The sequence below is a fragment of the Cryptomeria japonica genome, chromosome 9, assembly GCF_030272615.1.
Source record: "Cryptomeria japonica chromosome 9, Sugi_1.0, whole genome shotgun sequence".
NCBI lineage: Eukaryota > Viridiplantae > Streptophyta > Pinopsida > Cupressales > Cupressaceae > Cryptomeria > Cryptomeria japonica.
Window position 1 is genome coordinate 468,912,646 of NC_081413.1, and position 144,179 is coordinate 469,056,824.

Sequence of the window (144,179 nt, forward strand, 5' to 3'; positions counted from 1 at the left end):
AGGAAGTGCCTATACTCATCAAACACCTACTTTCCTAAACTTGTTGAACAATGATATTTCATCTTTGGACCACAAACTTGCAAATTTTCCCTTTGTTTGAAGACCTGCAAAATCATATATAATTGGATTAAATATGTTGATTTTTATAATTATATATAGTGAATAGATTATTTAAAAAGCATGCATGATATCTTCTTCATAAAATTAAATATTGTTAAAGTGCAGTCGAATGTTATAACATACCACAAAAATGTGTTAGCCCTGGGGCATCATGAATTGTCCATACAAGCATTGTATGGAATTGAAATTGTCTTTGGCCTATTGGTCTAGAGACATCATACATAGTGATGCCATTTCATAACTTTAGTAACTCGTCGATAAGAGGCTTGATATAGACATTCATATCTTTAACTTGGTACTTACCTAGTTGAATGAACATAAGCATTACATAATTATTATAACCATTTTACTGCAATACATATAAGATAATGTACTTGACTATTAAATGAAAAAAATATGTCATTATGCAACAAAGAAGACAAATGAGATGCTACTATGTTAAAGAAAATTGATGTAAACAAATACTTGGAACAATCATTTCCAACATTATGTGCTCCCTCTTTATTGACATCCATGGAGGAATGTTATTGTTGATAACAAAAACATGCCACACCGAGTAAATAGATCTCAGCTCTCCAAATGGATTGACACCATCCACTGCCAATGAAAGCCTAAGATTATGAGGTTCTTCTTTAAAGTGTGGCCATTTTTCCTCCATGTCCCTAAATGCATAACCATTCACAGGCATTTGAAGAGTGTCATCTCCACTTCTATTCCGTGCATGGTAATCCATAAATTTCACTAAGCTTTCACACCTAAATAATCATTGCATACGTGGAATAATGAGAATATAACAAAGAACCTTGTGAGGCACCTTTTTTGTTAGTTGATCTGTTCAATATCTACTGATATGACCTTCTGGGCATTATGTTGCAAATTCATGTTGTTTATGATATATAATATGATCATTGGGACATGCATCTATTGCTTGATACTTCATTCTGATATCTTTCATAATGGCAAATAAATATCGATATGAGCGAGGTAAAATATTTGATGGTGGTAACAAAAATTCACCTATCAATCTACAACAAAAAATAAATTTGTTAATATAAAGATTATTAATGGTACATATTTCATCCTTTATTTACTAGTGATGAACTAACAACAAAAATAGATCAAAAAAGATGACATATATCACATACCTTAACATCCATGAGATTGCTATGTTGGATAAACCATTCATAACCTTCAAGTTCACCAACAACAATACAATAGAGAGAAGAGTTGTTTGGGAGCCTTCATAAAGGGGCTCGTATGCCTTCTCAAGTACAGGTAAATCATGAACATCATCAAAGTCATCTCGATCATCATGATCAGTTGTGCCACTAGATGTGTCATGGATCAATGTATTTGTACCATCATCTTCAACTATGTTTTCTGCAGCATGATCATCTTCTTCCATAGGATCATTAACTTCATCTTCGATATTCATAGCTCCATGTTCCTCTGCTTGCAAAACGACATTCTTCGGGCCATGATAATCCATATCACGTGCCCTAGGGAGCCCCACCTTTATAATAATGATCGACACAAATAAACCATGATCATGATCAAGTGATATATATATATATATATATATATATATATATATATATATATATATATATATATATATATATATATATATATATATATATATATATATATATATATATATATATATATATATATATATATATATATATATATATATATATATATATATATATATATATATATATAATATTAAAACAATATAAACACTTATAAATTCAATCAATATAAAGACATATAATAAACAACTTACCAATGATAATCATGCCCCCCTTCAACATGACCATGCTGCCTACAATGTTTCTCAGCTGTTGTTATTCAAATTCTTCTCGTCTTTAAGCCCTTGCAATTATTGCAAGGACAATAACATTTTCCATCACCCTTTCTTTTCAATCTAGCCCACAATCTAGCAATTGTCTCTTCATTTTGTTTTGAAATAATATTATCTGACATGATTTTTCTTTACCAAGCTTGAATATTTAGATCTTCAAAAAATATCAAACTCACACTCCAATAATTTTTAATCATAGACAGGTAAGAAAATCTAATAATTTTGATATTTTGCACCAAAAAAATTCGCCCTGTAACAAATTGTCATAAGTATAGCAAAATTTAACATTTTCATCAAGATGCCATAAACAATGCTTAAAGCTAGAGCAACACCAACTTGAAGTTTGCAATTAAAGAACTTAGCATTCAACCAATAAAGTTCAGAATTACAATTATTAAACTCCCAAGTATATGCAAAATTGATTACAATGGATCAAGTTGAAGAGCCAACCAAAAAAGTGCATACATTTAATTTGACAGAAGGTAAAATACCCTCAAAGGTCATGAATCGTAGGCCTGAGAACTAACTCTACTATTGACAATTAATTGTAGCAAAAATAGGGGCATAAACCATGATGAAAACACGTCCAGTGTTGCGATAAGTCTTCCCAGTAAACTAATTCGACCTGCAACCATGTTAGAACTCCTTGTTCAATCGGATCATATCTGAAATCATATATGTTGCAATTAAAAACCATTCGTCGAAACCCTAATGAACGCTAACCATATGCCCGTCAGCCCACAGATTAAGGTGGCACTAACTATATACCCGTCAACCCACAAATTTAAGTGTATGTCAAAATAGCAATAAAAATCAAGGAGCGTCACAATTTCGATGAACGTCGGGTAGAAATTTAAAAAAAAAAAAAGAAGAAAATTTGACATTAAATACATAGGTACCTGACGATACAATGAATTATTGGAATTTCGTCGGATTTTGCAGTCAAATGAGTTAGTGAAGGATGAGATGATGAGACTGCATTAGCTATTGTTTGTCATGGTTGTTGTTTGTATGTTGTTGTCATCATTTTCTTAACTAGTATGAAGAGGTTGGTGAGAGGAACAAATTGATATTGGTTGCAAATGATTTGTGGATGTCAGCCTCCTTGGTGTCTGATGTCCGCATTGAGTTGACTATATTGAGATTTTTGGTAATACTCATGGCAATAATGGTATGTTGATGTTCAAATATTATGTTAAGAATTAGATGCATGTCAATATAATGAATATGATGTACTAAATGTGAAGGTATTGTTTTTGTGACAATTCGACCCTTGGAAGCCTGATGGAGCAAGTTGGTATAAGAAGTATGTATTGATGTGTGCTTGGAATAGTGCTCCACATTCTTCCACATATGCAAATGCGGTCTTGCAAACTTGGGTATTAAGCTTATGCTCTATGGAAATTGCACTCCTATCTTTTCAAGTCCTTGATGTTACAACTAGTTTGGTTAGTAATTGTTGTTGGCTGATAGTCTAGTTCTTTGTCAAAAGTGGTCTAGGAAATGCTCCACATTTATTTGCATTTATATTTCCAGGGTTGTAGCTTGGAGGACATGTTTACAATGTATTTGTTGTGTCTCAGTTCAATTATCAAGCAGTGTTGTGGTTTGCATGTAATGGTATTATATTTCGTGTTTGACTGGCTCTCTGAAATGAAGTGCTTATTATCATTTATGTTGTGCCAATTGATCTTGATATGAAGAAGTGAAGGAAGGACTTGACAATGTTGTTGGATGTTCACGAAAGATTTTGGTGTGCTCTACATAATTCTATAAGGTTTGTTTGATGATACATGATGATTGGAATCTATGTTTTAGGGTAACTGCTTTAGTTCGGCCAACTGGTGTGGTTCCTTGGCATGAGATAAATCCTTGGATGTCTCTGCTTGCTTATAAGTTTGTGTTGCATTGATTTTGGGTCCTACCTTGGCATGTGGGAATCCACATTGGACCTGTTCATCTAGAAGATATGTTTTGGGCTGACTTGTGGCATGTTGTTTGGTGTATCTAAATATTATCTTATTGTCGACCTTTGGAGGATAATTGATAGCGTGTGAATTGTTCCTATCTACTCAAAAAGAAGTGCTAAGATTATTTAGGTCTTCTCTATCTCTTGGATTAGACCACTTCATGCCAATTATGTTTTTGTGGCTAATTGCATAGGACCTATGCTTGTCGTCTATTTTGGTCGACTAAAGTGATGTTTGCAATGAAAAAGATGATATATAGCAGATCAAGTTGATGTTGAGTTTGTGAGAGTGTGAGTGGATGTGTGTGTGTGTAGAAAAGTGGTGTGTGTGTGTATAAAAGGGGTGTGTTGTGGCTACACGATTATATCATTTGTAGAAGTTAGTTGTGACAAAGTTAGTGTGTGGTGATTGTTGTGGAGTTAGTTGTTTGAGACAAATATTCAACGTGACAAATTCATTTTTGGAGATTATTGGAGGCAGTGTTGCTTAAGGCCTAATTGTAGTTGATTCATATATTCATTGTATCTTGCCTTGAAGAAGTGATCTTCATATTGCAAGCTTTGTATCTTGTCCTAGGGTTGTGCACTCTAGCCTACAAGTCCTTTGGGGAGCAATGTGCTTCCTTGGCAATGACCTAAAACTATATTGTAATCATTTCATTATGAGTTCTCTCACCATGGTTTTTTTTCCTTCCTACATTTTCCATGTAAATCTGGTGTTCTCTTGTGCACGGTGTTTCACTATTATATATTTTATTATTGTTGAAAATAATAAAGTTAAATAGTTTTTGGATTAAGTAATAATGTTTAAGTATTAGGTCCAAACTGATTCAACCCTCGCTCTTATTCCTAAGGTGTGTTCAAGAATGCATTTCTTAAATTTAGCTAGTAGAAGTGAAGACTAATTAGTGTCATCATTTGAAAGTTCAATATTGAAGTTTGAAACATATCGATTTTTTTTTCTAGTAAATTAAAGCCCAACCAAAAAGTATTCTAACTTGTTAGTATCGTAGAGGACAAACCAGTATCATCTTGTGTATTTCTACAACTTTCTTAGGTTTAGGTTTTGTTTTTGTATATGCATCAATCTTCTTCACTTCTTGTAGTAAAACTAGTATATTTGTCAGAAAACAAGCCAGCTTGTCACAAAAAAAATAAAAATTATAACTCGAATTAATAAATGGCTGAGATAAAACATAGTTTTCCCTTGCTTGAATCCATTTCACTAGTCTTGGTTGGCCAGTTGTTATGTCATAGTTTGTTTAGGTAGGATATACAATCTGAAATATTTTGTAAAGGCTAGGATATACAATTTCCACCTATTTTTATGCAATATTTCACAGTGCCAAACACCAAATAAAACACTTATAAGTCTACATTTATAATTTCATGTTAAAGTGAACAACATATTTCTTTCCACATTGAATTCACTAAAAATAATTAGCCCATAAGAAAAATTTCCCAAAGCTTTTTCCAAATAGTCAAGAGCAAGCATTGCCATGGTTAAGAAATCAAATGGTCAATTCACCTATAAGATTCCTCCCTATGTATATAACTAAGAACATTCTATAAAATTTTCATTGCCATTATCTCTCTTAGAAACAATTGTGGTTGCAGAAAAGCATTTCTCTTAGTAGTTGCCCCTATCTTGGTTTCTAGCTTGATCAATGCTATGAACAAGGTTTTAAAAAAAAATAAAAAAATCTAAGTAGTTTATTTGCAATCTCATTTTTCTTGACCTCCTGCAAAAATTCCAATGATTGTTAGTGTTTAAGGACTCATGTGACAACACATGAAAGCAATAAAATGATTTTCTTATAATGTTTGTAAAGTCGAGGTTCTACCTCTCCCCAACCTCCCTAAAATTGAAATTTAAATGCTTTCTTGTTTTACATGTCAAGAATTTCTTAACCATTTAGATGTGATGATTTAGAGTTTAATGTAAGATAAAGTAATTGGCATGAGCTTTCTACAATTCATGAAGTATTCAAGAGATTGCTTCTATAATCAATTATGTATGTTTTTGAATTGACATTTCCAATCACATTTAGTCATCCATCATCAGAAAAGAGAAGAATGATCTAAAACATCAACTATATCATCATCATCCCCACTAAAACACTTCTTACCATTTTCTCTAAATTCCTTTCATTTCTTTTTATAGTTTCGAAATTCAAAACATGCTAGTTAAAAAAGGTGAAAAATATAGGGTTCAAACCATGCATGGACAAGGGCTGACAAAATTTAGATTTTCATATTCATGGGTATTCTCCACTATATTACTGTATCTATAGCCATATACTCGCATTATTTATTAGGGATTGTGGTTTGCCTTTCCTGAATACTTTTGTTTTATTTAGTCACTTAATTGCCTCCACTCTCTTATATCGCTATGATATTTGAATATATTTTCAAAGTCCCATTGACCCACTTTGGATATAAATGATCATTAATATAATTTCTTTATTTCCATGATCATATTTTATAGTAGGCAAAATGTTGAAATAAAAGCAATATCTTTGGACATTTAACTATGGAGCTAAAAGAAAGTAAGGATGAAAACACACAAACAAAGATATGGCTAGAATCTACACCTAAACAAATTGGGAAACAAAAAGAATACTCCATTTCGCTAAATTTGATAATAAACAACCTCATTTTTAAATTTATCATTAGCTATATAAGGGCATATTTTCAAAAAGACTTCACCAAGTTATTTATATTTTGTATTTAATTAGCATGACTAGAAACCAAAAAGTTGTATTTAATTAGCATGATAGACAAGCAAAATATACAAGGGAGTATAATTGGTGACAATAGTGAAATTGGAATTCAACGACTCATATGAGAAAAAAGTTTCATTTTATATAGCTCAAAGGTCATGTTTTAAAAGTGGTAAGCTTCCACTAATGCTAGTATTTTCCTACCATACTCAATTAACATGACCCAAAGTAAAGTTGTACAACCTTCCACTAAAGACCCAAGTTTCCTTCTACTCAAAGGGCAAGAAATTTTCATGTCCCTAAAGATAGGAAACATCCATAAGATTTGGGTTTCTTCTACTTTACACATTTAACACGATCCAATAGCAAATATAGCCCACAAAAGCAACGTAGAAATGAAAAAAACCCAATTTTCCCAAATTTATAAATTTGACTAATCCATCTTGCTTGCGCCATATCCAACAAACATTTTGCACCATTTAGGTATAGTGGATAACTATATATGATGAAGTCTTGATTTTTTTATAAAAAACAAAGTTCTTGAAGCTTTTAAGAAACTGAACTATAAATCTCTAAACAAGAGGAATTAGAAGTTGGGTGTCACTTGGCAATGAAGAAAGCATTATATTTTCTTAGGAATAAAATGATATTTTTTTAATCACATATTAAAATCATGAAGTCTCTTCCCAATGGCGTTTTTTAAGAGTTAGAGAATAGAAAAACTAAACAATATTCTTGAAACTGCACTAACAAACACCCATTTTAGGTGACCCAACCATGGGTCAAATTTGTTGTGTACTTGTCCATGTCAAACCACTATTAGTGGGGAAATATATTTATTAGGAAAAATACCTAAATGTCCTAAATAGGCTAATTGTAGTGCAACCAACCACTTGAAATGTGAATTAACTTGCATGAAAGCGGCATACCTTTAAGCTTTTATTTATTTATAATGAAACTAATGTACAAAAATATGACAACTCTAAAATCTCTTCCTAAGTAGATGATTGCAAAAATAGAGATTAATAATTATAAAATATAAGTAGCCTACTACGTCAGGAGGATAAACTTTTACCTTGTACTACATATGCTTGTCCAATAGATCTACTGCGATAGGCTAAATATCATACAAGTGCTGCAATTTTTTAAAAATTTAAAGGCCAATCAATTGATATTCTTTATGCTTTAGAAGAAATAGATAAGTATAAAAGCCAAACTAAAACCAAACCAACTTGTAATTTCGAGCAACCCATATAAGATGGGCAAAGGGAGAAGGAAAAATTGTAGAAAGACAACAACGAATAGCAGAGACCAGGAGTAGGGTAAAGAAATGAATCCCGCCCCCAAAAAATCATTGGAACCATGGTAAGGGAATTACCTAAAGATTTTGCTTTCAATGATGTCAATGAGAAGATATGGGTAGAGTTTGCATCATATATTGGTTTTTTAATAGCTACAAACTCATTGAGAATATTGCTACCATTCTTATTTGAGTGATACTCTAAATTACAAAATACAAGTTATGTTGAAAACGAGAAAAAGAAAGATACTTGTTATGGTCCTTGTTTCTAAGTTAATCCTTCATGAAAATATCCAATACATATTGTTTTATATGTGATGAGTTGTGTTGAGTCAATATTGTGTTATTGAAGCAAGGTAGTTATCATCGCACTTAAATTGGAATTACTCTTTCAATTGTGCTTGTTTTCTTGATGTCTTGATGAACCTTTTTGTAACATTTGTTTGTATTGTACATGAGATATTACAATTGTATATGAGTATATATATAAAAAAAGGTATCCAATGTTTTGAAATAAATATAATGGTATTGCAAGTATACATTGAATAAGAAAAAATAAAATAAAAAATATTACGTTGGAGACTTGTTGTATACATAAATGGTGTCTTTGCAAATATTTATTTATATCAATAAATTATTATACATTGAAATTTACTTCTTGTTAATATACTTATCAGAATCTCTTAAATTATTACACCCATGAGATTGTTATAATTTAGTATAAACACCTAAAGGTGTTAATGTATGGATGGCATGCACATACATAAATAGTATTTTTGGTTAATTAATACATGGAATAAAATTGAATCTTATTCATTGTCCAGTAGACTAAGCAATCTATGAGACCTTAGCATTAAAAGAACTTTACCTCACACACAAACACATTCAATAGGCATTGCTATAATTATATCTAATTGGTAGCCATTTCCTTTGTAATCTTAGGTCTTCTACTATGAACTTGGTGAAAAGTATATTGTTTGAAGAAGTCTATCCTCTTCAAATAAAGTAGTAAAGAAGTTAGGTTTCAAGATATTAGTGTGATTGATTTGGGTATCCTTGTAAACTAGGCATTCCATAATGTAATGCACTTTTTTCTTTGCTAATCTCAAAGTGTAAAAATGGCATGGTCTATCAACCCAATATTCTTTTGGCATTGTCCAACTTTTAGTCTTGCACTTAAAATGATTTAAGTTGGTCCCTACCATAATTAACACTATTTTCATTTTTCATTTTACTTCCGCTCCTATATATATTTTGTAGTCACATGTGGGATTGAATTCTCTAACACAACGTTGTCTCTTTTGCCCAAGTTGCCTTGACATTTCCCCACATATGTTTTGATTCCCTCACTAGTGTTTGACCACTCTTACATGCTTATGTTTCATTTACCCATCCAGTTGGTATTTTATTTCATCCACATGCTCTTTCTTTTACTTAAATTTTCTCCCACTATTATTTTGGGACAACAACGAGATTCCATACTCCCTATTCTCTCTAAATAGCTTAACAATTGGATCAAAGTTGATGCCTCGAATGGGAAAGATCCCGACTCAATTATTAAGACCTTTTATGAATTGAATCTTTAATTTTGAAACTACTTTTGATTAAATACTTTTGTAAGCTCTCTATTTGTCTTATTTAATTTAAGATGTTTTATTCCCCAAGCTTCACACCCATAAAGTACCATTGGTATCATAATCAAATCAAATAGGGTTCCCTTAGATTTTCAATCCTACAAATTAACATTCCTGCATCTATTTGGTAGCAACTATAAAGCTTTCCAACCCCCTTGTATTCTTTTTGTCCTATAGAATCCCAATTGAGTTTCTTGTTAGAACCTAGACCAAGGTACTTATAGTCATCCACTTCTTGTAAAAGGCTTTCTTCAAATGTAGTCAAATTGTCTTTTTTGCAAGGCAAGGTGAAAGCCATGATCTTGGTTTCACTAGTGTTCACTTACATCCCAACCTCTTGACATAATAATTCCAAACTTCTCAAGGGTTCTTTCAAACTATGCATTATTTTTTCTATTAAGATAAGGTCATTTGCACATAGGAGCAACTGTATTACATAGATGGCTAAGAAAATGCTTCCCCTTCTATATTTGTTTAACCACTCCTATGATTTGTCTATTTATACCTCAAAAAAAGTGAATGAACAAATATCTTTTCTTGACACCAATTTTACTCATGAAGCATTTCAATAACCCTTTCCTTGTTTTGATTTTGGCTAGGACTTGAAAATAGAGCCTATGGATCACTACCCTATAACTCTCTAAATTTCCTTTCTTTTATTCTACTCTAGAGTTTGCTTCTATACATAATATCAAACACCGTCTTAAAATCAACAAAGCAAAATAAAACTTATTCCCCTTGTTTATCTCATACCTTCTCAATAAGTGTCCAAGAGTGACACAATCAACAATTATGGAGTGTTATGATTTGAAGTCAACTTGTCCTTTCATCATCTTTCCTTCTTTTTTCTATACAATTACTAATTTTGTGCTCTACCATACTCTTAAAGGGTTTTCCAAATAGTGGGTTGATCATAATAGTACAATAATTTGATAGGTAATTTACATTTTCACTTTTGAGGAGATGAATAATAACATCGATCATCCAATTTGTTAGAAAGCCATTCCTAATGACTACATTAAATGCGTTTTTGATGTACACCATGAAAGCCTCCAAGGGCCATTTTAGATAATTTAATTGTAAACCTCCACTAGTAACTTTTTTTCAACCCTTCCCTAATATCCCTTTTAGAGAAGAGTTTAGCCATTGTATTAACTATTGGGAACTATCTTTATCTTCTTCCCACTCATATAATAATTTTACATATTCTAGTTGACATGGAATTATGATGTTGTTTTCTAAAGGTTTATTATTTTATTACAATTCCCTCCAAAATCCTCTAAGATTATGTTTGTTGAGGGAGATTAACTCTTTTCTCCTTCACATGCACTCTTTCCTTTGAGATATCATTTACTTTTTATCAATCTTTTACTTTCCTTCTCCCTTTCCAAGTTCTTCATTTTTCTCTTCGATGCCTTGCAATCTTAGTCATACTACAAGTTCCGCAATTTTTTTTTTTTTTTTTTTTTGCCACCTTTCTTAAGTCGATATCTCTTATGAAGAAATAGGACTTTTTGAAGTATAATAATAAAATATTGCTACTTTTTTTTTTTTTTATGAAGAATGCTTAACTGACATGACTATTTACAAGCTCAAATAAGTGGCATAATTGACTAAAAGCTTTGATTTCTTCCCATATAAGTGTCTCTCTATAAATATAATAGAATACCGCAACCAAATATATATATATATATATATATATATATATATATATATATATATATACACCAACCATAAACAGACATTACTAGGATCCCATGAACAACAAATTCTATGGATTACAGTTTGCGTGTGTCCACTTAGGACTCTACCAAGCCAACTAGAAGGTTGAGTATCCTTTATTTTAGGCGCCGCTTTTATGTTTTAAACAGGCCCCTAAACGTTAAGGTTTTTGGATGTCTGATTACGATTTTTATTTTTCCCAATCTCAAATTCGTGCGTGGGCATGATTAGAATTTGAGATTACATCATTTAGGTTGTGCTCCAGGGAATTATAAGATGGGAAGCGGATCTCAGATCAAGTATTCAACTAGTTACTACGACTGTGATACTGAGATCATTGAATCATCCATCGGGGGTAAGAAACACCCTGATTTTTCATAATTTTTCACCAATTCCTTTTCCAACTCCTTTATTGATTGCATAATTAAGAACAGGTCTGGCGAAAATCAAATTAGGTCTAGACAAGCTTCGAGATATCTCAGCTTTCAATTTTTTTTCTTTTTTTTTTCCCGCCTTTAAGTTGAATTTGACCTTCATGCATGACGATGACAAAGTGTAATACCCATTAAACCAAAATGGTTTAGACCCCATTGAGAATGGCTATAAACTAATGCTCTCGGAGTTGGCTCTTGAATTTATGAGGTAATAGAGAACTGCCTATGCTCCATTGAGTTGGACTAATCATCTAGCTAAATATGCAGAGGTGAACTATTGGGCTTTTGTGGGTAACATTGACAGGTGATTCCTCTTGCGATAAGGTGTTAACCTCATGCCAGTGGCTTAGCCTGGCCTCTGGTGACTGGTGCATGCCTCTTATTGTGAGGATTTCTCCAGTGCAGAGCTTTGAGCTTGGGCTTGGGCTTCTAAAAAAAGCATGGATTAATGTTTGAATTCCGAGCCTTCAGCTCAAAATTAAAATAAAAAGTTGTTGAGGCTCTTTTTGTATACCTTCTGAATGGTGAACTTTTTGTTATACTGTTTTCTTTATTCACTGAATGTTGAGACCTATATCCTATTTGTAATTTCGTATACATAAGAAGTGTTTATTCGTGAATAGTCCCTGCTCTGAACTAGCGCAAAATCTAGAATCCAAATATCCATCTTCATCAGACAGTTCGGAGAATTTGCTGCACAGTTTGAATTTTGCTCTGTTCATCTCTTGGTTATTCATATTCATCATAAAGATCCCTTGTAAGCCTCTACAAATGGGGATCTGATACAACAAATTGGTATCTCACTGGATAAAAAGCCATCTTTCCCTTTTAACTTTAAAATGCAGTCTCTTTCTTTGGTAGCGGGCAGGCAAATATCTTCTTCCCCTAGCTATACAAGGTTAGCATACATACCCCATGCACGATAACATTTTTAAATCTGCCTCAGCAGCATGGAACTGGATATACACATCTGACAATCAAACAAAATGAAAAAAAGAGCTCTGTTTTGAAGCCAGCCAGTCCCCCTGTACTTGCCCGCATGATTTTCATTATGTCTAGAATTGGTTAATGAAAGTCGAAAGCTTTACATGATGCAGTTTCTCAGACCAGATATCAAACCAGTAACTGTTTTTGGCAATAAACTTGTACCCATCACCTAGCCTTCTTTACACTAATTTAAGAAGCATACAATAAAAATAAACTCCGTAAGGGACTGTTAAAGACAGAGAATTTTCACAGTCCATAATATAATTTTTGCAATATTTTTGGTTTCGGTTTTGACATTGTAAGCTATTTTTTCATCAATGTTTTGGATCTTGGATCAAACTCTATGATCCTTCTTCTCTCTTCTCTAGCTAATTTAGCCTAACAATGGATCATGGAGTTTGAGCTGAAATATTAATGAGAAAAAAAGCTTACATAAACAAATCCAGAAACACTGCCAAGGGGATCGTTTTCCAGCTCTTTGTCTTTCTTGTATATGCCTTAGATACAGTCCAGATATGTATTTGTCTTTGGATATGGACAGAGTACAGTCAGCCTCAGGTGATATACAGATATGACCAGTTCAAAATTTGAATTATATGTAACAAAAGTATAGAAGAAATGAAAATAAGCATAAAAAGAGTGTAAATGTTCATCAACCGCAAAGAAAGCCAAAATACTTTTCCTCTCACACGTATCAGCTATCTTTGAGGTCATAGTTGAAGGCTTTCTGGATGATGATTTTTAGGCTTTTATGCTCTACAAGGACATTTGTCTTTGCATTTTATATATGGTATTGCTATTTTGAGTCACATCCCATCTGCAAAAGTTTTGGTTTAAGAAATGATGTATTCATGTTCATGCAGCTTAGATTATTAGTAATAAAGTAAGCTTTTTCAACAATAGAGTCTTGATTGAAGAAATGACATATTTACCCGCTTTTGATACACCTTTGACAGCAATAAGGAATACTAGTTTTTTCTACTGTTTGCTTGAGTATATTGCCACCTCCTGCAACGTTGTTTACATTCGTTCTCCTCAAGCATATCTTCCAAGTCCTTTGCTGTTTCCATCTCATCTTATAAAAATTCCCACAAAAAATTCTTTATATAATTTGTTTTTTCTTTATATAGATGAATAACATGAATGCATGTATCCAGGTTGTATTGCATCTAGAGTTTACAAAAAAATGCTGTATCCATGTCCAGGCAACTTAGATAAGAGATTTTGCTGTTGGACACATTCTACAAGGAATTGCATCAAACCCAGATTTCGGCATAACAGTACCAACATTCAATTGCATCATTGGAATAATCATTTAAAGTGACCGTTTAACTTTAAAATTAGATGCCAATTTAAGTAAAAAATCTTTCATCTCACTTTCTCTCATTCGATAGTCTAAATGAGAAACCACAATCAGGCATTTGTCTCATTATTGATTGTGTTGACTTTATATTGGGGTTTTACTTTCAAATCATGACTGTATTACATTGTTTAGGGTTTAATGTTTAGCTATTTTTCAAAACTTTTGCTTTCTCTACCTTAGGGCTTTTGTAATGAACTGTACTTTAAAGTCCCATTAACCTACTTTGGTTATTTGTTAATGTTAATATGATTCTTTTTCTTTCCATTATGTTTTTATGGTTTTGAAACCGTTTCATTGTTTTGTATGTGGCCGAAATGATTTGAAGTTTCTTTGATTGTTTTGGAAGTGATTCTGCTTGATGCAAGTGGTTTTGGAAAATTGCCATGTTAATTTCTTTTACTCCTAGTAATGTGAGGAATTCTTGTCTTCAAGATTAGGCTCTGTTTTATTCTTTGCATTTCTTTTAGTTTATTTCTAGGGTCAAACTAGAAGATTTGTTTTCAATATTATTGAGAGTGGTGGCCATTGTGTAGAGGATTAATTATTATTTTTTAATTATGCAGGAGAAAATATGGAGGAAAATGATGACGAGGACACACAACCGTTTGAAGATACAGTGCCACTTGAAAGCACTGTAGCACTTGAAGACACAGCTGTGCTTGAAAATGTAGCTCTGCTTGAAACACAACTGGTAGATGATGATAAAAATCAAGAAGAAAGACTTCTGCCACCGAGAGAGAGGGGCAGAGATGCTGGTGCTGACAATGCAGTTAATGTGGTCAATATACAAGGTGATACAGAGGCAAAGACTCAATTATTGGAAGACTTCCAACTAGATAATGGCATCTCTAGTTTAAGAAACCAGACACATATGTATACAGTAGTTGATAGTGATGATGAAAATGGTGGGGAAACTGTACTCTTGAGTGAAGACGATGATGCATCCGATGGTAGGTCTAGTCCACAGAGAGTGGATGAACTGAAACTCAATCAGTTTCCAGTTGAAGCTGCTCCATTGCCGACTACTCGGCATGTTAAAGAAACTTCTCTGACTCATTCCCGTGACATGGGGAAGGGGTTTTCATTCAACACTGTAATTTCACACCATGAACTTGAGCAGAAACCTTTAGTTGATTCAGATGCTTTGACCGAAGATGAATGTGATTTAGGTGAGCTCTAACAACATAGAGTTTTCTGTCCCAATGGCTTTGAACAAGCCATTGATAACTATCAAAACTCCTCAGAAAGAAGATGATTTTATCTGGTTCCATATATGTTGGAAGAGTGATTCTATTATTTCCAGGCAAATGCAATGTTTTTTTTTCCAAATCGTATATTTTGGGGGATGAAATCCTTTTCAAATGCATTTATTTTTCAAATATGCAATTGTTTAATTCTTAGACTTATGATATATCAGGCAACTTCCAATTATGTAATTGAAATGGTGTTCCAGGTATTCTTCCTCAAAAATCAAGCCAAAATAACAAGAAGCTGGATGGCAGCAGGGCATTGCTTCAGGAGTGTGAACCAGACAGCAAAAATGATAGTCATATATCAACTTCGCATTTGCTGTCTGATGATTTGAATAATCTTGATGCAATTCAGAGTGTTTGTACTGGCAGGCAGGTGAAAACGGATTCCGCTCCTGCTCATATTACTAGAGGAAATTCTCATGATTTATCATCAGCTTCTACACCTAGATGTAGAAACATTGCTTCTACACCTAGATGTAGAAACATTGCTTCTATTCGGGCTGCATCCTTGAGAGCATCTGGACTGCGTGCTTCAGAGATGCTATCTAAAACAAAGGAAATAACTGGAGCGCAGGGTGCTAAAAATGAGTGTGATGGAAAGTATGATTCCCATTCCCTTTCAATTCTTGGAATGTCCAAACCTGTTCAAGTTATGAAGAGCGACCCAGCTTTCCCATCAAGTCCTAAGTTTAGAACTGAAAGCTTGAGAGCAAGAAGACTTTTCCCTGACACTGAATCTATAGAAGTCAATGAAATGAAAGCCAGGGATGAATTTGAGTTACGTGATAACACGAAGGCCAGAAATAACAATAAAGAAGATAATGCACCAAGAGCGATACACTCTAACAATGATGAACAAATGACCATGTTTGGAAACAAGGAAGATGATAAACCAAGAGCTGAAATTGTTGTTAAGGAAGATGATGGGTCAAGTGGAAGTTTTGAAAATGAGAAAGATGATATTCTTAGGAAAGGAGCCTCTAATGCTGTAGATTCACAGCAGCTTAAGTCAAGAGGACTGCAAGAGCTTGGCCATGGTAAGAAAACACCATCTTATTCTATTTCTGCTGGTTTAAGCTATGCCGATTCACAGGAACCAGGGGAGCAATCTCAAGCTGATGCATTGAATATGGTTGACAAATTGGTGTGGCTTAATACAACTGGTTTTTCACAAGACCCAGCACCCCCAAAATTGCTTGCAATGACTTACTCTGGGCCTTCAAGTGCAAATGGACCTCAAAATCTTGCCCAGTTGGTTGAATCTAAAGGTCCAACTGAAAACATTGGAGTTTTTGACTGGGTTGATAGCCAAAATTATGAAGCTGGCAGACAGTGTTTTGGTAAGAATAGCCAAGGTGTTTTGGCATCCACAAATAAGGCGGATAAATTGAAGACAGAATCAAAGCAGCGTGGATGCAGGTATCATAAGAGCAAACATGAGTCTTCAGTTCCTGATGCAAAGGCCGAGAATATTGGAAAGAACAAAAGCAAAATTCTTTTGCAGGCTCTCCAAAAGGTTGCTAGCTCAGGTGCTTCAGAAGCTAACCTATCAACGGCTTCCAATTCAGCATGTAGGATACAAAATAAATTTGATGTGGCGAAAGATCGAGAGGCAAATGTTACTGTATTCAATGGAAATAAATTACAATTTGCTTCTGATACTTTAAGATTTTCTAAGAGGTTACGATCAGTTAAGGAACAGAACCATGACAAAAATAAGACTGATGCTCCTGATGAGAAAGAACTCGTAGTAGAGAAACTTCCTCTGAATTCAGGAGAAGCTTGTGACCAACAGGTGAAAAAAAGTCTCACTTGCAGGGACTCATTGGATCTATCCAATATTGGCAATGATACCCAATTGGCTGCTGAAGCAATGCAGATAATGTGCTTGGAGATTCCTCACAATCAGGCTACCGAGGATACTTTTATGGTGGCCAAAAGAGGTTGTACTGAATGGGGAGATTCCAGAAAGAGAAATGGTAGAGGATTACACAAGGCATCTGAACGTCATAATTCTAGAAAGAGGACGTTGTCAGATACTGACCATGGAACCTGTGAAAATTATGCAAATCAAAAGAGAACTTCAAGGAATTCTGTGGCTACACTGGAAGAAAGTAGCCGAGTCCAATGGGCAGAAGATGAAGAAAAATTGCAAAATAAGGATGAGGGCAGGAAATCTGAAAGACTAAGAAAGTCCAAACAAGCTGGAAAAGAGAAATTGGAATCCAATAATAATCCTGCATATTCTGAAGCTTGGAAAGAAAACAACGATACAGTGGAGGACTCTTTAAAAGTTCCAAAAAGAAAGAGGTCAAACATGGAGGAAGCAATAAAACCAGCTGAAGAAATTCAGTTAGTTGGAGCAGGTGCACGAGTAGGATGCTTTACAAGACAAAAATTAAAGCTGAACCAAGGAGATCTATGTGAAACAGAAACTAATTCCAAGAGTTCTGGAGCTGATCAAAAGGGGAATATCTTAGAGGATTCTGCAAAAGTTATTAAGAGAAAAAGGAAATTGGCAACTGATCTAACAGAACCTGCAAGAGTTCAGTCAGTTAGGAAAGCTAAGGGTGGAATGCAACTCATTGCCGGTTCAGCAGCAATATGTTCCACCAGACAAATAAATAAAAAGATTGTGGAGAAGCAGAAACCTGAAACACAGATACATAGGACAATAGAGGAGGACAAAGACATGTTAAATAATGTTGCAAAGGTTGTCATTAGCAAAAGGAAACATGCTGATGTAGAAGAGATATCATACAAGCAAATATTTTCTCCGGGTACACAGTTATTAAAATCACAACCAAGCAAAGATGAGATGTCAACTAGTGCAAACACAGAAGAGACATGCCTTCGGGCAGGGGATGTAGCAGTAACATCTTCCTCACAAGCAAAGAGTTTGCTGCAAGAGGAAAATCTTAAGCTTGATAAACAAAGCGTTTCCAAGAGTTCTGACACTCATGGTGAGAATAGAGATACATCAATGGACTTATCAAAATCTGTGAGGAGAAAGAGAAGTAAGACAAACAAAGAGGAAAGAAAACTGAACAAATCTATATCCACTGGAGAGGGTTTGCATGTTGATACTGCTGACAGAGACTTACGGCAGAAGGTAGGAGAAAGTACAGCTGTGTGTACTACCAGGCAATCTGTGCGCAATTTAGGACTGGCGATTGGTTTACCAATTTCTCCATTTACTGCCATTGATGGAGATAAATCTGACCACAATAACATGGTTGCAGAATCAAGTGCACAGGGCCAAAAATCTAGGGGAAGAAAGACAGTACTTACTGCTCCAAGTGATTCAAAGCTTGCAAATCATGGAACTTCAGCATATCCAAATAAAGATGAAGTGCAATTAAATGATGCTTCTGTAGACGTGAGATCTCCCTTTCCATGCCAGACTGAAAATATTAATTTTAAATCACCTGCTATCACTGGATTTGGCCAGAAGGCAACACGGTCATCTTGTAAAGTACTGCTGACAAAAGGGACTCCTAAATCAACACTTAAAAGAGAACTCGGTCAGTTAGTTTCACCAGAGAGTGGCCAATCACTAATTTTGAAGGATTCTGTTCGGAAGAGAAGAGAGCCAAGCAGCATCCGTGTTTTGTTTAGCCATAGCTTGGATGACGATATTGAAAAGCAGCAGAAAAAGGTGAGTTTAGTAATTTGCTTGGTAGTTTTTATGATTTTTGAAGTTTTGTCACTCTTGTTCTTACAAGGATAGGTGGCAGATTTTGGCAAAACTTGGAGGTCAGCTTGCATCTTCAGCAGCAGATTGTACTCACTTTGTCACAGATAAGTTTGTTAGGACAAGGAACATGCTAGAAGCAATAGCTGCTGGTAAATCAGTTATAACACACTTATGGTTGGAGAACTGTGGTCAAGCAAGCTATTTCATAGATGAAAAGAAATACATTCTGAGGGATGAAAAGAAGGAGAAAGAGATTGGGTTCAGCATGACTGCTTCCTTGGCAGTTGCACAACAAAATCCTCTTTTACAGGTTGGTAGTTACTAGATTATGGAGATTCTCTCATTCATTTAAAAAAATGTAATAAGAACATCTAATGGGTCTGCTCAACTCCTTTAAATGCTAAATAGTTGTTAGCATTGGCAAAATTATATTTTCCTGTGGTGCACCTTTATAGTTAGAATATTTTGTCATTGTGTTTTTTAACTTTCCTCTTGTTTCTTTTAGATGTTGGAGCTCATTTTGACCCTCTCTTGCTATTGTATCTGGGCATTCTTTTGGATTGTTCCAGAACTCATATGTATTTACTCTTGCTATTGTAACTGGCTACCTTTAGATTCCTATTGACCTAGTTTTGGTCGGTCACAGACAGTAATGCAATTTCTTTCTTTCTATTTTACTGAAGTCTACCTCTTGCTGCAGGGAAAACGAGTATTCGTCACCCCCAGTACAAAGCCTGAGCAAGAATCAATTATATCTATGGTTAAGGCAGCAAATGGGCAGGTTAGGCTTTATATCTCATCTCCTATTTCCTTTCCTTGACAAAAATAGAAGAAGTGTCTAATTTGTGTGTAGACTGACACAAATGGAGGATGGTAAGTGGCTTTGATAAGTAACTGCAACAGTGGATGCAAATATGAACTGAAACGACGATAAGTTAATAACAAGATTAAATCATGTAACTCTTTTAAGATGGAGCTATAATTTTAGAAATGAATGTAGGATGGACAGTTCTTAAGTCATTCTTCAAAATTGAAGATAATTCTGTTAATGTAAAAGTTTCCATTCAAAATTTGGACATATTTAACTCAAGCACAAAGCAAGTCAAGAAAGAAGAAAGAATGAGAACTAAATATATATCACACATGACGCAAGTAGGTCAATGGGACTCAAATGCTGCAAGTTACTATGGTAAATTGGGAGTGCAAAATTAGCTACAGTCTACAATATCCAAAAACAAAATATGAAACCTACAACTTAAATCCCCACAGGTAAACATTGCAAACTTTAAATACATACAAAGCTATGTAATAAAAATAGTTCATGAGTTAGTGCCTTCAACCAAATAATAACAATTTCAAGAAGCTGATTAAAATTCAGATAAGTTAATATGTACAAAGTTTTATTTTCAATTACACATGGACTGCGAAATTCTGTGAAATGACGTTTCCTATACAATACTGAAAATAAATAATTTCCTCTAGTTATTTATTAACATCCCATGAACACTTAATAAAACTCTTAAAAATATGTTGACCCCATCCTAGTGTAACTTGGGCGTGGGAATAAACTTACTATTTGAATATTATTTAGCTAGATTATGCTTAGTAGATTAATTTTTTATTTTATTTTTGATTAATTATCTGGGGGATTCTCTTGGTGTGCCAGCTTGAAAAGAAAAGCTTAAACATTGCATAAAGATAGATATAACAAAATGACCATAATGGACTTGCAAAGTAATGACAACCCCATATCAGCAACCTTCACAGGAAAAAAGTTCTGAGCAACCACATTCTTGATTGAGCATTTGACACTGCCTCTGCTAGCTGAGAAATGAAATTGTTAGGGATTGAGGTCTGCCACCAAAACCTATTCCCTTCTTTGCTAAAACTGTTTCAATAAACCCTAACATGGTTATGTGCACAAGAGAATATAGCTTCCAACTGCTTATTTGATACTTATGCTTTCACCATGGGTCTTGAATAGTTGATCTTGTATGCCACACCATGACAAACGGTCACCTCAAAACCAGCAGCCAAAGACCTTTAGACACAATAGGGTGCCAAAAGTCCACGAAGTGCGGCAAAGATTAATCATTATGTTATATGCATTGGATATATGAATAACATTGGATCAAATGAAATGTATGCATATATTGGATTGCATGGAGATTTTGTAAAGGCAATCATAAATAAGAACAATGTTGGAAGAAGAATTTTTTTTGCAGGTGTAGGTGGAAGAAAGGAGAAGGAATTGTTCTTATGTGATGCAAGCTAGGGAAAAGAGATTGAGTTTTCAGTCAATGTTAGAGTGGTTTACTCAGCATTTTAATAGGTTTTATAATTTGTTAAAATCTATAATTTTGCATATTCTCCTCCAATAAGCACACCTTGTCTTCCAATGAAGAAAACAATATATCCCACTTGTTCCAATCTCTAAATTTGTCTCATCTTTGCTAGTGTCATACTCCCGCCTGAGATTAGGGCTTTATATACACAAATCACAGCATTAAAGAATGAAGCATGAGCGATTGAATAAATAGAGGGAGGGCTGACTCAGAATAACCCTAAATAAAATTTGCTGTGACTGTTAAAGGGGTCCGACTAAGGCTAATTAAATCTAGTGCAGGGGCTGACCTGAAGTAAAGAGATTATTAATTCCCAAGCAGTGATCCATTAATAAGTTTGATTTAAATTAACTAAAGGAAACTGTTATCTGGCCGACCAGGGATAAGGAAGATTAAATAATAATAAAGAGCAATTGTTATTTGAATAAAGGGCCAACCAGATTAAGGATATCAACGACCACCTTAACATAAATGGCCTTATATAAATGAGCCAATAAAGAGCAGAGACTGGTCTTATATAAATGGCCTAAAATTATTAAGTTTATGTGTAGAGATCGATCAGATCACAGAGTTTTAGATATAAATTGCATTCATAGATAAAGCAGTCATTTATATCTAGCAGAATAATTGGTATGCAATATGATTAAGTCTAGTATTTAATCTCTTATATGAATCATTGATTATTCATTTGATTAACTTGACAATCAACCAAGGAGTTAGAACTAACAATCATTCATCAGATTTAATAGAGCAATCTTATTAGAAATGGGCAAGGAAACACCATAGAGATGCAGGAGTACGGATCCTACCCATTAAGTGGATGCCTATTGAGTTGTTTACTTGTCAGCACCCATTGAGTTGGTTGCTTGTTTGATGCTCTTGGGCTTAATTGTGGAGGATAGTCTCTCGGCATCCTATGGTGTTTCCCCCTCATGTTTCTAATATGGTTGAAGCTATATTGTGCATTTATACAATAGGAAAGTACATCATCATTGATTTAATGTTAATTATTTTCCTGGATTCAACTACTATTATGTAATTACTAATTTAATGAAAGAATACTCTTGTGTATAAATTGTATTATTGTTATTATTATTTTTGGGCAAATTTCAGGTGCATCCCAAAAGGGGACATTACAGCTAGGGTTTTTCCCTAGTGCATATTAGTTCTTGCCTCAACTTCTAGTTTTACAGCCTTGTGTTGAGGCTTGATGGTAAATAATTTCACCTTTTGACCCAACTTTGACCAAATGGTTTAAGACCAAGTTTGGCCTTAAATATGCAAATTCAAAGAACTAACTGCCAATAGTTTTTAGAGACTTAGGTACTAGTACCCCACAAACCCAAGAAGAGAGTTTTCTAAAAAATAGGTGATAGTATTGATTGACTTGGGAAGCATTCACAATTTCATTAACATTAAGGTGGCAACATGATTAAATTGTTCTGTTTATTCGTTTCTAGGTTTTTAGGTCACAGTTGTGAATGGGGGTACAACGAATTGTCTAGGGAAATGCCATAGTATTAAACTCACCATAGGAGAGTGCCTACTAGTTTACCCTATGCCTACTATTCCCATGGGTGGAGCATATATTGTTTTGGGAGTTGAATGTCTTACTACATTGGGAATGATGAACTCCTAGAAGTTGTTCATGTGTTTTCATTCAATGGGTAGGACATTTGAATTGAGAGGGTTGCGTACAAAGCCACTACAAATGGTAAGCTCTCATCAAATACATGATGCATAAAAAGGGTGCAAATGGGTTTATGGCACAATCATTTTCATTATAAGCTCACTAGTGAAGGTTTCCTACATTGCTATATTTGTAGGCCATTATAGATGGGCACTCAATAATTCTTGGGGATATGCCAAAAGGATGGCCTTCCAAAAGAGATCATGATCATGCCATTCAACTACACCAAAGAGCCAACCACCCAACATTAGACTCTTTTTTTTTTTGGAAGGTGAATGCTTTTTTTTACTGGAGCTATGAACTAGTGAGGCCACAAACGGGGTACCTCATCCCCAACATTAACACAACAACAACAGCCAAGACCTGCGAGTGCCCAACAAGGGCATAGAGCCCGCGAGTGCCCATCAAGGGACTTGAAATAGGCCTTAACACTTGTCAATCGGCATTAATGCTGCTATGGTTCATAATCAGCCCAAACAAGATTTGAACCTTGATGGCACCATTAATAATGCCACAACTTAACCATCACATTGCGGGATCAACCCCACCCAACATTAGACCTTATTGGTACTTGTATGTGCCAAAAAGTGAGACTGAGAAGATGGTACAAGAGATGTTGGAAACAAGTATTATTTTTCATAGTCAAAGTGCATATTCCTCACTAGTGGTGATGGTACATAAGAAGGATGACACTTGGCCCAAGCGTTTAAAATACAAAGAACTCACCAAGTTCACTATAAAAGATAAATTCTTGATTTTGGTAATTGATGATTTGCCAAATGAATTAGAGATGCTGTTTATTTTACCAAACTTGATCTTCATTTTGAGTATCATCAAATTTGAATTAGAGATAAGGATATTCATAAGACAACATTTATAACCCTTAAGGATATTCATAAGACAACATTTATAACCCATGAGGGTCACTATTAATTTTTGCTGATGCCTTTTTGCCTCACAAATGCACCTTCTTCATTTCAAAGTTTGATGAAATTGGTCTTTAGGCCATTTCTATGGAAGTTTGTCTTAGTTTTCTTTGATGATATCTTAATTATGACAGGCAAATGACAGGTAAATGCATGAAATATGCCATGTTTTAGTGTGGAGGTGTTATTTTATTACTCCAAATAAAATATAGAACCCTCGCCATTTGTCTCTAGATTCATAGTTTTTTGCATGCAAGACTTTAATGGATTTGTATTCTTGGTGTTTAGTATTTTAGAAGAACATTTATTTTACAGATGATTCCCTTCTATTATAAGATATCTCTCGGCATATTTTACATATGTTTTTTAAATATAGGTATACTAGTTATGTCGAGAGGCATCTACAATCACATCAAAATGTCCGTAAACAAAAATTCAATTTTGAAACAATTTGACATGCAAATGACGGGTAAATGCATGAAATAGTGGAAGAGTGCCATAATATTTAAAAGGGAACAATCAATAAAATCAAGTGGCATTGTGAGTTCTATTATAAGATATCTCTCGGCATAATTTACCTATATTTTTTAAATATAGATATACTAGTATATAGCAAATTGTTGGAGGAACATTTACATCACGAGCATCAAATTTTGGAAACTCTTGAACAAACATCAACTTTATGACAAGTCTTCATAGTTCATAGTGTGCTTTTAGAGCCAAGAAGGTGGAGTACTTCAGTCATATTGTATTAGAGGAAGGCATCAAGGTGGAACCTCACAAGGTCAAGGCCATGATATAATGGAAAATGATTCACACACTAAATAATATATGTTACTTCTTAGGGCTTATAGGTTATTATCACCAATTTGTTAAAAAGAACGTTAGCATAGCAACACCACCCGCAACTTTATTGAAAGACTCCTTCCATTGGAATGAGGCAACCATCATGGCATTTGAGAAGTTGAAAGAGGCCACGTGTGCCATGCCTCTTCTTGCTACGCGAAATTTTTTCAAAACCTTCATTATTGAATTTGATGCTTTGAGGTATTGTGTGGGTGTTGTACTCATGCCAACTCAAAGGTAAGAATTTGTTGAAGTGCATTTATGGTAACAAAATGTGGCTATCCTTCATTCAGTCAAACAATGGGGATCATATCTATTGGGAAGACACTTCAAGGTAAAGATAGATCATGATAGTCTAAAATATTACTTAGAACAACAATTGTCATTAGAGGAAACAAATGTGTCACGAAGATGTTGGGATATGATCTCAAGATCATCTACAATAAAGGGAAGGAGAATGTCATGGCTGATTCACTATGTAGGAGGGATGAGTCCATAGAGGCATTAGTGTGTGCCATGCCATATTGTAGGTCAATTGGGTGGATGAGGCACAATTAAAATGGAAGAATGACATGGATACACATAGTCTCGTTCAAAAGCTCCAACAAGATTTGAGCATATAAAAAAAAATCACGTGGAAAAGGGACTATGGTACAAGCATAGGTTGTACCTTTGCAAGAATTCAACCCTTGATCATAAGGTTCTTGTGGAACTCCATCCTCCTGCAATAGGTGGGCATTAGGCTTTTTGAAGAGATCATGGAATCAATAAGATTTTTTTTTTGGGAAAGGCTCAAAGGGGAAGTATGTGAATTTGTGGCAGAAATGCATGATATGTTTGTTGATGTTGTAGCGACAGGGGATATCTTTCTCCTGACTATTGTGGCAACCCTTATTAACAGTCTGTTTATTTTCCTACGTGTGAATATATTGTATCAACTACGATCACTATAAGAGTAGATATCTATATGCGGGTTGTAGGCGTCCGATGTGTTTATTAAGAATTCCACGTAACACAACAGAATCATGGGATACCTTAAGTCACACGATCTTTGCTAACTCGTTAGTTGTTATGAAGCTGGAGGGAGACGTGTCTCCTCCGTGATGAAGAGGTGCGATCTCTCTAGTCGGATATATGACTAGAGATGCCGTCGATCAAAAGGTTAGGTAGAAAGATTAAGGTGAATATAATCGGTGAGTAAATGCTATACAATACCTACAAAAGACATGCTGTGTATGTTGCCCGTAATATATATATATATATATATATGCTTAGCACACAAGTGAAACAACATGGTATCGGAGCATAATCGTTCTTTGTGCGTGTTCCTTCTGGCTAGTGCTGGAAATTTCACGGACGCGCTCCGCAGCTGTGGATGAATGGTGATTACGGACCTGTTGTGCATTGCACACGCCCCCTGTCGCCGACAGGGTCCCCCTTTCCAGTTTTGAGTTTTTTGATCGTCATCCCGAGAATTGAATCAGAGTTTCTCGTATCTCCTCGAGCGAGTTCGTGATCAGTCCGTAAGCTGATCAACGTTGGAGTAGTGAACCAATGAGCCCTTTTGACTGATCTGGCTTTCGGGCGTAAATACCGAGAGTTTGTTCCAAAATTTCAAAACTTAACATAATACATCTCCTTTTCGGACCCCAGGTCCGAACTTGGCGAAAGTCAAGTTAAGGTAAAAAAACGTTATGCGCTCCTCTTTTTGGATTTAAATATCCGAAAGTGAAAATTCAAAATTTAAAAGCGTAAGGTGGAATTCCATTTTCGGACCCCAGGTCCGAAATGTCCAAAGTCAAGTTAAAACATTGTGCAAACATCCATTTCGGACCTCAGGTCCGAACTCCAACAAAGTGAAGTTTTAAAACACTGTTCAAAAAACCGCGTTTTCGAACCCCCGCGTCCGAACGAAAAAGGCGAAGTGTAAGTTTTAAAAACACACGAAATGCATACTTCGGACCCTAAGCTCCGAAAAGGGCGAAGTTAAAGTTTTAAAAACACACGAAATGCATACTTCGGACCCTAAGCTCCGAAAAGGGCGAAGTTAAAGTTTTAAAAACACACGAAATGCATACTTCGGACCCTAAGCTCCGAAAAGGGGGAAGTTAAAGTTTTTAAAAGCAACATCAAAAACAACGTTTCGGACCCCCGCATCCGAATGACAAAGGGCGAAGTTAAAGTTTTAAAAAAACACACGAAATACATTCTTCGGACCCTAAGCTCCGAAAGGGAAAGTGTGGTGTTTCAAAAACAACATCGAGACGCACTTCGGACCCCCGCGTCCGAATGACCAAGGGCGAAGTAAGTTTTAGAGGCATTTCTCCAGCATCGAAATACATTCTTCGGACCCTAAGCTCCGAATGAAAAGGGCGAACTGAGGTTTTAAAAATGCAGCGCATGGCACACTTCGGACCCCCGCGTCCGAACGAAAAAGGCGAAAGGTAAGTTTTTTTTAAAAAAAAAAAAAACAAAAAAAAAACGCATATCAAACATTCTTCGGACCCTAAGCTCCGAAAGGGAAAGTGTGGTGTTTCTAAAACAACATGCATGCTTCGGACCCCCGCGTCCGAATGAAAAGGGAGTGTTAAGGCTTTAAAAGCAACCATATCAAACACGCATACTTCGGGCCCCTGCGTTCGAGCTTCAACAAGGTCGGGCAAGCAGCGTTTTCGGACCCTAAGCGTCCGAAATTCCAAGATGAAAGTTTAAAAACGAAGTCCAAAAAGCAAGCAAAACATTAAACGCAGAAGGCACAGTGTGTAACGCGGAGGTCAGGACGAGCACACCCGCGAAGGTTAGATTCGAGAACCTCCAATTCAAAATTCGAAAGGAACTCTTAAATCCGAAAACAAGGAGGATCATCCGCTCGCCCCGCGCAACAAGGTCGGGCAATCACCCATCATTCGCTCCGATCAGGTAAGTACGCCTTATCGCGTACGGTCATTTAAAATGTGTGAATCAAATACGCAAATACGCAAAATTTGAAATGCTTAGAGTCTGCATCTCCATCATTCGAGCATCCAAAATTTAGGACTTATTCCCGGAGTTTGGCCGAAAACTGCATCTCTTTTCAAAATTCTCATGTTCTGCCTTTGTTAAAATTAATCCAAAAAATTCGAGAGTAAGAATGCTTAGTCATAAATCTTCAGGAATATGATGCTGTAGAAGTTAATCAGATTGTTAGCCCAGAGTGACATTTAAGCTAATCTCGGTCTGTTGAAACACTTCTGTTATTTTCTAACCCGCATCGTCATTCTCGTGTCACCTTGTAATCCGTGTCTGGCTGTGCAGGATAAATGCCTAAATCAGCGGCAGAATCATCAAAAACACCCGCTGCAGCAGAAACCTCACGAGCATCCAAATCAGACATCCCACGGAAAGTTGAAAGAATGAAGTATCAGTATCAGAGGGGAGGGTTAAGAGAGTCAAAGGTCCAGAGTATCTGGGACAACATTGGTGACACCGACCTTGGCCACATTGATATTCAGGATTTCAGGGATCGGGTCTTCTCACCCAATGCATATGGCAGGCCTAGGCAAATGCTGGAAAGTGGCATCGCCCAAGCAGCAGGTTTTCCTCCAGCAATCCAGAACTATGAGTTAGTAGTGGAAGCTGCTCGGCATTACGAGCCAAAGTCCAGATTAGTGCTTCTGGAAGATATCACTATTGCCGACTTCTCCCCTGAGGCTATCGGCGATGCATTTGATATCCCCTTTCCAAATAATCCCATAGCTACAACAATGGACGAGGCACAGGGGGCGTATGATATGAACCCAGCTCGATGTAGGGCACTAATTAACGAAGAATGGTTCAAAGAAAAAAGGCCTTCAAGCACCAGGATTGTGAAAAAGACCCCCAGAAGTGACTTTCATAATGAACATGGTGATATGGTCACCTTACTTAGCCGAGTCATGGGACTCCCTAAGTCCAACTACTTTGAAGAATGGATGTTCTATTTTACAGAACAGGTCTTTGCCGGAAAGTCTAAGTTTGACTGGGCTCAGATCATAAGTGATAACATCCACGCTCAGCTGATTGATCTTGAGACAAAGAAGTATTTCACCATGACCTCCTATTTGGTCTATATGTTCGCAAAGAACCAGCCACTGCCAGGATTAATAGTGAAAGGTGAGATCGGGAATGGGCCTGGTCAGGTAAAGGTTTATGATTGCTACCCGCAGCTGCACTACCAGGATATAGCTCAAAGGGAAAAGAGCAGCCCGGCTTACGCAGTTGGACAGTACGAACGTGTCAACGACGCCTTCACAATGCGCCTAGTCAGGCTAATGCAGGGAGGGTTACACATAAGGCTCTCGGAGCAAGCTACCATTTTAGTGCAGAGGTATGGGGCCTGGTTTATTCAGTTCCCAAGATTCTCCTACATCCGAATTGCTGGCTTCGAAGGTGCCCCCCTTCGACTTCCGCGGTACCCAACCGATAAAGTAGTCCTCATGGAAGTGGCAAGGCAATCACGCCCTGCCGGCATATTATTACGAGAAAGCAAGCAGGCTGGATTCGCATTTCCAATGATCATAGGCAACCATGATGTCCAATTGAGAACTCCCACCCTAGCAGAAGAGTCCCTTGCAGAGCTAGCCTCTTATGGCCTACAGGAACATTTCCCAAGAAAATGTTTTGATCATGACAATTTGGCAAAGAGAGCTTACGGTAGGCGCTACAGAGCAAAGGAGTCAATTGAAGATTACTGGAAAAATTGCTCCGATGACTACGAAGTCAGGCGACGGGAATATTCTAGATTGAGTGTGCAGCAAATGCGACTCTTTGAGTACCGTCGGGTCCCGGATCAGCTCACAGACTCGGGGAATTGTCTCCAAGTCCGGGAATTCGAAGCAGTGAGGCATCTCTTGCCAGGCGTCGATTGGTCTCAAGACCCAATCACGGATTTCGAAGCAGTCATGGCAGCCCCGGCAAGATACACAGATCAATGGTTACAACACCAGATCGAGAGGCTAGTCCATGAAGGGGTCCAGTTTACTTACCATCTGATGGGCAATTTCGACTCTCAGTCTTCCGAAGATGAAAGGACATCAGCTGAAAAACCAGAGAAAAGGAAGAAAACTAAGGCTTGCAGAGGGACTCGGACGTCCAAGAGAACAAGGAGGGAGAAGATTCCCATAAGAAGGCCAGAGACCGCTTCATCTTCAGACCCCAGTTCGCCCGATGGTGCCATAGATTTGGATTGCATACCTGCTCCGCCTTCCCAGAGCGACATAGAGGCATTCCAAGCCAATGATCCTCCTGCTCCAGATATGCCGGACACCGAGCAAAAGGGCCCCAATTCGACCAAGCCGGGTGACCAGATAGAGGAAGGAGAAATCCCATCCACCCAGGGGATCGAAGTGCATGAACCTACCCAGCAGAGCCGCCATGAATTACTACTCCTCCATGCAGCCAAGGACGACTCAACTGTCGAAGGGGAACAAAGAACAGACGAGATCCATGAGCTCGAGGGAACCAAGGAGCCACCATCACAGGAAGATATCAGACAATTATTCAGTGAGATAGGGGAGAACTCAGATGCAAACAAAGAGCTTCCTCCTTCTTCCACCCCTCCGATGGCGGGACAGCTGTTAATTTGTGATCAGCCAGTTGAAAGTATGGGAGCACAAGGTGCTAACTTAACCCTATCCTCAACCCAGACGGTGCCTCAAGAGTGGCTGATCGCCAGAGCTCAGCGTAGGGCCGCCACCAAGGCGCCCATCGACCTTGAAGACATCTTCTCACGAATGGATCAAACAAAAGTAAAAGGGAAGAAGAAACCGAGAACATACTCTAAGATAACCAAGGATGGGCAAAGGAACCGCACTCTTCATATTGCTACCCCGCCCGTAAACAAGCTAGCAGATCAAATAACCCTTGCAGATTATAGCATTACGACTGTCCCCATCGGACGAGCTACAAAAGAGCAAGAAAAGGAGGAATTTAAGGACTCGGTGCAAAACATACTCAGACAGCTCGAGGAAATCACGGCTGAAAAGGACATGTATCGAGCCCGTGCTGAACAAGCCGAGGGATACATCGATAAGCTCCTACGGCCACTACACAACCCCTCTGAATCCCATATTCCCCCAATGGCATTGGCGCAGAGGACCACAACTGAATTTGAAGGAATCCGGGATACCGCAAAGGCCGTTAAGGAATGGGTGCAAGACATCAAGAAAAGGGGAGAACAGATCCTCAAAGAAGTAAAGGAAATGGCTCTCCATCGAGAGCTCACTCTCGTCAGGTTGTTGGAAGTAAAGAGAGAATCCCTTCACATGCATGAAGTAGCGGCCTCTACCCTTCCCCTCCTAAGAGCTCTTTTCTGGACACATACACAAATTCCCACACTGCCTGACATCTTGAGTCCCCATAGCATCAGTGTTCTCAAGGAATGGTATTGGACCGTCACCATGAAGAACGATGCCCAGGAAATTATTGATAAAGAAAATGACGCGTGTGAGGCGATTCTGGGGAACATGCAAGAACTAGGCAAGACCATCCTCCGATCAATGGTTTCAGGGTGGATAAATGACCTGTCCGACAGTGTAATCCGGCCGGATTGGGAGGGAAGATTGGGAGCAGATAAGGCTTCTTATTCCATTGAAGACTTAAGTTTTGCTGGTCAGTTCCATTCAGACATATTATGCTTCGAGCGTAATCGCTCCAGCTGGAAGGACGGTTTAGGGCACGTGGACCAGTATCTCGAAGGCATGCAATACAAAATTCGCCACCCTCCCATGCCCCCTTTTAATCCCCTCTTCCAATTATGCATCAAGTTTCAGGAATATGTCCGCGAGGAACGAGCAGCAGGTCGTGATTTATGGCGAGAATACCTGCATGGCGAAGACCAGTTTCTGCAAAAGGAATGTGAAACCAGAATAGAGAAAGCAGTTTCTCAAAAATGCTTTTTTCCCCCCAAGTCTTAAAAAGTGCACTTTTGTCCCAAAAGGGTGACAGTTGACTTTTGGTCAACATATTGTAAAGTTTTTTGTGCACCTTCCCTTTTTGGATTATTTCAAAGTTGTAATTATCCTTTGGTAGTTATTGCTCCTTTTGAGTAATTGTAGATATTTATCTCCCTATTTATGAGTGTGGGTCCCTCTTTTTGTAAGGATGAATCTGGGCCACTTGTTTAGATTAGATCTTGGCCATTCATCCATTTTTGGAAACCTATTTAAGGGGACTGGTTTTCCCTCATTCAGGAGGAAGTTCTTGAATTGTTGCGAAAGCTCTGAAGAAATTTTGCAGGAATTAATACAATGGATTGAAATTACCTTCAAATTTCCTTGTGAGTGCATGGTCTCCTTCTTCATTTAAATTAGAAAGCTTTTAATTATGTCTGTTCATTTTACACAGCAGTTCTTACCAAGCATCTGATAGAATCTCCACAGTCCATACCATTAGAGGATAGCTGATTGCTTTTTTCCTTTCTGCATGGTTAATCTGGGCTATTTTATGATTCAGTTCGATTATCAAAAGCACACATATCATGAATATAGAAGTTCTAATATTGTATTTGGTAATATGAAAATCTGGTTTCTCCTTTGAAGATTGCACTAAGTTTATGCAAACATTGTGTCTGAATGACTGATGATGCTTAACCTGGTTTCCTGGAGGTGTCTGTCTGCTTGGGTAAATCTGTTGTCCTAGTTAATATTTACTGTTCTCTCTCGCTACCCTTCCTTTCTTTCCTCCCAATTTTATCCTTTTTTTAGAAATCCAGTCTTGCTAAATCAGCTTCAAATAAATCAACATCACCTGAAAGAAAACCAAAAGAGGTCCCTGGGAATTCGCATATGAAATTACTAATCAAACGTAAGCCCCCTTGTGTTTCCAGCATAAACACATAAAGCCACTGAGAGATCCCGCAGTCAAGACCTGACAAAAGAAACCTTGAGGTAGTCTCCTTTGATCAAACTTAGAAAACAGCATTAGAGACTTCCTTATCTCAAGAGAGAGTAGGATAATCAGTCGGCTATTCTATTCTGCGTTGGCCGTATGGAGTTTGCAGCAATGCGATTTCAGACACGTCAACAGAATTGGCGCTAGAGGGAGGGCCTCCGAGCAGTCTAGCTCAAAGATCATATTAGACAACTCACGCTGGAACGAATTGGGTCTTTTTCTCCTAAAAGGTTCGAAAGAGTCCAAAAATCAAGCCCAGAACGGGAGAGATTTACTGGTTTTCAGTGCTATAGACGCAAGGGTTATCGCCAACCTTCAGACCCCAGTGAGTCCAGCTCGGCGAATCAGCAGTCCGCCGTTCCAGGGAGTTCAGTTTTTACGGTTCCAGTGGTTACAAATCTAGTTCCTACTACAACACAGATAACTCAGCCACGGATGGCGCACAATCCACCTGCTCCAAATGGTGCCACATGGTTGGTAGACAACCCGTCACCGCTGATTTTCCCGGCTTACCATGATATGCCCAAGAGCCCAGACAGATTCTGTTCCGTTTTTCATCCAAATGACCCAAACAGGACAGCGGAAGAGCATATCAAAATATTTGAGGATGCGTTGCGCAATAGGCGAATTGAATACGCGGATGTTGCATGCAGGCTTTTTCCTTATTCATTGGGGGAAGACGCATTTTACTGGTTCATACATTTACCGGTATCCTCTATCGACTCTTGGGAAAAGTTGAAGGCAGCCTTTACAGGAAAATATGGCATCCCTATAACCCCCACGGAGCTGTACAGGCAATTTGTGGAAGTCAAGAGACAGGAACACGAGCCTATAAGTTCTTTCAACAATAGGTTCCATAAGGCCTTCACCCGATTACAGGATCCGTATGTGGTGAGTGACGCTTCGGCAAGGGAAATCTACTATTCAGCGCTGGATTATTTAACAGCCATGTTCGTCCGACAATCACACCCTGCGCCAACTACACTGACTGAGGCCTATGCTAAGGCCATGGAAATTAGTAAGGGGCTAGGCCAAAATATCGCCGGGCCCTTGATGCAATTAGGCCCCCCTGCTGCATCCAGCCAACTCCAGGGAATTACTCAAGCTTTGACCCACCAAACGCCCATTTTAAACCCAATCCCACAACCGGCATATCAGCCTCAGCAGCCCACCAGCCAACTGGTACTTCATCCAGGACCACCTATAGCCCAAATCCTCCCTAAGCAGCCTATCTATCTGCAAAATACCACTGTGTCATCAAGAACCCAAGAGGAGAAGGATGAGATGCGGGAACTGACTGACCAAATGAAAAGGCTGTCCTCTGAAGTTACTCATCTGCGAAATCAGAATAATCAGTTGCAAAGTAATCAGAGGAACCAACACCAGGGCCAATATCAGAATCAAGGATATCAAAGACCCGCAAGGACATGGAACACCCGTCCCAACAACGGAGGAGTGCCTACTCCGCTCGACAATCCGCCAGCATCGGAAAACAGGCCAACGGATACGGTATTTTTGGCAGAGGCAGCACTTTCTAATTGGTGCAGGTTACACAACACTAATCGGCACTCAGAGTTACAATGCGACGAATTTCAGGTTGCTGCCAGCATATTCCAACGAGAGGTGGAAAACACAATGCCTCAACCAGTGCTCCCTCCCTCTGGATTTGAAATAGTGCCGTCACCAAGGTACGACACTGCACTTGTTCTAGAAACCTACATTCCCCCATTTTTCTTCCCCAATCAGGATGAAAACGAGGTGGCTGACCCGAATCAGCCCGTCGATGTGAATGCATTTCAGCAGTACCAGCGCGCAAATCGGGGGTATTATAACAATAACAACCAGAACAGCAACAGCAGCCCCTACACCACTTCCACACCTCCCAAAGACATCCAGGTCCCTCCAGATCAGAATGCTAGTAATAACCCAAGTTATCCAAAGGCATCGCAACAGTACGCGAGCCAAGGGCAGCCCCAGAAAACCCCACCCCAGACAAGGATGCTCATTCCGCAGAACCAGCCAATTACTGTCACAAATCCAGGCTCTAGTGATAGGTCATCCAGCAACATAGAAATTGCTAAGCTTGGCCAGTTGGTGGCAGATGAGTTCAAAAAAATGAAAGTCAACTTACCCTTTTTTGAACTAATGAAAGTCTCCGAAGTCAGGGACATGGTCTTGAATAGTCTTAAGGAACCCACACCTACTCAGTCCAAAGGGATGGACGATCACCCTGGACAAAGGATAGTACAAGGACAACCCCAGAAGATCAGTGGTGAGGTGAGAGGACCAACAACTCCCAGGGATGCGACAGTGAATTATTCTGCACCACCTGAGTTCCAAAATGATCCACCTATGGAGGCCGGCTTTGGAGCACGTGCACGGGGAAGGACTCAGGATATCTCAATCATGAACAATGATACCATACCATCAGAGCCTACAATAAGCTTGTTCACCGAAAAGCTAGAACCCCCCCCTTTTTTATTAACTCTCCGAATCTTTGGTAAGAACTTGCACAATTGCCTCATTGACTCGGGAGCTTCAGCAAATGTTATGCCCTTGTCAGTATGCAGTGCTTTAGGCTTGACCCCCACCAAGACTAACCGAAAGGTTACCCAGTTGGACAAATCTGAAGTAACTGTAGTGGGCGAGCTAAACAACATACACATGCAACTAACAGCTGATCCACGTATTCAGATGTACATCGACATTCAAGTGGTGGACATCCCAGGGGCCTATGGCATGTTACTCAGCCGAGATTGGACCCGCGTCCTCAACGGCTGGCTGCATTCTAGTTTCACTCACATGTGGCTACCATGGAGAGGGGTAGCAAATCAGATCCGGATCGAGTCCGAACCTCGGCTCAAGCTGATGATTACGGAATATAATCAGGCTAATGAAACCCTATTCTTAGAATCAGACCTGGGCACATATAGGGCAGACGTCGGGTCAATGAACGAAGTCCTATTGGTACAATGCTCAAACCCAGTCCAAAATTTCGGACAGATTGCGGAGAGTTATGATAAGGAGGCCCCATCGCCAGAAGAAGGGGAGTTATTTAGCAGCCTCAGGGAATTCTTCTGTAAATGTGAAAGACCAGCGTCCCAGCTCAACTATCAAGATTCTATTGCAAATCTGCTCCTAACCGGTTGGTGCAGAGTTCACAATGCTGCCCATTCAGAAACAACTTGTTCACTATGCAGGTCAGCGTTGAGTCAGGCATGCAAGAGGCATTCAGAGGTGCTACAAACTCATACTCTCAGACCGGAGGCCACCACACCCCCTGAGCGGCAAAAGTATGGAATTACAGGTTCGGCAACCGCGACCAGCAAGGTTACCAGCCCAAATCAGACTTGGACCTTAAGGTTCGATGGCTCTAAATCCAAGAGAGGGGCTGGAGCAGGGGTAGAACTGATAAGCCCCACTGGTGAAACCTATTTAGCTTCCTACAGACTACAGTTTCACTGCACCAACAATATAGCAGAATATGAGTCTTTAATTCACGGTTTGCTATTAGCCACTAAAAAGGGAGCCCAGATCCTGCATTGTTTCGGAGATTCCGAAGTAGTAGTCAGGCAAGTTCGAAGACAATACACTTGCCACGACAAGAGACTCAGCCTTTACCGTAATCGCGTGTGGGACATAATGGAAAGCTTCGATGCTTTTAACATCAAAACCATATTCAGGTCACAAAACCAGGTCGCTGATTCGTTGGCCCAGGCCGCAAGCACGCTTGAGCCACTATCAATGCAAAGTTTGAAGAAATTTACAGTAGAGTTAGCCTCAGTTCCATCAGTCCCAGACAACGTTACCAATTTTCAGGTGTTTAATGATGACAAACACATCATCGACTTCATTACAAGCTCAGATGTATTTGCAACTCAGATCATAGATGAGGAAGAACCCCAAGAAGCCGAGATTGACATAGAGGGGGTCTTAAATCTCAGAACAAATACGATTCCCAAAGGTATGGTGCAGTTAGAACGAATTTTCGACTGGGACCAGCTTAAGTCTCGCAAAGAGGGCACTGCAGAAGGAGGCGCCTGTGATAAAATCAACATCGGCACGCAAGGAAATCAAAAGAACGTGCTGATTGGCAAAGTGTGTACGCCCCAAGAAAGAGACGGAATCCTCAAAAATATGAGGGAATTCCCAGATATCATCGCTTGGGGGTATGAGGATCTCAAAACCTATGATACATCTGTAATAACTCATACCATACCCCTCAAGCCAGATTCAAAACCTTTCAGGCAAAGATAGCGTCCAGTGAATGCCCTCCTCGAACCATTAATATATCAAGAGGTAAAGAAGTTGCTGGCTGCTCGCATCGTCTTTCCAGTACGACATTCTACCTGGGTCGCTAATCTAGTCCCAGTAAGAAAGAAGAGCGGGGAAATCAGACTGTGTGTCGATTTCCGTAATCTAAACAGAGCATCAGAAAAGGATAACTACCCGCTGCCCTCCCTTGATGAAGTCCTGCAAACAGTCAACGGATCCCAGATGATGTCCTTCTTGGACGGTTACTCTGGGTACAACCAAGTAATGGTCGAATACGAGGACCGACTTAAGACTGCGTTTACCACTAAGTGGGGGATATTTGCTTATCGGAGAATGCCCTTTGGTTTGATCAACGCAGGGGCTACATTTCAACGCGCCATGGACATTGCATTCAAAGACCTTGTAGGTCGCTGCATCATTGTCTATATGGACGACTTGACCGTTTTCTCCAAACAAAGGGCAGATCATGTGAATGATTTGCGAAAGGTTTTCCAACGCTGTCGTCGATTCGGGATATCCTTAAACCCAAGGAAATGTATGTTCGGAGTGACCGAAGGTAAGCTCCTCGGCCATGTTATCTCAGAAAAGGGCATAGCAATTGACCCTGATAGGATCAAGGCCATACTGCAAATCCACCTCCCTGCAAGTAAAAAGGAACTTAAGTCATATTTCGGAAAGATAAATTTTGTTCGGAAATTCATAACTGGGTTTGCTGAAATAGTTCGCCCTCTCAACGATATGTTGAAAAAGGACGCCAAGATAGAATGGACCCCAATAACCAAAAGGGCGTTCGAAGAGATCAAGCAAGCAATCGTCCAAGCGCCGGTTCTGGTAAGCCCTGACTACCTAAGGCCCTTTTACATTTATTCCTTCGCCTCCGAGCACACCTGTGCAGCAATCTTAACTCAGCGAAGGGAGGAAAAGGGTGAGCACCCGATAGCATTCATGAGTACTCCGTTGAAGGAGGCTGAACTAAGATACCCAAACATTGAAAAGCAGGCCTATGCGCTAGTCAAAGCCATCAGGAAGTTCCGGCATTATATACTTAGGAGTAAGATATATGCCATAGTACCAGATGTCGCAGTGAAGACATTATTGATGCAAAATGAGCTAGGCGAAAGGAGAGGCAAATGGGTGACCATCATTCAGGAATATGACGTTGAAATCCAGCCTATGAAGCTAGCGCGAGGTCAGGCCTTGACACAAACCCTCGCGTCTGAATGCTCAGGAATTGTACATCAACAGTATTTGATTGAACAGGTCTCCCCAGACAGGTGGTACGATGACATAATTTTCTACCTTCTTAATCAGAGATGCCCAGCACACCTCAACCCAGTGCAGAAAAGGGCACTAAGGATGAAGAGTAGCCGTTTCATGCTGCAAGGTGCCGTCTTATACCGTAGGAATCATGAGGGCATTTACCTGAGGTGCGTAAATGAGGATGAAGCACGCCAGATTATAGAGCAGTTCCATACCAAGTTCGGAACCGGCCACGGATCAGGCCTAGCAACGGCTCACCAAATCCTCAGGGCAGGCTATTATTGGCCTTCCTTATTTCGAGACACCCACGAACATGTAAAGAAATGTCATGTGTGCCAAGTATCCGCAGCAAGGGAGCGTACCCCAGCTATGCCACTCCAACCAGTCATAGAGGTAAGACCATTTGGCCAATGGGCGCTCGACTTCATAGGTACAATCAACCCACCCTCCTCTGCGCAACACAGGTACATTCTAACCGCTTCTGATTATTGTACAAGGTGGTCTGAAGCTCAATCGTTGAAACAATGCAATGCTGATGCTGTTATTAAATTTTTAGAGGAGAATATTATTACACGTTTTGGCTGTCCTCATGCTCTAGTCTGTGATAATGGTTCTGCTTTCACGTCATTAAAATTTTCAAATTGGGCCTTCAATTACGGGATCACTTTAAAATTTTCATCTAATTACTATCCCCAAGGTAATGGTTTAGCGGAATCCACAAACAAAAACCTCCTGAGTGTGATTAAGAGACTCCTAGACAAGAACCCGAGAGATTGGCATACCCAACTCCGATTTGCCCTTTGGGCAGACCGTACCCGATGCAAGGCCGCCATTGGAACTTCTCCATACCACTTAGTATATGGTCTTGACCCCATCTTCCCGATACAATTGAGAATACCAACTTTGCAGTTCATGAGCAAATACCTAGGAATCGATAACGCTGCGGAAGCCAGGTTGTCCCAGCTGTTATACTTAGATGAAAAAAGAGACGACGCTATAAATAATTTTGCCAAACACCAAGAAGTAGTCAAGCGTTGGTTCGACAGACGGGCAAAAGTAAAGGCCTTTCGCATTTCCGATCTTGTTCTTTGTTGGGACAAAGCTCATGAAAGAAAGGGAGAGCACGACAAATTTGATAATCTGTGGCTCGGTCCTTTTCAAATTTCAGAAATTTTGGGAGAGAATGCATTCCGACTCAGGACCCTAACAGGCGAGGACGTTCCCTTGCCCGTGAATGGTCAATTCCTCAAGCATTATTTCCAGCCATAGGCTTCCCCAAGCCTTTTTCATTGTGAATAGCGGCTCCGTTTTCCTTCCTTGTCTTAGCTTAGTTTCTTGTTTTCCTGCTCCATTTTTGGGACCCCTGTCATTTTCTCGAAAGAGGCCTTCGCCATGTACAAACGCTGGTGCGACGCCAGATTACTGTTACCATCTGTTTTTGGAATCCAAGCTCGGGGAGACTTTTGATTAATGGAGCACCCCATGATCCGTCCGGTTAGATCTAGACGACCTTTCTCTACAAAATCTTGTCCTAGTCAAAACCTATCCACAATATCGCGATTACTGCACAGATACACATAAAAAAAACTGCATACAATCAGTTGCTAATCAAAGGGACGCTATATCGATGAAAGGTCCGTGGCTACACTTCAGCGACCACTGTTATGCTCAATCCCGCGTAGGCTTCATTGCCTACTATTCCAAAAAAAAAAAAAAGAAAAAGAGAAAAGAAAAGAAAACTGATCAAGCGCTCTGAAATCAAGCGTTAAGCGTAAAATTGGCAAAAGGGAATGCAGGCATCTCTGCCGGTATAAAAAGAAAAAGGGATAAAACCTTCTTGCCGGAAACAGAGCAATCTCTGTGAGCTAACAGGCGATAACTCCGCCGGGGCTATAGACGCTTGCTGGCAGCGGGGCTCTATCCAGGTTGCTTTTGGAGTATTAGCCCGTTGGACATCTCGACACAGTGAAACATTGATGCCACAACTTTTTCTAGGTTGGAATGAACCCCATTTGCACACACTAGTTGATCCGACTTGCGTGTGATTTGATTTGACTATTCACATTATCTTATTTTGAAAGATTCTTCTCCTTCTCTCCTCTCGGTCGTGGTGGTTAACCAGAGATTCTAGGTTCGATCCGAACTTGCGTTCCCGAAATGACTGGGAGCATTTCTCCAGCAGAGTCGCCATTTGTTGTGCATTGCACACGCCCCCTGTCGCCGACAGGGTCCCCCTTTCCAGTTTTGAGTTTTTTGATCGTCATCCCGAGAATTGAATCAGAGTTTCTCGTATCTCCTCGAGCGAGTTCGTGATCAGTCCGTAAGCTGATCAACGTTGGAGTAGTGAACCAATGAGCCCTTTTGACTGATCTGGCTTTCGGGCGTAAATACCGAGAGTTTGTTCCAAAATTTCAAAACTTAACATAATACATCTCCTTTTCGGACCCCAGGTCCGAACTTGGCGAAAGTCAAGTTAAGGTAAAAAAACGTTATGCGCTCCTCTTTTTGGATTTAAATATCCGAAAGTGAAAATTCAAAATTTAAAAGCGTAAGGTGGAATTCCATTTTCGGACCCCAGGTCCGAAATGTCCAAAGTCAAGTTAAAACATTGTGCAAACATCCATTTCGGACCTCAGGTCCGAACTCCAACAAAGTGAAGTTTTAAAACACTGTTCAAAAAACCGCGTTTTCGAACCCCCGCGTCCGAACGAAAAAGGCGAAGTGTAAGTTTTAAAAACACACGAAATGCATACTTCGGACCCTAAGCTCCGAAAAGGGCGAAGTTAAAGTTTTAAAAACACACGAAATGCATACTTCGGACCCTAAGCTCCGAAAAGGGCGAAGTTAAAGTTTTAAAAACACACGAAATGCATACTTCGGACCCTAAGCTCCGAAAAGGGGGAAGTTAAAGTTTTTAAAAGCAACATCAAAAACAACGTTTCGGACCCCCGCATCCGAATGACAAAGGGCGAAGTTAAAGTTTTAAAAAAACACACGAAATACATTCTTCGGACCCTAAGCTCCGAAAGGGAAAGTGTGGTGTTTCAAAAACAACATCGAGACGCACTTCGGACCCCCGCGTCCGAATGACCAAGGGCGAAGTAAGTTTTAGAGGCATTTCTCCAGCATCGAAATACATTCTTCGGACCCTAAGCTCCGAATGAAAAGGGCGAACTGAGGTTTTAAAAATGCAGCGCATGGCACACTTCGGACCCCCGCGTCCGAACGAAAAAGGCGAAAGGTAAGTTTTTTTTAAAAAAAAAAAAAACAAAAAAAAAACGCATATCAAACATTCTTCGGACCCTAAGCTCCGAAAGGGAAAGTGTGGTGTTTCTAAAACAACATGCATGCTTCGGACCCCCGCGTCCGAATGAAAAGGGAGTGTTAAGGCTTTAAAAGCAACCATATCAAACACGCATACTTCGGGCCCCTGCGTTCGAGCTTCAACAAGGTCGGGCAAGCAGCGTTTTCGGACCCTAAGCGTCCGAAATTCCAAGATGAAAGTTTAAAAACGAAGTCCAAAAAGCAAGCAAAACATTAAACGCAGAAGGCACAGTGTGTAACGCGGAGGTCAGGACGAGCACACCCGCGAAGGTTAGATTCGAGAACCTCCAATTCAAAATTCGAAAGGAACTCTTAAATCCGAAAACAAGGAGGATCATCCGCTCGCCCCGCGCAACAAGGTCGGGCAATCACCCATCATTCGCTCCGATCAGGTAAGTACGCCTTATCGCGTACGGTCATTTAAAATGTGTGAATCAAATACGCAAATACGCAAAATTTGAAATGCTTAGAGTCTGCATCTCCATCATTCGAGCATCCAAAATTTAGGACTTATTCCCGGAGTTTGGCCGAAAACTGCATCTCTTTTCAAAATTCTCATGTTCTGCCTTTGTTAAAATTAATCCAAAAAATTCGAGAGTAAGAATGCTTAGTCATAAATCTTCAGGAATATGATGCTGTAGAAGTTAATCAGATTGTTAGCCCAGAGTGACATTTAAGCTAATCTCGGTCTGTTGAAACACTTCTGTTATTTTCTAACCCGCATCGTCATTCTCGTGTCACCTTGTAATCCGTGTCTGGCTGTGCAGGATAAATGCCTAAATCAGCGGCAGAATCATCAAAAACACCCGCTGCAGCAGAAACCTCACGAGCATCCAAATCAGACATCCCACGGAAAGTTGAAAGAATGAAGTATCAGTATCAGAGGGGAGGGTTAAGAGAGTCAAAGGTCCAGAGTATCTGGGACAACATTGGTGACACCGACCTTGGCCACATTGATATTCAGGATTTCAGGGATCGGGTCTTCTCACCCAATGCATATGGCAGGCCTAGGCAAATGCTGGAAAGTGGCATCGCCCAAGCAGCAGGTTTTCCTCCAGCAATCCAGAACTATGAGTTAGTAGTGGAAGCTGCTCGGCATTACGAGCCAAAGTCCAGATTAGTGCTTCTGGAAGATATCACTATTGCCGACTTCTCCCCTGAGGCTATCGGCGATGCATTTGATATCCCCTTTCCAAATAATCCCATAGCTACAACAATGGACGAGGCACAGGGGGCGTATGATATGAACCCAGCTCGATGTAGGGCACTAATTAACGAAGAATGGTTCAAAGAAAAAAGGCCTTCAAGCACCAGGATTGTGAAAAAGACCCCCAGAAGTGACTTTCATAATGAACATGGTGATATGGTCACCTTACTTAGCCGAGTCATGGGACTCCCTAAGTCCAACTACTTTGAAGAATGGATGTTCTATTTTACAGAACAGGTCTTTGCCGGAAAGTCTAAGTTTGACTGGGCTCAGATCATAAGTGATAACATCCACGCTCAGCTGATTGATCTTGAGACAAAGAAGTATTTCACCATGACCTCCTATTTGGTCTATATGTTCGCAAAGAACCAGCCACTGCCAGGATTAATAGTGAAAGGTGAGATCGGGAATGGGCCTGGTCAGGTAAAGGTTTATGATTGCTACCCGCAGCTGCACTACCAGGATATAGCTCAAAGGGAAAAGAGCAGCCCGGCTTACGCAGTTGGACAGTACGAACGTGTCAACGACGCCTTCACAATGCGCCTAGTCAGGCTAATGCAGGGAGGGTTACACATAAGGCTCTCGGAGCAAGCTACCATTTTAGTGCAGAGGTATGGGGCCTGGTTTATTCAGTTCCCAAGATTCTCCTACATCCGAATTGCTGGCTTCGAAGGTGCCCCCCTTCGACTTCCGCGGTACCCAACCGATAAAGTAGTCCTCATGGAAGTGGCAAGGCAATCACGCCCTGCCGGCATATTATTACGAGAAAGCAAGCAGGCTGGATTCGCATTTCCAATGATCATAGGCAACCATGATGTCCAATTGAGAACTCCCACCCTAGCAGAAGAGTCCCTTGCAGAGCTAGCCTCTTATGGCCTACAGGAACATTTCCCAAGAAAATGTTTTGATCATGACAATTTGGCAAAGAGAGCTTACGGTAGGCGCTACAGAGCAAAGGAGTCAATTGAAGATTACTGGAAAAATTGCTCCGATGACTACGAAGTCAGGCGACGGGAATATTCTAGATTGAGTGTGCAGCAAATGCGACTCTTTGAGTACCGTCGGGTCCCGGATCAGCTCACAGACTCGGGGAATTGTCTCCAAGTCCGGGAATTCGAAGCAGTGAGGCATCTCTTGCCAGGCGTCGATTGGTCTCAAGACCCAATCACGGATTTCGAAGCAGTCATGGCAGCCCCGGCAAGATACACAGATCAATGGTTACAACACCAGATCGAGAGGCTAGTCCATGAAGGGGTCCAGTTTACTTACCATCTGATGGGCAATTTCGACTCTCAGTCTTCCGAAGATGAAAGGACATCAGCTGAAAAACCAGAGAAAAGGAAGAAAACTAAGGCTTGCAGAGGGACTCGGACGTCCAAGAGAACAAGGAGGGAGAAGATTCCCATAAGAAGGCCAGAGACCGCTTCATCTTCAGACCCCAGTTCGCCCGATGGTGCCATAGATTTGGATTGCATACCTGCTCCGCCTTCCCAGAGCGACATAGAGGCATTCCAAGCCAATGATCCTCCTGCTCCAGATATGCCGGACACCGAGCAAAAGGGCCCCAATTCGACCAAGCCGGGTGACCAGATAGAGGAAGGAGAAATCCCATCCACCCAGGGGATCGAAGTGCATGAACCTACCCAGCAGAGCCGCCATGAATTACTACTCCTCCATGCAGCCAAGGACGACTCAACTGTCGAAGGGGAACAAAGAACAGACGAGATCCATGAGCTCGAGGGAACCAAGGAGCCACCATCACAGGAAGATATCAGACAATTATTCAGTGAGATAGGGGAGAACTCAGATGCAAACAAAGAGCTTCCTCCTTCTTCCACCCCTCCGATGGCGGGACAGCTGTTAATTTGTGATCAGCCAGTTGAAAGTATGGGAGCACAAGGTGCTAACTTAACCCTATCCTCAACCCAGACGGTGCCTCAAGAGTGGCTGATCGCCAGAGCTCAGCGTAGGGCCGCCACCAAGGCGCCCATCGACCTTGAAGACATCTTCTCACGAATGGATCAAACAAAAGTAAAAGGGAAGAAGAAACCGAGAACATACTCTAAGATAACCAAGGATGGGCAAAGGAACCGCACTCTTCATATTGCTACCCCGCCCGTAAACAAGCTAGCAGATCAAATAACCCTTGCAGATTATAGCATTACGACTGTCCCCATCGGACGAGCTACAAAAGAGCAAGAAAAGGAGGAATTTAAGGACTCGGTGCAAAACATACTCAGACAGCTCGAGGAAATCACGGCTGAAAAGGACATGTATCGAGCCCGTGCTGAACAAGCCGAGGGATACATCGATAAGCTCCTACGGCCACTACACAACCCCTCTGAATCCCATATTCCCCCAATGGCATTGGCGCAGAGGACCACAACTGAATTTGAAGGAATCCGGGATACCGCAAAGGCCGTTAAGGAATGGGTGCAAGACATCAAGAAAAGGGGAGAACAGATCCTCAAAGAAGTAAAGGAAATGGCTCTCCATCGAGAGCTCACTCTCGTCAGGTTGTTGGAAGTAAAGAGAGAATCCCTTCACATGCATGAAGTAGCGGCCTCTACCCTTCCCCTCCTAAGAGCTCTTTTCTGGACACATACACAAATTCCCACACTGCCTGACATCTTGAGTCCCCATAGCATCAGTGTTCTCAAGGAATGGTATTGGACCGTCACCATGAAGAACGATGCCCAGGAAATTATTGATAAAGAAAATGACGCGTGTGAGGCGATTCTGGGGAACATGCAAGAACTAGGCAAGACCATCCTCCGATCAATGGTTTCAGGGTGGATAAATGACCTGTCCGACAGTGTAATCCGGCCGGATTGGGAGGGAAGATTGGGAGCAGATAAGGCTTCTTATTCCATTGAAGACTTAAGTTTTGCTGGTCAGTTCCATTCAGACATATTATGCTTCGAGCGTAATCGCTCCAGCTGGAAGGACGGTTTAGGGCACGTGGACCAGTATCTCGAAGGCATGCAATACAAAATTCGCCACCCTCCCATGCCCCCTTTTAATCCCCTCTTCCAATTATGCATCAAGTTTCAGGAATATGTCCGCGAGGAACGAGCAGCAGGTCGTGATTTATGGCGAGAATACCTGCATGGCGAAGACCAGTTTCTGCAAAAGGAATGTGAAACCAGAATAGAGAAAGCAGTTTCTCAAAAATGCTTTTTTCCCCCCAAGTCTTAAAAAGTGCACTTTTGTCCCAAAAGGGTGACAGTTGACTTTTGGTCAACATATTGTAAAGTTTTTTGTGCACCTTCCCTTTTTGGATTATTTCAAAGTTGTAATTATCCTTTGGTAGTTATTGCTCCTTTTGAGTAATTGTAGATATTTATCTCCCTATTTATGAGTGTGGGTCCCTCTTTTTGTAAGGATGAATCTGGGCCACTTGTTTAGATTAGATCTTGGCCATTCATCCATTTTTGGAAACCTATTTAAGGGGACTGGTTTTCCCTCATTCAGGAGGAAGTTCTTGAATTGTTGCGAAAGCTCTGAAGAAATTTTGCAGGAATTAATACAATGGATTGAAATTACCTTCAAATTTCCTTGTGAGTGCATGGTCTCCTTCTTCATTTAAATTAGAAAGCTTTTAATTATGTCTGTTCATTTTACACAGCAGTTCTTACCAAGCATCTGATAGAATCTCCACAGTCCATACCATTAGAGGATAGCTGATTGCTTTTTTCCTTTCTGCATGGTTAATCTGGGCTATTTTATGATTCAGTTCGATTATCAAAAGCACACATATCATGAATATAGAAGTTCTAATATTGTATTTGGTAATATGAAAATCTGGTTTCTCCTTTGAAGATTGCACTAAGTTTATGCAAACATTGTGTCTGAATGACTGATGATGCTTAACCTGGTTTCCTGGAGGTGTCTGTCTGCTTGGGTAAATCTGTTGTCCTAGTTAATATTTACTGTTCTCTCTCGCTACCCTTCCTTTCTTTCCTCCCAATTTTATCCTTTTTTTAGAAATCCAGTCTTGCTAAATCAGCTTCAAATAAATCAACATCACCTGAAAGAAAACCAAAAGAGGTCCCTGGGAATTCGCATATGAAATTACTAATCAAACGTAAGCCCCCTTGTGTTTCCAGCATAAACACATAAAGCCACTGAGAGATCCCGCAGTCAAGACCTGACAAAAGAAACCTTGAGGTAGTCTCCTTTGATCAAACTTAGAAAACAGCATTAGAGACTTCCTTATCTCAAGAGAGAGTAGGATAATCAGTCGGCTATTCTATTCTGCGTTGGCCGTATGGAGTTTGCAGCAATGCGATTTCAGACACGTCAACAGGACCCTAGTCCTTTGTGGAGCATGGAAGACATGCCTGGGCCGAGAACCATGTCAGACACGCTTATTCTCCCAAATGGTGAAATCATCATCATCAATGGAGCGACCAAGGGTATTGCAAGGTGGGACATGGCGACTGCCCTTGTCTTGACGCCTTACCTTTACTGACCCAGTGCATCTGCAGGGCAATGCTTCTTCACCCTGGCGGCCATGGGCATCTTGAGAATGTACCATTCTTCTGCTAGCATGCCGGCTGACTCTTTGCGAGCGGGTCCAATCCCCATGCAGGCTGCATCTTCTCGGGAACTACTTTTCCGACGGAGCTTTGGCTCGAGGCATATAGTCCTTATTACTTGGAGAACGTCTCACTAGCCGATTCCGCCCTAATATAAAGTCTGTTTTGTCCAACTCAATCTCCTATGCCGCCACCTTCAGGGTTGTTTACTCTATTCCAAAGGTTGTTTACCACGCACACTAATTCGATGAACCAGCGACTGCTTAGTCTCGCAGTTAAAACACTGACGCTTGTTTCAAGTACGACTAGGAATGTTGTTTATTCTTCCATTGTGACAGCCCCACTGTAAAGATGCAAACGTTCTAACTTCAATAATAAGACGAAAACTCTTTATTCTCAAATAAATTCATAATTCTCTCATTATTATCCATAATTCAATAACGTCGTTCAAATAAGATCATTACATATGCGAATTCCATGATCAAAATAACAAGTCTAAATTAAATAAAGAGATATAAAATAGTATTATTACAATATAGAGTATCTTCGTAGTATTGCAATCATACTATACATCATTCATAATTACATAATAAGACTTAGGCATTTCAATTGCCTTAAGCTGATATATACATATACAAGATATTACAAAGAAAAGTGATGAGATGCGTCCGTTGATCTTCAATCCATAAGCTATTTTCTGTTCAATCTTTTGAATGAAGACGAGAACAAGATTCAAGTGCTTTTTCCACCCAACCTTGAAGCATACACTTCCCCGGAATTCTTAATCAATTTAGAATACCCAACCCTGCACGAATTGCTTAGAAAGAAGATTTCGATATACAAGATGGAATTTGGTGCGTGCCTAGAATGATACGTGCATTTTCTATTATTCTAATTCATTTAAGAAATAAGCAAGATCATAACAAGGATATGGTAGAGTGTAATGTCCCTTTTAATGGCTAAGAGGGTATGCAGGGAATATCACTCGAATCTCTCTTCCTTGTTATGTCAAATGAATAAGAATTGAGTGAGTAATGGTAAATGAATGATTATAGATGTGATCTTCAATGGAAAATAGTTGCACAATGAGAATTATCTGAAGATTTGTATGGGCTGGTATATGATTATGAAGCATACAATATTTTTTATGGCCATTGTGGTGTCTAAGATGCAACGGATTTATATACCGAAAATATGAACTTTATCACCAGCAGGGATGGATCGATAATGCTATCTCTGATTTATAATGGAAACCTGCAGGCAATGCTATGATATCTGATTTATTAATAAAAATTATGCAGCGGAAGAGTATTCTCTTAGAAGTTACTAGTGCTGTGACTAGTTATCAATGAACACTTGCACTTTAATGGGTGGTGTATCTACTCTACAATCTGAACTGAGTGATTCCGTGGATGTCGTCACTGATATATGTTGTCTGTGCCTGCATTAGTAAAGCTGATTAGGAGTGGGTTATAATCCGACTATTTCCCGGTGGATTAGAAGGAAAGAGGTGATACTTATTCTCCATATCCCTTTTTGATGTCTACGATTTGCCTAGTGTTGTGACGTATTCACACATCGCCCCATTGCAAATGGGGACCCCTACTTTTTGCTTTCTAGGTTTAGTTTTCTTTGCTTGGTTGTCTGGTCTTGGCTTTTAGCCTTTTGCATTTGGAGGGTTGTCAGAGGGATTATTTAGATAATAGGCTCCGCTTGAGCTAGGGTGAGTCAGTAGGTGGTCCAGGTTAGGGTCTTTTGAAAGCCTTCCCCAGATCAAGTTTTGTTCTTGTTGCTAGATGATGACTGGTCTGAGTTTGAGGAAGTCAGTGAAGCCTTGTGAGTGAATATCATCTTTTAGGGTCTGAGATTGGTCAAATTGATGAGTGATGAAAGTTCTAGACATTGAAATGGTGTGAAGTTGACCTATTTATCCTTTGGGGATGTCTTGGATAAGTCTGGACTTGGAGATTTGATGAAAAGGTCAAACTTTGAGCCTCAAGGATGAATTTCGCTCCTGACCCTTCCAAAGGGCCCAGAGCGAAATTCTAGGATAGGTCCTGTCCTTCCAGGTGTACTTGGGCGAAATGGCTAAGATGTCTTTGTAATTCAATTCTTTTGAGCCAAAAACCCCTCAAGGTGCTTTGTTAGAGGTATGACCAATGTGATTGAGAGAAACTTTGAATGTTTGAGTCAATGATGAAAAAATCGGTTGAATCGCGATTAACGATTTAATCATCGAATAAATCGTGGTCAATTTTTTAAAAAAATTGGGATCTGTTTAAGCCAAAAAATCGCGATCAAAATGTCAAAAAATCGGGGTTTTAAAACCGCGTTTTTTTTTTCACTTGATAATCCTAAAAAGCGACTATGTTTTATGATTTACAAAAGTCTTCTCCATCAACAGATAACCAGTTCCCTGTTGCGGCTGAGAGTTGCAGACCACGCGATGCTTTACCACGAGTAGGGTTTGGAGATGCATCGGCAAAAGTTGCAACTCAAATATAAACATTAATATAAATGTTATAAAGAAAATCACTTATGTTAACGCTATCAACGGGGCCTTTTCATAAATTCAAAATAATATTTTAATATTAACATTATTTAAAATTCAAGGTCGTGAATTTATATTAACATTACTATGATCACTATCGACACTTAGATTAAGATTAAAAGTTGTCAGGTTTAATATTTAATATATCAAAAATTAAATATTTTAGAATGTTATTTTTAATTATTAATATATAAAATTGACAAATTTAAATTAAAATATTTAAATTAAATTAAACAAATTTAATATTGTTTATTTTCATATTATTTTAATATATTATTTATATTTTCTAAAAAATTAAATTTATATAAAACGAATTTAATGGCGATTTTTTTTTCGATTTTTTTCCATGTTGAATTTCATCCGAATTTAATGTGCATACATTCGAACTCGAACTCACAAACGTGGTGAGTTAGTTTTTAACATACGGGGGTGCAATTTCATTTTTACTGAGCGTGTGAGTCTTCATGCGACGGCCCACAAGACGACACAGGTTACTCACGACATGTCAAGTGTTTTTTAAAGAATATTTTAAGAAATTATATATTTTCGAATGTTCGATAAATTTGCCGATTTATTGCCGATTTTATCCCGATTTTTTGCTGATTCCCGATTTTAAAAAAAATTTCGGCCAAAAGATTATTGCCGATTAAGATTTTTACATCTTTGGTTTGAGTAATGTCTAAGGCAAATTCACCAACTTCGCTTCTGACCCTTCCAAAGGGTCTAGAGTGAATTTCTCTTTCCTGGTCCTAACTGGCATAGGAAACCTTGTCCCTATGGCGTAGTGAAGAGAAAATTGTTGTGTAAGACAAAGTCAAGTGATAGAGGGTAAGGAATTTGAGCATAAATGTGAATTTCGCTCCCGACCCTTCCAAAGGGTCTAGAGCGAAATTTCACAAAGGACCTAAGATTTCACCTAAGTCAATGAATGGTTGAACGAATTTGCAAGACTAAGCAAGGTAATGCATTAAGGGTTGAGTCTAAGCGAAGTCAAGTCAAATTCAAGGTGAATTAAGCCTAGAAGAGGAATTTCGCTCCTGACCCTTCCAAAGGGTCCAGAGCAAATTCCTCCATAAGATACTCTACCTTGCCCAAAACTAAGAACTAAATCATTCCTAGGTATTATTGAAGGCAAAGCACTTGTTGGATGAAGAAATGTGGGAGATGAAGCCAAGATTTAAGCCTAAGGGTGAATTTCGCTCCCGACCCTTCCAAAGGTAAGCGAAATTCTTGTAGGACCCTATTTCTTCACAAAATCTAGAAATAAATGCCAATTTGAACTTGATAATGATAAGAGGCGGTCTGAGAAGTTATATCCAAGGCTAGGAAAGGAGAAAGGAGGTGTGAAACGAGATTAAGGAAGAATTTCGCTCCTGACCCTTTCAAAGGGTCTAGAGCGAAATTCCCATAACCTCTATATTCCTCCTTGTTATGGCCAAGTTTTTTGACTTCTAAGGCATGGTTGGAAAGATTTTGATGTGTTCTTGCCTTTGAAAGGTGGATTGAGGCAATGGAAGTGAGAAATCAACCCAAAATAAGAATTTCGCTCCTGACCCTTCCAAAGGGTCCAGAGCGAAATCCTCAACTTGACCCTCTATTTTGCCTAAGACATTGAAAAGACCTTGTTTTGAGCTAAGTGGATGGCAAATTCACTTGATTGTGGTGAGGAGAGATGGGTTTGATCAAGTTTGAAGGTGAATTGAATGGAAGAAGTGTGAAATCAACCTAAAACAAGAATTTCGCTCCTGACCCTTCCAAAGGGTCCAGAGCGAAATTCTCCATAAACATCATTTTCTTCCTTGTTTAGGCCAAAATCCTTGTTCCTTGGACATAGTGGAGGTGGATTGACATGTTTTTGCCTTTTGAAGTGATTGAAAGCGAAGGAGAAAAGGATTTTGTCCAAGATCTTGAATTTCGCTCTTGACCCTTCCAAAGGGTCCAGAGCGAAATTCCTCAAACCACCTATTTTCTCCTTGTGTGAAGCCAAAATATTGGTTCCTATAGTGTGGTTGAAGGTGGAGTGATGTATTTTTGCCTTGCAAGATGAATTGAAGTTAAGGAAATGAAGGATCAAGTCTAAAACTCGAATTTCGCTCCCGACCCTTCCAAAGGGCCTAGAGCGAAATTCTCACAATATCCTTTTTCTTCCAATTTTGTGTTAAGCCAAACGTTGATGAAGGTGAATTGGACTTAAAGATGGCCATAGGCATGTATTTGAATAGGTTGTGAGTCCAAAAAGTAAGGATTTTGAGCTAAAGAATGAATTTCGCTCCTGACCCTTCCAAAGGGTCCAGAGCGAAATTCTAAATAGGTCCTGTCCTTGGCCATGGTCTTGAGCGAATTTCTCCTTTCAGGCCTTCTTGTGGGTCAAATAAGTGTTGTCTTCATGAGAGAGGGATCCAAAGGTGAGAGTCAAGGTAGAACAAAGTGAGAAGGATAGAGCTAAGTGAAGGAAAATAAGCAAAGTATGAATTTCGCTCCTGACCCTTCCAAAGGGTCCAGAGCGAAATTCCTCAAACCACCTATTTTCTCCTTGTGTGAAAGCCAAAATATGAATTCCTAGGCATTGGTGGAGCAAGGATTAATGTATGCTTACCTTGAGAAGCAATTTGGAGCAAGGAAAGGATGGAATTGTGTCTTAATCTTAGGATTTCGCTTTTGACCCTTCCAAAGTGTCCATAGCGAAATCCTAAGATAGCCTAAATTCTTGCCAAAAACACTTTGAAATTGACATCACTTAGAGGGCTAGTTGTGAGATCATGATGGGAGAAGGTTTGAAGGTTATGTCCAAAATTGTGAAATGTTGAAAATGAGGTCTAATTGAGCAAAATAGCAAAAATCGCTCCTGACCCTTCCAAAGGGTCCAAAGCGAAAATTCTTATAGGGCCTGTCCCTAGGGAGGAGCCTAAGCGAATTCCATTTTGATCCCTTCTTGTTAATGATTTAAGGTAAGAAATGCTATGTTGGGATAAATATATCATGTGTACTTAATAATCTTTTGGTTTGTTTTGCAGATAGAGGAGGATCAGGCCAGGACAAGGATGACCTATTCCAGTCCCATCCCTTACATCAAGGACACTTCAAATGCATGGAGGAGGACTTCAAGTGTTCGAGAAAAGCATTGGGAGATTTCAAGTGTTCAAGGAGTTCCAAGCTATCCTCAAAGACTCCATTCTGCCACATGAAGAAACCACAGGATGATAGAGAAGAAGGACCTTACAAGCACTTCAAGGCGAGGTGAGCTACAAGAGAAGGAAAACTTGACAGTGAGGAGGCTTCATCAAACACATGGGAGTCAAGGAGGTACATCATTCATCGCATCAAAGACAGAGGAGGATCAACCAAGACACAAACGCCAGACAAGGTGGCATCCCAGTCACTATTCCTCCAGTTAGATAGGTCCACCTCAGCATGTCCAGATTCAGTGTACCTGACTCACCAAGTGATGGCACAAACTTCGAGGCACCTACCCCTGTTTCCTATTGGTTTTCAAATATTGAATGTAATTTTCTCATTGGCTAAAGGAGTTTGTTATAACAAACCCTAATTAGGGTTTTCATCTTGTAATCCTAGCCATTGATCGTAAATCAATCAGAGCCATCAATTTGTAAAGGGCTCTCTATATAAAGCCCTGGCTCTTCATTTGTAAAGGTTAATAGTTAGGAATTAGCTAAAAGAGAGTTAGTGAATAGTCAGCAGATAGAATAGCAATTAGAGTAGATTAGGAGGACAAGGCAAGAAATTGTTGCCCTTGATTGTAAATAGACCCCCATTTTCATTGAAATCATGGTGAAATGTGTCGTTTCTTTGCAATATGCATGGTGGCTTGTTGAATATTCGTATTAGATAGTAAATAATTAGATTGAATGGAGAAAATTGTTGAATGCACTTGCATGGAATCCGGCTAGTCCAAACCACTAGCCTCTTGTTGACTGTAAGTGCGCCTTGTGTGGTCAACTGGCATAGAATGAACTTAATTTCAAGTCATTACACGTCTATTGCTCATGCATTATCTTGAATGGTGATTAGAGTTTGATGGTGTACGATTTGAATCTATTTGAAGCCTCCTTTAGAAGATCGCACTGAGCTGGTGTCAACTTGTTCAATCTAATGGTTAGACCCAGCCTAGTAGGACTCCACCTAGTCGTTCATCCATCTTCTCGCATTCTAGGTCTTAGAGTAGACTTTCCGAGCCCTGTATCTTTTGCTATTTCTTTATCTCCCAGTTAGTAGATAGGTACTGTGATTCCAGCAAATCAGACGCTCAGGTCATCAAACGTAAGTCCCCTTGTGGTTCCAGCAAATCACATCATACCGCAAGAGCTTATCCACAATTAGAGAACCTACATACAAGAACCTTGGAGTTGCCTCGATTGATCCTTAGGCGAAATCTTCAGCATTTGGGGAAACTTTGTTCAAGAGAGGATAAGATACCTTGGTATTTTATTCTGTGTTCGCATGTGCATGAAAAACACATCAACACCTAGTTATATCTTGCTTGGTGAAAGGTTTGCAACCTTTGGATACAAAAAAGACATATCTCTTCCAACCATTCCTCTTCCTAACAAAGATCTAACTTAATTGCATCCTTTCTTTGGTTAATCGATTATATTGATAACAAGATAATTTGTTTACGTCATTCTTTCATAATTATCCGTTAGTGCTGGGTTTGATTGCAAAATCCATTTATAATTGATATAATAATCGATAGATGTGTGTTTGCTTATAACCATAAAGAGTTGTATCCTCAGCAGTACTGCATATTAGTCCCTTATCGCCATAGCAGAGGTCTATGTGCCCTTCAATAGAAAGGATGATTTCCACACAATACTTTGAATAATCTTTACGTATTTATCTATATTGTATTAACATCGACTTGTGCTAGATATTTCCCGAATCCCTTCTATCTCCTTGTCTAGCTGATGATTGATAATGAATCTAGATGTATACCGCATAATGATCATTTTACTAATCACTGTTCTGAGTATCATCAATACTTAGGCTATTTGACATCAATTTTGCATATCGTCCATGTATCATAGTTATCTTTACTCGTATGCTCTCACTGGATATTTATTTTATTATTATTTATTTATATTACTTATATTCTTATTATTTGATAAATATGAATTTATTATTAAGAAATATAAATTTTATATTAAATCTTATTTGTTATCATTCTATTCATTTATTTGGTTACATAATAAATATTTTATATTTTAATTGGTTATTTGAATATTTCAAGAACATTTATTAGTAATAAATTTTAATAAATATTAATTAAATAATAATATTTAATAAATAAATAAATTCCAAATAATCCTTTGATGGTAATTTTCATATTAATTAATAATAATAATTGTTTTATTTAGGATATATATATATATATATATATATATATGGAGGGGACATGACATAGAGAGTAATAAATAAATCCATCTATTCCAATGGTCAATGAGTTACTTGGCTGAGTATAATGCCATGCATAGCAATAAAACGTAGTTTGGAAAAGCAAACTATTCTCTCTAAACTCCACATTCGACACCTGTTCCGGAAGCTAAACTTTCCCAAATACACATGTCTAGCATTATCATTCATCTAGCATGCCTATTTTCTTCTATTCAATATAAACCAATACAATTTTTGGAATAGACAATCTCTCATTTTCAGCATTATAAGGTAAAATTAAAATTAAGAAGGTGTCCGTGTAACTCATGTATGCACATATTTGCATATAAACAGAATACAAAGATAAAGATACGAGCACACGTTCTTTTGAATCTATGTTTCCTCATGTATTCTAAGTATTTGTTTAGCACGGAAAACTCATAGTTTTGTCTTTCATCTTCTATGTTCAGTTTTCAAAAGGAAATCGAAATCAGTAATCTGTTTCTAAGTTTGATGTTCAAATGAATATATTTTCATGTGTAATTTAATATTTTCTATTTATCACGTTTGCTACAGGTTTTCAAAAGATAATCTCATGTTTACTATGTTTCCAGAAGTTGTCTCTTCTCAGTTTTAAATCTGAAAGTACAGTAAACAGCATATGATGAAATCCGTTTTCTTAACATTCATAGTATATATGTATATCTTTATATATAATATACTGTAGTATGTTTATTCTCTGCGAATATCAGCATATGTAAAACCAAATCATACTAAGTTTATATACTTAACAGAGATAAATGAATAAGAAAGTTGAAAAGATATGAAATCTGCAATGTGCTGTTGATTCAGAAGAGTATTCTGCGAGATGCCGTCACTGAACTTTCACTGCATTACCTGTCCAAGGCAAAGATTTTACTGGTAAGTGGCATGGCAAATGGGAAGTTCGTTAGAACCTTGAGATTGCTTAGCCGACATTGAGGACGTTGCCTGTTTTAAGTGGGGGAGAATATAAGAGGCTAGATATTCTCGGGGCTCAATGCATGAGTCTAAAATCAAGAGATGGCAGTGATTGCAATGCTGTGTCTTTGAATTCTACAGAGGGATGGTCTAAAGGAGTCTACAATGGGAATTTGTGAAATCTTGAAGACATATCTAGCACAGGATTTTTCCACAGGAGACATGTGAGAAGGAACTGTTGTTTTTGTAGGCCGTACTAAGCAGAGTCAGCATTCAGGAACAAAATTTAATGCTCATATGAGCAGATCTAAGGGTTTAAGTACAACATTTAAAGAAAATCTGAATCTTTAAGTGCAAAGATCAGGAAAGAACAATTGGTGAATTGTAATCAATAAAGAGGACGAACCAAGAAGCAATAAGAGACTGCATTCAAGGAAGGAAGAACTTGATGCTTGCAGCCATGAGACTGTGTTGGTGGCTGAAGGCATCTCTCAAAGAGGAAGAACCCTTATTGTCATTGCAATCAGTTTCTTCGAAGAGGAGGAAATAACATTCAGATGGAGTCTAACAAACGAACAGAGGCAACCTTGGACGAGGAGGTCAGGAGGTTGATGCAAGTACTCAGAGATTCAGAGGGAGTCTGACAAACCAACAGAGGCAACCTTGGACAAGGAGGTCATGAGGTTGATGCAAGAACTTGGAGCTTTAGAGGGAGCCACATCATCATGAAGATTTGCTGTAATGTATATTTCTCTGAGACGAAGAAGTATGAGGTGAAAGCCCTTGTAATGCATTTTTTTTCTCTATGACAGAGAAATTTGAGGTGAAAGCCTTTGTCGTTCCACCCTCTGGGAGTAGCCATGGTGGATGTCATGTTGAGTGACTCCATGACAACATCACGTTGAGAGACTCCGTGATGATTCTCTTACTTGTGTTTATCCATCCTCTGGGAGTAGCCATGGTGGACGTCATGTTGAGTGACTCCATGACGACATCACGTTGAGTGACTCCGTGATGGACACTTGTGCACATATTCCTTCCACACATGGGAGTAGCCATGGTGGACATCACGTTGAGTGACTCCGTGATGAACTCTTTTCCACAAATGGGAGTAGCCATTGTGGATGTCATGTTGAGAAACTCCATGACAAGTATATATGGAAGATACCTCCCTAGCTATAAGGGTGTGTTGATGTTGTAGCGACAGGAGATATCTTTCTTCTGACTATTGTCGCAACCCTTATTAACAGTCTGTTTATTTTCCTACATGTGAATATATTGTATCAACTACGATCATCGTAAGAGTAGATATCTATATGCGGGTTGTAGGCATCCAATGTGTTTATTAAGAACTCCACGTAACAAAACAAAATCACGGGATACCTTAAGTCACACGATCTTTGCTAACTCGTTAGTTGTTATGAAGGAAGGCGTTTGGAGGGAGACGTGTCATCCTCCATGATGAAGAGGTGCGATCTCTCGAGTCGGATATATGACTAGAGATGCTGTCGATCAGAAGGTTAGGTAGAAAGATTAAGGTGAATATAATCGGTGAGTAAATGCTATACAATACCTACGAAGGACATGCTGTGTATGTTGCCCGTAAATATATACCTATTTTATTATTTTAATGTTATATTATTATTCATAGTGTTTAAGGAAACACTATTAAATTAAAATAATATCATTTCTCCTAGACGGATAGGATATGACATAAGCCCAACTTCACACCCTTGGGAGAGCTGGGCACAATGATTGAGATATTCTCTTTTTGTCTTTTGATATGATTGGATAGGATGAAATGGGAAAATGCAAGAACTAGGTATAAAGATGTAAAATTGACAATAATCAGCATGAACAATAAGCTACGAAACAGATATGCAAAGTCTGAAGACAAATTTGGAAATAGGAATTAAAAAGAACCTGTGTTTGAAATTTGAGCCCAAAAGTGCTGGTCAATGTGGCTAGGCATCATTGACTCGAAGGTGTCTGATGCAAATATCGTAAATAGATCCTAGATCAGGATGTCACACAGATTATCTCCTTGAAAGGTGGCAAGAAGTGTTCGGGTTTGTGATATAGAATCAGGTCTTGGTTTGAGTATTTGACTACAGTAGGATGTGATAGGGCCCAAATAAGTTTGAAAATGACCTAGGATAGGACACAATAAAGTAAGGGCCCAAAAAGGAGGGTGAAATTGTAAAGGGTTACAATTTGTGACACTACAACTTAAATGGTTTATAAATAATTACTGCTTGAATTGATTTTCTGAATCATATTTTTCGCTGAATGTATATTTGAATTGATGTCTTGGATGGTTGATGTTTGAATGATTGATGTTTGATTGATTGATATTTAAATGATGGATGTTTGAATTATTTATTTTTTATTTGAATGATTGAATTGATTGATGAATGGATTGATCTTTTGCTGCTTGCGTGTTTGTTTGCTTGAATGAATTGATGATTTATTTAAAGATTCTCTCAATGAAATGATTTGCCCTTTATATCCATTTCTTGATGGAGTCACCACCCTTCACGAGTAATGAGTCACCATAATTCACAAGAAATGAGTCACCACCCTTCATTGTTGCCTTTTGACAATAATCATTTATTTCCAAATTGATTGATTACTTCCTTCATTCCCAACTGATGATTGATTCAATGATGTAGATCCATGGATGCCCTTCTCAAATGAAATGATCTCCCTTTTATATCTCATGTTTGAGGGACTCACAACTCTTCATTTCATGCCTTTTGACCATTCATTAAACTTAATTAAATTTTAATTATCTTATATGTTATTTTTTTTAATATTATAATTTATTATTATTATTTAATATTAAATTCCATTTCAAAAAGGGGGAGATTACATCGTTTTCCCTCTATCATAAGATTCTCCACGTGATACATTGGAATAGTCATCGATAGATTGCAATGTTTTAGATGAATCATTTTCTAGTATTAGTACTCTTTTTTTCCCCTCTCTCTCCAACCAGCTATATGTTTCAACCTATTGTTCCAATGCTATATCTTTTACAAACTCTAACCTAATGTCCACTCTCACTCAATAAATGGTGTGCAACCTTACTATAGTTCCCATGATAAGCACTTTTGCAAATATGACACAACCAATGCTTGTTGCCCCTTATATTTTTGCCTTTACTAATGCTTAAATTGATGGCAAATTGGAGCAAGGGTTTTTTGGGGTTGAAAGGGTCTTTTGCAAATTTTTGAAGAGAGGATGAAGAGCATGCAAAACGGTCGTGTGGAGTTTCAGTCGAACTTGTGTTGGATTTTCAAAAGACTATTTATTTCAATTTCTTCACTGTCCATCTCATTCACATTGTTATCACTGCTGCCAGTGCTCATTTTGTATGACAACAAACTGAAATCTAAAGATTTTAAAACTAATTACAAAACCTACCTAACATGCGAATTGTTATAACTTCATAAGTTTATAACTTATATATAGAATTGTTATAAATACATTAAATTTTTATTAGTGTCTTTTTAAAGACAATAAAAATTACACGAACTTTAATTTCCATAGGGGATGTTGGCCATCCCCTAAAATGAGAAGCGTTTATGAGCCATCTCTTGATTTTGTTTGTGTGGGGGATATGACTAGGGGACATACCCTAATGAACCACTGTCCCTAAAACGACTAAGGGGATGATGGCGAGGATTTGAGGGGTGGGGATGTGTCCCCATGTAATATAGGAAAATTGTTATCATGGTTGTCATGTATCGACTTACCAAACATACCCATTTTTGTGCATTATTGCATCAATTTGTGACAAGTATAGTTGCAACAACTTTTATGGAGACTATTCAAAAAGTACGTGGGACCTCAAAGATCATAATAAGTGATTTATGATCCCATATTTATAAGTAATTTTTGGACTGAGTTATTCTCATGTTTGGGTACTTGACTAGCTCATAGCTCTTCTTATCACCAATTTGATGGGCAAACTAAGGTGGTCAACAAATTCCTAGAGTTTTATCTCTAGATAAACAAGAGAGATGGGTTCAATGGCTGTCACTATTATAATGAGGGTATATAATTTCCATACCTCATCCAAAATGTCTCTAGTTTTAGCATTGTATGGGTAACATACACCATCCATTACATCATTGAAGGGTAGACCCATGTCATGTTCCCTCCTTGGTCGTTATATATAGCATAAATGAAGCAATTATTATTTATCAATTAATATAATATTTTTTAATGAAAAAATTCATTAAAATTATTAAATACTTGTTTATCTATTAAATATTATTATTTAATTAATATTCATTAATAAATTAATAATATTATGAAAATATTATAAATCAATATTATTATAAACATTACACATATACTTATAACGATGTCTATAGATTAAAGGGAGACTTGAGAAGTCATCTGTTTAGAACCAACAATAAGCCATGAAGCAAAACAGAGATCAAGGTTAAACATTTGGCAATGAACAGTGATAACAAATAATCATTAACTGAGAAAGCTGTGATTAAAGATCATAAGATGATTAGAGTATAAAGACTAATCAATAACGATTAGTCTAAAGATAGCTAATGACCATTAAGTATGGAACGATGAGCATAATCTCTGATGACCAAACCATAATTGACAGCAGTGACTAAAAGGAACAAGTGCAATTTATAGGAGCGATTATACAAGGGAAAAGTAGGATATACGACAGATGTATGAAGACGATACGTATTCAGAAGAGACAACCATAGTCGTTGATATAGGAGAAGCAACGACTTTATCAATGATACAAGCAATGCGAAGCAAATGTGGTGGATGGTGATTAGAATGACAAAACCGCGAAATTATGAAGGCAGTGATACATGCTTATCCATACGAGTCGTCCATCTTTGGCTTTTACGCCAACAGATATATGCATTTAACTATTACAATCTCTTGAATGTGGATGAAGAAAAGCAAGCGATCGTTCAGTCTAAAAGCAGAGAACTATTATCAAGGGACTGACTCACCAACGCAGCAATTTGTGAAGCATAGAGAAAGACGTGGATTATAAATCACGTGGAATGATAATACGATTAAGACAAAACAAGGACGACATAGAGGTGGTTTGCTGGACATCATGAAAGTTCAAGTGCAAGGATTAATATACTACAAAGTGATTACTGTGATTATATTAAGGCATTATCGATATATTAAGAATCAATGAAGAGCAGTGATCTCAGTGATAAACGAATATGTTTTGGGAATTGCTGATGGACCAACGATTAATACAAGGAGAGTTGCAATTTAAAGAGGTTGCTTTGGAGAAGGATTATTTAAAGGAGTCGATAAAGTCACAATGACATAAAACCAGCGATTATCCTAATCAGATGATTAGCTTGTAATGGGCAATAATTATAAGTAAAGGTGTGGCAGCAATTAAAGAGGTAATAAAATGATCATTAGTATGCAGGTCAATGTAGTTATGAAGTGATGCGATTAATTATTAAGACATTTTCCTACGTTAACAACCAATGATCATTAAAGGGCAAGACATGGCTCTTCAAGGAATGGATGTTCCAAAAGACATGACCTTTAGGAAGATAAATGTATAAAAGGAGTTCTAAACATCAATTCAGGGAAAAAAGGATTGTTTCTTATTTTCTATGGGAACATTATTTCAGATTTAGAGAGAAGAGTATGAACTCCTAGCAGATTAAAAAGAGAGCATGGAAAGACAAATAGCAGATTAGATGAGAAGAATATAAGAGTTTGAGATCATAATTACGGCAGATTTATGATTAGGTTATATCAGATATATGTAGTCTTATAACAGATTTGTAGTGAGGATTTTTTATAGCAGAATTGTAAGTAAATAGTATCAGTTTATGGGAGATTTATGATCAGCATAAATCCATTGTCAAATCAGAGAAAATTATCAAGATTAGTTCTTAGCGTTATGAGTCAAATATTATAGTAAAACGTCTTCAGAATTAATGAAATTATATTTACACATATATTACAATTCTCACTTTAAGTTAGAAATTTTGTTTCAGGCCTAAATCAAGGTGAATCCCGAAAGGGGACATTACAACCCAGATATTTGGATAGTCAAAGAACATATTCAACACTAATGGGACGTCCTCCCTAGTCTAAGAGAAAACTTGGAAATGGTCAGAACCGCATGATATAGCAAGCTGACCAACAACGAACTGAAAGATATTCTTGATGTTGGAGATTGGGTTTTTGTGAGATTGTAGCCATATGAGCAAACACCTTTGAAACAATAGAAGGATAATGAGCTTTCCCTTAAGTATTATGGCCATTATCAAGTCTTACATAAAATTTAAAGTGTGGCATACAAGTTGGAGGTAACTTTATCCACAAAAACACATATGGTCTTCCATTAATCTTGCCTGAAGAAAGTCATTGGACAATGAATTGGCATGCCCCCACCATGTAACAAGATCGCAACATTATATCACTGCCTTTAACCTTGCGGGGAAAATAATTATGGTAGCCATTCTACAATGGGGTCGATGGAGATTAATTAAGAAATATTACTTGGCAGTGATCCCCAAATAGCATTTAATTAAAATTAAAACAAGCATATCAAGGCAGTGCTTAACTATGAAGGGGTGTAACTCTTGCATAGACAATGGTTTTGATGAAAAGGTGGGACTCCCTCGAGCCGAAGATATAAAAGGGACATTAGAATTGGTATTAGACTCTAGAGCATTGATCCTGCCAGCCTAAGGATCTAAAAAGTAGTATATGTGATTGAGCCAAAGAGCTCAACAAGACTTGGAAAGAGAAAGGAGAAAACTAGAGGTAAGTAGCAGCCCAATTAAAGGTAATATCATGGGTGATTGTGAGGTAAGTCATGAAAATGAATTGTTGACTTATATAGAGCGACAAGAAAAGACAACACAATTGCTTCTCCAAACACTTCAAAACATGAATGATGCAATCAATGCTCTTAGGCATACCCAAACCGATGGAAGAGATATTAACTCAAACCATTATGAGAATAACAATAGGACTCCATTTAGATCATCACCTAGAGTAACATGACCTACATTCATACTCAGAGAGGAGCAATCTCGAGAAGAAGAAGAACCCAACGTGGCAGCAAATGACCTTGACGAATGCGTAGAAGCATATTAAAAAATTGGTATTGACCTTAGAGGAAAAATTTCATTTAGAGAATATTATAATGCAAGATCAAGAATTGCCTCAAGGGGAGAAAGAAGGCAGCTCAACAAGGATTTACGACAAAGAGTAAGAAAGATGGGTCTTCCCACTTTTGATGGTTCCGGGAAGATCACTACACGAGCATGTGTCCAAAAAATGGATGCTTATCTTTCTCTTAGCCCCATGATAGAAGATGAAGCTATTAAATTTGACATTCTTCACTTAGAGGGAACAACACATGAGTGGTGGCATCATGGGCTAATCACATAGGGGCATCATCTAATTATAACATATGTTGACTGTTGTGACGTTTTCACACATCACCCCATTGCAAATGGGGACCCCCTCTTTTCATCAAATAATCCGAGTCTTTTGTGGTCAGTGTCGTCTCCCGACCCTAAGGATTGAGCCATCAATCTAGATTTTGACCTTTGGAGGTGATGAAATGCCCAAGTATGGAATGGGTTTTAAAGAGTATAGAGCCTTGATAGTTGTCGTCAAGTTGAGAATAAGGGTTTTCAAAGTATTTTCAAGATGCATTGTGTTTATTGATCATCCTTTGAACTTTGCATTTTGTTAATTGATGACTTGATTGATACTTGTAAGATACAACGTTTTCTTGTCTTTTCAGGACTGATGCGAGAACAAGACTTTGGATGCTGAGAATAGGACTTCATTGAGTGAATGACATCAGTGTCCAAGGAAGAGATTGCAATGATAGAACAAGGAATTCAGCAGTAGAAGGGATGAAATTGAATAGCCAAAATTTGGCTAAGTATGGGAAAAATCTTTTATAGAGGTGGATTTGCGTTTAAGGAATGAAATTGAATAGCCAAAATTTGGCTAAAGTATGGGAAAAATCCTTCACAGAGGTTGTTTTGTGCTCATGATAGAAATTCCTCCACCCCTAAATTGCGCCCAAGGAAGCAGTTCAGTACATCAACAGGATTTTTTCTCAAAATCCTCCTCAAGGTCTTATTTGCACTCTGAGAGTCAATGCAAGGCAGGAAGCAAGAATTTCTTCCAAAACAAGGATAAATCCTTCACGGGGCTTGGTGGTGGTGTTTTTTGGTGCTTCCGACAGAAGTTTCTATTTTGGTAGAGTCTATTTTTAGCACTAACTATTTTTAGTAAGTTTCAACACATCTCAGTTTTGGCTAGTTTGGAGTTTGGACACACTATTTTTAGCAATGGCTATTTTTAGTAAAATATCACTAGGTCTTCGTTTGGCCTAATTTTGATTTTGGACAAACTTGCTATTTTTTAGCAATTTCTATTTTTAGTATGGCTCTTTTTTGGGCTACAAATGAACATCAACTACAAGTAAAACAAGAATATCCAGATCCAAGTCCAGTGGAATGAATGAAGTTGTTGGCATTTGGCATAACTGATACAGATGTAGGTGAAGACTGATGACTGCACGGGTAAAGGATAGAAGTCTATTTGTGATGAAGAGATTGAGATTCTATGATTAGATGACATGATCAGTTATTTGTGTTGTCATTGATGGCAATTGATGTCAAATGATGTTCTTGATGTTTTGTTTTGTCATCTAAGTGATTTGGTTTACCGAAAGATAGGGTTTAGCGGTAGAGAACTAAAGTCTGTGAAATATGACTTTAACCGGTAAAGCAGAGATGTTTTGGTTGAATCAGATGATCGGCGAAGATTGGTGATTTGCGGTTTGGAAGGTGAGCTTGTATCATGGAAAGGAGTATCTGACCAGAACCGGAACTTGTGAAGATTACCGGAAGGCGTGTTTCAAATTTCTGATGAAGTTTTGCTAAGGTTTTAGTAGGGTTTAAGACCGGTGAAGATATCATCAAACCGGTAATGTTTTTTGTTATAACGGTGATCGACGGTGAGTCTACATGAAGTTGGTAACACAACACAACCCGCGTGAAAAGATTTGATTGCCATTTTGGCGCGATTCAAGGAAGAATTTCTTGGGAAACAACGAAACGCTTAGTAGATTGTTTTAAGGTTTTGACTTTGGTACGGTTGATATTGCATTGTAATTTGTTGTAATGATCTGTATATCGACTTGAGATGATCTCTTATGATTTGTATTGCAAATTCAAGATGTAATTAGGGTTTAGTGGCTGACCTAGTTGAGATGGCTATTAGGATGGCATAGTTGATGTTTATGATGTTGGTGGTCTTAGAGAATATGTTGAGCCGTCCAAGTGAAGTGTGGGATCTACCTGAGAGTTGCAAAGTGTTGTGCATAACTGGATCTGATCAAGCAAGCAGAGAAGTGCAGGTAACAAATCATTTTCTTACTATTGTTCCCTAACACTTGCAGTAGGTTAAATCCCTTAATCGGGTAGGTCCTAACAGGCCTTAAACATTTCAGTCCCCTAACAGGGCAGCTCTCAAAAGAATGTTAAATCCTCTCACGAGGTTGATCTTAACAGATCATCAAGCTCCTAACCGGGCTGCTAGGCAAATCCCTTAATCAGGTGACTCCTAACAGGGTCTGCTCCTAACAGGGCGTATTGTAAGCTCCTAACAGGGCGTACTTCAAAAGAGTACAAATATTTGTGGGTGCCAACTCCCACCATGGTTTTTCCCTATTTGGGTTTCCACGTTAAAAACTTATGGTGTTCATGTGTGGAATGTTTTTCACGTGATGTTCTTGTTTATGTTACATTTCATGCATTATTTCTGAGACACCGGTTATGATGTTTTATCAGAGGTTTATCAAAGGTTACCGGTACTGATATGAGTTGTTAGAGAAAGTATTCGATCTGATAATGAGTTGGTAAATGATCAAATCTATATGATTGTTTAAGTGGTGAAAGTATTGGTAAATGATTTGATTAATGTGTTAAGCAAATCTGATAAAGAGGTTGTTAGATCTGATTAAAGAAGTTGAGGTATTCTGATAAATGATTTCAGATCTGATATAAGTTTGTTTTTGGTTTAAAGTTTCAATTGGTCTTAATACTGATTCACCCCCCCTCTCAGTATTAACCGGATCCTCATAGGATTAACAATTGGTATTAGAGCTTTGGTCCTCTGTGTGCAAAAAGCTTAACCACTTGAGGGAAAGACTCTGAGGAAGTCAAGATGATGAAGAAAGAGGGTCCTAAGTTCAACAAGGATAACTACAAGATCTGAAAAGACAGAATGAAGATCTACATCAAAGGTCTTGGTGCACAATATCGGAAGCAAGTTGAAACAATATATGTTGCTCCTACCACTACTCCCTTGACATCGGATGAACTCAAAGAGTAGCAAGATAACATGCAAGCATTAGAAGCTAATGTAAGTACTTTATCTGATTTAGAATATATTGATGTTCAAGGATTGGAAACTGCAGGTGAGGTTTGGGAAAAGTTAGAGACAATCTATGGAGGAGATGAGCATGTTCAAAGAGCCAAAGAGGAAAGCTTGAGAGGAAAGTTCAATGACATGAGAATGCTTGAAATAGAAAATATTGCACAGTGTGGTTAGAGAATCAAAGAAGTTGTTGGTGGCATAAAGAGTGCTGGAGGTAAAATAGAAGATGATGCTATAGTAAGTAGAATGCTTAGAACTCTTCAACCTCAGTATGCTATAAGAGTATCGGCAATCCAAGAACTTAGATCTATTTCAAAGGATAAGGTAACTATTGATTCATTGATTGGTAAGCTTACAACTTTTGAGTTAAATATTTTTGACAATAGTGTGACAAAATCTATTGAATCTGCCTTTAAAGCTTCTGTTACCAGTTCATCTGTTAGAAAAGGAAAAGATATATGTCAAAATCATGAGTGCAGGACAAGTCATGGAACTAACCGGGGAAATGAAGACAATGAAGATCAAGTGATGGAACTTGAGGCACTGTTAGCAAAGAAATTTCCAAGAGGCACTGGTAAGTATAAAGGAAAGCTACCTTTGAAGTGTTTCTCTTGTAGTAAAATTGGTCATATTGTTGCTAACTGCCCTAACACCGATAAGAAAGAAAAGTTTAGAAGATTCAAAGGAAAGGGCAAGAAACATTGTTATGTTGCAATAGATGAAGGTGTGACCGATGAGGAGTCTGAAGATGAAGATGACAATGAAGAAATTGTGTTTGTAGTCGTGAAGGAGGAACTTTCAGATGAAAAGGCACTAGTATCCCATATGGAGAATAGTGATGAATGGATTATAGACAGTGGTTGCTCACACCACATGACTGGAGATAAAAGTAAGTTCATAACCCTTAATGAATTTGATGGAGGTGTTGTTAGATTTGGAAATAACTCTCCTTGCATGGTGAAAGATAAAGGTTCAATCTCTCTAAATGGGAAGAGTAATGTTGATGACGTGTTTTGGGTTGATGGTCTAAAGCATAATCTTTTAAGTGTTGGTCAGCTCAATGATAAAGGTTATTTGCTTGAGTTTAAAAGTGGAGTCTGCAGAATTCTTAGAGGTAATGGTGAACTGATTGCTATCGGGAAGCAAACTAGAGGGAACTTATTCCATTTGAATAGTAATATTAATAATTGTCTGGTTGCAAGAATGGAAGACAGTTGGTTGTGGCATAAAAGATGTTATCATGTTAATTTTGATAATTTGGTTAAGGTAAGCAAGTCAAGTGTTGTAAGAGGATTACCCCAACTTGTCAAACCGGATAGTGTGATATGCAAAGATTGTCAAATTGGTAAGATGACCTCTATTTCTTTCAAGAGCAAGAATTGTATTTTTGAGAATATTTTAGATTTGGTACATATTGATCTCCGTGGCCCTATGAGAACAAAGAGTTATTACGGTGATAGGTATTTCATGATTTTCACCGATGACTATTCTAAAATGATGTGGGTGACATTTTTGAGAGAAAAATCAGAAGCGTTTAGTAAATTTAAATCATTTAAAGCTCTGGTTGAGAATGAAACCGGTAAGAACTTGAAGTGTTTAAGATCAAACCGAGGAGGTGAATTCACATCTGATGAATTTGTTAAGTATTGTGATGAACAGGGTATAAAGAGATAGATGTCTGCTCTGAGGACACCAAAACAGAATGGCATAGTAGAAAGGATGAACAAAACAATAGTTGAAGCTGCAAGAATCATGTTATTACAGGGTGATGTATCCAAAATGTTTTGGAGAGAAGCGGTCAGTACTGCTGTATACACTTTAAACCGGCTACTAGTAAAGAGAGGCAACAATAAGACACCCTATGAGCTATGGTATGGAAAAACTCCTTGTGTAAGTTATTTCAAAATTTTTGGAAGTCAATGTTTTATTCAGAGAGATAATGAGAAATTTGATGCAAAATCTGATGAGGGAATTTTTCTTGGTTACTCTTTTAAGAGTAAGGCATATAAATGTTACAATAAGAGAACTAAGAAAATTGTTGAAAGCAAAGAAACATTAATCATTTGGGGAATTAATCGGCAAAACAAAAGTATAAGATTTTTTGAAAAAATCGTGAAAAAATCGGATTTACAAAAAAACGTAAAAAATTGCAGAAAAACAATCAAAGACTACTTTTTTTAATATTTATGGGCATTTCCATAGCATAGAGATATTGTAGGCAAATAAAATAGACACTTCAACACATGAAATGTAGAAAATAGATTTTCGTTGTTTATATTCATATTACATTGCACAAAAACATACGACAACATAAATAATATCTAGATGGTGATAGATGTCAAAATGTCGATTACAATATAGTTTGTGACTTTTTACAAAGTCAACCTGTAAACTAAGTACAAAATTCCAAAAAATCAACTATACACAATGCCATGCTAGAGGGCAGCAAGCTTTGATGATGAAGCTCTTGGGTGAGAGCCTCTCTGAGCTCGATTGAACCATTCACGATCCCAATTGGCTTCCCTCATGATATCAAAATCTTCAGACTCAAGTGGAGTATCATGATCATCATCATCATCAACAACAACCAACTCACACTCTGGATCTATCTCATCAAGGTCAATTGGCGAGTCTTCCTCAATAGTTCCTGATTTTTGCCATGTAGAAATTAGTCTTTGCCTTACGAGTGAGAAACATAATGAATAGTGAATGCAATTTCAACTATTGCAACTATATATTAATATTCTCACCTTGAGCTTTCTTTATCTTTATGTGGAGGTTGTGGTGAACGAATACCAATTCATTCATCCGTTGTTGTGATAGGCGGTTGCATTTCTTGGAATGTATGTGTTCAAAAACACTTCAATTACGCTCACAAGTTGATGAGCTGCATGGTTGTTTCAAAATATGTACCGACATCCACCTTAAATTTGATATTTCATCTCCAAAAGAAGCTGTAATGTCCCCTTCTCATTGATGACCTTCCAGTGATCCATTAGCCTATTCTTGAGACCTGTAGGCTAGGTGGAATGAAGAATGAGGGTCTAGCATTGATGAAGCGAGGACTTACTATTTTTAGTAAGTTAGGGGATGGCTATTTTGGTGACATTGTCCTATTGAGCTCTCCATGCTCTATCTCTGGGCGCGGAGATCATGCTTTTCGGAGCATTAGTTCTTGACTAGCTATTTTTAGTAAGTGGCAGTATGGCATAATTCTATTTTTGGCAGTGGACAGGGTCCTGATCCTGCAACAACTTAGTGGTCTTCCTGGCTCAGTTTCATCCTAGTTTTGATAGGAAATCAGTACGGGAGTCATATGTGACGCAATTAAATATTATTTCCTTATCTTAAGGTTTAATATTTAAATTATTTTGATTATTTGCTACTGATTTTTGGAATTGGGGATTAATGTCTGTTATCTCCTAAGTTTGGCAAAATTCATGTGTATAAGGGATGTCGAAATTACTTAGAGGAGTATTATTTTTATATTGCATCTCTAATATTCGCCAAAGTGGTTAATGTGGGTCCATGTCTTTGGTGTGGGGTTTGACTCTTGAATATGGTGCTACACTTGGGTCCACATGAAGGTGAAATGAAATGCAAACGAAGGAAGTGGAATTTGGGGAATTTGCATTTGAATACTCTTGAATATGGCGCTACGCTTGGGTCTACATGAAGGTGAAATGAAATGCAAACGAATGAAGTGGAATTTGGGGAATTTGCATTTGAATTTGGTTGTCGAGAAGTTATAAATAAGAGCCTTGGGCTCTCATTTGAGGTATCTTGAAAAATTATAATGTTATGCTGCCGGTTTGGCGACAAAACTTAAGGCTTGGAGTGCATCTCCCTAGTTCTTCCCGGTTTTGTACTTGAAATACAGTACCTAGCTGTGCATTGTATTCTTCTACATTCTCAGAGCTTGCCATAGACTTGTTTGGTGTTGGAGTGATTCCAGAGACTTGCTGGTTTGCCTGTAGCTGAAGTACCTTTTCGATCATACCTCTCTGCTGAAGCGACTGACGATTATGGGTATCATCTCCTTCTTCCTTCCCAGCACTGGCGATAAACTTTGTGAGTTTACAGCATGTTTGTTTGAGTTTTGAATTTATTATGCTAAATCGAAATTCCTAGGTATAGCGCGGGTTTCTGTTTTTGCATTGGGATGTGTGCAAATTTAATAAGGGGTTGTTTGGGGTGTGGTTTTGATTGGTTGTCATTGCACATGATATATGGTGGGTTTGGGATTGGTTTGAATTGATTCGGATGTATGATGAGGGAGTCATGAACATTTTAGCAATTCCATAGGTTGCTGATTTGTAATTCCAGCCTGCAATTTGGTTGTAGCAGAAATTCATGTTCTTATTTTGATAATCTACACTTCTCTCCTTCTCTTATATCTATTATTGTAAGGTTAAGTATTAGTACTACTAACCAGTTCTGTTTGTAACTCTCACCCCACTGAAAAAGTGGAAGAGGCTGGCTTGCCGCCTAATATCAAGCAACTTAGTAATTTTCAGTCCTCCCACTACATAAGTGGTCGAGTGATAGCTATGTGTAATGGTCCTCCCGCTGCATAAGCGGTCGAGTTGAGGTTATTATGTAATTGCAGTCCTCCCGCTGAAATATTGCGGTCGAGTGATTCTTATTTTGTGTATCTCACTTGGTTGGTTTACCGCCAAGTTTCCTTGTTCTCCCATTAGATAAGTGGAAGGGGCTGGCTTGCCGCCCAAGCATTGCATTATGTTTCAGTTTTCTTAAGCTAATGATCCCCTCAATAGCGTATGCTCTCACCTTCCCACATTGGGCACTTGGTGATCAGAAAGTGGAAGGGTTACTTTCCAGTATGGTTTCAGTTTATGTTTTCTAACCTTAATAGATTAATTTCTTGTTGATGTTATTGCTGGCTTTAAAAAAAAATAAAAAAAATAACTGGGATATTACAAAAGCCCACCATTGAGCTGAAAAACACATTATATGGAGGTGATATTGTAAGACTATCTTTAAATCTTAACAAACTTAATGAGCATGTTGGCAAAATAAAGAGATTCTCAAAAGTTTATAGAGTCTACCTAGTTGCATGGTCTTCCTGCTTTGCAGGGAAGCCCTACAAGAGAGAAAACCCTTAGCCTGCTTGTACACTTGCAACTCAGTCATAGCCGCATCAAGTTTTTCTACAGTAGGAAGCAGTTTCTCCATGCACTTGAAGAAGCCTTGTTTGATCTCAACATCAATATCCATGTATGGAGTCTTATAGAATAACAAAGGATTGAGAAAGTATCCTGTAGCATGGAGAGGAGTGTGCATCTGTCCATCCCATCTCCTATCAATTATGTCCCACAATGGCATATACATATCCCTGTTATTTCCCAACTTACTCTTTATCACCTCCTTGGCCCTATCCATGGCCTCATACAGTTATCCCATGGGGGGTTTTTCTTCATCCACTAGTTTTAAAACTTTTACTAGAGGCTCTGAAAATTGTACAATCTGTTCAATCGATTCCCAAAAGCTGGTAGAATAGATGAACTTTGTCGCTACTATGCCATTTGCTTGATTTCTGAAGCTAGACTCCATCCACTCAGCTGAAACAAACACTCGCCTCAAATTAACTTTTTGCTCACTTAGTTTCTGCAATGCAAGGAAGTTTGTTGCAAATCTTCTCACCCTCGGTCGAACTAGCTCCTTGCCCCCAGTGAAAGAGCGCATCATAGCCAAAACTCTTGTGTGATTATAAATAAATTTGGTCACCTTGTGAACCTTCTGAAATGCCTCCTTAACCCATTCAATTTTTCCAATGTCCTCTAGGGTTAGATCAAGCCAATGTGCTGCACACGATGTAAAAAAAATAGAAGGGTATTTATCTGTCAGAAGTTTCCCAGTAGCAAGACATGCATCAACATTGTCAGTGATAAATTGAACCACATTTTGTGTCCCTACATCTGTAACTACCATTTCATACATCTCAAACAATGCAGTTGTGTTTTTTGAAATATTAGATGCATCCACATATTTAAAAAAAACAGTGCCAATCTCACAAGAGACAAGGAAGTTAATGAGAGTCCGGTTCCTTCTATCTGTCCAGCCATCTGACATAATGCTACAACCAGTAATAGCCCACTGTAACCGATGCTCTTTAACAACAACTTCAACATCATTAACTGCATCTTGTAGCATTCCAACCCTCAAAGACTCAGAAGATGGGGCTTGAAAACCCAGCCCTACAGCTGCAATAGCATCTACCATAGGTTGCTAATATAGATTTCTGGAAGCATGGAATGCCAAGTGAGAGGAGTACCAAAAATTACCAATTGCCTTCTTTGCTTGTTCTGTGACATTTTTCCTCCATCCTGTACTCTCCAAAGTGGTTTGCAATCTCGGTGTAGTACGAGGTTGGAAGAAAGTACTAATGTTTCCTCCACCTGTGTTTGGTCCACGTGCTATAGAACTAGGTGGTGACCCAGATTCATTGAAACCCCCTTCTTCACCATCCTCCTCACCCAAACGGTTCCTCCTGACATTTGCAGAACTAGAACTTAGTTCAACCCCAGTTCTTGCCTTTTTGCCTTGCTCTCAACAATCCCTTCAAGAGCTTGCTTTGCCTGATACGAGACATCTACAGGGCATTTTTTGCATATCTCAGTGTTATTTCCTCGTTCTTTTGACAAATGCCATTTGAAACGATAAATTCCACCATTGATGTCCTCTAGACACCAATTGCACTTGACCTTCGTGCTACCAGGAATTGTTGTGCAATGTGTCCATGCAAAGTCTTTTAGACGTGGCATTGTGATGAAGAATCAGTTCTGCAAAGACGTTACACTCGATCTTTAATTCTTAGGGATCTAGAGTTAGGTTTGTGTATAATAATTGCATTTGAATTTCATTGACATGGGAAATTGGAAATCTAAATGTAATTGAATTTCAAGATTACAACAATGGTATACTTCAATCGTTGCTCAATAGTACAATACATTATCTAGTAGATGAGTATGAACATTGACTGCTGATTTAGGAGCATCCCAGGTCACAAAAGCTATTCAAATAGGAAAATAATTATCATGTGCACCTTTAGACAATCCTATTCCATTAATTCATTTTTAGACGTGCATGATAAAATAGAACTAGATGAAAACGTTGAAGACTAACTTCCCTTAAGTGACATGACTAGTATTCTAGTCATAAAAATTAGGAGATTTTATAACTATGAATAGGATGATAAGTATGAATTGCATAAAGCTTACATAGCCTTCACCCACAAATATGAGGAACTCCCACCACCAACCATGACTAATAACCTTCCAATTTTAATGACTACATATACTAGGCATGTCACTTAAGGGAAGTCAAAGCTTTGATCAAGTTCTATGGTATTGTGTACATCTTATGTATGAAAATGGATTAAGTTCTCCATTAAGGATTATTTGTAAGTGCAAATGATCCATGCAAACTTGTATTGTATTTGGGGATATATGATATTTTGAATACTAATGAAGCATTGATATAAAAAAAATTGTCTCCTCTTCCTGGATACATGTTTTTGGGTTTATATCTACCTTTTTCCACTCAACCAGTATAATGTAATTTAACAGTATAAAAAAATGCGATCAACCAGTATAAAATGTGATCAACCAGTATAATGTGATGTAATAGTATATAAAAATTACAGTATGAAAATTTTATACTATAGTTAAATTTATACATTTATAATGTATTTACATTCACAGTTTATATACTGTGAAATTAAAAAAAACAAACTTAACTACAGTATAAAATTTTCATAATACATTAACTGTGAAAAACATTGTTATAGGACATAATTCACAGTGTCCAAAGTTTTAGACGTCTAAAACATTATAAGTTATCGAACTTTAACTGTGAAATACATTATAAATGCAAAATAAAATAAAATTACAGTATCGAACATTCACAGTTAATACTATGAAATACATTATAAATGCAAAAAGTTAATACTGTGAAAATTTATACATTTATAATGTATTTCACAGTATTAACTTTTTGCATCTATAATGTATTTCACAGTATGTAAACTGTGAATGTTAGTTTCAAATCAAAATATGTTTCTTTTCTTATTGGTTATTTCTAGCATTATGACAAATATTGAAACCTTGTTGAGCGTAAATACTTGGAAGTTGTACTTAAGAAAGAATGTTGTGCAAAAGTTAAGATGCCTACACAGAATGGTCATTTATCACAGAATGTTGAGTGTAAATACTTGGAAGTGTTGCACTCGCAGCCCAGTTGATTGTCCAATGATAGTTGTCAGTGAAGAATGGCGGTGGGGAGAGGTAGCCCAGTCCAGTGAAGGAGCTGGAAAGAAGAACTAGTTCAACTGGAGCGAACTAGCCTAGCAACACCAGCGGGGAGAGCAAACTAAACAATGTTATCGCACTCTCAGCCTGCAAACCCTATGCCGCACTCTCAACCTGCAAGTTATCGGGCGAGACATGGAAAACCCGAAGCGCGAAACAGTTATAAAGAAAAAAAGCGGACGATTTTCGCGCCCTATTTTGGCGGTTTGGGGTTTTTTTTTTCACGCTACGTTTTATTGGTGTTTTTTCGACGCGATATAATCGGTAAAAAATCGTTGAAAACAGTGAACGATTATTATGTGCGATTTTGGGGAATTGATCCAATCCGCGATTAATCGGGAAAAATCACGTTTTTTTCTTGATTGTTGTTTCTTTGGTTGGAAGTGCTAATGTAGAAGTTGATGATCTATCTGATAAGTCTTAAGGTACAAGCAGATCAAAACCTAAAAAGGATGATAATGAGGAAAAGTTTGTAATCATTGAACCAGAGGCAAAGAATAATGAAGAATCAGCAAATGCAGAATTAGATGCTCAACTGGTAAGCAATGACAGTGAGGAAGAAGATGAAGAACCGGCACAGGTAATACCTAGATATGTCAGATTGAATCATTCACAAGAGTAGATAATTGGTGATAAGAATGCAGGTGTGCAAACCAGAAGAAAGATCTTAGAGAACTCATGCTTGATATCTACAATTGAACCCAAGTCTGTTAAGGAAGCACTAAAGGATGATGATTGGGTGAATGCAATGAATGAAGAATTAGATCCAATTGAGAAGAATCAAACATGGTCACTTGTTCCTAAACCGAAGGATAAGAATATAATTGGCACAAAATGGGTCTTTAGGAATAAATTGGACGAAGAAGGAAAGATTGTAAGAAACAAGACAAGGTTAGTCTGCGAAGGGTATGCTCAAGAAGAAGGTGAGGATTATGGTGAAACATTTGCACTGGTTGCTAGATTAGAAGGTGTAAGGATGCTGCTGGCATTTGCTGCATATAAGGGATTCAAAGCTTACCAAATGGATGTCAAATCAGCCTTTCTAAATGGGATTCTAGAAGAAGAAGTATACATTGAACAACCGGATGGATTTTCCTTGACTGATGATAAAGACATGGTGTGTAAATTGCATAAAGCACTGTATGGTCTAATTCTTGACAAGTCAAAAAATGATAAAACGTCAAGAATTCATCTATCCAATCCAAAGACAACATCAAGATATCAGGTTGCATGGAGACCTAGGGTGAAGAAGTCTAATTCAAGACGATCTAGTTCAAGGCATTCAAGGTTCAAGACCTCAAGGATCAAAGTTCAAGTACAAATGTAGAAGGAAGAATTTCCAATGGAAATCCAAAAGCAAAAGCCAGAAAGTTCAAGTGTGAAAGATTTCAAGAATGACAGAATTGTTGACAAGGGAGTCCAATCCATTTCAAGAAGGTGAATTCCCAAGCAAGTACATGGAAGGAAGAAGATGATCAAGGAGAGATAGTTTCAAAAAAGTTAATCAAAGTTAGAACCTTGATCACAAAATGATACAGTTTGAGAATATTGCCCATGATGAGTTACCGAGTCTACATGGCACCCAACATGTTGACATGGTGCCTACTCACCTTCACCGACCAATCACATGTTTTCAAGTTGACACGACCATATTCAATGAACCCGACTTATGCAAGAGAGCTTCTAGAAGGTGCTGATAATATTTTATTATTGGTTTATATCCAAAAGGACAAGTGTCCCTAAATGTAATTTTCTCATTGGTCAATTTGGCCCCACTTTTCTGTGCCACATAAGCTATTGTTAGTAAAACCTTAATTAGGGTTCCATCTTATAATCTCGGCCTTTGATTTCAAATCAATCTTGGCCGTTCATCTGTGGGAGGAGCTCGATAAAAGGCCTTGCCTTCTCATTTGTAATTCATGGTTAGCTCATTAGAAGTGAAGAGCTCTTGCTCCTTAGAGTAGAAGTTGATTAGGAGAAGGAGAAGACATTGTTGTAAGACTTGGAGAAATAAAATTTGATTTCATTGAAGATACGGTGGATTCATGTTTATTTCAACTTGTTGCATGTTGTTCTTCCAATTCTCAATTGTTAGACGAAGTACTTTTGGTTTTAATGGAGAATGCAATGGTGTTTGAAGAATTTCCATGGCTCATACTTTTTTCATCTTATTGATTATAAGTTGCAGTGTAAAGTTAGCCTGAGCTTTTTATATGGATGCTTAACTTCAATCATTGAATGTGTATTGTTCGTTATGATGGTGTTCATTATGATATGAAAATTCTTTGCATAACTATTGGAAGATTGCACCAGTTCTTGTGGAGTTGTAGTTGATCTTGGCGAAGCAAAACTTGGTTTATTTGGAATTCGTCCATTAGAGCACTATCCATTGATATCATTGTCCTTAGGAGTAGATTTAGATCTTTCTAACCCTTTCCCCTTTAATTTCAGTTCATTTCAGTTGTATCCGTTCGAAGAAGAAGCATCACGAGATTGCAATATCCGATGAAGTTCCAGCCAACATTGCAGAAGAAGTGAAAAACAATCCAAACGTAAGTCCTTTTGTGCTACCAGCATATCACAACGACCATTGAGCTTATCCACACGTCAAGACCTGGCAGAGAAGAACCTTGGAGTCACCTATATGATCTTTCACAATCTTAGCATACATGGGATTTTGCTCAAGAGAGGATAAGATACCTTGGTATTTTATTCCGTGTTGGTGTGGTCATAAAACACCCATCAACATTGACTTCACACAAAGACTCTTGTAGAAAGGTTTGATAGAAAGAAAATGGAGATGCATTTTAAGGAATTAACACAACTAAGGAAACATGGTATCATGAAAGGATATGTAACAAAATTCCAAAGAATATTAGTCATGGTGCTCGATATTACTGAAAATAGACTAAAGTTTTTATTTATTGAAGGACTTTTCGAATACTTTAGGGGATTGGTTTAAGCTTTTGAACCATCATCTCTACTAGATGCTATTTGAATAGCTTTAAATTTGGAAGACTCCTCACCTAAAAACAAGACCTATCCCAAGAATATACCATTGGGGTTACATAAGAAACCCTTTGACAAGGATAATTTGCAACCAAAAGCGTTACCTCCTTAATCTAACAAGGTGGAAGAATTTAAGAGTGAGCTTCAAAAGAAGACTTTATGTTTCAATTGTAGAGAACCATGAAAGGCAGGTCATTGATGTTCCAAGAAGGGACAAGTCCACCACATACAAGCAATGACAAATGAAGAATCGGAGGAGGGAGAATTTGAACCTAAAAGGAAGAAGAGGAAACAATATGAAAAAGAGTTTGGAAGTGGTACATTGGCCTCATTTTCAAGGGGGGCACCCAAGTATCATCCTTTTAGAATTCGTAGTGTTTGACAAGGTCAAAGGGTGACTGTCTAGGTTGATTGTGGTGCTACACATAACTTCATTGATGAAGTTCTATTAATGAGGATAAAATTTAAGGCTGAAAATTTTGAGGCTTTCAAGGTAGTTATGGTAGATAGATTAACTATCCCTTTCACACAAAGAAATCAGCAACTAAGCATTACCTTGGGGAGACACCGAATAAGTGAAACTTTCTTTGTAGTGAACATGGGTGATATAGATATGGTTGTGGGCATTCAAAGGCTACATTCTTTATGTACGTATTATCAAGATTTTTAAAAGATGGAACAATGTTTTCAACACATTGGCACGAAAGGAATTCTACAAGGTCTATTGTATAGATCTACAAGGGTTGTGTCATCCAAAAGCATTCAAAGAACATTTAGACATGGGCAGGTAGCATGGGCGACACAATGTATGATCCTTGATAGATCTTCACCCAAAGGAGGGAATACTACTCATATTGATATCCAATCTATATTAGACAAGTATAGGAAGTTTTCAACAATATTCCACTTGAATTATCTCCTAAGAGGGGTTTGATCATACGATTCAACTAGAAAAGGGAGCAAAATCCATCATTACCACATCTTATTGCCACCCAAAAAGATACAAGGAAGAAATTGAGGGAACAAGTAAGGAGTTACTTGAGATGGGGCATATACAACGTAGTTCTAACCCTTTTGCTTTGTAGTATTGGTAAAAAAGAAAGATGGCACTATGAGGATGTGTGTGGATTATAGGGCACTTAATAAAATAACTATCAAGAACCGATACCCCATCCTTAGGGTTGATGAACTCATACATGAAATTCATGGTGCAATATACTTCGCTAAGATTGATTTATGTTTTAGATACCATCAAATTAGAATGAGGACAATTTTGGACAATTTGGATTTCTAGTTTTATCATTTGGACTAACTAATGCCCCAACCACATTCTAGTCCTACATGGAACACATATTTTGTAAATAATTAAGGAAATCCCTATTGATGTTCTTTGACGATATATTGATTTATAGTAAAACTTGGGAGGATCACTTAAGGCATATTGATGAAGTATTAGGGATACTTGAGAAACAACTGCTATTTGCTAAGACATCCAAATGTGAATTTGGGATGATTGAAATTTCATATATTTGGGGCATAAGATCAATGCCCAAGGAGTTAGTATGGATGAAGAAAAAATCAAGGCAATAGTAGATTGGCCTCAAGCAAAGACTTTAAATCATTTAAGTGGATTTTTAGGACTTTGTAGTTATTATAGAAGGTTTGTCAAAGGATTTTTAAAGATAATGGCTTCATTGACATACTTTACTAAGAAAGGTTCTTTTTCATGGAGTGAGGAGGCCCAAAGAGCTTTTGAAAAGCTCAAATAAATATTGAGTTCTTGTTGAGTAATAGTCATTCCGGATTTCTTTGATCCATTTGAGTTGGAATGTGATTTCTTTAGGAGAAGGTATTGGAGTTGTATTGATGCAAAATAAACATCCAATAGCTTTTGAGAGTCACAAGCTTATGAAAATGAAAAGTAATTGTTCTATTTATGACAAAGAGATGCTAGCTATTATGCATGCACTAGCCAAGTTTAGACAATACCTAGTTTGTGGAAGATTTATTGTGAAGACTGACGATACTGGTCTGAGATTCTTGTTGAACCAAAAGTACCTAAATGACAGATAGCAGAAGTGGGTTAACAAGTTGCAAGCCTATGATTTTAATATCAAATGGAATACATGAAGGGAAAGAATAATGTTGTGGCCAATAAGCTATCATGAAGACCTCACTAAGCTCTATGAAAAACATCTTTGCGGATTGGGAAAATTCAATATTTGTTGAAAATGCCAAGGATGCATTGGCTAATGATATATTGGAAGGCAAACTACAAGATGACAAGTACAAGGTGGTGGAGGAGCTCATTCTCTGCAAAGACTGAATGTATCTCATCCCAGGATCGAAAATGAAAGAAAAGATTATGAGGGCATACCATGATACTCCATTAGTGGGTCATCAAGGTTACTATAAAACATACAAGAAAGGGAAAGATTCTCTTGGAAAGGCCTCAAAGGGGATGTTTTGAAGCATATTAGGGAATGTATGGTTTGTCAAAGAAACAAGGTGGAGCGAACATTTCCAGCCAGTTTGTTACAACCCTTACCAATTCCAAATAAAAAATGGGAGAGTATTTCTATGGACTTCATAACATGGCTTCAAAAGTACAAGGAAATGATTGTATATTTGTGGTGGTGGATAGACTAAGTATGCTCATTTTCATGCCACATCTTCAAAATATAGAGCACCACAAGTGTTTGATCTCTTCTTTAGAGAACTCTTCAAATTACATGGACTACCCAAAAACATCGTAAGTGATTGAGATTGTCAATTCCTTAGTTTATTTTGGAAAGATCTCTTTAAATTCGTTGGAACATAGCTCACCCCATGCACTAGCTGCCACCCACAAACATATGGGCAAACCAAAATTGTAATTAAGTGGCTTGAAGGATATTTGCGGAACTATGTCACAAGGCAACAAACAACATAGGTCAAATGGTTACATCTTAGAGAATCTTGTTACAATTCTACTCATCATATGTCAATAGGGATGACTCCCTTCAAGGCACGATATGGTTATGAGGTAGTATCATTTGGAGATTTGATTCTTACGGATTGTAGAGTCCTTCGAGCAAGAGACTTGGTGCAACAAAGTGTGAATATTTTAAACACACTCAAAGAAAACTTGCAACATGCTCAAAATCAACAAACAATGTATGTCAAATGTTGTAGATCTAAAAGAACATTTGAAGTTGGAGACTTAGCTTTCCTTAAACAATCGTCCCTCAAGGGAAGTGGTTAGAGAAACTCAAGCCATGTTTTTCTATGGGCCTTATAAGATTAAATAAAGGATCGATGAAGTTACTTATGAATTGGAGCACCAGAAAATAGTTGAGTTCATAATATCTTTCACGTATCTTGCCTTAAGAAGGTGCTAGTTCAACATATCACACCATGTCCGAAGCTACCCCCACTTGATGACGAGGAAAAAATAATTTTGGAACTTGAGACCATCATTGACATGAGAGTAAAGAAATTAAGGAATAAGGTTATTCTGGAATATTTAGTTAAATGGAAGGATCTACCTATGGAGGATGCCACTTGGGAAGGAGCAGAAATTTTTTGTCATCCCAATTTAAAATTGTTTTTAGAAAAAGCAATCTTGGGAGAGGCAGATTGTCATGCCCCCATCATATAAGGAGATCTCAGCATTATATCATAGGCTTAAACCTTGGTGGAGGAAATAAATATGGGAGCGATTCTACAAAGGGGTTGATGGAGATTAATTAAAGAATGTTACTTGGTAGCGATCCCCAAATAGAATGTAATTAAAATGAAAACAAGCATATCAAGGCAGTGCTTAACTATGGAGGGGTGTAACTCTTGCAAAGGCAATGGTTTTGATGAAGAGGTATGACTCCCTCAAATTTGAAGATATAAAGGGGATATTACAGAATTTCATTTCAGATATAGTTATTGGAGCTTGATGAGGAGGGAAGAATCATATTGGAGCTTGAAGCAATTCTCTAGACATGCACTATGAGGTTGTGAATGAGGGTGATTATAGAGTATTTGATCAAGTGGAAGAGTCTGCCAAGTGAGAATATGGCATGGTAGGCTGAAGCATCTGATCATTGAGGAAAGCATTGATTTGAAGGGGAGATGCATGCTATACCCTTAGCTTATATCATGTATCAGGGTATGTGTGGGCCGCACAGTTAACATTTATATTTTCATTCAGCTAGTTGTTTTTGAGGCCAGCCTAATTAGGATGAAGGGTTGTGACCCTACCTAATTATGTCTATAAATAAGGATGAGCAAGGCTCTGCCATGCACATTGCAAATTCTATTTCTATTATAAGGTTTTACAGGTTGCCCCCTCAAAGTGGTTTGGTTATATAATAAATATTCTGTTTTGTGTTCCATCATATTGTGTTCTATTTCTGTGACTCAACTTCAGTAACATAGTAATTTTATTACAATTTGAGTGAATATACACTAAATATTAAACTTTTGAAGTTGGGCGATTTCATTTCACAAACTGAATGAATGAATGTTTGCTCCAATTTCACTAGGATGCTGATGAGCTAGTCACTTTCAAAGTGAACAGGTCATGGTCTAACTAAATATAGTGTTATTAATATAAAACTGAAAAAGGAAAGTTTCTAAAATTTCTGACCTTGACATATAGATATCCAAGATTGGTTTGGACTTAAGAAGGCAACATGAAATCAGACAGATAGAAAAGGAACAAAGCGAGTGCCAATTTCCATGTAGCTTCCAAAAGTTGATTGGATCAAAATGTATTCTGCTATATAAAGTTTGAACCATAATTATCTTAAAAGTGGCCATCTGATTTTAAGTGTTTCCCTTGTTCCCCTGTTTAACATTTGTTGAGAAAGTCATTTCATATTTCTATTGCCTCTTTCTCTTCTTTTGGTTTCTTATGAAATCTTCTTGGGCATCAGTAAAATTACCATTGAATGAAACAATGAAACATCTTCATATTTTGTCAGACTAAGATTCCATACTGGTGCTAAGGAAATGGAGATTAGTATATAACAAACTCGAGTTCATTTAAATAACAATTCCAAACATAAACAAAACAAACTAAAACCATTTCAATAACATATTAAAGAAGATTAGCAAGGAAGTTAGGAAAATGTTGTCCTCATTTTTGTAAATAAAAATTCAGAGCAACCCCTTTGAATTTTTGTTAAAATTCATCCTTTGAGTCTTTTGGCATGCTTCCCAAGGTTGCAATTTGTTTCAAATCTTCTTTGTTTTGGGTTTGTGCCTCTTTTCAATCTTCTTTGGTTAATTTTCAATTGTTTTTAGTCTTCTTTTTTGCACATTTAGTGCAAAATCGGGTTTCAGAGACTATACTGCAAGTTGGGGGAATTTTTAACCACGTTGCAAGTGAAACTAGTCCACTTGTAGTCGGGTCTCTAGGACCCGGTACAAGTAGGATAGGGTCATTAGTTGTTTTGACATGTGCAATTGGGTCTCTAGGACCTGATTACACATAAAGCCCTTTTCTTTTGATCATAAGTCACTTGTAGTCAGGTTTCTAATCCTCGACTACAAGTTATATCATAAAGTGGAAAGCATGAGTTTTTAAAACACTTGTCATTGGGGAAAAATAACTTGACCTCAAGTCTTTAAAACACTTGTAATCGGGAAAAAGCGACCCGACTTCAAGTGTTATTGGGCATTCAAGCATCATTGATCTTCTTTGAACTTGTATTGAGCTTCAAACAACCCGATTTCCTCTTTCTTTCTCCGCATTTTCCAAGGGACTCGTTTATGTTTTAGACTTTTAGTCTTTGATTTCAAGGATTGTCCATCTTTTGCATCGCCTATTAAGTTCCTTGAGAGGGTTTTTGAAATCTCATTCAAGATATCTTTGGCATTTTGCTCTCTCTCTCAAGGGTTTCCTTTGACAATACTTCCTTTTTATCATTTTGGTTCATGCATTTGTGGATGTTTTGAATAGAAGTTCATTCTTTTGGTTTTCCATATATCAATGAATTGTTTGAAAGCTTGTGTCTTGCCAAAGTCGAGTTTGAATGTCCATCTTATATCATATCACCCTTTGCATTCTTCAAGTCACGCCTTGGTTTTCATATGAATCTTCCCTAAAATCGGGTTTTGCCAAGTCAAGCGGATGATATGCGTTTGAAGTCTTCTTAATCTGCTTATCATTTGTTTCAATTCCAAAGTCTTTTTACTGTTTCAAGCTACACTTGCAAATCTGAGTTTACACTTGGCGGCTTGGCTAGACTCAACTTGCAACTCTTACAAATTCGTTTTGATGCTTTTAGTCGGGTTTGTGTAAACCTATTGCAAATGTCCGTGGTTTTTGCAATTGAAGATGCTGATCGGCTTTCCATTACATAGTTACAAGCTCCATATGATTGCAAGTCATTTCCTAAAATACCTCAAAGCAAAATCGTGTCTTATTCATATAAGTGCAAGTTAAAATATGCAAACATACTTGCAGTCGGGTGTTGTAGACTTGACTACAAGTATGCTTTGGCATCTTGCTTTCCCTCATATGTGCTTAAAATCGGATCACAAGAAGAAGATTGCAAGTTGTATTTGTAAGCCTTTGTAATTTCACTTGCAGTCGGGTCTTTAAGACTCGACTACAAGTAAAAGTTGCCTCATTTAAAGTTGCATCTATCATAAATATGTCATATGCATATCGTCCCTCCCATAAAGCTCTTGTCATAAGCAATCTCTTGTTTTCCACGTGTTTTGCAAGTGCAAGTATTGTGTTGCCTTAAGAATCAGATCGATCACATTTTATCGCAAGTCTTATGAACTACTAATGCATATGTCTTTCACTTGTAGTCGGGTTTCTAAGACTCGACTACAAGTGAACTCTTGGCATATTTACTTCCCAAGTTCTTGTTGCAAGGATGAACTTCCGCATTCCATAAGACCCGACTACAAGTGAACTCTTGGCATATTTACTTCCCAAGTTCTTGTTGCAAGGATGAACTTCCGCATTCCATATGTTTGGCATAAATCATATTTACTTGCAGTCAGGTCTTGGGGACCCGACTACAAATACCCTAGATGGTCACTATCCTTGGTTTGATGAGATCATGCTTCTTACAGTCATTTTCCCCCATTTCAAGATGCTTTCCACAAAGTCATGCCGTGCATTTCCCCTTTAAATTGGTTCTCAAGCTTCCATTTTCAAGTATGCGTCATCACTTGCCTTCAAATTTCACAATGCTTCTTGCAGTCAGGTTTTGGAAACTCGATTACAATTACAAAAATGAAAGGTTCCCACTTGCAAACACCTTCATGAGATCCGATTTTCTTCCCATCGCTGTCCAAGCTCATCTATAAAGCATTTGTTGAGTCAGGTTCAAACATGTTTATCCCTCCCAAGTTCATGTGTGGGTGGTGGTTTTCAAAACTTGAGATGGAATCGCTAGATATTCTTACCCTTTTGAGTTTTCATCACAGTATTGCAGATTCTTGTTCAATGTCGGGAGAGCCATCTTCGCCACCAAACAAGAAGATGAAATACAAATATGATAAGTACCAGAATGAGGTTACCCCTACACAGGTGGTCTCTCTGATTGATGAGATCCGGGATACAGAGATTGGACACATCGACATGTCCAAGTTTTTGGAAAGAATGGAGTGTTCGCCAACACATGGGATGCAACTGCTCCTAAACAGTCATATCCATCTAGTGTCTTCATTTCCAGTGGCTGCCTTAGAACCTAAGTTTGTTCTCGCATGTGCTGCTCACTTTGATTGAGAAACGAGAACAATCAGAGATGAGGACGGGAATGCAATTATAAGATTGGATCTAGAAACAATAGACAAAATCTTCAAAGTTCCCGCATCCCCTGTATATGCTCACATAACCATGAAGAGTGCCTTGGATCATTATAATCAAAGAAGATTAGAATGTATCAGGCATATTAATGCAAAATGGCTGAAAACTCCTCGGACCTGTTTCTCGAGATGTGAATTCATTGAAGAAGTGGGTGACATGATCACTCTTCTTAGCAGAATCATGGGTTTGAAACATTCCAATGTATTCGAAATCTGGATGTACAAGTACATCGTGGTCATGAGGAAGAATGCATCTCACATCTTCTGGGGAGAGATTATTAGCGACAACTTGTGTGATCAGCTGTCACAAGTTCCTAACACTCATTTTCTATATGAATTCCTAAGATCACAAGTTCCTAACACTCATTTTCTATATGAATTCCTACTTGGTTTATATTGTAGCATCACTCAAACAGTTTCCTGGTCTTTGTACCAAGGGTGACAGATCTCTAGTGCCAGTATGGAAATATTATGATCAGTTGACTCTGAGGCCCAGTAGGCTTCATTACAAAAGAGTGTAGGATGCATTTTTTCGGTCATTTCATGTGTCTCTTTGATAAGACGCTCAAGAATAGGAGGGTATCTGAGGCTGCATGGAAGAAGGTGAATGAGTATGGATGTTTGTTTTTGCAATTCCCAACCTTCACGTATATGAGGGTTGGATGTTTTGAGGGACAACCATACATGTTACCTCGATATCCTATTGATAAAGTTCTCTTGATGGAATTGGCAAGACAGTTGATGGCAGTTCATGCAGTACAACTTGCCAATCATAAACTTGGTATAAACATTTCCTCACATAATCCACTGCAGATTGGTCGATATTCTTTGAATACCTCAGCGAGGGCCAAGGCAATGGAGACAAAACTTCAGGAAATCAAGTTGAGGAAGTTTATAGCCAAAAAAGATTTTGACTACCAAGGTATGAAAGACAAGATCAAAAGGGCCTTCACTCATGTCCATCGTCTGGAAGACATCTGGGTTGATCTCCGCACTGAAGAAGAAATCAAGAGAATGGACTACAGTAGGTTGACTTTGGAGCAGATTGTGGATCTTGATTTAACTAGAATTCCAGAGGGCATGGTAGATGATGGAAAGATCCTCGATCCTGAGTATGTCGAGCAAAGAGTTGCAAAAGATCCTCTTCCTTCTCCACAATATTCAAAGAAGGAATGTGACTCTATCATTGATAGGTTTCAGCCCATCCTTGCAAATACAAATGCTTGGTTGAAGGATAATAGGGTCAAGACTATTAAGATCAAGGTAGAGAATGAAAGTGACTTGGCTGGGCCTGCTGGGCAAAGATCTGAAGTTAGGATCAAATCTAAGGAAGGTGCTTCTTCTTCTGGCACAAGGATCAAGCTGTGAGTGAGTAGGGCCTTGGTTATTGCTCCACCAGAAGTGTCATTAAAAGGGAAGGAGAAACCACAGGTGTAGATCCATGTTGGTGATGCTGAGGATGAAACCCATCACGAGAATGCTGCAAAATCACCCCCTTCAGTTGGTTCAGATTCTCCTCATACGACTATTCCACAATTGTCATTGGATGTCCTATGTCTCCGGTTGACACAGATGTCGATTCATTTTCCACTGTATATGTAAATCCTATGGAACCAAGTATATCTACTGGTATTAACACAGGGTTATCTACTGAAACGTCTCATGGCAGCCTTGAGAATGCTTTTGAGATAAATCCTTCTTATGTGGCCATGCCCAATGTTTCTCTTTCGGAGGTTGATACTTTTGCTTTGAACTTTGAGAAGTTCATGATAGAGGCAAGTAGTGAGTTACCACATGAGCAAAGAATTGTTGCTGTTCAAACCATAGAAACGAGACTCGGACTCGGCGCGAACTTGGCAAGGCTGACCCGACTCGGGACTCGGCAAAAACTCGGCAAAAAAACCAATTTCTAGTGATTTTTGCCTAGAGTGAGTCGGGTCAGCCTTGCCGAGTCCGAGCCACCTAGGACTCGCCGAGGGTCACTCGGCCCATGACTCGCCGAGTCATGGCGAGTCACAGAACTCTGGTTCAAACAAAAACTTCTCCTTGAGTCACAGCTGTGGTACAAGTAGAGCCCGTTCCTTCAGAAACCACAATTGCTGTCTCAAATACGAGCTCATTAGAACTACCCCCTTGGCTGAGTTCGATCACACCAAAGAGGAAGAAGCAAGAGATTTCTCCCGATATTTTTGATTTTTGACAAGTTACAAAACTTAAGCCTAGAGCCGCGAAGAAAGCAAAGACAGTTTCCCGGGTGGTGGTGGATAAGAATAAGATAAAGTATGCAGAAGTAGCAGAGCCACTAGTTGAAAAGCCATCGGAAGAGATGCAATTGTCAAATTACAGGCTTACCAGGATAGAACTTGGTAAGCAGATGCATACAGGTGTCATGCATGATGCCACAGATTCAGTAGCCCTCTTGGTCCGTAATTATGATGAATTATTGGCGAAGAAGAATGAGCTTTAAAAGAAGAATTCACAGCTCATTACAGTAATTTAGAAGATAATGAATTCTTAAGAGCAAGTTGACCCATTGACTTCTACTTCTGAGGAATTTGTTAAACAGTTGGAAAAGGTTGCTTAGAAGCCAGAGCAGTTGATACCTGGGTTGATTAGTTGATTGATCAAAGTACCCAAGTAGTGAAGAAGGCGTTGCACGTTTTGAGGAGTGTTAGAGCAGCAAGAACCAAATTGAATGAGATTTTGGAAGTTTTTGAGCAAAGTCTTAGCTCAATTGAAGAAGATTTGAAGATTTGGCATCAAATGGATCAGTTTAAGTTAGAGGTGTTGTGCAACCATATGATTATATCTGACAGAAAACAGTACATAGAATTTGATGAACTTTTGACAAACTAATCATTGGTTGTCAAAGAACTCATCAAAGATGTTCAGGTAACACTTGAGATGAGTGGTGAGGTTGAACAAGACATACTTTCTAATTTTGATAAAATGTCTTGTAAGATTCTAAATTCAGATGGAGAGTTATTTGCAGTAGATGAGGTACTTGCAGAGATGGTTTCAAGACTCTGCAAGGAACTAGAAGCAGAACAATTTACTGTTGGATTCAATCCATAAATTTGTGAGTTTTCAAGTATTTCATGATAAGATGCAAACTGTTCTTGAAGAACATAAGGAAGCAACAATGAGGTATTATGCTGTGATTGTCAAGACTGTTGCAGTTTCCAAGAATACTAAAGGGCCCAATCTAGAAAGATTGCAAAGGTCAATCAACAGTTTCCAATCTTTCATGTTTGCGAATGAGAAGGAATAAAGAGTGTCTCATGACACTTGGTTTTTGTTTTATGTATTTTGCTTCTGACAAGTTACATGTAAAGACGATTTTTGTGATTGCAAGTGTACTTTTCACTTGCACTTTTGTAAAATGTAATTACATGTAGAGAAACTACAAGTTGAGTTAGATTAGGACTGTAGTTGGAATAAGTCATGGTGGTTGAGAGAATTTCTCAAGTTAGTTAGGATCCTCCCACCTTTTTTCTCAAACTCCCTCTCCTATATATAGTTGAGGGAGTCTGTTGTATATTTTATCTTTTTTATAAGCAAGTAAATTCTGCAAGATTTTATACTCATAAAGACTTTGAGCTTTATAGTTGTAAGTTGTCATCTTTTGAGTAATATAAAGAAGTGTAGGATTTCAGACTTTGTGTTGAAATCTTGCTTTGTTCCTATTGTGTTCTTGTGTCATTTGGTATATATCTTTGTGCTTACTTGAGATTGTGGAAGGTTGTTGAATAGAGCTTCACCCCAAATAATTGCAAACTTTGTGTTGCAGATATTGAGGGTGAAATTAGTTTTAGTTCGCAATTTGAAGTTGAGAAGGTATCACAAGACTTTGAGCTTGTGATAATTTTCATTTAAGTCTTAGAAGCGCATTATATTTGCAGACTTTGTGCTGCTGTACCTTGCACTTGTTCTTGAAAATTATTGTTATAAGAGGGTAGATAGGATTTCAAATATTCAAGACTTTGCGCTTGATATTGTTTTCTCGTCTCGGAGGATGTGACGGAAGTCTTTGTGCTTTCAGGAAACTTAATTTCCTCTCTCTCATTTCACTTTATAAGTTGCTGCTGTTATTTATTTCCAATTGCTATTACTTTTCTGTGAAGTGAAAAGAATATAGTTTTTCTTGAAAGAAGAAGAAAGACTGTTGTTTCAACCATTTTAGATTAGTTTAGTTTGTAGATAGGGGGAGCCTTCCCTAAATTAGGAGAGTTTTATACTCCCACATTGTGGCTGAAACCACAATTTTGCACACCTTCCCAGGCGTACAAAACTTTCAACCACAGAAAATAAGCAATTAAATGAACATAATACTTCCCTATGATGCTCCCATGCTATTTTCTCTTCCTTGTCCTCCTCTTCAAGATCCTGCTGCTATGAATGTTGCTCTTAGCTTGAGCATTCACGCAAGGATGACAAATGAAGATTGGGAGCTGGTTGATGATAGTGAAGTCTTGAATGAAGATGTGAATGAAGTATTGGATGTCAAATAGCAAGTCCAACTAGTGGAAGAGCTAAGACATGATACCAATCCTTCCTACAAAATTATTCAAATCCTAAACAAAATAACAATGCATATTGATAACTTTTGTCCCCCCTCAACAATGAAGGAAAGGGTTCTATTTATAGAGAAAATGAGGCAACGAAGGGTTGAGATTGATTGGTTTAAGAGGGGCTAGGATTGCTTGAGGATTCCATGACCCTCAATCCATGTGCTCTTCCTCAAGCAATCACATGTTGACAAGTGTCAACAAGGGAAGACTTGAGAGGGAAATGGACAAAGCCTTAAAGGCTTGAGGGGACTTGAGAGTTACCATGGATGGCTGGATTAATGGGTAAGCCTTGAACCAAGGTTTGGGGGAATGTGCAAGGGTTAAAGTGGGGTTTAGGATGGTCAAAGCCCATGTGGGTTTGCTTGTAAAAAGGGAGAAGGCATTGAAGGCTTTGTAAGAGCCTTAATAGTTGAGAAGTGACTCCTTAATCCCATGATTTAGGAATGTGCTTACAATTAGGGGGTGATTAGGCTAATGATAGGGGGTTTAGAAATGATTAAGGAGAGGGTTAGTGTGCAACTTGCATTTTCTAGAAAATGCAAGTGGGTGAGGGGATTTAAATAAAATAAAATAATTATTTAATTAAATGTATGTGTTGGAGGATAAAGAGATTTAAATGTGAGAGAGGGGGTTTTTAGGAGAAGATGAATTAATTAAACAAATATATTTTGTTTATTTAATTAATAGTCAGAACATGGTTAAATGAATTAAATCAAATAAATTGAATAATTTATTTAATTAATAGGAGAACATAGCTAGGGTGAATTAATTAAATGTTAAATTTAATTAATAGTTGAACAATGGTTAAATAATCAAATAAATACCAAATATCTATTTAATTAAGTGGACAAAATTGGGTGTCTACACATACTATGTTCAATTTTGGACTGTCAATCTTGGAATGCTAATTGAATGTCATTTGATGAAGCGTTTCCCTCATCTAGTAAAGGATTTTGACACATCCCTATCAACCATGCAAAGTGCTTTAAAAATTGGGCCAGTCATGCATTCTTATATTCCACGAGGTTTGAAAAACCTTTGATAATATGGCAATTTTAAGTTCTTCAATCTGTTTACTATCATCATATTGGGACCCCTTTCATCCATGCCATTCAAGGGAAATGGTCATTATTCTTTGACTGATGTATTTTTAAGAGAGCAATATTTAATGAAAATGGAATTTGATTTTGGTTTCTGTGCATCAAAGTAGTTATAAAGTGGCATTTTTTCTTGAACATTGAGAAAGGAGCTATATTATTAGCAATATAACTTGTTGATAACTTTTCTTCACTATTTTTGCAATCCATGCAATATTATCGTTTCCTCAAACAATAGATTAATGCAATGAATGATACAAGGAATTCAAAATTATACTAGGCACTCATCATCTATCATGTTGGTGTTTCCAACTGATTGCTTGATTATCTCTATAAAGTAGCTATCTTTGGTCCTTGAGACACTCAAATCAGTGGCCAATGAACAATAGAAAATAAGTTGTTCTCCTCAGCACTTTAGGCTCTACTAGACCTACGGGGGTGGCCCTTACTACAATATCTAAAGTATTGACCCTTACATTCTGAGATATTGATCAAAGCAGATATGTTCTCACAAATTTTATTTCTGAATGATTTTATATCAGATTAGCAAGATCTTTAATAACCTATTCATTTTAATTCCTTGAGAACATGTAAAAACTTGAACACATTAAAAGAAAATAAAATGTTATTTTTGTATTTTAGGGTTTTGAGAATTTAGGTTTTGGACCAGGAATATTCTCATATCAATGCCTATCCAGGGCTATCGAATAAAACTACTACATGCAACTGCCTTCTTTTGACAAGAAAATTTCATACTTAGAGGACTGTTAAAGATATCACGGCCTTACAATGATATGTCCAAGAAAGGGTATAATCTGCAACTCTTCTTAAGGATCCCTCAACATGACACATTCCCCCATATCTTATTTAGATCAGATTTAATCCATTATTTGAATAGAACCATTAAACAAGATACACAATATAGGAAATGTATATTGATAAGAATGGAAACCCTTGATTTATTTACTTAAAAGGAAAATGCATACATTCAAGGTGACAATTGCATAGAACACACACAATTTTTTTTTCATATATGCCTCAATCTGAATAGAAAATTATCATGCAAAGTTTTCTACTCACATGCAAAATTTGTTCTGCAACAATGAACAATACTTCTATTTATTGAATATCTCCAAAAGTCACAAATCTTGCAACTAGATCAGATTTGACTATCTTTTCAACTATATTTAGGATCCTTTTTACAATATTTTGACTTTTCTGTTACAAAATAGATTTTGGAACTTGTGCCCGTTGATGTGTTTTTTATGACAGCGTCTAACACAGAATAAAGTCACCAACGGTCACCTTATCCTCTCTTGATCAAGATCAGTCCGTATGCTAGGATTGCTTAAAGTTCAAGCGGCTAATTCCAAGGTTCCTTTAGTGCGTGGACGTGACTCAAATGTTTGATGGGTTTGCTGATAACCCAAGGGACCTTACCTGTGTTCAATTGAAGAAAACTCATGCAAGCTCAAGGGTTTCTGCACGGATGATTTGCAATGAAAGCTCTAGTTTTAGATCTTTTGGATTTTTCGAATTATGCTGAAAGTAAATGAGAATGGGGTAGAGAGAACTATGCTAAAGCTAATCTAATCCTAAGAACTGGAGACGGGATAACTCATGCAAAATCAAACCATGCTTCGTTTCGCTAGCATAGCACAACTACACGAAGGCGGTGCAATCTTCAAAGGGTGCGTGGAGGTTTTTTAGATCATCAATATAGACCATCGGATCAAACAATCTTTACTGATGATCGAAGTTAAGCATATACACATCAAAAGGCTCAGGCTAACTTTGCACGGTATACAACAATCAACTGCACACCAAAAGTATGAGCTCTGATTTTGCAACAAGTAATCTTATCAAATCCAGTTCTCCTAACAACATATAAGCAAATCTAATCTAATTGAAGAGAGCAAGACCATGCAGATTGCCAAAATAGAACAAGAATACACCATCAAAATCAAACAATGTATTAAGTTGGCAACTTCGCAATCCTGATGCAACAATCTCAGATAATAATCTCTCCTCCATTTCACCAAGGATAGCTTCCACGAAGCTATCCTGGCGAGCCTCTTCCTGATGCGGGGGACTTTCTTGTCTTTGACTTCTTGGCTGATGGTGTCCCTGTGAAGCGTTAATGCTGAGTATATCTGGTGCCGGAATGGTCTCTGGAGGTGGAGCTACTGGGTGCAGAAACATCTCTACCTCCTGCACACTCGAGGAACTCGCCGGTGAATGCTCCCTCTCTGTCCTTGCCTTCTTTTGTGGAGGTTCTTCTTGCTGGACTTCTTGTTGAACCTCCTATGGGACTTCCTACTGGACATCCTTCTTCCTTGCTGTCCTTGGTCTCTTTGGGGCATTTTTTCCTTTATCCATCCGAACTTCCCCTCTTGCCTGGACCGGTGAAGAGCCTTCGGTCGCCTCACTATGGGAATCTAGACTTCCCATTAGCTGATATGTCATATGAACATTCCCTTCTGCCAACTTCCTTATCTGCCGGTCAATCCAGTGCTTGGTGAATTTCAGCACTGGTCTAGCCAAGACACTCAAATCATCCATTTCGGGCTCTGACCAATTTGGCAACTGAATGGGCTGGTCTTTTACTTTCTCAAATGCAGGTTGTACCAAATCAGAATCTTCCTTCACCTGATCCAGCACTTGATAAATTTCACTTAACCTGATGGTGTCGAGGGGCAATCTGGAATGCATTCTCTTCCGGACCTCGAGGTCATCCTCGACACCTGCCCAATAATCTTCTAAGTGAAACTTGTGTATGAACTTGATGACAACAACCTTTCTAATTTGGCGGTAAGGATCATACTAGACCCTGGATGTATAAAACGGCAGGCGATAGAATGCCAATTCCCCTGCTGCACTTTTAGCGGCTTCCAAGCTTGGGCATATTTCCATGAAGTCGCCCAAGACAACTGGGAATTCAATTGATTGCTTTTTCTTCTTCTTCTGCAATTGATCATAAGCAGTTAACTGTCTCATGAGCTCCAGCAATACGAGCTTGTCTGATGGATATCTTGGCAATTTGTATGACTGAAATGAGAATCCTTGTGTCCTGATGTAGGTGAATTTAGGAAATTGCAAGAACGCAGCTCCATACTTCTGGACCAAGGCACTTGCTTGCAACGACACCCTTACGTGCAACGTCTTCTGTATAAGCCATGTCAAGCACACAGTGAAGGTGTCATTCACCAACCTGTAAGAATTAACATTGTGAAGAGGCAGCTGAGGATAACACTCATGTACTTTCACCTAAGCTGGTCCGCAACCCATAATTCCTCTTGCCGGTAGACCATCAAATCCTCCCCTTCGTGCAAGCATATAGAACAGGTAGGAGCTCATGAAAAAGGACTGGGACCTTTTTTCTTTTAAGTTTTTCAACTGCTCATGCAAGCAGTGACTGATCAATCTGGCCCAGTCGATTAGCCCATTTGAATTTATGATCTCGCCTATGTAGAAGAACATCCAGGCCTCAAAGTTCACAGAATTTGAACACCCCATTACTCTGCTCAGCATCTTTATCATACTCCTGCTTGAACTCGAAGATAGTAAGAGTCTTTGGCATCTTGGAGGGATGCGCCCTAGGCTTCAACAACCACTGCTTATTAATCAAATCAGCACACCTGGCAGGACCTGCTTCATATACTGCCCGAGCTCCGCTGCTGGTCCTGTATGTCATGGAATAGTGTGAAGGAATTCCGAAAACCTCGCCAATTGACTCTGGAGTCAATGTTGCCAGCAGCTTGCCATCTGCCGTTGAGATTGTCTTCTGCTCCAAATTATAATGTGCTGCACATTCCAAGACCAAGTCTGGGCATTGAATAGCAGGAGGAAAACCAGCTGCTGCAACAATTCCGCTTTTGACAATTTTGACAGCTATTGGTGATGGACTGTGCCCTGCTGTCCCGAACATTTTGATCTTGAATGCAGCCAAATTGAATGTGCCTAAAGTAGTATCGTTGATTTCTTCCCACCTTGAATTCAGCCGGGAATGAGGAAGGAAACTTTTCATTTCTGCCTTGATCAATGCTTGCCTGGAGAGGGTAGCTGCCTTGCTTGATTCCGCCATCCAGGAAGCACCTTGGAAATGATGAAAACAGAGACTAAGTATGACCACCCTTCACTTCTCCAATTCTTCTTTCTTGAATCCTGCATGTGAGAAATGAAATGCCTCTCCATGCTTATATAGAATTCTTCAAAACGTCTTGCTAAGTTAGGAGGCATTAAATTAGCAATTGCATTCATGATGCGTCATACTTTCCCAATCACTGCACCGTGCAAAAGAAACTTCCCATGCGAGTGAGTTAGAATTTAGAAGTTTCATTAAATGCACTAAGTCATGCTTCATACTTGGAAGATTCTCCTCGCCACCTCATTAATTTCCATTCTTTCCAACTTTGGAGGGAAATTGAAGGATTTTTTCATGATTTGCTTGATTTCATTCTAACTTGTTGTCTTCTGCTTTTGAAGAATTTTCACGCCCTTTTCCACATTCCCTATTTTCTAGGGATTTAGGAGCCAGGTTCATTGGATAGAGAATTCCACCACGATTCCGAATCTATAAAATTTCCCACATTCTGACAAGATTCGGTGTCTAAAAAAAGAAATTTCAAAAATTTGCCCGAGGGGATTTTTACTTTCGATTCCTCCTTGACCTTTGACTTTCCATGCCTTAGACAAATTTTCAATTTTCAGGCTTAAGCATGGAATTCACCATGTCTCGGAATTTGATCCTTCTTCATGCCTTAATCATTCAGGAGTTTATCTCTGTGCATGGGCGTGGATTCCACTTGGAAAGGAGAATTCATGCTTTTCACATTTTCCATGATTACCTTGGCTTGGCGCCTTCACCTAGCACTTGGGCGCTATTCCTTCCTGAAGGAGAAATTCATCATTTTGTTCGTTATCCATGAACATACCATTTTGGCGCCTTCCTCGTTAGGGCGCAAATTTGCCTATGGGAAGGAATTCTCAGCTTATTCAATTCTCGTTGCACACTTCATTTTGGCGCCTATCTCTGGCCTGGGGCAGAATTTTGACTTGAGGAAGGAATTCCCTCACTTCCATGGATTCCTTGTATCTTTCAATTTGGCGTTCTTTACCTCTCTTGGGCGCTAAAATGCCATGGAGAGGGATTTTAGGTCTTTTACCTCCTTCCATGCCTTAGTGGATTTGGCGGTCTCTACTCCCTTTGGGCGCTATCTGGACTAGGGCGTGGAATTTCTTTGTTTTGTACTTTTCCATGACACTTCTCCTTGAGCGCCCTCTTAACTACTTGGGCAGATTTTTGCTTTGGCTAAGGATTCACAGTCTGCGGAGTGAATTCCATGATGCATCAACTTTGGCGCCTTCATGGGTAGCAGGGCAGCATTCTTCACTGGTGGAGGATTCAATGAATTTGTGAATCCTCCATGGGACCTCCATTTTGGCACCTATCTCTGGCCTGGGGCGGAATTTTGACTTGGTGGAGGATTCAGTGAATTTTGTGAATCCTCCATGCCTTCTTCATTTTTCCAAACTTCAAGAATTTTCTCGAGCTTTCCATTTCAAGAGTGGGTTTCTAGCATTCAACCATCTTCTGGCCTTCTTTGTTTGCTTTCTGACTTTCCGGAATTAGAAACATTCACCAATGCCTAATCTTTGTCACCTTGCCTGGATGGTCCTGTCAGAACACTTTCCAAAAATAGAAACCTTCAAAGTGTCAGCGTTAGATCCCTAGACAGGATACAGGTATGACCTACTATAAATAGAAACTTACTAAAAATAGAAATTACTAAAATAGTAAGTTTGATTTTTGGCAAAATGACGACATTCTGAGATTCAATAAAATCCCTAAAAAATAGGAACTTTATAAAAATAGAAAGTTGCTCCGTTTTGGCTCAAATTTTACTGGGAGGTCCCTTGAAGGGTTTTGATTCCAGTCGTATGTTCAGTTTTTCCAAAACCCTAACAGAAACCCCTAAAATCTAGGACAAAAGGCAGAAACCCTAAAAAGGGACAAAACAAGCCCTAGACTTCATAGAACTCGCTCAAACAAAAAGCAGATTTACTCGAAATGACCCTCGAACATTTGCAAAGCGGAGAGACTGACGAGACTGCCACCAAAACTCACAAAAAACCAAGACCAAACGACCAAAAGGGCCTAAAAGTTAGGGGGGGTCCCTATTTGGGATGGGGTGATGTGTGATTAGGTCACAACAGTGCCCATTAGAATATTTGATTTTGCATTTAAAAACAACTCAGGGTTCACATGTTTGCCAATGAAGTGCTCCAATCCTGATGATGGAACCGTTTGCATGAGCTAACATGTTGCATTGCTTCAAAATTGTCAAAGTCTTGTCATCTACTGAGTTGGATTTGATCAGTTGAAATCTGATGACCAATTGAAATGCAAATATGCCTATTCACATAGTTCTCCTCCCATGCGAGGTATGTCTATTCTGATGGCCATTGGAAATCTTGAAATTTGATGATCTTTTGATTATAGCTGGCATACTTTGCATCCAAAGTTGCCCTTGCCTCCCTATTGAAACTGTCACAAATTATTTCGAGGACATACATCTCATCCAATGTTGTGTTTAGTAGACTCATATTCATTTCATTATCTAAACAAATAGGGTATACTACATTTGGGCCAACATTGTTGAATTATGCTTTCCACTGCTCTAGGGTTTTTGCTTGACCCTTCTCATCCTTGATGCCAAGCATCACCTTTATCTCCATTGAGTCAATCAACTTCAGTTTTTCCTTCAATTGCTTATCAAGATTCAACATATAGGCCACTACCTCCTCCAAGGCCTCCATCATTTCATTTGTCTCTTTGATCTGTGCAGGCTTGTCCAGATCAAACCTTGATACTTTGACAATGTGCCTTATTGTAGGAGTCCTTGGCATCCATCTGTTTTTTATTTCTTTGACATTCTCAGAATCCAAATTATGTTTGGCTAAGGCAAAATATAGGTTTGCATAGGCCTTATATGTTTCATCCAGCTTGCCATTAATTTTGGATAACCTATGTTTAACCAAATCTGTGACCATTTTGCTTATGATTTGCATTTTATCTTCTATTCCTTGGACATGTTCCTTGAACTCTTTTATTTCATAGAGCAAATCCTCTCTATCAGGTGGAAAAACTTCTGCAGAGCTTGAAGGGCTTGCAATTATGGGCATAGCGAACTAGATGAAGCAAATTCCTTATCTTCATACTCCCTCATCTTTACCAAAGCTTGCATATATTTCTGCTGCAACTCATCATGATCATTTTGCAATTTATTTAACGTTCTCTCACTAAAGAGTGGAGTGTTTACAACCAAGGAGGCTGCTTGTGGAGCAGGAGTTTCTAGAACTCATTATTATCACATCACTTTTGAGCTCTTCCACACTACTTACAATATCGAGCTTATCTATATTTGGAGCCAATGCCCAAATTGCTAGAGTCTCAAAACTAGGACTAAACCCTAAACCAAAAAAAGCTTGTTCAGCTTGTTCTTCTGTAGTATACACCTATTTATCTTGTTTCCTTATTGTATCGAAGGCTAGCGCAACTGTTATGTCCCAATTAGGCAACACTAGCATTCTACTTTTTCTTACCATTTGCCTGCCTTGTTTAGGGGTAATGTTGTCCACCTTGAAATCTATCTCAGGCAAACTTGCTTTGCCACTTCTTCCCCTTGTGAAGAGTCAACTTTCTTTCTTTCTTTTGTTACTCTTCTTTGATACTCATCCTGCCTCACCCTACTCACATAATCTCTAAATTTTTGGTTTTCTAAAAGTAATCATTTGACAAAAACTTATGACAAGCCAGAGCCCTTACGTCACTAGTGTTACCTGTAGCTACTTTTAAGTGCTCTTCACTTTTATTTGCAGTCATGTCAGGAATGATCATCCTGGGTGGTGAGGACTCAGATTCAACAACTTCCTGCCCTGCTGGCTCTTCTGCCACATCTTCAATCTCATCAATTTCAATAGGAGCTTTCCCTTTCTCCTTAGGATCAGAGGTATTTTGCCTTTTAATTTGCCGCTCTTTAGGGATGACGACAGCTTGAGACTGCTCCTCTGGCTCCTCACTTCTTGCACTAACATATGGCCAAACTGGAGCACCAAGATCTCTCTGAATTACAAGTCTTTGCTCCTCGCTGCCATTAATTGATTTGCATTGGCAAGCATCTTCTGAATTCTGATCATTTTATTTTCTTCATTTACAAAATATCCTGGGAACTTAGGGTCTTTCTACATTTTCAATCTTTCACCCCTTACAATCCCCAACCATTTCCTTCTTTTATCCATTACCTCCTTAATTGTGAGGTAGTTTCTTGTTACGTCTTCAGCAAAATAGACCTCATGAGGGAATGTAGGCCTCTTCACACTAGCCCTAACTACATTAATAAATCCTTTTTGGATCAAAATTGATTCTACGGTACTCAAAAGACATCCTATAAGTTTGCAGAAAATGATAAATCTGATCTAATCCATCCTTATAAGCAGCCTGAAAATAAGAAAACTTCAAATAAGTTGGAAAAAATGTACCTTTTTTCTGACCCCTCAAATGAGTCTTGTCTGACTCATTAAACTTCCATATAATCTCCAAGTATGCAATTGTCTTAGGCATACATACTAGCAGGATTTGGGGCTTGACAGGGCACCTATATATTTTGAATGAGGTGGAGTAGGTATGGAGCTGCCAATCACCCCAATTGTGGAGTTCTCTCAGTAGGCTTCAAGGAGTACATGATCTCCCTTGGGATCCTCTCTACATGTTCTTCAAAATGTCCCAACAACTTAGTCACAAAGAACTAAAAATGATAAAGCTTGAGTTATCACAATCCCTATCCCATATATAGGTCCAACATTGCACAAGGAATTCCTTTTCTCATCTACATATCTGATTTGCAGAGTCTTATCCCATAGACCTCTGCCAAGAGACAGGAACATGTGTTGCATCAATGAATACCACTTTAAATCAAATTTTGCATCATTTGGCTTAATAGCCACCATTTGTTTGTGCATTTTGTCCGCCAAGAAAGTTGCAAAATCAAACTTAGTTTTTACCATCTTGTCCCGAATGTCAGATGCCGTATACATTAGATGGATGGGAATCTTCAAATCAACATCTTCTCCAACAATCTGACATAAGGAATGATATGTTTTGATGAAATAGTCCTTAAATGTTTCCAAAGAAAAAGGCTCCTCCAAGAATAAAATCTTGATTGTTTTTGTGTCAAAGCCTTTAATCTTGTGTCTTGGGATGATAACTGATCTATACACATGTTTGTGAATCTGGTATGTCTCTTTGAAGGCATTGAAATTAATCACTTTATTGGAAACTTTGGTCAATTCAAACACATTTGAGACTACGTTACCCGGGGACGTGTCCCCGGTTTTTTTTTTCCAGGCGCCCTCGTCCCAGGGACATCTCGGGCACAGGGGACTCCTAGGGGACATCCCCATAAATTCTGTATATTGACAGTGAATTTTGACAATGAGTTCTATAAGCAATTTGACTTTGATTCTCAATTTAACACAAATTTGGCATAAGAACTCTGCTAGTTCTTATATGTTAAGGTTTTATAATGTATATGTGCATGCTTTATCCATGTTTTCATATGAATATTTTAAATTTCCCTATATATTTTAATTTTCCCTATTTTTATATAGCCATCCCCTAGCCGTCCCCAAAATTGGCAAAAAAAATCACCATCCCGAAAACACATACCCCCATCCCCTACCATCCCCGTCCCGGAAACTCGGGGTAACATAGATTTGAGATGAAGGCCTTTGTGAAAGAAATCATTGGAGCTCCAGTGCTTGCTAAAATACTCCTTGATTTAGCATCATATCTTCTTGCAGCAACGCTAACAAAGTCAGCATCGATAAAGACATTGGGCACCACCAATTTGCCCATATCTAACACCCATCCATTCCTAAGAGGAAAATGTGCCAATCATTTTCTGTACTAATGCTCAAAAGGTGACCACCCTAAAACTGACAATTTTGCATCTCTAACTAACTCCAAAGTTTTAATTAGCCTATCATCAGGATGCCTTGGGCTATAGACATTCGCAGGAAGAACAAATCTTCCTCAAACCCCCTCTTAGTTGCAGATGATCCAACCAATTTATCAAACTTAGGGTTTGCAAACAACGTTAGGGTTTTGCAATTTATAACAAAGACAGAAAATCTACTTCCAATTCTAACTTAAAACGGACCACATCAACAATTGCAAGCTCAAAGATATAAAATTTAGCAAATTCTAGCAACTTATAGCCCGTATTGCAGGAAACCCTAGTTTTATCACTTTTGTTGCAGAGAGTACAATTCGCCTAGGAAATCCAATTGCAATAGAAAGTACTCTTCAAAATGGTCTCAATGATGTATTTATTTTGATCAAATAAGCAAAAAATTGACTTAAACTAGTCTTTTTGCCATTAACGTGCATTCATTCGACCAATGGCGCTTAGAACTAGCTGTTCTTGATTTTGAACGTTGAACGTTGATTTGGAAAGATTGCGACAAGATTAGAAACTGAGATTGAACATATTAGATTTGAAAATACCCTTACACGCTTGAGAAGATATGGAACAATTAGATCATGACATGTAAGATGACACATTCCACTGTGTACAACAGTCAGCGCCACATGTTAGCATATCACATTCTCTTAGATGTAAATGGGGCCCACCTTTTTGACATCGTGCTATTGTGACAAGGCTCTTTTTAGCTCTGTAGAGGATTGGGCCCACCTCCACCTGGCGTGATACTGCAACAACACACATCTGATTAGGACTTGCCAGTTTTGACACTGTGGAGACATGCTCCAATCAAAATGAGGCCGACTTAGACCAAGCGGCTTACTCCTCTCTACAGATAGATTTGGACCCACCAGACACTTGGCATGATCACATGACCTTGAGGGTCTAACAAATTTGACAAATTTGGAGCCTATGGGCACACAATGACCATTGATTTCATGTCAATAAACATCAGACCGAAACTTTGGAAAATTAAGCGAGACAAGACAAGCTAGTAACTAGGACATGGGGCCTATCACGCATGACACTAGACACATGGAGTTATAAGTTGAGTGCATGCAACCGAGGCTAGCAAGTCAACTTGAAAATAGAACACAGGCTTAAGGGTTTAACATAAGGACATGAATCTTTCAAATTTGGCCAATTTTTTGAGTAGACAGAGAGCTAAATTTTTTTGTACATTTCTACCATATCATACCCACTTGCATGAATATTGCTGGTTGTTTAACTCCATTATCACAATCAACTTCTTCAATTGCCTCTTTTTATAGGCTCATTAACTATGTACCACCCTTGGAGCTCTCTAATTGTCATGACCAAAGATGAAAAATCCCGCAAGACTCACTGAAATTGTGAGTACTCGCGAGTTATTTACCCAAGCGAGTCTTATGCACAAAGACTCATGAACAAGTTTATGCAATACTTGTGATTTTTGGCCCAAAAAATTGCAAAATCACGTGAGTCAAACACAAAAAAATCGTTTGAAACACAAATAAAAGTACACACATTTTATGAATTAGAGTTTTTATTGTTTTTTCAACCTTTTTAGATGTGACAATGGGAAAGAAGGTGTTATAGGGAGAGACGAAATATGGTTTAGGCTTAGATTGGTGGCTAAGATCGAATAGATCTGGTCTATAGTGAAGTGAGCAAAGGGGGACATGCAAAGGGAAGCCGAACGAATGTTAGATGCAAAGCTCCACACCTCATTACGTTGGCTATTATTGCATAGTTGCATTTCTCAATCAGGTGTCTTCTGTATCAGCCGACATTCCTTCGTTGAATGCGAATTGATAGTGACTTGAGCTATGATTCATTCTAGGTTGAGTTGAGTGGAGCCATGGATATTATAAAATATTCATTTATAATTTCTTATACAACACACATTTATAAAATTATCTATAAAGTATAATGTAATTTACTATAATATTCGGCAAACACAATATTGTATGTTCGGCAAATAATTTGTTTAATATGCATTTATAAAATCATTATAATGTAATTTCTTATAAAACGCCATTTATAAAATTATCTATAATCGATAAGATATTCATTCCGGGTTGAGTTGAGTGGAGCAAATTTATCAAACACATATATAATTTAATATCTATAATTTTGGGCCAGCCATTGCCGAGTCTGAGTATTCATTTATATCTATAATTTAATTATATATTTAATACATAATTTAATAATTGATATTATAATAATAATTTTAAAATTTTAACTATTATATACTTATCAATATATTTTTTATTAAACTATATATTAACAATTATAATATGATTATAAATTAAAAATAATATAATATTTAAAAATATAAATTAAAAACTTGTATATTTATATATATAATAACATTATTTAACTATAAATATACTTATTTTAAATATTAATTTTAATTAATATATTTAATTAGTGGTATCCACTCATCCTTCTTTACACTCCACCTATTCAACGGATGGATCTTATTTGTGATATAAAGGTTGTGTAGTGTTAGTCTCCCAATGACTTTGCGACAGAAATTTTTGGCTAAACTTCATGCCACCCCCTCTACTGGTCACTCAAGGTTCCACAAAACACAGGAAAAACTTTGCCATAATTTTTTCTAGCAAGGTAGGAGAAACAATATCAAACAATTTGTGGCAGGATGTGAGATCTGTCAACCCAACAGAGGCAAAATTGTTGGCATCGCCGGCTAGCTGGAATAATTGTCTAGTTTTGTAAGAACGTGGATAAATATTTCTATGGATTTCATTGAATGCCTTTTAAGAATGCTGGGAAATTAGTCATTCTGGTGGTGGTTGATCATCTCTCCAAATATTCTCATTTCTATCCCTTAGCCCATCCTTATTTTGCTTCCATTATTGTCCAACTACAAACCATCATTGACCAAATCTTTTGCCTCAATGGCATACATGCTTCCATTGTCAGTGATTGTGACCCAATTTTCACTAGTCACTTTTGGCAAGGGCTTTTCCAATGCCATGGTACCCAACTTAAAATGAGCTCTGCATATCATCTCCAAATAGATGGCTAAACTGAAATTGTCATAAATGCTTGGAGACCTATTTATGTTGCTTTGCTTCCGATCAGCAAGATCATTGGACCAAATTCTTACAGTTGGCTGAATGGTGGCATAATACCACTTATCACACAACCAAGATGACTTCATACGAAGCTGGGTATGGTTAATTGCCACCCTTTCTCTAGACATACATAGTTGGTAGTTCAAAGGTCCATGTAGTGGATTCCCCCCTTAGCACATGTGACACCATTCTTTGCACCCTCAAGAACAACTTGTACCTAGCAGCAAGTTGATCAATACCATTCAGAGTGCACTTTTAATGTTCGTTAAATGGTCTTCCTTCAATTCCAACTGCACAAGCAGTTATATTTGAAGCCGAAGACTTGTCAAAACTCACTCCCAAATTTTATGGACTCTACAAAATTTTGAAGAAAATTGGTTCAGTTAATTACAAGTTGGAGCTTTCTCCCTCCTCCAAGCTTCATCTAGTTTTTCATGTTTCATATTTTATGTGGGTCTTGGGCAACAAATTCAAGTGCAATTTGCATTACCTAAGCTAGATGTTGAAGGATCTATTATCCTCAAGCCCGAGTCTATCTTGGATAGATGATTACACCACCTCTGCAACTGTAGCATCCCTGAGGTCCTCAGTCAATGGCATGGGTTGCAACTAGAAGATGCAACATGGGAACCTATCTTCTTCCTGCTACAACAATTCCCTCATCTTGAGCTTGAGGATAAAGCTTTTTAATGGGGAGTGCATGCTAGGACCTACAACCGTAATTATTTCGTTCTAATTAATTACTTTTGTATTAAGCTTTATTAACAAAAGCAGTAGACATGCTTTTTAAGTTTGTCCCTCTAAATTGGTTTATCCCACATGCTTGGCAAGTAGTAGTTCCCTTGGGTAAAATTACTATAAATAAAATGTTTGATAGTAGAATGGATCATCCATGAATTACATTATATTAAGCACTGCTCAAACAAGGCCTGCGATATTCTGTAATATGATTTCATCAAAATGAATACAGAATCATTTTTGTGTTTCCATTTTAGCATTTATTTTCTGTATTTTGTGTATCTGGATAATATGTTGGAGGGATAAATATCACATATAAACACAAGTTGAGAATTGTGCAAATATATGGGTTGGTCAGAATATTCTTTTGTGTATTGGATTGAGATAAGAAAGATTCTCTAGAACTATTCATGAAATTTGCTAGCTTTTGTGGCATATTATACTTAAGACACACTCAGGAACATATTATACTTTTGTAGTTTTTTTTTAGGATGTCAGGCATTGTTTTAGCTTGTTTTGGGGAGGTGTCTTTTATTTTGAGGGCATTAGAGGATGATCAGGGGATGTTTGCTGGTTGTCAAGTGTCCCTACATTTTGGAACCGGGCGTGGGGCAGGGAAGAGGAGAAATCCTTGAGATCTCTTATCTGCCAAAACAATCATCTTCATTTACTTATATGGAGGTGTCTATGCATTTTGATACAATGACTAGCACATTATGTACTGTATCTTTCTAATAAGGAGATCATATAATTGATGCTATATCATTGGCAATGGAATGGTTAAAAGATACATTATATTTTCTCAGCTTCCTGCATCTCCAAGATTGTCAAGTGGGGAAGACCATGATTTGTGGTTATAGCTCTAAGTTTAGATTAACCTGTAGCTGGAATGGATTCAAAAACAATTTTCTGTTGTTTTTCAACTTCATTAATTAAGGTGGTCTTATCTGGATAGTAAATTGTACATGCTGATAGATCCTCTCATGGGCTCTGAAGTACTCTCAATTGTTGCAATTATGCAAGGGTAAATATTCTAGTCTGAGAGATTACATATCTTCATTCATTCCTTCAATATCTTTTTCATGATTTCATGTACAAAGAGTTAACTAATTTTCAACTTATGTAATGTGGTAAAAGCTCTTCAATGAATACAATTAAATCTTATTTTTCTTATTGCATAACTAGAAATGGAGTAGGAAGTGCATATATATGAGGAACCTTGTTTTAAGTTTTAATTTCTTATGTCAGTTATAATGTTGTTGCCTTGGCAGGTTTTGAATGGCCTGAAAGGAGCCCTTAGCAAGGAGGAAACTATGGAAAGCGTAATTGTCATATCTTGTGAAGAAGACTACAAAGTTTGCATCCCTCTTCTAGAGAAAGGTATAGTTTTCAGAAGTGCTATAAATTATATACAGCTGGACTAAAATTACATGAGGCTTTGGGGTTTTGAAATGAAAAATAGCCTCTACCAAACAGAGTGGAAACATTGATTGTGATTTGAAATGTTTAAAGTTTTTAATACTTCTATATATTGCAAAATTGTGAACCTGACATTGTTGATTACAGTGTAGATTTAATATTTAGATCTAAAATTGCCTACCCTGCCCAGGCCAAGCTAAGAAGAATAGGTTTCACTGCAGGTGCAAGGATTTATTCCCCCGAGTTTCTATTGAATGGAATTGTTGTTCAGAGGCTGGATTTTTTCAGGTAACTATGGCACCTTTGTGGCAATTTGGTGTGTGGATGGATTGAATAAGTTGCCTAATCATGTTTGTGCGTTTAATGTTATCATATTTGCTTAGCACTACTAATTTGTTTACTAGTAGCCTGAAATTTGAGTTTAGTTGATAGAAGATGTCTTTTGTCATGTTGCTGTTCATATTTGCCACAGAGATCGACTTTTCACAGATTCTGTGAAACGGCCACGTTCTACAAAAATGCATTCAAGGCAGAGGACTTGATCATCACTAGTAAAATCAAAATGTTAATATCTTGTAAATTAACATGTTTAATATTGATGTAAACATATTTAGATTATTTCTTTTATCAGCAGTGAGCATTTTACGAGCATGTAAAATTCCACTTTGCCTTCGTAAAGAGTTATGCTGGTACTTACCTGTACAGACAAGTTCTTTATTATCACATGTAGAAACAAGCTTTCTCATTGTGGCATATATAATCAATTTCACTCTTTTTTTTTCCATTCTTTTATACCTTGAGCTTATAACTACCTCAGTGAAAAGCTAGAGTAGGGTATTTTTGCGTTTCCTGTAAGGTTTCATTTTATTAAATTAATTTTTTTAGTTCAATGCGAGAATGTTTAGCGACCATGCCATTCTCGGTTGGATGCTTTATCAGTTTATTTGATTGTGTATACATCTGGCTATAAATGCCCTGTTCTGTATTCCAAAAATACGATAGAAATTGAGAATATTTCTGGGAGTTTTGGCAAGTTTCACTGAAGATTAATTTGGCTGCAAATTGTAATCAACTCCTTATGGGGTGTCTCCTAGACCAACTTATAATGTATCCCTTCCTTTTTTTTTTTTGGTAATAATGATTTTTTATTAAGTATTAGGATAAAGAGTTACATTACCAAAAACTGTCCCTGTCTGGATACGTCTCCCCCAGTTACCTCTTCTCTGCATATTGGAACGCTTTTTCCTCTGGAGTTTTTTTGATATAGCCTCACCCAAAATAGCCCATATTCTCACATACTGTCTACAGCTTACTAATTTTGCATAATTGCTTCACAAAGTTATGCATATCTGTCATGCTATAAGCCACTAAAGTCTTCCAGGGGCTAAAGACTTCAAAACTAGACATTTCCCCCACTATTTATAGACACTAAGAACATGGCCCTGTAACAAAAAAATTCCACAGGTTTACACAAAACTCCCGTGTAGGACCAAATGTAGCAACTGGAAGGACTCAAAAACTAACATCAAAAAGACTGTCAAGCAGACAAACCCATGTTAAACATATCACCAACATTATAGAAATCAAACCCGAGCCGGTCGACGTCTTGCACTGTGCCTCCTCCTAGGAATGATGTTCAGGAACTAAAGCCTCCGGCTTCCCCTCGCAAACTGATACTCCCTTATTGCCGCCACTAAAGAATTCCATTCTGTCCAAATGTGATTCAAATAGAGTTTTTGGTTTACCATTTTGGGCCATCGCACAAAGGGGACGAACTCAAGCTCCTCCACTGCAATCTGACTCTTGAAACATTCACCATAATCAAATCCATATCCCGGGTAGGATAATGTATCCCTTCCTTGTACAGGTTAAAGTGCATGTAAAGCTCAAGGGCAATGCTGTTGGTAATTATAGAATTACATTTTCTTTAACATTAATGCTTTCTGTACTTTCTACCTTCCAGTGGCAGAGTAGATTGAGTTAGTTTATTGAGGTTAATCGCTGAATAAAACCAAGCATAGATGCTGGGATACTATAAAATGCATCTGGTAAAAAAATGTTACTGGGCAACACGGTCATTGTCACTGAGATGCTGATTACAAATAGCTGACAAATGTGGCTGTGCACCATATTTGATGAATGCTGAAAGTAGAATGTGCTGTCTGCTCATATAGTCGGGCTTTATTTAAGTAAGCTTTTGGCATCTGTTTCCCCATTATAATTTTCTCTATCCTCTGATGTAGAGAGAACCATATACAGGATAATCTAAAGAATTCCTCTTATCCTCACTATATTGTTTTCACAACAAATTTGAAATTAGATATTCAAAAATTTCATTACTAAATAATTTGACATAAAATTGTGCAAAAATTATCAATGAAATACAATTTGCCATAATTTTGGCTGGCAAGCAAACCCATTACAGTCTAGTCCCTACATATTTTCCATGTCTACCTAAATAGTTACATAAGTAGGGACAGCACAATCAAATGACAATTATCTACTTAACCACAACACTATTACCCCTAATACAAATATTTTAAGATACATGCTAATTTTATCATTAGCCGTTAAAGTTTTATTAGCATAAGCTGTAATCATGGGTAATAACAGACAGAGTTGCATACAAAAGGCTCAACATCTTTTTGTTATCTGAGTTGTTTTATCATCAGAAGAGCTTAAACAGCTGACATGTTGTGCTCAATGTGGCAACTGTTCATGCGGGGAGAGGTTATCATTCAAACTGTCAACATGTTGATGACAAATTGCCAGCTGTTTAAGCTTTTCTGATGGGAAACCTCAATGAAAAAGGATATTTGAACATTTTGTATACAACCGTCTCCGTTATTACTCATGATCATGGCCTATGTATACATCTCAGATGAAGTTACAAAATTATTTAAATTTAGTGATTTTATTTATTTATCAAGTATTTACATTTTATTTGTATAGTAATAAACAAAAAATATATACAATTGAAAACAAAATTCAATCTTATTTGATGAAGCAGATAAACTACATTTATAATTGTGAAACTGTTAACTACAACAATCTAAAGGTCTATTTTATGTACTAAAAAGTAAGGCAATTTAGAGCCACACATTGAGTCAATCAATTGACCATCCTTGTCATTTTGTGTTGTGTTTGCTAAGTCCAACAATCTGAAGGTCTATTTTATGTACTAAAAAGTAAGGCAATTTAGAGCCACACATTGAGTCAATCAATTGACCATCCTTGTCATTTTGTGTTGTGTTTGCTAAGTCCAACAATCTGAAGGTCTATTTTATGTACTAAAAAGTGAAGGCAATTTAGAGCTACAAATTGAGTCACGATCAATGACTATCCTTGTCATTTTTTGTTGTCTGCCGACTCCAACAATCAAAAGGCTTATTTTATGTACTAAAAAGAAGGAAATTTAGAACCACACATTGAGTCACTATCAAATGACCATCCTCTTCATTTCATGTTGTGCTTTTAGCAGTTCTTTCACAAACACAAGATATTGTTTGTCACTATAAACTAAAAATTGACAATAATAGTTCTTAGTTGGATAGATTAAATTGAAAACATAAAGCAACAATAAAAGTTTTAAATAGTTTGGAAGCAAGCAAAGACAATGTAACTACCTTTCAAGTAGGAAACCTTTTTAGTGTAACTTGAGAGACACTTTTCATAGACATCAAGAAGATCATGCACTATTGTAAGGCTACTATAGGAGCAAGACATGAGGGGCAACTTTGTGGAAGAGATAATTGTTAGGGAGGGCCAAAATGGTGAGGTCCAAGAAATGAATGCTCTCAACCTTGTACTTGGTTTTGGCATTCACCCACCTTAATGTCTTTAGATAAGAAAAGTAGGAAGATGGATTTGGTTGAGAAGCACACTAAATGCCCCATATTTTTGTTCTAATTTAAGCTTGGCATTTAAAAATGGGAATGTTACTAGAAAGGAAATCTACTTGAATGAGTCAAAGGATAGGGCAATTGGTAGGAGTCAAAGTTCTTTGAAGCGTTTTGTGCTAAGTTTGTTTTTCTCCCTTGCTTATGAAGGGGGGTTTGGTTTGCTGTTGTATTACAAACTTAGTACTATCTGGTCCATGTTGTTTCTTGTCATTGTATGTGCATCTATGATGTATCTTTCTTTGTCATTGTAAAAGGGTGCAGTCCTTTCAAGATCTCTAATTTACCCATAATAATATATATTTTATTTTTAAAGTGCATTGTGAAGGCCAACATCATAAGAATGTACAAGATAAACAAACAATATATAATTACAGAGTCATAACTTATAGCTACAAACATATCTAAAGGTGGTGGTGGTTCTTGATGTTTCTAAATGGTTCACAAGTAATGACTCAACTGAAATAGTAATTTAGATAGACATAATATAATGACAAGTATACTTTCTAAATGTAATTAAGATGTCTAGTGTGACATATAATCACATTTGGATGCTTAATTGATGACTGCATGTAGAGGTCATGGTGGTGGGTAATATTTGTGAGTGCATAATATATAATAGTTGACTTTGAATAATAATCTTAAATATATAATATTATATGAAACACAATCACTAAATATAATTATAAAGATTGGTTCTTAACCTTTTAAAATAAATATGTTTACGATAATTAAACAAAGTAGAATAATTTGTAATGGGTATCAATGAAGAAAAAAGAAAATCATTTGAAGATGTATCCGTGCATGTAGTGAATTTGAATAAGAATAAATTGATTGTAAGATTTCATTTATAATTCTTTTGATAATGATTACTACAAATGTGATACAAGCATAACTCAACTAAATGTGATACTATGGAATTATAAATTGTTTCATCTTAAATGAAGTTAATAAATGATGCAAATACCATCTTCCTTTGAAGATAGAGAGGGTACATTTTTCTACAACCATGTTATATAATGGTGTTGTAGCATCTTTTGTCATTGGTAATACAACCAAACTAATTCAGAGTTGGATAAAAAGTAAAAACAATGTCTTTTTAATACCATGCCCATCTAGTGGTTGCATACGGTTTTCATTTCTAAATTTATTTATTTGATCATTTGAACTTTAAAAATGTCTATTTTAAAGTCATATCATGGAATTTTTTTTATAGATTTACAAAATGTGAATTTTAATAGAAAAGAATAATATTGTTTATATATGAAATAAAAAGATATTCTTTTAAGTTTGATTGTTTGAATTTCAAATATTGAAGGTAATCATCTTTTCTTATTCGATAATTGAAGTCTTTATTTTATGTTTTTTCATTCTCATTTTAGTGGTTGTATATGACTTTCATTTGTGGGTTTGTTTATTAGATTTATATTCTAACATATTAGATTATTTAAATCTTAAAAAAGTTTATTTGTGAATCATGATTATGGCAAAATTTTATCGATTTTAAAAATATCAATTTTAATTGATAATAATATTGTTTATCATATCTAGACCTAAACGGATATCCAATGATTTTGAAAATATTCTTTAATTCAAAAGATAAAAAATATTAGATTTATCAATATTGAAATTAAGATGTTTATGGTTTTCGCATACAAATAAATATAAAATTTGAATTTTGAATGCATATGAATGAATTGGAATGGGAGATAAGAATGCTCATTTTTTATTCATTTAAAATATTTTGAGACTATGTCGAGAAATTATATTCTATTTTTGTTTGTATTGATTTTTGTGCCACAATCAAATTTGGCATGAACTTAGGATTTGAGGCATAGAGGGTACGAAAGGAGTGACTCTTGATATTTGTCAATATACAAAGTGATTTGAGGATAAAATGAAAATGAGTTATTAATTAAGTGATAATTGAACTACTAGATAAATAAAATGAACCAAGATGCTAATTCTATGACATACTTCGAAGTGCTATGGATATCTAGTTTATAGATGTGATTATTATAACGATCTGTATATTCTACCTCTATAAATATGTATTTTACATAGATGTACACTATTATTATTATTCTTGAATTCTAGATGCTTGTTGTATGGTGTACTTGATATTGTACCCCCATTGGATGATTATGTATTGCTTTGGCTTTTATGAATGGTGTAGATACATTTGATGTTTAAATTGAGTGCGTAGGTACAAGGTTATTTTCCCACCCAAGTACGTACGTTTGAGTTATTTCTCAATAATAGTTATATCAAAGATGTCACTTTGGGTTAGTTTGTTTGGTAATCTCTATCAAACTTGGTTAAGTGCAAGATATAAGTCTTAATTTTTTTCCTATGAGTTTGGATCAAAATCATTGATGATTTAAGAATCCCTATGTTGTGAAAAAACTTGTAAATTCATGGTTTAAGTGGTGATTGTTTATTTGCCTATTTATAAGGATAAATCATTGCATTTTAATGATTTTGATGCATTTATAAAATCCACAAATTAAGAAAAAAGAGAAATACTACTTTAATGCATTAGAAATTATATTAAATCTATTTCAATTAGTTTGTTTACAATTTGAAATCATTTCATTCATTGGTTGGGAAAAATCAAGTTGAAATCAATGCAATTATTTATTTAAATTGAAAAATAAGAAATATTTCTTTATTTCTATATGTCAAAAAATAGAAAGAAAAGAATTAAGCGAGTCAAACTATTTGCTAAATATTATTTTGGGAGAGGAAAATTAAAAAAAGGAAATGAGAAAAAGGGGGAAAAGGAAAAGGTTTATATTTTCAATTAGTTTTCCTTTTTACAAAATAGACATGTTCTCTCAAACTCTCTTTTATAAAATGGAGAAAAAATAAAGAGGATTGAATTGGAAAGATGGTTAGGATTTGGAATGGCATGGAGGGGACTTGTGGATTGATTGAACATGATTTTTTCTTCTCAAATTCTTGAGATTGTTTGATTTTGGATTTCATGAATTCTAAATATTGTTTGAGTATAGTTTTTTTATATATATTTAAAAAATATAAATTTTAATGTTCATATCTAGAATTAAAAGGTATTGTTAGAACATAATTTTATTAGAGGTCATACTCTTATAACATTTATATAATGTTCTAATATAAGGTTATAAAACCTTATATATTATATGCTTTATAAGCATATCCCATTGAAAAGGTGTGACTAGTGAAGTCACCCTTGCTCCTATATTTAAGAAGGTTCTCTTTCATGTGGGAGGTGTGTGAATTTGGAGCTTTCTAGTGAGTTTTATCACTATGCACAAGATTTTATTTATTATGATTAGTATCTAAATATCCTAATTTCTAATGGTCAAAAGCATTGTGGCCCAACAAGGATTTGAACCTTGGTGGCCACTTCACCAACAAAGTGTTTTGTGTTTTAACTGTCGCAGACAATCAAGTTGCCACATTCAAGTATGTATGTTTCATGAAATTACTTTTACAATGATGTCTTTATTTCCTTTATTAATATTTCAAGGCAACCATTACATTAAAAAAAAAAGGGTAAACTTAAGGTAGAAATTCATTTAAAATAAATGAAACTATAGCTTTTTAGGATTATTTGGGTTTTTTTTACAATAAGCCTTTTTTTAGTCTCCACATTTTTTGCTATCTTATCACTAGGAATTGTGTCTATAAATTTGGTGCCAATGGTAAAGATTAAAAAAATATAAATAAACATTCAAAAATCATATTTTAGTTTTAATAGATTATATACAAACTTTTAGAAAAGTTAAAAGACTTAATGAAAGAATTTTTTCTTATTGTCATATGATTTTGAAAATTCACAATCTTTATTTAATATTACAAGACTTTCTTTGAGTGAAAGGTTGAGAGTCCCAACCTTTACCATTTTTTGTTTCGACGAAGAAGATATTTTTCCACTAATAAGAAATAGATTATATCATGAGTAAGTCTTGACATCTCCATTGGAAACACCTACTGAATTAGTATTTTTTCATGTTTTTGATTTCACATCTAGCTGCTTCTTTTATTCTTCAAAATCAAATTGGGTGAAGTGAAAAATGTCAAATTTAGAAATATTTGTAGCTTCACAACTAAAACTCCTTACTCATAATTTGTAGTGAAGTATAAGGTTATTAAAATTTAATAGTTTAGGATAGTAATATTGTTTGTAGAATATAATTTAATTATTTTCAAGTAATTTTTTATCACTATAAAATTAAGTATTACTTTTAAGTGATTCTTTTTCACTATAAAGTCAAATATTATTTTAAAGTGATTTTTCACTATACTTTCAAGTAATTCTTTTTTTACTATAAAACTACTTATTACTTTTAAATGATTCTTTTTCACTATAAAATAAAATATTATTTTTAAAGTGATTTATTTTTCACTATACTTTCAAGTTCTTTTTTACTATAAAGTTAAATATTACTTTTAAGTGATTTTTTTTTTCACTATAAAGTTAAATATTATTTTTAAGTGATTTGTTTTTTACAAAGAAAAAATCTTTTTCATTCTATATAGAGTATGATTTATTGAAATTTTAAATCTAAATTATTATTATATGTATTTTTAAATATTGAGTTATCTTATAAATATTTCTAGGACTATTATCACAAAAGAAAAGAAAAAAAAAGGGCAATTTTATTCCTCCTTTTATTTTTATTTTTATTTTAGATTACTAATAAATTGTGGGAGTTTGACATATGCATTGATGTTGTAGAAAAGAAAAAACCCATAAATGGATATTGTAATATGATATAGTGGGAGAATGCAAGAATTTAAGGTTGTAGAAAAATGAGGTACAATGCCTTTATATTGTTTTGAATTTACTCCCTTAACATATTACAAGATCACCTTTCAAAGTTTTGGAAGGTCACATATCACTCTAAGCTCACAACATTGATTGCTTGAAATGCTAGATAATATTTATAAGCCCATTTTTAAAATAAGGATATAATTTAGTGGGGTCCATCTTTATTACCTCCCAATGGTCTATAATGCTTCTATTGAGCACTTTAAGAACTAATAAATTCTTCATGGTGTTTAATAATCATCTATTTTGTAGGGTTGATGACACATGTACACATGTAAAATGATGCTCATGAAACCTACTATAGTATATTTTGTCAATGAGAGTCCATTGTTGATGCATTAAAACATACGAGATTTAAAAACCACCAATTGCTAACTCAATTACAAGTTGGTCAACCTTGAAACCTTTTATGAGAATATTAGTTATAGAGTTTCAAGGGTCTTTAATTTCAGATCTCATTTGGTATAGAATTCACTGGTGCAATGAACGTGACAAGACATAAAGAGTACAAAATTATCGACAAATATGCATTGAAATAGTTATACTAGCCAAGCCTTGTTAGGAGCATTTTTTTTGTCTTTAGAATGTAAATCTTATAAATGTATGGAACTTGATAAAAAGTAGTTTGAATATTTGATCTCATTAAACTTATCAATAAGGGCGATTATTATTTTCCTAGCAAGGGGATATTATTATGTCTATAAGGATGTTAGAGAATCATCTAATTTATCTTATAAAACAATAGTGGGCCAATATATATGGCCCCCCTCTTTTGGAAATTGAACCTTTTAAATATAGAAAAATGTTGCATGTAATTACAAATATTTAACATAGTTTTGTACATTAATTATTAAATTCTATGACCTCTTATTTATGAAGTAATGTGATTGTATCATGTGTAACCCCATGTACTCTATGAGATGTCTCATTCCTTCATGTTGTCAAATACTTTAGAAGTCTCTACCAAACTTGCACACTTCACATACATACGTCAATGTAAGAAAACACATTATCTATGATTAATGTAAGATTATGTATATATGAAGAATATTCTTAAGGGGGTTGCTTTCACAATGTTATAAGAGATGGTGTAGACTTGTACTTTCCTAGATCACCCATTATAAGTGTTGATACTTTATAATTCCCTTATAAAGCTATTTTATAATTTTTTTTGTGAAATGTATAGGCTAGTAAATATGCATAAGTAAATTCAAAATTGATAAATTGCTCACTAGCATCTTTTTTGGAGACCAAAGAGATTTGTTATTCTATTTTTTATTTGATCCTTTTTCAATCATGTTATTTATAATGGGTGGCTATCGCCCTTATATACTGCCTAGGGAGAAAACCTAGAAAGGATAGCTCACTTGTTGCTTAAATTTTTTTATGGATCACTACTATATGCAGTAGTATGTCTACTTACCTAACTATTCATGGCCATGCCTATGAAAATATATGTTGATCTCCTTCCTACTAATCATTGGATTATATTTTAAATTTATGAGGAATATTATATGATCTTTGGGAAATGACAAATTCATAATATTATGTTTTTTCTTTGCACCAAGAATCAAGTTTAACTGATTAATATGTTAGTAACTATATTGGCGCTTCTTTGGCGAGATTATGCCCTCAGAAAATATGGTGCACATTCTATTACATGGATGGTGCAATACTTAAAAAAAGACTATCTTCCATGTGTCTTTGAATCAAAAGGGCGAAATATGAAAGTTGCTCTTGAAGAATCAATATGGCCTTGAAGATTTATGGAATAGTTCCAGTTGGATACATGGTAAAGTACCATCTTACTTAAAGTTATTTTACTCTTTCTAAAGAATATAACTTCTATGACATATATAGAATTACTATAAATATTTGGTTTATAAATGTGATTATTATAATAATCTCAATATTGTGTATTTTAACTCTCTAGATATGTATAATTTTAGATGGATGTTATTATTGTTGTGTTAGCATTCTAGATAATTGTCAATTATTGCATTTTCATGATTGGATGATATTAATTTATACTGAGTTATTCAAGTAATGATATTAATTGATACACTTGATGTGACTTGAGTGTGTAGATACATGGTTATATCTACACTTGAGTATATAACATTGGGTTATTTCCTCAATCATGGTTATATCTAAGATGTCATTTTGGATTAGTGTGTTTGGTAACCTCTATCACATCTAGTTCGAGTACGAGATGAGTCCTAATTTTTCGTATGAGTCTAGATCCAAATCAATGTCGATTGATAAATTTTTGTTGTGAAAAAATAAGTAAATTCATGGTTTCCATGGTTTCCATGGTGATTGTTTATTTCCCTAATTGTATTTTGATCATATTTTAAAAGATAAATCACTACATTTTAATGATATTTGATGCATTTGGGAAATTAAAATTTTGAGAATAAAGGGAAATGCTAGTTAATACATTGGAAATTATATAAAACTTATTTTAATTAGTTTATTTGCAATATGAAAATATATTGTCGACTGGAGAAAATCAAATTAGAACTATTTCCTTATTTAAATTGATAAATAGAAAATATTTCTCTACTTGAAAACTTAAATTAGATCATTCTCTATCTACGAAAATGAGAAAGAAAAGGATTAAGAATTTAAGCTAGTTGCTAAATATTATTTTGTAAGAGGAAAACTTGAAAAATAATATACAATAAAAAGGAAGATGAGAAAATGGATAAAAATGAAAAGGCTTACATTGTTATTCATTCTTCATTTTTGCAAAACATAAATATTTTCTCAAATCCTCTCTCATAAAAATAGAAAAAAAAATGAACAAAATTGGATTAGAAGGATGGATGGATTTGGAATTGCATGAAAATAGATTGAAGGTGAAAATTTTATCTCCTCAAAACCCTCGATATTGTTTTCTTTTGGATTGCTTGAACTCAAAATATTTAAGGCACTCATCTCTTCTTGCTTGGTAATTGAAGTTCTTATATCATGCTTTGCAATGTTCCCTTTTGAAATGGAATTTAATAATAAAGAATAATATTTAATTAAAATAAAAAATATAATATAATATTACTTAAGTTTAATGAATGGTCAAAAGGCATGAAATACGAATTGTGAATATTAAAGGATTTAAGGTATAAAAGTAAGAAATGAATCAACCAACCAAGGAATGATCCATCCATCAATCATCAATTAGGAATGGAGGAATTGATTTTGAAATAAATTATTATTCTCATAGGCAACAATGAAGGGTGGTGACTACTTCAATAAATGGTTATAAAGGGCAAATTAGTTCATTGACAAGCAAGGAAGCCATAAATCTATGGAATCATCCATCATTCAAGCACCAAATCAGCATCACTCATCAATCCATCAATAAGTCAAGCAATCTATCAATAAAAAAAGATCAAATCAATAAATCGATAATAAATCTATCAATCGATCAAGTAATCAATCTTGAATTCGAGGAAGTAACTTGTAAATAAGGAGGATGAAACCCTTCCCAAGTTCATTGAGAGACTAAAGGGAAAAAACCCTTATTTCTCCTTATCAATCTTGGACAAAAAATTTCCAAGGGTAAACTAAAGTTCGTTAAGGGATTTGAGGATAGAAACCCTTATCTCTCTTGTCAAGTTTGAATGAAAACCCAAATATTGATCTTGGAGGACAAATAACTAATGAGTTTTAAGGATGAAAATCATTAAATACTCTTGGCATCTTAAGGACAAAAAACCTTAATCTTGTCACTACTAAGTTAGGGACGAAAACCTCTGATTCAAAAGAGTTGACAACATTTCCAAAGAATTCAAGATATGATTGATTTCTAAAATAATGATATGAACTATAGATCTAAATATTATAATCAATTCATAGTGTTTTACAAAGCACTTATCATCACAATTTGAATTAGATTTGTTGTAGAAAATTAGGATAAATTCTATTTTTCAAAATTATTTATAGAAGTATAAGTTGAATAGTATAATAAAATATTTAATATTTTTTTGATAAATTATATTTATAAATATAATGCAATTCTCATTTTAGATTGAAATTATTATTTTGGAACAAAATTTAAGAATGATCTAGAAAGGAATATTACAAAATGATATGGAAACAAAAGTCTTGCCAGACTTTAGGGTAAAGATTAAATGATAGATGCAAACTAATCAAATATATCTTGAAGATCATCAAATTTAATTTTCGAGGCCTATAACATGCACATCCATAAACATGATGGCTGCCCCTTCATCACAAGAATTGGCAAAAACATACAAACATTCTAAACTCAGACACAATTATTGCCAATTAGAGATTAAAATTGAAAAATGTGCATAAATGTAGCAAAACACCTCGACTTAGAAAAATGGGCCAAACATAAATAGTCTGAACACCCTAGTGTCCAAACTGAATTTCGAGTCCAATAAGGTAGATTATTCACTATCAATAGAGAGAGAGTTGATCAAGAGGCAAAGGTATGAAATAAATTTATAGTGATAGTATTGATATCAAAATGCTAGTATTGGAGATATTGGTCATGATAGTTTTGGGGTTGTTCACTTATGCTTTTCCATTTATAAAGAGTTTTATATGAATAATTACATTGAGGCTATTGCCATTTTGTGTGCTCTGAAGAGAGGTTCTATTATTGGTTGAAGAAAGATTATTTGTAAATTTGATTCACAAGTGCTTGTGAATTTTTTGAATGGGCAATGGGTGGATGATGTTTATTGGCTCTTAGCTATGGCTACTCACCATAATCTAAGATTGAGTGCGTCTTTAGGATTTTTTTCCTTTTCTCATATTCCTAGGGAATGGAATAGAGTTTTATACTACTTGGCCAAATGGGCGTTGGATCGTATGTAGGGTTAGAATATTTTAGATAGGCAACATTTACCTATGGATTTATCTCACATGTTGGAACAATTAGTTGTGTTTTCTTTTGGCCATAACTTGGGCATACGATATCGTTTTCTGGCAAACGAGATATCCTTAGAAAGATGGTTTCATCTACTTTCCAGATATGTGGGTTTCATCACCTGTTTTTTCTGATGGTGCATTATACAACCATTTGAAGTCAGTGGTGTTGTTTTCAGTCCTGAGCTCATAACTTTTCACCAATTTCTCCATTTTTTGCTATTCCAGCAGTGTTGGGACAGTGTTTCAGAGATCTTCACAGGTATCCATGCATTTTTCCATATTTTACTCCAGGTACATTTTATTTAGTTTTTTTGTGTTTTCACACTCTGGTGAATTACTTGGACATATGAGCTCGTGAAAACTTCTCGTTTGTGTGGGATGACTCGTTTTTGGCTATTCTTCATGTATTTCCAGTCTTATGTCTGTTTTTGATATTTTGAGCTTTCATTGTAATCACTTATGATTTTGTAAATGCATTGAGATAAAGTGCCTTTGTATTGTACATGTATTATGGGATCTTGTACATCATTTTTGTGTCGTATTGTACTCGCATTATGATATAAAGTGCCATGGGGAGTTTGATGTTTGCCTTTGTTTTGCCTTCATACCTTTCTCATGCGTGTGTACCTTGGTTTGCACACCCTTTGTATTTAATTGTACTTTCATGTCTGCATGGTCAGATGTTCTTGGTTCTTCTTCATGCACTACATTATGGCTTTCAGATTCAGTGTACTTGTCATACCTCTCCTTTGTTAGCATTATGGGGGGGGGGGTGGTTTCTACTATTAGTGCTAATGCTTCCTTGGTTTCGTGTTGGAGTGAGCTATGTATTCAGTATTTGTTCCTATGTACTAGGCGAATGCAACGATTGGTTACCCATGCATTTCGATGAGATGAAATACTTACCATATGGACACTCTTGCATTCCTATTTTTGGAGGCGACCTTCCATTTTTCACTTGATCATTTCTTTAGACTATTAGTACTTGTGCCATCTGTATCTTCGGGTTCCAGATGTTTTGCCTGTGTTTGCCATCTGATTCATATTCGAGTAGTGTCATTGAGGGCACTCATGTAGATTCATGTCTTCTTGATCCTGATCATCTTTTGTTTCAGAGGAGGTTCTTATTTCAGCATCTTAGTAGTCATTCTACGACAGAGTTTGCAACTTCTTCATGCTCGTCTTTTGTTCCTATCTTTTGGAGCATTCTTGTCTGGAGGCTTCTTAGTCCTTCACTTGAGCTTTCATCTCTTCTTGGAGAGAAGTTTTGTTCCCACAGGGTTTTCTCATTTTCTCCACTTTACAAAGATTTCATTGTACCTGGGTACCTCATTAGGGTTTGTTGTCGGGACCCATTTTCGCTTTCATGCATCTAGTCCTTCGTTTTTTTAGCTTCTTCCTAAATTCATCTTAAGGGGGGCGGGATGTTAGAGTAAAAGGTATTAGTTTACTTAATTAATTAAATCATATAGACTTAATAATTAAGTCACCTTTTCTCTATTTCACTTAAGCTAAATTTAGGGAGCTTTTTATAGGAATTATTATTTTAATAATTCCTTTCTTTTATGCATGCATCCTTTAGGGTTGCATTAGGGTTTTTTGATCTCCTTTATTAAGGATTGATCTCATTGTAAAATTCATTCCCTTACAATCTGATTATTATTATTTGCATATTTTTTCTCTAGGTTTTCAAAGCAATCTTTGTGTTTTGTGTGAATCTCCCATTGTTGTGACAGGTTATTTGCATACATGTGTTCACTGGGTTATGTGAGGTTGTATTTCACAACTTTAACAGATAGAACTGTGTAATTATTTGTTGGGATGTTGGCCCTTCTTGCTATGTAATTATCTTTGTGTTTAATACATTTTTACCCCCTTTTGTGAAAAAAAAGCATACAATACATTAAAAAGTACCTAGTAGAAAACATTCAAGGGGCTTCAACCTATTGTTTGATAAATAATGCTTCTATACAATGCTTTACAAGCTCATTTTGTTTGGGAGGATCCATTAAGCATGAAGTATAGACTTCAAAACCTATGCAACTTAAAATTCTAGTAAAAATAGATCAATACATTAACATCTATGAAACATAATATTGATATCAAAACCAATGCAATTTAAAAATTAAAAATTACATAAATCAATACATCCATTAAACATAAAGTATAAGCCTGATATTAATTTGAATTGAAATTATTGTAATAATAGATCAATGCTATCAAGTATCAATTACAAAAATGAAATTAGGGTGAATTATAACTTCACAATTAGATCAGTTCTCTCTTCTTAAATCCCATAAAAATAGACAAATATAATTACCAAATGTAAAGTATAGATCTCAGACCTTAAAATCCCTACAACTTCTGATTCTCAAGAAATCATATCATTACATATGAGACTTCTATTATTCATAATAGTTGCTGGGAAAAAGACTAAGAAATAAACTAAGATAAACTAAGATAATATTTTGACAAAATCTCTCTATTGTATGTATAAATACACAAAGAACTGAGATAAAAAAATATATAGACTATGAGAGAAATTAGAGAACATGTGTTATGAAGCATCAATTCTAAAAAGCCACTTTTATCTAAAATTTCACCAGAAGTCTTTCACATTGGTTGAAAGCTTGAAAGACATGCTAAGAACAATAAATATATTACAAAGAAATTCTTCCACAAAAACTAAAACACAAGATATTTAGAGGGGGTGTTATCCATAATATCGACCTTATGATATTAAAGGACTATATTGGTAGTTTGACAAGTACATTCACAACTCTTAAGGGACATAATTGTAGTATAGAGTTGGATAGAAGTGTCACTTGGTGTAATTTTTTTATTTATATTAGAGTATCATAATAGAAGCTAATTACATCACATAGAGGATCAATGTCTAGGAATTACAAATCTACAAAGTTGATTTGGGATCCTAGTATCTCTTTAAGAAAGCATCCTATCTTGTGATTACTTTAGGATAAGCAATTTTGGCCTGGGCAGACTATAATGTCCTCTTTTTTGAAACGGGTTTTAATAATAATAATAAATTAAAATATAAAAAATAAAATATATAATATAATATAATTAAAAGTTAATTAAGTCTAATGAATGTTCAAAAGGCATGAAATAGGAGTTATGACTATTGAAGGATTAAAGGTATAGAAGAAAGAAAGGAATCAACCAACCAAGGAATGATACATCCATCAATCATCAATTGAGACCGAAGGAATCAAGTTGTAAATAAATTATTATTCTCAAACACATTAATGAAGGGTCTAACTCAATTCTTGTGAGGGGTGGTGACTACTTTAAGAAATAGGTATAAAGGAAAAATTAATTCATTGACAAGTAATGAAGCCATTAATCTATGGAACTATCCATCATTCTAGCATAAAATCAACATCAATCATCAATTGATCAAGAAATAAAGAAATCTACCAGTCAACAAAGATAAATCATAAAATTAGGCAATTAGCAATGAATCTATCAATCCATTAAGAAACTGATCTTGAATTTGAGGAAGTGAATTGCAAATAAGGAGGACGAAACCCCTCCAAAGTTAATAATTTGACTTAAGGAAGAAAACCCTTATTTCTCCTTATCAAGTTTGGATGAAAGCCAAAATATTGGCAATCCTTGAAAGAGGAAAACCTTTCAAGGGTGAACTAAAGTTCTCTAAGGGATTTAAGGATGAAACCCCTTATCTCCCTTATCAAGTTTGAACAAAAACCTCGAATTCAATAGATTTGAAAGCATTTCAAAGCAATTCAAGATGTGATTGATTTTTAAAATGATGACATGAACCATTGATTAGAATATTATAATAAATTTATAATGTTTGACAAAGCCATTGTTATCACAGTTGAAAGAGATTTATTGTAGAAAATCAAGATAAGTTCTATTTTCAAATTATTTATTGAATTATAAGTTAAATATTATAATAAAATTTCATTATTGTTTTTATACAATTATTTTATAAATATAATGTAATTGTCATTTTAGGTTGGAATTAATATTTTGGGACAAAATTCAAGAATGTTGTAGAAAGGGACGTTATATGCTTTGTCATTCCCAATCTATAGCTTTCATTTGTAAGTTTGCTTATTGAATTTATAATGTGGTAAATTAGATTATCTAAATTTTTAAAAAGTCCATTTTTGAATAATGATTACAACATTTTTTTTAGATTTAATAAATGTGAATTTTAAGTAAAAAGAATGATGTTTTTCATATTTGGACTAAAAGACTTATTCTTTGATTTTGGATTGTTTGAACTAATTTTCTTTTCTTACTTGTAATTGAGGTTCTTGTTTCATACTTTTATCTGCCAACTCTACAACATATAGATTTCATTTTAGGTATATTTATTGGATTTATAGTCTGGTGAATTGGATTATTTGAATTTTAAAAAAATTGAGCCATAATTATGATTTTTTTTTTATGGATTTAAGAAATATTATATTTAATTGAAAATAATGATGTTCATATCTAGAACCAAGGGGTATGCTTTAATTTTTAAATTTTTCATTAAAACTAATAAGATAGAAAAAAAATCAAAAGTTCATTCATGACCTAAAATTTAGGTTTTTATGGTTTTGCATTGAAAAATAAATAAATAAAATTTGAATTATAAAAGAAAGTGAATGAATAAGAATGAGATATGAAATGACTTCTTAATATTTTTCTATTTATAATATTTTGAGACAATGTACAAAAATGATATTCTATTTTTGTTGTAGTAGTTTCTTGTCACACTCAAATAGTGATTTGGCATGGTGAACCTAGGATTTGAGGTATACACAATAGGAAAGAAGTGGATCTCAATGTTTGTTGATATACACAATAATACGAGGATTAAAAAAACATGCATTATTAATTAAGTGATAATTAAATTTTATTGGATAAATAAAATAAGCCAAGATGCTAATTCAATGACATGGAAGTGTTTGTAGGATTTGGTACGAGTGTAAATTATATGCCACACTTTGGGAGCTACAAAAACATGTCAATTTGGCACAAGTGTAAATTATATGATGTGGGACCTTATTCTTGTCACGTGTGTGTGATGTGGGTTGGGTAGTATGGAACCATCATTGAGAATTTGTATGATCTTAGAGGAGCTTGGGATTATGCACAAGTGGAGGTTCTCTACTCCTTGCTTTAAATTTTCTCATTATTGTAATATGATTACAAAAATATAATTTAAGACGTTGATAAACATAAGTGGTGATGAAGCTATTTTTTTTTTTTATAGCATATTGATGTTTTTGATTAAAAAAGCAGCGTTAACTAGGGCGATGACCCTTAACAAAGAGACCACAATCCCTCTACAATTAGCGATAACTAATGCTAATTATTTTTAAAACAAAGTAACGTTAGAAGGGCGCTGACCCTTTACAAAGCCAAAGGCTATCAAAGTTTAAAGACCAAGCAGGGGTGCAAACCCCAAAAGGACAAAGTCGGACCAACCTAACCAACTTGTCAAACCATCAACACCCAATCCAAATCAAGAGGGTGGAGAAAACCTCGAATCTTGAGAAAGGAGGGCTTGGGAAAGGTGGTTAGATTTTCCTTTCCACCTATGACAAACAACTGTCCAGGAAACACTATCAGTAGGAACTTTCAAAGAAGAAACAAGCGGGGAAAACCCTGCAGAGTCACTACCAGACTACTGTTGCAGCGGAGCAGCAACAAGAGAAGAGATGCCAGGAGCAAAGTGAAAGTGAGGAGTAGTAGCAGCAAGGGGATCCAAGGGGGCGGAAGGGGCCGCAACAACAGTAACATCAACCAAGGCTTCATCAGCAGTAAGGGGCACCTCATCTTGAGATGAATCAACCGAAACAGAATTTGAAGCATTAATCGTCAAGTGGTCATCTGTAGCATCCTTCCACCAAGTAGCAGCACCTTTGCGGTGAGAGAGAGAACAATCAGAAGCAAGGTGACCTGTTGAGAAACACCTTCGACAGCGAAACGGGAGGCCCTCATAATCCAGCGGTTGAGTCCAAGGCCTGTCCCCGACCATAAGAACCACATCCCTAGGGAGGGCCAGCGATATGTCAACATCAATTAATAGGCAAGAAAAGGTAGAATGACCCATGGAGAATGTGGCATCATGAGCATATTGATGTTGGTGTTGAGTATTGTAGACACCTAAAATTGTCCAGTCTAATTAAATAAATATTTTATTTATTTAATTATCTAAGCCTAATTCTTCTATTAATTAAATAAATCCTTATTTATTTAATTAATTCATTTATCCTCTTCTAGCCTTATTTCTTATTTAAATAAATACATTTATTTATTTAAATTATCCTTTGCCTAAATTAAATAAATATCTTATTTATTTAATTATCCTACTTCTTCTATTAATTAAATAAATCTTTATTTATTTAATTAATTCATTAGCCTTTTCTACCCATGACACATGTCATTCATCTCTTAATTCATACACTACCTACCCCTTTCATTATTTTATTATTTCTTCTACCTACCCTCTAATCTTAGCCGACCTCCTTTTACACCTCTCAATCTTATCCCTCCATTTCATATTGTGTCTTCTATTTAAGGAGATGCTTTCTTCATTATCAAACCCTAATCACTCAGCCTAATCGACAATTTGGAGGACTTGACTACAATACGATCCTACTTGCAACCACATTCCGTTCTTTGTTGAGCTCTTGTGCATATAAAATCTGAGAGCAAATATATCAAGCAAGATCAATGGAGATAGGAAGAATGGAGATCAAAACCCTATTGGACATGTGATGGTATAATCTTTGTGATTTCATTTGATTTGCATTGTCTTAGGTAATCTTCATATGTTATAGTGGATCTTTGTTGATTGTTAGGCTAGGGTTTTGTGGTTGAATCCATTTAGTCTTTCAATATTGTTATTATTGTTATCCATTTTCACCATACACATTTTGGCACACCCGGTGGGACTTCTTGTCCCTTTGCATTTAACCTTTTTTGTTGCAGATTTTGCGTTTTTAAAGTTGCAGATCGGACATTTTTCGACGACATTTTAGGTTTTTTTCGCGTCTGCGAACTTTCGGATCGCGTCTCTGATTTTCAGGAGCGTCTGCGGATACTGGAGTCGCGTCTGTGTTTTTGACAAATTTTATTTTGTAGGTCTCAGACAGGGGCGTCTGTGTTTTCTAAGCGCGTCTGTGTTGTTTTTGATCGCGTTTGTGTCCGATAAGGGCGTCTGTGATTTTTGACCGCGTCTGTGAGTCACAGAACTGCGTCTGTGTCATACAGACGCGTCTGTGTCAGAGGTAACAACGTCTATGTTTTGAATGTTTCAAAATTTTCAAATTTTCATTGATTCGGTTTTTGGATTTCATACTTAGGGTTTCAGATCTGGTTTATTTTTGGACTAACCCTTTCAGATCTAGCTAACTAAGTTGGTGCAGCTCACCTTGGAAGCTAAAACATTTTGGTTGAAGGCCCCTCTTTCACAAAGTCTTTTGGGTTTCTAAAATTTACCTAACTTGTGTGCCTGCAGGAAGGGGTGATCATTTGAAACAACCCAAACTACTAACAAATTTTGTTGCAGGTCCTTGGCTAGGGTTTTGAAATTTTGTTGTGTGCCTTGTTTTCATAGATTAGCAAACACTTCCATTGGTGCACTAAAATTGAATCATTGTCTTTTGTGTCTTGAGCAATAGGCTCTTTTTGTTTAATCTTTAGAGGGCCTGTCTTCCCGTGTGGTCATTAGGACTACTAGTGAGAAGAGGACGACCCAAGTGGTAGCGAGGAAAACCCACCTCATCCGAACCACTATAATCAAATGTATTCATGGTGAAAACTATGGATAACGTGTGCTGATTAGTTCATACTGACACTATGTCTCCCCATAAACCTGTTTGATCAAATTTATTTGATCATTTGTAGGGCGTAACCCCTACCGACTGGGAGCCTTCTGTATTTACAGAGATGAAAGTGCCGCATGTATGGCCACATGAGCGGATGCCCTTACTAGCACCATTTTGTTTTAGAGGCCCAAATCCTTCTAGTTGTTGGGGCAGGAGGTCGGACCTCTGGTAGCGGCCCACACACATACGGTTCTTAGTAGAGATACAAAGTTCGCCATGGGGAGTTTTCATGGGGACTGATGCTTGGCTGACCCGAGAAGTGAGTGTCGAGGGTGGAGCCAGTGAGGTCAAGCATCTAAGTATCCGCTCTGAATAGCGTAGCCTCGGGGGTAAAACCCTATGTGGGATCAACAACTATTGTCCTGGCCAGCCATAAGAATTGTGCTTGACTTATGTTAAACATTCAAAGCATAAGATCAAACAGCAAAACATTGTGTCTTTTGTGTCTTCAAGTGTATGCAAAACATTTTACATCAAACAACACACTTTTGGAGTCTAAACATTTGCAAACATTGAGTCCTCATCAATATTGTTATTATTGTGTCCTCTTGTCGCGAAAAACAGTCAAACAGTCGGATTTGGTCACAACAAAACAACTTCACAGATTGGAAAAATTGCACGAAGTTTACAGAAACGCGTCTGTGTCTTTTTTAACCGTGTCTGAGTCATATAAGCGCGTCTGTGAAGGGAAGAATAGCGTCTGTGTTTATAACAGTGTCTGTGTTGAATATAAACCCGTCTGTGTCGGGTAACCGCGTCTGTGCAGTATACATTCGCTTCTGTGTCCAGAATTGCAAAATCTTTACAGTCCAGCAAACATAAACAAGAAAATCGCAGAAGCGCGTCTGGGTTAAACAGAGTAGCGTCTGTGTCTGGAAATCGCGTCTGTGAAGTATACAGTCGCGTCTGTGTTCAAAATTGCAAGAAAATTTCAGAGTCCAACAAACAAAAGAAATCAGTTTCGGAATACTTGAGCTTCCTAGGTTGTTTCTTCAGGTTTCATCTAGCATTCAACCTGTCCCTGGGTCTCATACAGTCCATCATTGCTTCACATCTCATTTTACATTCATACTTGTCTAAACTTGAGTCAAAAGGTCACTTGCTTGTCCTCATCATACTTTGTCAACATACATACAACTACACTTTGCTAAGTGGTCCCTCATCAAGGTTTCTTACCTTTGGGTCTCATTTGGTTTTACTTAGAGTCAAGGTCAACTTACCTCATCAAGAGAAACTATCCTCTCTTTGGAAGTCACACCTACTTTGCTACTTACATACTTGGTCTTACACTTTGGACATTGCAAGTAAACTTCAGATTCATTTACACTCCATACAACTCTTGGTCTTCCATACTCTTTCCATTTTTCATCTAGTCTTACACATCTTGGTCAAACACCTAGTTCATGGTTGAAACCCGTCTTCAAAAATCTAGGAGAAAAGATAAAGAAGCTCAAGAGTCCGCCAACATGAGTTCTTATGAGTATGACAATGATTTATTTTTCAATCCTGAGCACACTACATTGCCTGACATGGATGTTTATAGACACATTCCAAATGTGGAAAACGCAGACACTACAAACAACAAGGCTACACACAATGACAATGTGGACAACTTTTCAATACAATCAGCAGATATAGAAGAATCCATAACGAATCCTCATTTCAATAGATTGGTTGAAGAGATAATGAAGAGGGATAGACAATACTTCTTACACATGATGGCACAAAGTGGAGCTAAAATACCTCATGACTTTGACATGTCTCAACTTATGGAAAACCGACCCTCGCAACAAACTCACTCCAACATGGATCAAAGGAGACCCAATAGTGGAGGAAATAGAGGACCGCATATGGTATCTGAATCACCATCAGCTTTGCTTCAAAAACCAGAGGTCCCACATACACATGGTCAAACATATGATACTTACCTTCGAAGACCATTATGGAAGCCTTATGCAGATAGATATGCTCAATCACATGCTCAAGCTATGGATCAATCAAAACAAGTGGACATTCAAAGGCATGCTCAAAATTTGGACACAGGGAAACCTCATGTCAAATTTGGGGGCAACACAATAGAACCCTACGTGCCTATAGAATATGGTATATATGCACAAAATAGATATGGGGTTCCTCAACATGAAGCTATACCAAGTGCTCCCTATACACCGCATCAATATAGACCTCCTCCATATGAACATGTCTATGATCAATATCATCCATACATGCAACAAGCTCCTCCTCAAATTGGTGTCGCAAACATGGGGTATGCTACAAGAAATCGATCGCCACCTAAGAATAATTTGAAGCAATAAATCAGAGATTTACAAAAGAAAATGGAGGACATGAGTACACCAAAACCAACATACACTATGAGAGACATATGTCCTTATCCATTTGATAAGAGCATTCCAATGCCTCCATTTCCGGCACACTTTGTGACGCCAAAATTTGACAAGTATAGAGGAAAAGGAGACCCCAAGGCACACACACGACAATTTTTCACAGCTTGCATAGAGGTAGCAGCAGAAGAAACATATTTGATGAGGTTATTCCCGCAAAGCGTAGGCGATCAAGCTATGGAATGGTTCTCTCAATTACCTCCTGGTATTAAGTCATGGGGTGACTTAGCAAAGGCATTTATTCAGCATTTCTCCTACAACATAGAAACAGATATCTCAGTCACTACTTTGTGCAATACTAAGCAAAAGGAGGGAGAATCTTTTGCGTCATTTTTACAAAGATGGAGAAATCTAGCCAGCAGATGCTCTTGTGAAATTCCCCAAAAACAAATGGTAGAAATGTTCACTCAAAACGTTAACAAGGATATTGGCTATGATCTAAGGAAAGCTTGTTTGTCCACCTTCAAGGATGTTATTGAAAAGGGCTTAGCAATAGAAAAGGTCCTAATTGAACAAGGAGTCATCAAGCTATTCAAGGAAAACAAAGATGACTTTAAAGGAAAAGACAAGCCAAGATTTTGGAATAAAAACAAGAACACAGTCAACGATGGCGTTGTTGATGCCAATACAGTGAGACCCAAGTTCATCTTTTCAGGATCAAGTTCTACAAACAATCAAGTGAATACTCAAACAACTTCTAGATCACGAAGGAAGTACACTCCATTGGGAGAACCACTTGAATCAGTCTTCAAAAAGCTAGTGGCAAACAAAGTGATCACAGTTCCAGATTTTCCTCCATATGAACCAAAGGTCAAACCAAATTGGTGGAATGATGATGAGTATTGTGAGTTTCATAAGAGCAAGGGTCATAAGATAGGAAATTGCCATCGACTGAAGAATATCGTGCAAGATCTCATTGATAGAGGTGACATTGAGATTGAGGGACATTCGTCTAATCAAGAACATGAGATGTTTAAGGAACCATTCCCAAAGCATGACAAAGGAAAAGCCCAAGGTACAGATGATCAGGCCAACTATACTAGAGCACCTTACAATTATGACTCAACTATCAATCACATCTCAATGGATAATCATATCTCTACTATTACCATCAAGAACAAAAATCCTGAGAATCCTCCTCAGAGACCCAAGATTGTCCTAAGAGGTGTTGGATCTTCTTTCGAGCCTGCCTCTGAATGTCATGTTACAACTCGTCGAGGTAAAATTACTTTGCCAAGTGCCTCCACTAAAAACACCTCTTCTTCATCTACCAAACCTGAGTATGACCTTGTAGAACAGTTAGGGAGGACACCCGCGCTCATCTCCATCCTTGAGCTCTTACGCATATCCCCCACTCATAAAGCTATTCTTGACAAAATCTTGAGAGACACCGCCGTTCCTACTGATCTGAACGTGGACCAGTTTCAAGCCATGGTGGGATACCTATCCATTCCACATTCCCTTACATTTACAGAAGCTGATGACGCCTCCATAAGTCAGCCACATAATGCACCATTACATATTGAAGCCTTCATACACAAGCATCGAATAAAGCGAGTCCTGATAGATGGAGGAGCTAGTCTAAACATTTGTACATTGAGCACCATTAAACAATTGGGATATTCCGATAAAGATGTGAATTCAAAGAATCAAATTACCATCAAGGCATATGATGATGAAGAACGCTCATCCAAGGGCACGGTCACCTTACCTCTAAGAATTGGGCCAGTTACAAAGGATGTGGTTTGTCAGGTCCTGGATTTAGATCTCACTTATAATATATTGCTAGGACGTCCTTGGATTCATGAAATGAGGGCAGTCCCATCGACATATCACCAATGCATTAAGTTTCCTCATAATGGAGTCGAGGTAACAGTTAACGGTGATCCTAATCCGTTCATATATTGCAATAACCTGAGATCACATACAGAGACCATCATTCCCAGTAATCGTGAAGCTGTTCCTTCTTCGGCATACATTGACCCTGAGTCATTAAAACCTTCGACATCAAAACAAGGTGAACTTAAAGGCAAATTTCAAGACAAAGGCATGGGAGAATACACTTTAAATCAGACCATGTATTTACGACAAGTCATGAGCTCTCCAAAAGAATTTGGAAGGCCACATCCTAACAAGCAAACATTCATCATGATACTCAAATGGGATCCTACTACCTTTCAAAGATGGGGTGAACTGGAAGAGGAAGATTTATACAAAATGCTCTATAAAGACATTGAAGATGACACACATGATCAGATCAATATACCTTGTGAGAAATATGGCAAAGGCTTCAAGATTCTACAAAAATTTGGGTATGATGGAAAAAGCCCTCTTGGGTTACGCAAAGAAGGCGTCATGGAACCCCTACAACCTGAATTGACTGTAAGAAGAGAACGCTCAAAGGGACTTGGTTTTCTGACTTCCAAGATCCACACAAAAAGGACAGAAGAGGCATCACAAATCAAAGTTGCCAAAGTTCAAAAAGAAGATTGCTATTCCACAGATTCCAACGAATGGGAATGGGGTTCAGACAAATCCTCCAGTGACTACGAGCTCACTGAGACATTCAGAGAGCCAGATGAACCCACAGAAGAGGAGGAGTTTTATAACAAATTCAAAGTTGGTCAAGAAACAACCCATGAGGAGTCTACACAGTCCTTGTCTCGAGGTTCTAGGTTGAAATCACATAGGATGAGAACACCTGTTCCGAAATGCGCTACTAGTAATGATAATTTGGACTCGCTCGTGATCGAGACTGATGAGGAGAGTGCCATCGATGACCTCGACGATTGCCTCGATATACCCGAATATAACCATATCTTCACTCTTAGCCCTGCAAACTCTGAAAACATTAAAGGCCTTTCCCTTGTTCACCACCAACTCATCGACTGGGATTATGAAGGACCAACACAATTTGACACATTTCAGAATGATGAAGCTATTATTGACTATCTTGGCATACGAGATGATCTTCCCCCTAGGGACCACAAAGCAGGATACACCATAGAACTCAACAACATGGCATATTTTGGTGAGGGTGTCGGACCTTCCAGTCGCAAAAATGTGAAAATAAGAACAAATCAAGGGTCTTATGGCGAAAACCACACTGTGGCGCTATCTGACCCCAAAAAAGTAAAAAGAAAGGACGTATCTGAGGGCGAAAACCTCTCTGAGGCACCCGAAGATGGAAGGCTCGACATTCTCCCATCATCATATGAGGAAAAGTCATCCATGTTGGTAGAGGAGACTATCAAAACAAACATTGGTACAGAAGAGGTTCCACACAACATATTCCTGGCTCAATCATTAACAGAGTCCGAAAGATCAAAATTCATAAGCTTCTTCAAAGAATGACAAATCAACTTTGCATGGTCATACGCTAATATGCCTGGACTGGATCCGGATTTGGTAATGCATCATTTGACAGTCAAACCGGGGGCAAAGCCAGTGAAACAAAAATTAAGGAAAATGCATCCACAAGTGGCATTACTAGTCAAAGCAGAGCTTGAGAAATTACTCGATGTCGGATTCATACGCCCAATTGATTACCCTGAATGGATCTCCAATTTGATACCTGTCAGTAAACCAGACCACAACATCAGAATATGTACAGATTTCAGAGACATCAACAAAGCTTGTCCAAAGGATGACTTCCCATTACCAAACATTGACTTGATTGTTGATCTCACAGCAGGTCATGAAATGCTATCATTAATGGATGGATTCTCTGGCTATAATCAGATAAGAATTGCACCCGAGGATCAACATAAAACATCATTCACTTGTCCGTGGGGAACTTTCTGTTGGAATGTCATGCCCTTTGGGCTGAAAAATGCAGGTGCTACATATCAAAGAGCTATGACTACTATTTTTCATGATCTCATGCATGTAACTGTGGAAGATTACGTTGACGATCTCTTGGTCAAATCAATAGACAGAAATACACATTTGGACATACTTTCAGTTGCCTTTGATCGGTTGGAAAAATACAAAGTAAGATTAAACCCTAAGAAATGTGTCTTTGGAGTAACCTCCGGGAAACTCCTAGGATTCATCGTGTCCAAAAGAGGAATTGAAGCGGATCCAGCAAAAGTCAAAGCTATCTTGGAAATGCAACCACCAAGAAATATCAGTCAACTTCGATCCTTACAAGGCAGACTCCAGTCCATCCGAAGATTCATAGCATAACTGGTGGATAAGTGCAATCCTTTTCAACACTTGCTACATAAAAACATCAAATTCAAATGGGATGATAACTGTCAACAGGCTTTCCAGACGCTCAAAGATTATCTTCTAAATCCGCCAATTCTGATGCCACCAGTTCCAGATCAACCACTGTTATTATACATTTCAGCTACTCCAACAGCACTGGGGGCACTCTTAGCGCAACAAATTGATGACGGAAAGGAAAAAGCGGTATACTATATCAGTCGCACATTGGTGGGATATGAGCTAAACTACACACTGATTGAGCGTGCATGTCTCGCTGTGGTCTTTGCTTCACAAAAATTACGACATTATATGCTCACTCACAAGACTAAGTTGATTGCAAGAATTGATCCATTAAAATACCTTCTCAACAAAGCTACACTTACTGGGCGGTTGGCCAAATGGGTAATGATATTGAGTGAATTCGACATCGAGTATGTGGACAGAAAAGCAATAAAAGGACAAGCCATCGCAGATCAATTAGCAGATGCTCCCATGATAGATGATGTTCCTTTAAATTCAGAATTTCCAGATGAATCCATTTTAATAGTGTCACGTGCAAAGCCATGGCAACTGTACTTCGATGGCTCATACACACAGCATGGGGCAGGAGCTGGCATCCTCTTTATAACTCCTCAAGGCGATTCTATACCGAAATCATACCGCTTATCATTTCCTTGCACCAACAATATAGCGGAATATGAGGCATTAACAATAGGATTACGAATTGCAGTTCAGTGGAAGATCCAAGAACTTCGTGTTTTTGGGGATTCTCAACTTGTCATCCGTCAAGCAACTGATGATTACCAAACAAAAGATGAAAAATTACTGCCTTACAAGCAAATGGTGGATAATCTGAAACAACACTTTACAAAGATAGACTTTGAGCAGATACAAAGAGAGCAGAATCGCACCGCAGATGCCATGGCTACAATTGCTTCACTAATTGATCTACCTCAAAATGAAACCTGCTATGAGTTCCTGGTAGACAACCTATTGGTTCCTTCATATGAGATCACCCCTACTGAAATGATATGCGTTGTTGGTCCTGAATCCCAGTTATATGGCTCCATCTTCACATACCTTCGCGACAATATCTTACCTCCTGATCTATCAAACAACCAACGCCACACTTTCATTCGCCAATCCTCTCGATATGTCATTCTAGCTGATATCCTATACCGACGAGGTCTAGATGGCACTCTTCTTAGATGTTTAGAAAGCGGCGAAGCTCAGATTGCGTTACGTGAAGTGCATGAAGGGATATGTGGTCCACATGCTAGTGGTCCTACCTTGGCCAAGAAACTCATCAGGATTGGATATTATTGGCCCAATATGGAAAAAGACTCATATCAGTTTGTCAAGAAATGTAAGCAATGTCAAATTCATGTAGACCTCATACATGCGCCGGCACAAGAACTACAACCACTTGCGTCTCCTTGGCCCTTTTGTCAGTGGGGACTCGATCTCATAGGCAAGATCCACCCTCCTTCTTCTAATGGTCATAAATTCATTATCACTGCCACAGAGTATTTTACAAAATGGATTGAAGCCGTGCCTCTCACACAAGTCACTGGAAAACAAATTGCTACTTTCATCCTTAACTATATCATTTGTCGATATGGTATTCCTAAGTCCATTATTACTGATAACGGGCGTCCCTTCAAAAATCAGGATGTTCGTGAACTCTGTGACCGCTTCCCTATTTCCCATCGTTTCTCCACACCATATTACCCCCAAGGTAATGACCAAGCTGAGGCATCTAATAAAACAATCCTTAAAATCCTCAAGAAGACAGTCGACGACGCTGGCCGTAATTGGCATATCCAACTCAATCCTGCACTTTGGGCCTACCGCACAAGTGTCCGCACACCTACAGGAGCTACACCATATTCACTTGTCTACGGCGCTGAAGCCATCTTGCCTATTGAGGTCGAGTTACCCTCTTTACGGGTCTCTTTGCAAAACATCATCACTGATGAAGACTACAGGGTCTCTCGCTTACAAGAACTAGAACTGTTGGATGAACGGAGACAAATTGCTTTTAATCATCTCAAGGCTTACCAACAACGAATGAGTCGCAGCTACAATCACAAGGTCAAGCTTCGCACATTTGAGGTAGGTGACTTGGTTCTCAGAGAAAACCCCAAGAATCAGCAAGACAGAGAGAAGGGCAAGTTTGAACCAAATTGGCTGGGTCCTTACATCGTCACAACAGTATATGGATCTGGGGCATATCAGCTCTCTACTACAGAAGGTGAACCTTTGGAGGATCCTATCAACAGCATGCACCTTTGCAGGTTCTACACATAGCTCGTCGGAATATCCTAATTCAAAAATACAAAAAAATTATAAAACAAAAAAATCGTTACTTGGTGAAAACCTGGCAAACAGGCGCCTTGTGACACAAAAAACATTGAAAAATTGAAAAAAGTAAAGAGAAATAATTTCGTCCAACGGTGAAAACCACTTCGGTGGCGCCCTGGGCAAGTACCATGGTGAAAAATGGGTTCCCAGCGCCATGCGTAGAGACATTGCTCCTCCCTCCTTCAGGATTCTCTTTCATCATTTCACTTTGCACACACTCATGACCAATTTGTTCATAATAAACTTACCCATTCCCATCATGGCTTGTTATTGATCTACCCAAGATTGGTTAGCCATTCATAATAAACATTCATAAACCTCCCTTTCCATCCACAATAAATCAGATCCTATATGTGGCTAAGGCAAAATCCTACGTCTAGTGATGGGTATGGAACTGAGAACATCACATGTTTCGAGGAGTATGGTTTTTTCCAGCTTTCTTCAGTCTATTCGCACACAATCCGCAATAAAGCAACATTTGCATCGCCAGATCCGCAATAAAGTTTCATCTTCTCCGCAATAAAGTATCAGCTTCATGGATTCAGTCAGTTTCAGATGAGACACAGCAGCAACAATGGGCTTCAACAAATCAAATCTTTCAACAGACTCAGACAACATTATGGTTCAGTGCTATCTATCCTTTCTGTGAAAGTAAACATTGTGACCACAATCAAATAAGACTTATACAAGTGACAAGAGACACTAAACTTGAGGACTACAGTGGATGTTGGTGTCGAGTCTTGGTTTTCTTTTGATTTTATCTTTTGGTGACATGTCTTTTAGCTTTTCCGGGATGTCTCTGACTAGAGATTCTATCTCTAGGATGTCTTTGACTAGAAAGGCGAGGATGGGGTATCGTCACCTACTTGTATTTGCTGTCTGTGGATTGTTTCTTAGTAATGCTATGACTTGTCCAAGGATATGAGGACAGTGTGAGTCTAGTATGAACTGGGGCATTCCTTGTTTGTGACTGTCTTATCTCCATGCAAACAGGTACAATGACTTTCTGGGTCGAACATATGCCTCGGTTGTCATAACCTATTTTGCCATAATAAAGCTCAATGATGATAACGCACAAGAAGCTCTTTCACTTTCATATCTTCTGTCTTCCATCCCCCTTTCTTGATTGACTTCCAGCGTCCTTCTCAAGTCCGCGTAGCCTGCTATCACATGACTGAGTATAATGACACACCAAAAACATTTGCATTTCATGTAGTTGCACCTGCATTACCACATATAAGCATTTCATACATACATATAGATATCACAATTGCATCACATCTTGCACACAACACCTGTTAACACAATTTACATTTGCATTATCATATTCATCTGCATTACATATATTCACATTTGCATTAGCATAACATATAGAATCATAAAAGAACAAAAATATTGCATTGCATCATGTAAATATTTGCATCCATATCATAAGCATACATTCTAAGAACATCTCATCACATAGGTACACATACATATAGCTGCCACAAAGATGAATCATCTCATATATATAATAAAAAATGTCATGATACAATGATGTCAAAATCATATGACTACAATCACCCGCAGGTGTCTACAATACAAAAAATGGTACAAATACTGATACAAGGGAGCCCTCCATGGCTATGATGAACTCCCTCCCTCGGAGCCGCCTGGCCTCGACGGAATCTGAGCCCTAGAAGGACCCGCTCCAGGATCACCCTGCCTGTCTGGTGGTGGTGGAGGACCCATGACCCCACCACTCGATGCCTGTCTCCTCCGGCTCCCTCCCGTAGCTGTCGCTGTCCGCGATGGTCTATGGAAGCTCCTTGCCCGCTGATCTGCTGGCACGACACCATAATACAGGTCCCTCCAGTAGGCAATCTCCTCTCCGGCTCGCAGGACATATGCGTAGCCTGCTCCTGTGTCCTCCGTCGCCTGCCTCCCTGCCCTCAGCGCTGTCTCAGCCTCTGTGTAGCGCTGGATAGCCTGATCCCGCTCTCGCTCAGTATCTCTGAGCCTGGTCCTGAGTCGATCCCTCTCCCTCTCCAGATCCTGAATCTCATCTGCCTGGCCCTGGCAGATCTCCCTCAGATCCAGCAGCTCAGCCTCCACTGGGTCACCCCCCTCTGCCTCTGCCCGTGGCTCTCCCTCTGCGGGTGCCTGCCCTTGTACCTCTCCCTGTACCTGTACTGGTGCCTGAACGGGTTCCTGTCTCGGTACATGCCTAGGTCCTTGTACCTATCTCTGTCCCTGTGCCTGTACTGGCACCTGTCCCTGCACCTATCCCTGTCTCTGTCCCTGTGCTCTAGGACCCTGTGCTGCTGGTACCTGCAGGGGCACTCCACCGCGACCTCTCACTACCTGGGCATGTCCCTCCTATCCACCCTCTCTCCGAGGTGCCACCCTCCTCTCCCCAACTACTCCCCTCCACCGTCGTCAGCCCCTACCCCCATCACCCCCACCATTGTCATCGTCATCTCCTCCTCCATCTCCATCCAGTAGCTCTCCTGGATCTGTCAATCGGGGGAATGGATGCTCTGCCCAATACGCTGTATACTTTGCATCCATCTCGACGTCCTCGATCTTAGGCCACATATCCCAAGGAAGGGGTATCATCTCTACCAGTTGTGTGACTGCCTGATCATATGACAACAACGGCCCGAACTGCGCCTGATCCCTAACTGTACGGGCATACATACCCGAGCCTCGTGGCATCCACTGGATCCGGCCAAACTGTCGGCCAACCCTGTCCACCAACTGTCTCTCCAATATATAGGGCGTCCGCCCAATCAAATATCTGCTCCTGAAGGTGTAAGGCAGCTCCACTGCGTCATCCTCCCACTCCTCACATCCCAGATACGGCCTCCAGATGACGACATCAATGTCATCTATCACTCGCCGCCAATACTCTAACCTGCCAATCCGAGGCTATGACGTGATCATGTCATACAGATGAACAAAACTCCGTCCATGACCCCTGCCTCTGAAATGTATCGGCCACGTGATAGGCAGATGCTCATATGCCTAAACCTGCAATAGTGTCACTCCACAACCCAGTCCTACTGATCCATGGTAGACAAACTGGTGAAGCTCATAATATAGGTGGGCCAAAACACATGGACCCCACGCATATCTGGTGTGCTACATCACCAATGTCTCCAGTGCTACTCCCCAGCCCACTGCCAACCCCCGTGTCGCTCTATCCGGACACAGGAACCCACTGATAGCTCCTCCAATCACAGCTGGCAAAGCTAACCCTGTCGCAGTCATGGTATCCCATGCCACATGTCCTGCTCTCATCTCTAGTCCAGGATCCTGGAACACCCATCTCAAAGCCTCTCTGTCTCCGTCACGATCCTATGGAATCAGCTCTCCATCGATCGGTATCCGCATAATCCGGTAGACATCCTCAAGGGTGACTATCATCTCACCCATCGGCAAATGAAACGTGCATGTCTCTGAATGCCATCTCTCGACCAGCGCAATCAGCAAACCCATGTTTGCCCGAAACTAAGGCACATACAATATGTGTCTCAAACCCATCTCCTCGATGGCAGCTCTATCCTGAAAAGACAACTCAGGTCGCAACCTTTGTGTGGACGGGAATCTCTCCCGTGAATCTAGCATAGGCAAATACTCCTGCAGTCAAACAAATCAATCATGTCAGTCATGGTGGCATTCACTGTTCATCACAAAATGCTACTCGCTATCTAAATGCATATGGTTATCTATTCTAGTGACACTCATTGTTCATCACAAAGTGTTGCTATCTATCCTAGTAGTGCTCCCTGTTCATCACAAAGTACTACGTGTGTGACATTCCCTGTTCATCACAAAGTGTTACTCACATTTTGCACTCCCTGTTCATCACAAAGTGTTGCTCATACTTTGGGTACTCCCTGTTCATCACAAAGTACTCTATCTTGGTGCTCCCTGTTCATCACAAAGTGCCTTGATCTATCCTAGTCTTCCTAGAGGACCTGCTTGAGTGTATCCTCTCAGCAGCTTATCCAATCGACAGCATATGTTTATCACAGAACTGTCGATTTGACCTAGAAGACCAAAACCTTGCATTTCCAAACACAAACACGTTTCTAACTCACAAACGTGCCTATAGACTGCACAAGCGCGCTTGAACAACACAGACGCGCCTGTTTGACATAAACGTGCCTACATTTGTCACAAACGCGACTTTGACACACAAACGCCCCTTAAGGACGCAGACGCGCCTGCATGCAACACAAACGCGGTTCCAGATGCAGATGCGCCTGGCGGACACAGATGCGCTTGGCACCGACGCAGACGCGGTTGCACGTTTTTGCACTTTTTTTGTGCCCTATTCCTAAGCGCATTTATTGCTAACTAGCATGCATTAATGACAAAATTTGAATGCGTCAAAGTACGAGGAGGTTTGGTGGTACTTACCGGCTCTCCTGCCTCTGCTGGTCTCTGAAATCGGCGAACGCGGTCGAATCTGTGTACGAAAGCCATCGCTGCTGACTACTGCTGCTCATTTTCTCGCTCTGCACTGTGATCTCGTGAGGGTGTAGATGACAATGAGGATGTCTTTTGCCCGTGGTCTATCTTATAGCCTACCCTAGCCCTCGCCTTCATTTCCCGAGTCAGTCTTCATTATCCCGTGACTTTGTCACTTTATCCGACCATTCCATTCTAGCCTTTCTTTCTTATCGAGAGATTGTCTGCAATCTTTCCAAACTTTTTCATCCAATCTCTCGAGGGGGCATATCATTCCCATTCTAGGGCAACTCTGTATCAGTTCATCTTATCTTCTTTGAAACAACGCGACAAGCCGCATTGTCTCAAAGAGGGGCAAAATGTAGACACCTAAAATTGTCCAGTCTAATTAAATAAATATTTTATTTATTTAATTATCTAAGCCTAATTCTTCTATTAATTAAATAAATCCTTATTTATTTAATTAATTCATTTATCCTCTTCTAGCCTTATTTCTTATTTAAATAAATACATTTATTTATTTAAATTATCCTTTGCCTAAATTAAATAAATATCTTATTTATTTAATTATCCTACTTCTTCTATTAATTAAATAAATCTTTATTTATTTAATTAATTCATTAGCCTTTTCTACCCATGACACATGTCATTCATCTCTTAATTCATACACTACCTACCCCTTTCATTATTTTATTATTTCTTCTACCTGCCCTCTAATCTTAGCCGACCTCCTTTTACACCTCTCAATCTTATCCCTCCATTTCATATTGTGTCTTCTATTTAAGGAGATGCTTTCTTCATTATCAAACCCTAATCACTCAGCCTAATCGACAATTTGGAGGACTTGACTACAATACGATCCTACTTGCAACCACATTCCGTTCTTTGTTGAGCTCTTGTGCATATAAAATCTGAGAGCAAATATATCAAGCAAGATCAATGGAGATAGGAAGAATGGAGATCAAAACCCTATTGGACATGTGATGGTATAATCTTTGTGATTTCATTTGATTTGCATTGTCTTAGGTAATCTTCATATGTTATGGTGGATCTTTGTTGATTGTTAGGCTAGGGTTTTGTGGTTGAATCCATTTAGTCTTTCAATATTGTTATTATTGTTATCCATTTTCACCATACACAAGTATACATATAATTTATCATGCTCTTCATCATTTTGGATATGTTGGTAAAATAATTTGAGAGCATCTTTGATTTAGACATAAAATAAACATAACGTGATGTAGATGTCTAATATTAATTAAATTAAATATTTAATTAATTTATCTTTTCTACATAGTTAATTTATTTAATTATGTTTATCCCTATTCTTCTCAGAATTAATTAAATTTAATTTTATCACTATAGTCCAATAATTGATTTGCCAATAAATTTGTAAGGAAAGCAGAGTGCGGAAAACGCCTTCCTAATGTCAATTTCTTAGAGAAGTGAAGCAGATGAATGTTTTAATTCAAATTACAACAACTAATATACACAATACAAGATGAACAAAGAAACATGAAAAACACAAACACAAAGATGTACACCAGATTTCATGTGGGAAAACCCCTATGGGTGAAAAACCCACACACCAAAGTAATCCCTTGTATTATAGTAAAACTATTACATACAAGTTCCAGACCTTTGATCTGATCTCTGTTCAGGGAGCAGTACATAAGATTACAATCTTAATCGGCTTTTCAATTCAGTTTTTTCAGAATTACCAATCGATTGCTACAATTCTATTTTGCACAATTATAGAAATCATCACCACACGATCCCAACCACCTGTAACTCTTTTCTAGACATTTTTATATGTCTATTGAAAAACAGATTGTTTTAGCTGCCCAACTGTCGAACTTCCCAGATTGTCAATAACACGCACATTGTCTACATTTCTTCCTCTAAGTCGTTCTAGTTTCCACCAATCGTTAGCAGACAACTCGACAAGTCAAAATGAGTCCATCATGGTCCCCATCAAGACCATCTCAAAGCATATTGGCATATCTCCACTCGATGGAAGTGTAACTCACTAGTTCTCCAAGCTTTTTTCCACTCGATCTTCGATCCCTGATAGTGGGCCCCTCACAAGCCTCTTATCGTCCGATCACACTTTGCTAGAAAGGTGACTTTGGCTACCGAAAACTCAAGTTCGACCGATAACAATTTTGCGCAATATTGAACAAATCAAAACTGCAATGAAACTAAAATATCGATATAGTCTTTATCACCACATAATGAGACTTTAGTTACTTCCTTCAGACAATCTTACCGAACCCAGATCTTATACCGAAATCACTGCTTCTCCAGGGAAGTGCATAACATAGAGGTTATCAACTACTGTATCAATAACATGAAGGTTATTCAGCTCTCTTCGAAGATGATCAATAACACGAAAGTTATCCATATTGAATTTG

General features: G+C 37.5%; 1 protein-coding gene across 3 annotated transcripts; it reads left to right on the plus strand.

Moving 5' to 3' along the window:
- The first annotated feature begins 11,453 nt into the window (after nucleotides 1–11,453).
- Nucleotides 11,454–107,619, plus strand: LOC131075934 (uncharacterized). Of its 3 annotated transcripts, none has more exons than XM_058012896.2 (8): nucleotides 11,456–11,690; nucleotides 14,683–15,288; nucleotides 15,573–19,030; nucleotides 19,110–19,379; nucleotides 19,770–19,850; nucleotides 106,688–106,796; nucleotides 107,057–107,123; nucleotides 107,308–107,619. In XM_058012896.2, exons 1-8 carry the CDS (start codon nucleotides 11,612–11,614, stop codon nucleotides 107,375–107,377), a joined length of 4,740 nt encoding a protein of 1,579 aa, XP_057868879.1. In that variant the 5' UTR covers nucleotides 11,456–11,611; the 3' UTR covers nucleotides 107,378–107,619. The 3 variants fall into 3 exon arrangements, with proteins under 3 accessions (XP_059066950.1, XP_057868879.1, XP_057868880.1); XM_058012897.2 differs by lacking the exon at nucleotides 11,456–11,690 and adding an exon at nucleotides 11,748–11,977; XM_059210967.1 differs by lacking the exons at nucleotides 107,057–107,123; nucleotides 107,308–107,619 and adding an exon at nucleotides 19,575–19,647 and having other exon boundaries at nucleotides 11,454–11,690; nucleotides 106,688–106,795.
- Nucleotides 107,620–144,179: the final 36,560 nt, after the last annotated feature.

Excerpts from the sequence above, each read along its gene's own strand:
- LOC131075934 (XM_058012896.2), top strand. The coding sequence starts at position 11,612 with ATGGGAAGCGGATCTCAGATCAAGTATTCAACTAGTTACTACGACTGT. Across the intron at positions 106,797-107,056 it reads CATCCCTCTTCTAGAGAAAG|GTGCAAGGATTTATTCCCCC; the intron begins GTATAGTTTTCA and ends GTTTCACTGCAG. Across the intron at positions 107,124-107,307 it reads CAGAGGCTGGATTTTTTCAG|AGATCGACTTTTCACAGATT; the intron begins GTAACTATGGCA and ends TATTTGCCACAG.